General features: G+C 34.5%; 4 protein-coding genes across 17 annotated transcripts in view; 3 read left to right on the top strand and 1 right to left on the bottom strand.

The window, feature by feature from the left end:
* Nucleotides 1–58,742: 58,742 nt before the first annotated feature.
* On the top strand, nt 58,743–99,952 carry LOC111643479 (uncharacterized). 5 transcript variants are annotated; one of them, XR_016292952.1, is made up of 5 exons: nt 67,219–67,496; nt 67,590–67,725; nt 75,969–76,112; nt 76,404–76,644; nt 98,733–98,815. XR_016292952.1 is itself a non-coding variant. In XM_089591305.1 (4 exons), the coding sequence occupies exons 2-4, from the start codon at nt 59,858–59,860 to the stop codon at nt 99,879–99,881; spliced, it is 1,443 nt and encodes a 480-aa protein (XP_089447431.1). In that variant the 5' UTR covers nt 58,743–58,831; nt 59,847–59,857; the 3' UTR covers nt 99,882–99,952. The 5 variants fall into 5 exon arrangements, 4 of the variants coding, with proteins under 4 accessions (XP_089447431.1, XP_089447432.1, XP_089447433.1 ...); XM_089591305.1 differs by lacking the exons at nt 67,219–67,496; nt 67,590–67,725; nt 75,969–76,112; nt 76,404–76,644 and adding exons at nt 58,743–58,831; nt 59,847–59,988; nt 60,068–60,230 and having other exon boundaries at nt 98,733–99,952; XM_089591306.1 differs by lacking the exons at nt 67,219–67,496; nt 67,590–67,725; nt 75,969–76,112; nt 76,404–76,644 and adding exons at nt 59,030–59,070; nt 59,847–59,988; nt 60,068–60,230 and having other exon boundaries at nt 98,733–99,952.
* A 10,117-nt stretch (nt 99,953–110,069) lies between these two features.
* sqd (RNA-binding protein squid) lies at nt 110,070–122,054 on the bottom strand. 8 transcript variants are annotated; one of them, XM_089591689.1, is made up of 10 exons: nt 118,352–118,461; nt 118,125–118,254; nt 117,279–117,314; nt 116,809–116,849; nt 116,248–116,375; nt 115,319–115,465; nt 115,104–115,235; nt 114,775–115,036; nt 113,917–113,985; nt 110,070–112,250 (listed from the first exon to the last, which is right to left on the bottom strand). In XM_089591689.1, exons 2-10 carry the CDS (start codon nt 118,133–118,135, stop codon nt 112,126–112,128), a joined length of 951 nt encoding a protein of 316 aa, XP_089447815.1. In that variant the 5' UTR covers nt 118,136–118,254; nt 118,352–118,461; the 3' UTR covers nt 110,070–112,125. The 8 variants fall into 8 exon arrangements, 5 of the variants coding, with proteins under 5 accessions (XP_089447815.1, XP_089447811.1, XP_089447813.1 ...); XR_016292993.1 differs by lacking the exons at nt 118,125–118,254; nt 118,352–118,461 and adding exons at nt 112,632–112,747; nt 121,717–122,054 and having other exon boundaries at nt 112,154–112,250; XM_089591685.1 differs by lacking the exons at nt 118,125–118,254; nt 118,352–118,461 and adding an exon at nt 121,717–122,054.
* Nucleotides 122,055–133,168: 11,114 nt separating this feature from the next.
* Nucleotides 133,169–138,591, top strand: rin (ras GTPase-activating protein-binding protein 2). 2 transcript variants are annotated; one of them, XM_014349643.2, is made up of 9 exons: nt 133,169–133,784; nt 134,654–134,836; nt 134,906–135,086; nt 135,163–135,519; nt 135,605–136,033; nt 136,114–136,336; nt 136,399–136,670; nt 136,755–136,917; nt 137,128–138,591. In XM_014349643.2, exons 2-9 carry the CDS (start codon nt 134,739–134,741, stop codon nt 137,271–137,273), a joined length of 1,869 nt encoding a protein of 622 aa, XP_014205129.2. In that variant the 5' UTR covers nt 133,169–133,784; nt 134,654–134,738; the 3' UTR covers nt 137,274–138,591. The 2 variants fall into 2 exon arrangements, with proteins under 2 accessions (XP_014205129.2, XP_014205130.2); XM_014349644.2 differs by having other exon boundaries at nt 133,170–133,784; nt 136,414–136,670.
* Nucleotides 138,592–142,058: 3,467 nt separating this feature from the next.
* SPARC (secreted protein, acidic, cysteine-rich) overlaps nt 142,059–144,179 on the top strand; it is a 14,421-nt gene continuing 12,300 nt past the window's right edge. Inside the window, exon 1 of one of the 2 annotated variants that reach the window (XM_014349651.2) lies at nt 142,059–142,177. Coding sequence is in view for 1 of the 2 variants with exons in the window: in XM_089591214.1 (XP_089447340.1) it covers nt 142,726–142,733 (8 nt within the window). In the remaining variant the exon portion in view is untranslated. Of the gene's footprint in view, nt 142,178–142,440; nt 142,734–144,179 lie in introns of those variants that run through there. The other variant, XM_089591214.1, reaches the window with a different exon arrangement.

The following is a 144,179-nucleotide window of genomic DNA, read 5'->3' as shown; positions in this document are numbered from 1 at the left end:
GAGATCAAGTTTCAAGAAGTTACATTAAATATCGGGGCTTACGTTTTTATTACTCAATTTTTTATTTTATACGAGGAAAACTCAGTATTTAGCTGTACAAGTATTTAATACACATTTAATGAGTAATATATGACCGGACATATATAATAACTGTCCAACATTCAAAACCGCTTTTGAGGGAACATCACATCAGGAATAGATAAAGTATACGCATGCATGCGAGAACTGCGAGCTGCGAGAGCCGGGAGCCGAGAGCCGAGGCAGCTAGAATACAAAACATATATAGCTATACCCGTGTACACGCACATATTCCTTCCCCCTCTACTAGGTACCTATCGTACGCACAATTTGGTCTTCTCCTCCGCTGCTGAAACGTGCGTATAGTTCGGCTGATTTGCCGTGACGGAGCGCTCAAAACAGTGGAAAATAAGCGACACACTCTCTCCCATAGGCGCTGGCAATCTTCCTACTAATCTCTGGTTTATAAATAAAAAAATTAAATAATATTTCGACAAAAACGCCACCCACTCACCACCTATGTATGGGGGTGTATTGCCACACCCATCTCTAAACCTTTTTCCTCGCATCCTACCTGAATCCATGGGCACAGTGTGAGTATCTCCGGTGGAACACCTTGCCAGTTAAGCTGACACTCTCTGCACCGATGGTGCATCAGGTCCACTCACCACTGTGTAGCCTTTCCCCAGAGAAGACTCCATTATTCCAGGACATCCACTCCTCGCCGGTTAAGCTGGCGCTCTCTGTCGAAGCATCGGATCCAGGCTAATAAGCATCCCCGGAGAAGCCCCGTGTTTCAGGGGCCACTCCTCGCTGGTAAGGCCGGCGATCCCTGCCCGACGCCTGGCATCGGGTCCGCTAATCCCTACCTATAGCCCTAACACTGTTTCGCATTAACCCAGGCCCGAAAACCTGTGGGGCAAGGAAAAAACCCTGGAATTACTCTGAAGGAAAATTCCACGGAAAAACCCGCCTCGAAACAGCCGGGGTTACATAGGAACTTTTCCCGATGAAAACAGTTTTTGGAAAAATCTGCATTCACCGGGAATCGAACCCACGACCCCTAGAACTGCGTTGTATCAGTAACTAGCACGCTTACCACTAAGCCAATGCCACTCTCATAATAGGGACATATTATATGTTTCAATTTCATCAGAAAAAACAGTCTATTTTGCATAAAAATAATAAAAAAATTATAATAAGTTACTCAAGTTGGAGCGATTTCAGAAAAACCAAAATCACTAGCATTAAAGCATGTCCGCTTTTTTAAAGGCAATAGAGAAAAAAAAATGCGAAAAGTTGTTTCATAATTGGTACTTTTATCTTATGTATCGAACTTCCTTAACGTTCACTTATTTATATTAAGGACATCAAGTGTTTGGGTAGCGTACAATAGTATTGTTTCAAAATTTTGATTAAAGATTACAGTTAAAAGAAGATTAATCAATAAATGGTCGAGACAAACATCCACTACTAAAATGTGCAAATGAAGAAAAATCGAGATCACTCTGTTATTTTTATTACAATTCCTTCATACAAAGTCAAAGAATTTGTATATCTCATAAGTTACAAGACAAAATTTTAAATGATTAAATCTATTTACAATAAATCGTGTAATACAGCTGTGTATCGATGTAATCTGAGCGATAAAATATGAAACTCCAAGTGTTTCTCGAAGTACCCTGAATAACAAGCTGTGCACCTAAGCCTTACTTAACTCAGCTATTTAGGTAGTTAATAATCATACATTAATAATCTATTTTTTAAGTAGTAGTCAAATAAGAAATCATTTAATAAAAATGTTTTATGTAAAAAATTCTTGGAAAGAGTAATTTAATTCATGTTATTAGAAAATTTCTGAGAATTATATGATAAAGTAGTTCAGTAATAGAAAGAAAAAGAAAAAAGCATTGTAGATAAAAATTCTGAAACTGTATTTTTTATGAAAATTTATTTCATTCGTCAAATTTATGAACTATTTGTACAAATTAACATCTGCACACATTCGCATATTCAAAATATCTTTATATGAGCAAGTTTCAGTAGAAATTTAGTGAGAGCATTGTAGGTCACCGTAGCTATGTTGTACCAACTTCGTTTCTATCCAGTACTTTCTAGTATGAGACATATCTAATGTTATTAAGTTTTTTAAAATAAACATTAAAAAATGGTATTTTTCTGAAAAGTTATGATATCCCTATAAAAATAGCTTTCAACAAGATTAAAAGGTTACGTAAGTTTGATGTGTTGAGTTAATATTTTGTAAGAAATTTCTAAAGCCCTTATACACTGACAATGGATAGTATTCTTCCTAATGAATCCATAGCCTTGAGAAGTTCTGAAATCAAAATACAAAAACGGTAGTTTTTTTGGTGCAACGTATACTTAGTTTAACACTCGTATTATAATACTGTTTAGTACTTAAATCAAACTAAGTAATATTTACTTTTTACTGGTACTTAATGCAAACCTCACATCAAATATATTTATGCCTTGCGATGTTAAAAGTATACGAAAATATTAGGGAAAAAGTCAATATTACTTAGTTTGATTTGAGTAGTAAACAGTATTACAGATTATAGTACGAGTGTCAAACTAAGTACATGTTGCACCAAAAAAAAAAACCATCGTTTTTGTATTTTAATTTGAGAACTTTTCAAATCTACAGATTCATTAAGAAGAATACTATCCATTGCCTGTGTATAAAGGCTTAATAATTTCTTACAAAATATAAACTCAACGCATCAAACATACCTAACCTTTTAGTTTTGTTAAAAGCTATTTGTATGGGGATACTATTGTTTTTGGCATATTAAAAAACCATCTTAGGATTAATGTGATTAATCACTTACACAACAATTTGGACCTAATCATCTTGGCTTCCGAACCATCACACCACAGTTGGAATGCGCACATGAGCAATTTGTTTTTCAGAGGTGCGAGCCAAGTATGTAAGATGGGGTCTCGAAGTCGGCAGCCTGTGTTACCAAGCTTCTGAGCCATAAGAACTACAACCTAAACCACCGTGCTACCGTGGCCGCTCATTTTATAGTATTTTATAAGTAAAAGAGCAATGTTCGATGGGGCTCTTGAAGTTAAGGTTGTATAGGACACCCCTTTTACGCTAGAATGCATATTTAAAGGTGGTTCTTCACGATAGTGCCGTATCAAAGCGACACGGGACCCTGTGGTTTTCTAATTTTCGATTAGCGTATTATTTGCAACATAAAATATGTTGTACTGGCACTTGACTATAATATCATTGCATTTACATACAAATAAACGTGCTAATAAAGTAAAAGTAAGAGTTATTAAAAAATTTTTTTTTGACGCAAGGTTCTGAAAATGGCATGTACGCTCCTACTCAAGCAGACGTTGCCGCCGATTTCCGCATGATCGATAACTGATCACGTTTACGATTAAATATCGTATACTATTTCCCTGATTAGCCCATACTTTTGTTATATTATTAGAAAGCTGAAAAGTTCTTCTTTCACTACAAACTTTTTCTATTACGATCTTAAGTCTACTTTACGAGATATTACATGATATCGTAGTATGGAAAAGTAACCTACATAAGTATACATGTTAAAAGTGCATTTTTTGACTGACTTGTTGTCAAAAATTTGCCTGATAAAGGGACTTGAAATTTTAAGAGAAGATGCCTTATAACTTTAATAACAATCCCTCCAAGTTTCTCTGTAAGTTGAAGCAAATGGGTTAGGTGAAGAACCACCTTAAACAAAATTTTTTATCAAGTCTTCTAAATACTTAACGATAACGTTGCTAATAAATTTTAAACATATAGTGTGGCTAAATCAAGAAAAAATTTTGTTTAAACAAATTTCTCAGTTATTTATAACAATATAGCCATTAAAAAAAATCCACTTATCGCTTGTTAACTTACATAATTGACTAGTGGCTCCCCGTTTCGGCTTCGCCCGAGACTCACTAAATGGAACACGGTATAGTGTGTTGACATGTTATATGAATCAACGTTTTCAGTTAAAAATACATCTATTTCTGACACTTCTCAGAACAAAAATCTTCTTATTAAAAACATATTTGTTCAGAATCCACACAGTTTATTTGATCAAGTAAAAAGCTATAAAAAGTGAAAAAAATATAGTTATGCTGAAAAGTACCGTGCATTCATTATGCCATAAAATAGTTGTTAGCCCTAAAAGGTCGTTGATTTGCACTTTCTCCCGTATCGTCTATGAACAGGGCTATTTTTTAAAGCTGTAAAGATTTAAAGCTCACAAAAAATTTATAATTAAAAAAAATTTTTTTCTCTTATCTCACAACTTTATTATCACAGCAACAAAGTCCTGGAGATTATTCTCTACATTTTTTATCGCCACTAAAATACAAATACATATTCTACCTATTTAAAAATCTGGAAGATTCAAGAGATTACTATGAGGGTTAAAATGAAAAGCTGATATCTCACTTAAGAAAATTCTTTGTTTATCGATTTTGATGCTGTTTTAATCTCGATAAATTTTCAGCGTCATTTTCTTGACGCCTCAAATTGTATTCATTAAATGTATTTGAAATTTTCCTTCCAATTCGACTTATAGCGACTTTTGACATAATTAAGGCTTTTGTGAGCCCCAAAGGCTATTTTTTTTTAACTTTAGTAGGTTGTTGTATATTTTTTGGCAAGGTATTTTGACGTTTAATGGCCCTGAAAAGGACCGGTGATCTTCTTAAGTAAACTCTTTCTTGACTGAAGTTTCCAGCAAACGTAATTGCCTCTATACCTCATACTTTGAATTTAGGTGGCCCTTAAAAGAACCGATGAGATTGATGGTTAAGCAGAGAACGTAAATACTTATAATGGCCCTGAAAAGGGCCGGTGGTGAAACTTGTAACTATTCCTTATTATTATTCTTGATCATGAAGGGCCAGCTGCAGGTAGCTTGGCACTTATCCTTTGAGTCTCTGTGTACGGAGACCGTACAGGAAGGGAAGTACGCCGCTGACCAAAGAATATCTCGTCTTCAGGTCGTTCCCCGGATAACCAACCATTCATCGGCAGTCAGGAAAGTGGGCCTGGAGAATACCTTCTCTGTAGATATGCCGTTGGGACAACCACTAAGGAGGCCGGGCTTCCCGTACTCTTCAGGGCTGTCTTCCCTGGCTCGCATTTGAAGTAAAAAATTCTCTGACTGCACCAGGTCAGATGGTTGAACGACTACCGAGCTCTGAAGTGCTGGAGCAGGTTGTACTCTGGCCTACCACGTCTTCTGGTATTCTGCCGGAGACGTTGATATCACCTATTTTTTCGTGGCTTTCGGTTATCTTGGCGATCTGGGGTAAAAATCGATTTATTTCGCTTGCCCATGAAAGAAGAGTGTTATCGGTAGCCGGAATGCCTAGCTTCACGACTAATAACTCTGTTCTTGGTGTACTGCTGATGAATGACTACGATACCCGATTTTGATTTTATTTGAAAAATATCCTTTGTTTTAAATATGCATTCTACAGAGTTTACAAAAATTAATTGCTTACAATTAAATTGAACTTGTCTTATATTATTAGTAATACGTTTTGACACCCGCTTCGTTAATACAGTGCTATTCGATTTATTATTGCTTTTATGCTTTTAGGATATGGTTTTACTATTTTGTTTTGTTTCAACAATTGATTGTTATTGTCGCATTTGTGGAAAAATCAGGTTTGTGATAAAACCACATTATTTATAATATTTTTTAGAGCTCAATAACTAATAATTTGTTTGATTGTTATCACCTACTTGAGAGAGAAAAAGGTGTTTCGTCCCGAGAGCATGCCAGGACTCATCAGTAAGGCTGATGACGTGCTCCCTGCCTTAGACACAGGAGAGGTGTGGGCTTAGACTGACTCGATCGCGCTTATATAGTAATCGTGCGGGAATTTCGCCGCTTGACGGGAGAGAATTATTAGGGGCTTGGCCACCTGGCGAGTAGAGCCTGAAGCGTGAGAGATGTGAGACGCCACATCACTCCCCGCCCAGTCACGACGGAAGGAAGTGACGATATGAAAGTCGAGGGAGAAAGATGTTAAGAAGGCTCGTTGGATCACTGGGTCTTCCATGCTCCGTTCCGAGAGATGCGGGTCATGTTGCCGTGCGTGCACGAGTTGTGCAATGTGCGAAATGTACGTATCGTTGAGAGATTCGAGTGAATTGTGTGGGATTAGCTGCGTTTTGCGTGTACCCAGCATGGAGGATGCGGAGATGCGTGAGAATATCAGAAGGTTGCGTTAAATGTTCGTTGTCGGGGTCACCAATGTAGCGATTGTTATCGCCTACTTGAGAGAGAAAAAGGTGTTTCGTCCCGAGAGCACGCCAGGACTCATCAGTAAGGCTGATGACGTGCTCCCTGCCTTAGACACAGGAGAGGTGTGGGCTTAGACTGACTCGATCGCGCTTATATAGTAATCGTGCGGGAATTTCGCCGCTTGACGGGAGAGAATTATTAGGGGATTGGCCACCTGGTGAGTAGAGCCTGAAGCGCGAGAGATGTGAGACGCCACATATTTACATATTTACATATTTACATATATACTAGAGAGCTAAAATACTAATGTACAGCTTGCGCCTGATCATGTTGTCTTCTTCTTAGTTAGATTTGGTGTGGCAGTTTATATTTTATTTTGAAATGAGTATTATCCTCGTGTATAATTCCAACATTTTTCAAAACATCTAATTTTCTGATTTGATGTTTGTAAAAGTTATGGGTATGCTTATATAATAATTCTCTTAGTGTGGGTATGTTAAGCTTTTTCCTTATTTTGGCGTTAGATTCTCTAAACAATGGATTGCTTATCATTCTCAATGCTTTATTTTGGACTGTTTCAAGTGATTTAATATTAGATTTACATGTGTTACTCCAAATTGGGTATGCATAAAACAATACAGGTCTTATGATCATTTTATATATTATACTTTTGTTGTAGGCGTTTAGGGTACTCTCTTTATTTATTAAATTATACAGCATTGCAATTGAAGCATAGCTTTTGTTTCTTAAGATTCTAGTATTATTGGTAAGTTTATTATCTAGCATTACTCCTAGATATTTGGTCTCGTTTTTGGTATCGATGGGAGTACTGTGCATTTTCAGAGGTATAATTCTATCTTTTTTATTATTTTTCCTACTGAAAATAACTAGTTCAGTCTTGTTAACATTAATTTTAATTTTCCATTTGTGGTAGAATTTTTCAAGTTCTAGAATTTGATTTTGGATGTACCTCAAGGAGTATTTCTTGCGAAAAGATTCAAAAATGATTGCAGTGTCATCTGAAAAAATAGCTATTTTGGTTTTTTCATGCTGAAGAATACTGTTAAGATTGTGTAGAATAAGAACCGGGCCAAAGATCGATCCTTGGGATACTCCAGCAGCTACTATTCTTTGTTTTTTTGATTTCGCATTTTCGAATATTAGTTTAAAGTATCTATTTTTAAGATAGTTGTGTACAATTTTAATTATAATAAAGGTATGTCACATTGAGCCAGTTTGTAGATAAGTCCTTGATGCCAAACTGTATCAAAGGCCTTCTTTATAACAAGCAGTAGCATTGTTGTACACAATTTTTTATTAAAGTTTTTGCTGATAGTATTGCTGATTTTAGCTAGCTGCTGGACAGTGCTTTGTCCTTCCCTTAACCCAAACTGTTCCTCCAGCAGTTGTTTGTTACTTTTTTCTTATTTTTGCAATTTATTGAGTATTATTTTTTCTAGTATTTTGCTGGTGGTTGGTAGTAAACTTATTGGTCTATACTAATATCAAAGGTGGAACGTCCAAACACTTGCTCCACAGTATGATTATGTATTTATGATTGTTTATATATTTTGTTAGTTGCCCTGAGGATGACGTCAGCATGACGTCGAAATATTGGCTTTTATGTTAGCTGTGTAAATAAAGTCATGCTCCAATAACCAATTTTTTATACTGTGTTATTATTGGTCTACAATTTTGTAAAAAGAGTTTATCCTTTCCTGGCTTGGTAAAGGCGAGCACATTGGCTACTTTCCAGTCATTTGGAAAGTAGGATCTCTTTAAGCATGCATTAAACAAATTTGTTAGGAATACGATGGCCTTGAGTGGTAAATTTTTTAATACTATGTTTTGTATGTTGTCGTGGCCAGGTGCTTTTTTTGGTCTGAATTTTGCAATGACTCTTTTGATTTCATTAGTATTGACATACTCAATATCATCATTAGTGATTTGTGATGTTAGTATTGAATAATACTTTCTATTAATTTTTATTTCAGTGTTGTTATCACTAAGGCTATACGTTAGGTGATGTACTTTTTCAAACGTTTCAGCCAGTACTTCAGCTTTGTCTTGGTTTGAGTATACAAGACCCTCTGGGCCATGTAACATTTTTATTTTACTATCTAATTTGTTTGTAAAGTGTTTTGTCATTTTTCAGATTCTATTATCTTTGATCGACAGTTTTGTAAGCTTTTTATTCCAGGAGTCATTGTTGTGTTTTATAAATTTTTTATTTATAATGTTACTTATGCTATTTTTTAATTTTTTTACCCTTGTATCAAGCGTTTTTTGGTGTATCTTTCAAAGTCTGTTTCTATGTTTTATTAGATCTTTAATTTCTTACGTTAGCGGGTTGGGGTTGTGGTTCTTACTGATAAGTGGGATAGTCTTCTATATTGCTTCATGTACGGTACTTATATACTTATGAACTGCGCTGTCAATGTCAAGGCTATTTTCTAGTTTTGAATTTACTTTTAAATTCGAGGATACATACCCTCTGACCTTATTCCAGTTTGCTTCGAGTAATTCAAAAAGGTTTTTTGAGTTGGATTAATAGTATTATTTATTATTAATTTAATGGGAAAGTAATCTAAGCAAAGCTAGTTAAATACCTCTATTGATCTGCAGTTTGGTATATTTTTAATTAGAGCAACATCAATAAATGATGGCTTGTGTTGAGGATTAACAGGGTATCGCGTTGGTTGATCAGGCGCAAGCAGTACATATCCTGTATTTTTGAGGTAGTCGTGTAGCAGCGTTCCGCTTAGAATTGATCCCAAGCAGTCCCACGATGGATGCCAAGAGTTGAGGTCACCGATGATGATGACTTTGTTGTTGATGGCGAACATTTCATTCAGCTTCTTGTTATTTGAATAAAAAAAATGGAATGGCTGGTCAAAAATTTTAATTTATATTTATCAATAGAACTTTCATAGATCTCATGAACCACACACTTTTTGATAATGTATTTTCATCTGAATGGTCTGGGAGATAAAAATAATAAAAAACAGTTTTTTCTCATTGGAGTAAAAAATTGACATTACATAACAAAGTGTTCATTGAAAAGTTGTGGAATTTATGTTAACACTTTTTGCTCTGGCTATTAATTTATCAGTCTTTTGCATAAATTTAGCAGCTTGTTTGTCAATAATTGTACACGCAAAACTCACAAGAACCCTATATAGGTGTTCAAGTCATGAGAATTGAAAGATCATTACATAAAACTTTACTAATTTAGTAATAGAACAAGTTTTTTTTTCAATCTTAAGATAATTTTAGAGAGTAAAGGGGACAAACGGTAAAAATAAAAGATACATGCCGGTTTAGTTTTGCGTCCTTTCTTGGAGGGCACATGCTCGACGAATGGTTTTAAGGGAACTGAAGCATCAGGATGAGGTCTTTTAGGAGCAGACCTTTTGGATTCAAAATTTGATCTGAAATAAAAAATTGATATTAAAGTCTTGTTTATAAGTGTAGTCTACTGAGATCACAACAGTATTTGAATTTGTAAAAAATACGTTTTTTTCCTCTTTGCTGGTGGTTCCGTCCGTTCTTCTTAAAGTTTATCACGCGTTTTTTCCTTCTTTCTCTTTCTCAAAACATTTTTCGTGCCTTCATTTACTGTATCAGATGGAGCCATGGGAAGATTGGAACTTTCACCCACTTGATTAAAAAAGTTTCAACAAATAAGTATTTACTATCATGAAAGAAATTGCAGGGTAAAAGTGAAGTTTACTCCACCCTTCCAGAATATAGTGTTCAATCCATAGAAATACACAGTACACAGCTAACACAGTACATGAAACACCTCGAGGGGTGTGTAAACACAGTATCTATATGATAGACAGTATAGAGGTGAGCTCCACCTTCTCCGCTGGAATTTAAGAGGGGTGTAGTAAACTCTACATTTGCTTAAAAAAAGAAATGCAGGATCAGAATGGCACGCGCGAAATACAACCTGCTTATCCTAACTGCCAGAGATGGAGGTACATCAACGTTTCAAAACTCATGCATTCACTTTGACAAACACTAAACCGACCTAACCAACCCTAAGAGAGCGTAAAAAGCAAAATTCAAAAAAACTATGATATTACTGTTAATGTGACTCATCGTTCCTATATTATAGTTAGTACACATTTTAAATATTTTATCATCAAATTTTTATTGAATTTTACGAGAAGTGTCAATAAACCAATCAATAATAAGTATATCTAGTGCCAAATATAATGCGATTTTTTTCATAAAACTTTGTCGTTCAGTTTTTTGCATACCAAAGCTTGAAAACAAATTCAATAATTTCCCTCAAACTTCTTAATTAACATTTGATTAATTATTTTTCCTGCTCATTTTCTTCCTTGAACTGATCCATTGGGAGTCATCAGGAAAAATAATTAAAAGTTTGGGTAGGTTTTCCAGAAAATTCGACTGTTCATTTACTTTTCTTATTTCTACAGAAACAAATTAATATTCTAGGTAAGTAACCTATCCAAACTTTTCAATTTTTTCCCTGATGTTTTCCAATGGATTTGTTTAAGAAAGTAAATGAGCCTAGAAAATTGAAAATGGGTCGACGCGAAGGTTTCCCTTGGCTTTACTGAAGGAGTATACCTATATGTACAAGCCATTGTTGACGCACGCTGTTTATAGCTTAGATTCCCTTGAATGGACTGTTCGTGATACTAGCCCTGAGTCAATCCTATCTTTACAAACCCTTGACTTAGGCCGCGGTTACGTGCGGCGGAAATAGCCAACGAAACGTCACAGTGGAACCACTCAGCCCACGAAAGTGAGAGAGACATCAGAGTATTAATTCTCCCGCTGTGACGTTTCGGTAGCTATTTCCGCCACATGTAACCGCGGACTTACGTGGGCTTCGTTGTATTTTTGTGGACAATCTATTTAAAGGTGTACAACTATATACATATCGTAAACAATAGCGTGTATTTATAGGTATACTCCTTCAATGAAGCCTAGGTAAACCAAGCCTATACGCGTCCTTCAGAGAAGTTGAGTAACCAGATAAATGGATCAGAAGCTAATTATACGATTAAGGTGGCTCCTCACTATAAATCCCACAAGAAAAGTAAGCATACTGCAACACAGCTTGTTTTTCATTGGCTGTGGAGGTTCTTGACTAAAAATGTATAGGTACCTATAGTCCCTTCAAAAAAAGTTTAGTCACATCTACACCGTTGACCTATATCGTACAATACAGTGACCCGAGCAGACGTATGTATACAAATCTGACAACATAACCCTTGTATGTAAATAATATTAAGCTGACGATAAGTACCTAACAAAAAAGACAATGCCCCCGACAAATCGTCCTGCTCGTCGTACGAGAGGAAAAAAAAAGGACAATTTGCGAAAAAAAAAGTAGTAATAGCCCGAGAGAAGTTGTTAAAAGCTGACGTACAACTTTCTGACCAATTCAAACTACGCGGGCTACCGCTTTTCGGTGTAGCAGACGCCCCACACTTTTCATCTATTCCGTGACTTGCGCAGTTATCTACTATTTTTACAAAATATCCTATAAAACCCATGGTAATGTCCAAGTACCTGAATGTTGTTGGAAAAATTCTGATTTCTTCTATCTGCTACATAGTTTTTTATTAAGAACTACAGTATCTTTGCTGAGATATCATACAATCTGCGCCATCAATTTGACAACCCTCCATAAAAGGCTATGTTACAGAGTCTATTTTCCAGTTAGTTTTTTTCAACAATTTTGGTGGTGACGAGGTCTAAAATTTTGGGAAAAGACTCCTTGCACCTTTAAGAATCATCCTTTAAAATATCATTTAATACTCCAGTGTTTTAATTTAGTGAGGAGCCACCTTAAGTATACCATTTGAGAGAATGATTCTACGCTGTTCTCGACGCGTAGTCTGTAACGATCGTCTTAACGATATAGACTGAGCCTGATGAGGTTGGCGTTAAGACCAACGAAACGTTGCTCAAACTAACACCTGACTTTGGAGTTTTTATTCTCACTCCTAAATTAGCTCTTACTGATCGTGTGCTTATGCACAAAACCTCAAGAAATCATGGAAACAATTGGGAGCAGAACGGCACGTTCAACAAACACCGTAATGAACTATAGAATAGTTTTTTTGTTACTCTAAAATTTCATTCCAAACAATATTTTTAATTTCAAATTTGTTTTCTGATTCAATTTGGATAAAAATTTTTTTTGGGTTTCTACATCTAGACAATGCAACATATAATTGCCCATGAGAAAATAATGGTTTTTTAAGGTATAATCCTAAGGCATCAAAACTTTGACCTTGAGATTTATTAATAGTCCTAGAAAAAGCTAAGGTAAATGGAAATTGTTTTTTGTACAATATAAATGGTAGCGAAGAAGAATTGTTTGTTTGTAGTGTTATTCTTGGAATGAAGACTTCATTTCTTTTTTTTTCACCTGTGATTATTTCATCTTCGATGTTGTATTTAAATAATTTTGTAATTCGTAATCTTGTACCATTGCAAAATCCTTCAGATGTGTTTAAATTTCGTATCAACATAACAATAGCGTTAATTTTCAAATTCAATTTATGTGGAGGAAGACCTTCTTTAATACTATTTAAATACTCTGTAGGGAAATTAATATAAATATTATCGTCTGATTTATCTACTCCTTTGTGAGTTGCTCTATCAATACTATAGTACGTTACTAATATTCCTACCATATTATTTAAATTTTTTTTGTTCAAAAAATGAGTGTTTTCTTTGTGAGATGTTAATATGGCTTTACTTATAAAAGAATCATCATCATTATTAAAAATTTTAAAACATGCATCATTTGTTTTCCATGTCTGAGGAATTATAAAAGTTTTAATTTTGCCTTCTCCTATATCCAGTAGCAATGAAGAAAATTTTTTATCAATCGAACGTATATTATTTTTTAAATAAAAATTATTAAATAAAGGCCAAAAATTGGAAAATTTTATGGTTTCTTGAACAATAGTAATTTTGCTTCCGTTTTTTACTACTGGGAGAATTTGACGAAAGTCTCCACCTAAAATTATTATTTTATTTCCAAAAGGTTTATTTCCACTAGATAAATCTTTTTAAGTCCTATCAGCAATTTCTAACCCTTTTTTTGGTACCATAAAAGCTTGATCCAAAATAATTACTTTTACATTACGTAATTTTTGTTTATCTGGCTCAAACTGGAAGAATGCACCTTCTATAGTGCTTAATTCTAAAGGAAGTCTGAAAGTTCTGTAAGTGGTCATTTCCTTTGGAAGCAAAATAGAAGCAATACCTGTCCAAGCCATTGTAAGAATTTTTTTTCAATTGATATGAAATAATAAATCTATCTTTTGTATAGAAAAGTTTTTCCAGATCCACCAGGACCATCGATGAAAAAAATTTTTTTTTTAATTTTATTATTTCTTGAAAAATTCAACATTCATCATGATTGAGTTGTAAAAACATTTCATAAAATTTATGTTTACAAAATATTCTTTCATCATTGTCAGTATCAATATTTTTTTCATCGTTTCTGTTGGTTCTGGTAAACTGAAATCTTTACAAGACATATTTTCACAATTAAAAATTTCGTTTAAATGTAACAGAGCTTTATTTTGATCATCTTTACAATTTTCAATGAAAAATTTTTTGTATTTGTTCCAAATAATATTACCAAAAAAATTTTCAGACATAATAAACCATGCGAAAAATTTTCGTAGTTGAAAAGGCAGCATAACGTTACACGCTTCTTCAAAAATTATATTGTTTTGAAAATCGTGTTCTACTAATCCCATAGTAATAGCTGATATTAGTAAGGGAAAATAAAAAGTGATGGTTAAAAACTTATGTAATTAATTATGATCAATATACATTTATTACATATATAAATTTTAAGTAACAATTTATATAATTCGGGTATTTTTCCATTCTTCGTAAATCTAATTACAGGGGTTGGTGCGCAGAGCGCGCAGGGGACATATATAGTTGTGAGAGCTTAGAAATATCTATTGACACATACAGGATAGACAGCTCATTTAAAAAAGGGAGCTTTTGGAAGAAATATTAAAGCTCACCAACAAAAAGTCAAGGGCACATCTCTCTGTCTATATAAACTTTACCACTTTTATTTGAAATTAGCAGCTTGTTCTTTATATTTCTTCAAAAACAGACCAGTAATCATACCCCAGCGTAGAAAATTTATTCCCGAGTATTTTCGAAAAATGCCATAGTCTTCCAAATTCTGTGAAATATACTTCAACATATTATTTTTATACTAACAATTAATTTTATCATTTGTTAAGGCCTTGAAAAATATTAATACAAACCTTATTTTAAAAAAAATTACACTAATAACACAATAAAAAGGGGGGTTGGCGCGCGGAGCGCACAGGGGGGCAGAGCCCCACTAGTATAAATATATATATATATACGTCTTCATACACACATTCTTTTCCAAAAAGACTTAAGAGAAACAAATGCATTTTACATATTCATAATTCTTATTAATAACCTTGTTATGTTATTTACAAAAAATTTTTAATTAATTAAATATGCAAGTACAAAAGTTCACGAATTCTAAGACAATTAATTAAATACAGTGCTTTTGAATGAAAAAAAAAAGCTTATAAAAAATACTTGTATAGAAATTTACAGTTTTTACTTTTTAAACATTAATTACATGATTATAATCTGATTCAGAGGTAGTCCAGAAAGCCTAAGAGAGCAAGGGTTGGTTAGGTCAGTTTGGTGTTTGTCAAAGTAAACGCATGAGTTCTGAAAGGTTGATAAACCCCCATCTCTGGCTGTTAGGATAAGCAGGTTATATTTCGCGTGTGCCATTCTGATCCTGCATTTTTTTTTTTAGCAGATGTGGAGTTTACTCTACCCCTCTTAAATTCTAGCGAACAAGGTGAAGCTCGCCCCTATACTGTCTATCATATAGATACTGTGTTCAAACACCCCTCGAGGTGTTTTATGTACTGTGTTAGCTGTGTACTGTGTATTTCTATAGATTAAACACTACATTCTGGAAGGGTAGAGTAAACTTCACTTTTACCCTGCAATTTTTTTCATGATACTAAATACTTATTTGTTGAAACTTTTTGATTCCAGTGGGTCAAAGTTCCAATCTTTCCATGGCTTTATCTAATACAGTAAATGAAGGCATGAAAAAGGTTTTAAGAAAGAGAAAGAGGAAAAAAACACGTGATCAACTCGAAGAAGAACGGAAGGAACCACCAGCAAAGAGGAAAAAAACGTATTTTTTACAAATTCAAATACTGTTGTGACCTCAGTAGACTACACTTATGTACAAGACTTCAATATCAATTTTTTATTTCAGATCAAATTTTGAATTAAAAAGGTCTGCTTCAAAAATACCTCATCCTGATGCTCTAATTCCTTCAAAACCATCCGTCGAGCATGTGCCCTCCAAGAAAGGACGTAAAACTAAACCGGCATGTATCTTTTATTTTTACCGTTTGTCCCCTTTACTCTCTAAAATTATCTTAAGATTGAAAAAAAAACTTGTTCTATTACTAAATTAGTAAAGTTTTATGTAATGATCTTTCAATTCTCATGACTTGAACACCTATATAGGGTTCTTGTGAGTTTTGCGTGTACAATTATTGACAAACAAGCTGCTAAATTTATGCAAAAGACTGATAAATTAATAGCCAGAGCAAAAAGTGTAAACATAAATTCTACAACTTTCGAATAAACACTTTGTTATGTGATGTCAATTTTTCACTCCAATGGGTAAAAACTATTTTTTATTATTCTTATATCCCAGACCATTCAGATGAGAATATGTAATCCAAAAGTGTGTGGTTCATGAGATCTATAAAAGTTCTATTGATATATATAAATTGAAATTTTTGACCAGCCTTTTTCGTTTTTTTTATTCAAACAAATACTGACGAAGATAAGAACCCATCAATGTTTTGAAGTGGGGGTATATGATGTCACCGTTGCTGTGACATTAGAGCAATTGTGACATAATTCGGCTTAACTCTTAAACTTTGATAGGCTGTACCTTTGTTAGTATTGTTTAAATAAATAAAGAGTAAACCACGCATTCAATCGACAGATCTATCGACGAAACGTCAATTCAACTACTATAACGTCTTGGTGCGTAGTTCATTACAAGTACCTGCTCCCAACAGATCTAGTCTGAATTGACTAAACAAAATTGTTTTTAAAATATTTTGAAAAACAGTTTAAAATTATTTTTTTTATATTAGGAAAATTTGTATAAAATGAAATAAAAATTATTTATTTCTTCACAGACTGACACAACGGAGGTTCAAGAGGAATTGCAAAATGAGGCTCTTTCAGCGCAGTCAGACTGTCTGAATCCTAACAGAAAGAAAAGTTTATGAATTGCCAAAAAAGTGGTAAGTATCTTTCGTTGCGACAATGCTCACTTTTTGGCAGCATATATGGGCTTTAATTGCCCTTTGCTTCAAGACTATTAATACAAAAATATTACTTAACATTTTGGATACTAGTATAATATAAAGTCGCAGTACAAACAACCTTAACTCTAAATTTTTTTTTTTTTTTTTTTGCAGAGACGTGGCGCAAAAACTAATAAATCTGCACCTCAAAACCATTGACCGTATCAAAGGGTCAGAGTTCGTTTGTAAGTTATTTCATTAATCTTAGTATTACAAATATTTATAATACTTACTAAAATGCACAAACTAGTAGAAAAATGTTTTTACAAATGCTTTGAAGTACTTTAAAAAATTACAGCAGACCATGATAGGATAGAAAGTTTTCGCTCCTTCACATGTTTTTATTGGCGCAGTCGGTAGAGGGTGAAGTTTTTGATTTTAGTTTTGAATTCTGCAGATGCATGCACAGTTTTGGAAGTATTGCAAAGAAATCGAGTGCCAAACTAAAAAATTTATTTGGTTTATTAATAAATGTAGCAAAAACTGTCGAGAGATGAACCTATATTCAATGCTTTAATAAAAAAAAATTGGGGTTTTTACTATGAAAATAAAGATTCCACTACTTGAATTTATACTTTACTAACCCTAAATTTTAAAAAAGTTAAACAAGAAACAAAATAAGTCTAGATCAATTTTTATCTTGAATTGTATACGGAAATTTACTATGAAAAAACGTGAGTCATTAGTCACAACTACCCCCACTTTGTCTACCGACTGCGCTACATCTGGCCGTGTGAGATTTATGACCCCTTGGAATAATATTATGCACTTGCTTTAAAAAGACTTTTTATTTAATTACCAAGGCTTTTTTTATAATATTATAATACAAAGGTGCGTACACGTTTAACATATGAATTAACATTTGATTACAGCAAACTAATTTGAAGCTTTATGGGTTAAAACCCCAACAACTTTGCATTATCAATGAAGATAAGGTATTAGGAAACATTTATCTAGATTTTATTTAATATTGGTTTTAACTCTGCAGAACCATGGTTTTGGTAGTAATGGGTTTGGAACAACATCTTAAACAAGGGTACGCAGTAATTCGGTAGCTCCAAATTTGAGACATTAAATGTGCTTGATGCAGTATATTAAAATCTGCTGAATCCTATAGCAATTTTGTTTAGACTCCTTATCGGACTAAATTTCAAGAGATTTTAGCTTGAAAATGTACTGTTTAACACCAGCTCATATTAAAGGAGCATTTGAAAATCAGCTGTACAAGCATATTTCGACTCAAAAGAGAGAGCATGCTAATATTTTATAATGTACTTGTTGAAAATGCTGGTGATGGGTTATTGGGTATGAGGTATCTTATATAATTATCCCAAAATTGACCTCTGGAAATTGTCGTCAAATGTCTTGATGCTTTTTAGGCACGACCAATGGATTTTTGTCAAAGCAAAAATTGTAACCATATATAAATCGTCTATTTACGATGTAAAACAAATTTTTGAACCGAATATGAGGGTGGTCCGTCCGAGTACGTCCCATGGTGTTTGTATAGATGCATGTATAACTGTACGTAATCAAGTGTTCCGACTAACTCACGTAATTTTTATCCGATTGAGCTGAAATTTTGTAGATAGCTTTGGGTTCGATATCTCTATGATGATGGTTTGCATTTGGACAGTTTTAATCAGATAAAAAAAATTTGCCATAATTTTTAATGCAGCACTGCAAGAGGAAAAAATCAGTTTTTGCGCCATAACTTTTTTCACATACAGTTTACAAACTCGCGTTCTAAATCAAAGTTGTAGATCTTGATGAAATACAACTTTTTGGGACATACATTTTACTCTAGCATGCAATGCAGATGCTGCATAATGCAGAATAGTTACAGAAACAGCGAAAAAATCGTTTTTCGTCTACTACGTTCGGAAATTAAAATCCTACAATAAAATGTTGAATACCAAAGTTATAGAACCCATTAAAATACATTTCTGTAATATAAGTTTTTCTCTACAGTACCGTCTAAGGGTTCTAAATGACAACTATTGTTTCCAAAAGGCCAATAGATCGTTATACAGCATCCACCTATTTTATAATAACATTTGCAGATAAAATGTTCAATGTGAAAGTTGTAGATCTTATAAAAATACACATTTTTTGTATTTACCTTTTTCATTTACAGCGTTGTCTGGAAGCGCTAAATGGTGAAAACCGTTTTTACAAAAAAACGTTCTAAAGCATTTAATTTTTCTACATGAGACTCGTGGATACAATTTTATATACAAAAGTTGTAGGTTTCACGAAAATAAACATTATTCATAAAGTGTTCTTTTACAGTATCGTCCTAACTGATCAAATAACGAAAATCGTCTTACAATAGCCAAAAATCTATATTTGTAGTGGTGTCAATTTTCTTTTGACACTCACAAACATAATATTAATATGAGTGTTGAACTAATACGATAAAATCAATTTAAATTACACTTTTTGCTTTGTCACCTCGTAGATTGGTCGTGCCTAACATGCAAGAACTAATGTTTTGCATAATAAATTTAACCGCTTGTCTTCTATGTCTATGAACATACAATTATTTTTCATTATTTTTTTAACAAAACAAACGTTAACACAACTATTCTTGAGGCAGCAGACACTAGCAAAATATAGTACTTAAGTGTGTATATGTGTGATGTGTACATAGAGGTATTAGAATCTATATGGATGTGTATTAGTTTATGGCTTCATGTCTGTACGTAGTAAACCAAATTCGAAATAGGTCTACTATATGACTAGAGTAGTAGACAAGGGAGCTACCTTTTTAGAAATCTTAGTGCAAATTTAATACTTGACAGATTAACCGGAATATTGCTTTTTCTAATTATTTTTGTATATAACTCGAGACATAAGCCTCTAAGATGAACATTGATCCCAATTTTTTTTTGCTACCTGTTTAATTTTCTGAAAGTAAGTGCTAGTAATGTATAATTTTTAATACTTAAATCACATTTTTCGTAATAAAAACCTAATTTCCTCATTATTTTTCGGTACATTAAAATGTATTCTCGTTTTCCAACAGTTTTTACCAATTTTTCGATTTACAAATAAAAAATAATCGAATCTAACTAGCACTTTCAAAAAGGCAAACGAGGAACAAAAAAAGTCATGTTTTTATCTTGGAGACTTTTATCTCAACTTGTTTACAAACACATGCTTAAAAAACATTTTTTGTTTTCTTTAACCTTGAGCGTTTTGAATGATTGCTGTGCGCTTAGCAGGAAAAATTGTGTCATCACTTTTATGCGTATCTGAAATGCCTAAAGGATCAGCGAAGCAGGTATGCGCATTCATTGCTAAAACTATTATTTTGGTTACTTTTGCAGTTAATGAATTTTTACCAAAATTCCTCGAGCCAGATTTACTGCTCACCCTTAATTATTTATAGAGTCACAACCAGCCAATTTGGTCGACCGACTGCGCTACGTCTAGACGTATAAGACTTATGACCCCTTACAATGAAAAATTTACACACTTACATCAAAAAGACTTATTTCTGTTGTTGCTTATTTATAAGATTGAGATTTTAACAGATTTTGAATTTAAATGAACCTTTGATGACAGGGTCTAGCATCGGTGAAGAATAAGAAAAATAAGAATGAGGAAATTTAAGAAATAAAAAACACAGTGATAAAAATATTGAAGGAATTGCACAGCAATTGTGAATTTAACTGGAATGACAATCGTATTGTTATGACAGTGAGCGACACTGAATTAGAAAAAAAAAGTGAAGAATTCAAAGTTTCGAACGTATCATCGCTAAAATTGACAAGTCGTATAACCTTGAATTTTGATGAAGTCGTTTATGTATGCATTTATATTTTTATCCTGAACTGTTCAATTTTTTGTTTTTTTATTCTATAATTATTCTTATTTTTATTTTTAGCCAGTGATGGATTTTGTTCAAGAAACACAATCTTATACGATATTTTTATGTCTGCTATGTGAATCACTTTCTACTTTAGTCAAAGGTTTAGATAACTACAACATAGTTATAAACGTAGCTTTATCCGATTTCCTAAGCAGACGCACAACACATTTATTGAACAATAAAAACTTTCCACATATTAAAATTATTGATAATTTTGAAAAATTTTCAACTGTAAACGATAAAAAGGTTTTTTGGATTCATGCAAAAAATACAAGTCGTATGACTGAGTTCGAAACTGTCTTATCAAAACGCACTCAGTTAAGAACTGTGGTAGTATTTTCAAAGTCATTTAACAAGTTTAAGAAGGATATTCAACTTAAATTAGATCTCATGTATCTTCAATTATCAAATATTCTTCAACTTGATAAATGTTATATAAGTGTAATGTATTCAGATGATGAAAATTTAGATATTTAAAAGAACTTACTGCATGCTAGTGATTTATATAATTATGATGGTATTTATAATATTGATGTTACTTTCCTTGGTCAGTATGATCAGTATTTCTTATACAAAATTCTTATGAATGAGAAGGTAAAAAATGCTTCCACAGCAGAATATTTTTTAAAAAATAGTAATAAAAAGGGTTTAGGTTTGAAATTATACAATGAGTATTTGTTAGAAATGTATTTTCAAGACTTGATCGATTGGAAAGGCAGTATGATTACTTTCAAGACACAAAACATGAAGCAGAAAGTAATAAGTTTTTTTATTAGAAATAATTTTTTAGCAGCCCAAAAATTGGAATTGAGTGCTTCCATAGAGGAATTACTTGGAAATGAAAATAGTAAAAGTGCGATAACCGCTGTTTTACAAAATTTATTAAACTACAGTTCAATATACCTATTGGATTAGCTGAAGATAGCCACAGAAAGAAAAATAAGTATTAAAAAATGAAATTGCTTGACTATGGAGTTATCAACTTTGAAAACTGATAATATCTATGTAACAACCGAAATTTTAGTAAATAATAATTGTAAAGGTTTTAACAAGTGGCCTTTGGGGGTGGGCGACTTTGAACAAGGGGGGTGTAGTTAAACACAACCGCTGTCACTTCGGGAGAGCCAAGTCGTCTCTTCGTGGACGAACTATGAAGGTGGTATTACCTTGACGTCGTAGGAGCAGTGGGTCCGCTGGCTTCGTCAAAGTTTAGAGCGTTAAAGGAGAGTAATGTCAGAGCCGTAATCTTTTACGACCTAGTTGACCTTGAAGATAGTCCCGATGTTGAGAGATTTATGGGTCTTGGACCAAAGGCAATATACATATACTTATGAGGCGTGAGAGAAAGATAGAAGGGGCGTATGGTGAGGTTCAAAGAAAGTAATAGTGTGATTTAGTGCACAGTGATTTTTATTGAATATGTACTCTTCTCCTACCACTGCTTTGTATATGTTAATTATATCAAGTGAGTTATTCATGCATTGCACGTATATGCATGATCTGAGGCGATCTTGATCAGTCGTCACGCAGTCCTTCTTATATACTTTACGTCGCTTTCTTACTTGTGATTTTCGCTAAAGACTAGTGGTCGCCACCTGGCAAGCGATAGGTGGTACTATTAAGTGCAAAGTTTGAAGTCGGAGATGCGCGCGATATTTCAAAATTAAAATTTATGTAAAACGATCAAATTGAAAGAAAAATGGTTATTTTAATATATAATAAATATTAAAATAATACCCCAGACGGTAACAAAACATAAATCAGAAAGTATTAAATTTTTTTCTTAGAAAAAATTCATTAGCAGCCCAAAAATTGGAATTAAGTACTTCCTTAGAGAAATTACTTGGGAATGGAAATAGTTAAAGTGCGATCACCGCTGTTTTACAAAATTTATTAAACTACAGTTTAAGATAACTATCGGAAGAGCTGAAAATAGCCATGGAAAGGAAAATGAGTATTAAAACAATAAATTGCTTGATTATGGAGTTATTAACTTTGAAAACTAAAAATATCTATATAACAACCAAAATTTTAGAAAAGAATCATTGTAAAGGTTACGTAGATGTGTTAATAAGCGTAGGCAAGAAGTTTAAAATTGTAATGGAAGTTATAAGCATACCAAATGTAGTAATTGGTGCTCTGTCAGCTATAAATCAAGCAAACGAATACGACAAAATGATGCAGTCTAAAGAAAAAGTGATCATTGGTTTATCATGTTTTGACAGAAGTGGAGTCCTTATTTGCCAGCAGAGGAACTTCTGCGATGTTTTTTGCAAAGTAAACAATGTTGAATTCGTTATTATGTATGCTAATTTAGACAATTAAACAAATCTTAGATAATTGACTGAGTAGTAATATTTATACATACCTTTTTCTGTAATGTGCATGATACTCATAAAAAAGGTATCTTCAAAGCTTGTATTGTGTGAATCTAATTTTTAGGCAAAAAATCCGATTTTTTTTAAGAAGCTCGATAGTAAAGTTATTGAGCCATTGGGTTAATTTAAGGTAATTTAAAGTAATTTTCATTTAGTTGGCTAAAATTTAGTTGATGTACAATTTCGTAGCATCCCTACCTAAAAACTGGAGAATAAAACTTTATTAAATAAGTTTTTGTAAATAGAAATTTTTCTATTTTATTTTAAGACTTAAAAATTATTTCAGTAACTTAAGCTATAAAAAGCTGTTGTCAAAACAAGCACAGAATGATTAATTTAGTAACATTTTTAATTAAGTTTAACTTAAGTTTATACATAGTACAATGTTTTTTTTAATTGTATAAACATAATACATGACTTCGAGCACTGTCTAACTTTTTTAGTGTGTGTATCAATTCGTTGGTGAATCTGTATCAGTAAATCATCATCAAATTTTACATAACTTTCTGCAGATTGCTGTAAAAAGAAGGTCTTGTTTGTTGGTAGTGTTCTCATGAGACGTTTATCATTTTTCATACCGACAATACAATTTGCTTTGTAAGATTAACTAGTATTTATATTTATACAAGTATTGTATCAGTATGTATTGTTCTGGTTTCAGTGTAACGAGATTTGATCGAACTTGATACCGTACACCCAGATCCTGGAAATTGTATATAATGTAAAGGTTACAATGAAATTTAAGCCCGAAGCGAAATTGCAATTAGTCTGATTAGGTATCAATCATCAAATGGCCCGGCAGTCCTAAGCTTTCCAGTAAAATGACTAGGTACGACTATCAGAAGTAATCAAGAATCATAGGTATCATGAGACTATCATTTGAGAATCTTATATTAAACTTATATCTAAATGAGAACCTACCCACATTCCTGTATTCCTAGAGTAGCATCAGACCGCCTACAACCGACTATAATTTAATCGAATAATCACAGCAAACGACAAATTGTAATCAAATCATGTGTCAATATCTCGAACGATTCGAAATAATTTAATCATGTTAATCTGTTTGTGTTATTCTGAATAAAAATAAATTATACACGTGAAAAGGATGATCATTAATTGATAATGTTTAATGTAAAAGAATTTCATATATATATATATATATATATATATATATATATATATATATATTCCCTTGAATGAATTGTCCGTGATACTAGCCCTGAGTCAATCCTATCTTTAAAAACCCTTGACTTAGGCCGCGGTTACGTGCGGCGGAAATAGCCAGCGGAACGTCATAGCGGAACCACTAAGCCCACGAAAGTGAGAGAGACATCAGAGTATTTACTCTTCCGCTGTGACGTTCCGGTGGCTATTTCCGCCACATGTAACCGCAGACTTACGTCAGCTTAGTAGTATTTCTGTGGACAATCTATTTAATGGTGTACAACCAGAGATTAGTAGAGAGATTGCTGACTGCAATGCTACGGCGCGAGTTCACTTTTGGCCACTGTTTCAAGCGCCCCGTCGCGGCCAAGCGGTCGAACCAGGCACACATATTTTTTTTTTTTATTTGAGAAGCGTATAGGGGGTATATCGAGTGTGTGCCTACGAATTTGCGTGGAAATGGGCATGTAGGCACATACTTTGGAGACGCGTGGAAGGACTGTACTAAATATGTACCTACGGAGAGAGGAGTGGTGCATGGAAATGCCGACTTCAGCTATCTAACCATATATACCCGCATATGTCATAGCGAAAGAAAGCGACGAGTCTTTCTCGCTATATACTTACTAAGTTCTTAAATAAGGTCTTAGAAATTAAGGGGAAATAGAGAAGAAAAAAAGATTTCGCATCTAATATTTGTAAAATAAAAAAAACCTATTTTAATTTAAAATTCTCTATAACATTTGAAAGTTTAAGAGAGGCTAGCCATATTATTTTTCGAAAATTAAATCATACAAATAAATGTTTACGCAATTGGAAGCTCAGACTTTCAAGGCATTTATTTTTTAGTTCTTCTTATACTTTGGATTTTCGTTTAGTACTGCGTATCAAAGTACGTTGAAAAAATATTTAGCTTGAAATATTTTTTGAGGTTGATAGTATGGCTAGAAGCACCTTAAATACAAATTATTATTTTTACTTATCATAATCGCTATGAACTGTAGGCCAAGCTCTGGAGGGTATCAATGAACATATGTGACTTTAGGTTGTATAAGGTCCGAAGTTTGAATAGCTGAGATGGCTAGGGCTTATGCCTTCCCCGGTATGTTTTGGCGATTTGGGGTTCAATTCTGATTGCCATTAGATTTTTTTTTTTTTAAATATAATTCAGTATTCTATTTCAATTTCTTATTGCAACTTTAATTTTAATTTATAAATATTGTCAACACTTTTTTTTCGTGCACGTTAAAAAAATTTTATTACAGTTAAAACAGTTGAATATTGACGTTTTAAAATTTTATTTAGTAACATTGATAACTAACTAAATCCTTGGTAGATCATATAAATCTTTATGTGCGTATTTGCATGCTTGCATGTGTGTGATCTCAGACTTTTTGACCGATGTCAATGATTCAGGACTCAGCAGGATTACTTTTTAATATTGTTACGATGGCTTGGGAAAAATCATCGTCATAGCTTTCTAAGGTTGTCATACCTCTTGACGATTTCTTGATTTTTTTTAGCAGATTGTTGTATTATTCAGGTAAAAAAAATATTCTTATACATATTTTAGTTTTACTTAGGGAAAATTCAAACAATTACATTTTTTTTAATCTCTCCATACGTTATACAGTTTCATTTTGAACAATAAAACAATTTTTTTTCTTTCAATTTATGCATTCAAAATTAGTATTTCAATAAGATTGATAGAACAATTCCCTAATTTGTAATTTTAATTAAATTCTTAACAAGATCTTATTTCATACAGTACGAAAAAACCACATTTTCTATTTTCGCACACTCCATAAAAGTTTTTTTTATAGGACAATTTAACTTTAATGTGATAAATATTATGATCTCATTGACAGGTTTTACACATCTGAGCTTGTAATTTATATATGTACATTTTAATACTTACTGTAGCTAAAAAAAATAAATGTAGTTTGGTTTGTTCTTAAATATCTTATACGATTGTTTCATTAAAAAAAAACTTTGGATTGCAATAAATGACTAAAACTTTTAATTTGCTACTCAACATAATTTAATATTGTTGAATAAATTTCTACCTGCAGAGAAAATACTGAAACATTTAACGATAGCAAGGCTCATTCATAATTTTATGATACCAAACAAATGATTTTTAAGGTTATGAATAAAATTTAAATGGTTTTAAACTTCCCAAAAATTATAAACATCCAGTTTACAAGAGAAAATAGCCAAAGGCCCAAAAAATTTACTTTCGTTTTAATAATTTCCTCAGCAATTATAACCAGTAAATTTCTACAATAGTATTTTTTTTAATAAAAAAAAATGGGTGCTTAATATTTTTATGCTGTCAGCACATAGATATTAAAATTATATTAAATCCTAAAAAACCTAAATTGCACCAGTGGCTTTGATAAATCCATGCAAACTTTACATATTATTAAAATTGATACAACAATTTCCTTATTTGTAGTATCAATTTAATCTTCGAAATAATTTTATTTTATAGAGCCCGAATTGCTTAATTTTAATTTTTTTTCTTTCCACAAAGTTTTTAGATCTTTTATTTTTTTTTTTTCATCAAATAGTAATTTTATTTTAATAAAATAAATACTATGCTTTCCTCAACAAATTTAACTGGTCTAACGTTTTAATTTATATGTATTTTTAAACGCTTATTTGAATATTTTTTCGATTTTTTTTATTGCTGAGAAAGCAGTAATATGTTTCTCGGTAGCGATTTAAAGTGTTAGATAATTGTGTGAATTCTTCCCAAATTTTGCACTGAAAATTTGTTCATTGGTAACATTATACCCTATAATAAAAGAAATTATGTGAAACAATAAGCTTAGATTCTTTTTTTTTAATATAGAAATTTGTATAAAAAAATTAAAATTTTCGATTAACAAGTCATTGGAAGCTATTGAGAAATACAGAGTAAAAGCGGAGTGCTTTCTGGCGTATAATAACATAAATAAAGCAATAATTTGTATTGATATGGTAGATCGTACATACTCCGTATCATGTGGTAATACGCTTTTCTATTATTATTAATGTTGTATTAATTATTCAACAACGTGGCCAGTAAGTGACCTATGTTACATAGAGATTGACCACAGTGTTATTAAGTAATGCTTAATTTATTTTATGCATATCAACATATATACTTCTATTGCTAACTTGAAGTTAAAGGGAAAAAAATTTACTCAAAGAAACCCTTTTTTTCCTCTTGATTAAAAAAAGCTCTTTCATGTCTTCTACTCTGAAAAGACTATTTCTTGCGCTGACCCACCGATATTATTCAGCGATTCAAGAAATTGTAAGACTTAAAAAAAAAATTGAACCACATCCTAAATTATAAATAAAAATCGGGCATTACTTTAAATAAACAAATTTGTAGTTCGAAATCTTCAAAAATCCACTCAGTTTTCTGACACTCTAAAAAGCTATCGTTAAATGTTTCAGTATTTTCTCTGCAGGTAGAATTTTATTCAACAATATAAAATTATGTTGTGTAGAAAATTAAAAGTTTTAGTCATTTATTGCAATCCAAAGTTTTTTTTTAATGAAACAATCGTATAAGATATTTAAAAACAAACCAAACTACATTTATTTTTTTTAGCTACAGTAAGTATTAAAATGTACATATATAAATTACAAGCTCAGATGTGTAAGACCTGTCAATAAAATCATAATATTTATCACATTGAAGTATAATTATCCTATAAAAGAAACTCTAATGGAGTGTGCGAAAATAGAAAATGTGGTTTTTTCGTACTGTATGAAATAAGATCTTGTTAAGAATTTAATTAAAATTACAAATTAGGGAATTGTTCTATCAATCTTATTGAAATACTAATTTTGAATGCATAAATTGAAAGAAAAAAAATTGTTTTATTGTTCAAAATGAAACTGTATAACGTATGGAGAGATTAAAAAAAATGTAATTGTTTGAATTTTCCCTAAGTAAAACTAAAATATGTATAAGAATATTTTTTTTACCTGAATAATACAACAATCTGCTAAAAAAAATCAAGAAATCGTCAAGAGGTATGACAACCTTAGAAAGCTATGACGATGATTTTTCCCAAGCCATCGTAACAATATTAAAAAGTAATCCTGCTGAGTCCTGAATCATTGACATCGGTCAAAAAGTCTGAGATCACACACATGCAAGCATGCAAATACGCACATAAAGATTTATATGATCTACCAAGGATTTAGTTAGTTATCAATGTTACTAAATAAAATTTTAAAACGTCAATATTCAACTGTTTTAACTGTAATAAAATTTTTTTAACGTGCACGAAAAAAAAGTGTTGACAATATTTATAAATTAAAATTAAAGTTGCAATAAGAAATTGAAATAGAATACTGAATTATATTTAAAAAAAAAAAAATCTAATGGCAATCAGAATTGAACCCCAAATCGCCAAAACATACCGGGGAAGGCATAAGCCCTAGCCATCTCAGCTATTCAAACTTCGGACCTTATACAACCTAAAGTCACATATGTTCATTGATACCCTCCAGAGCTTGGCCTACAGTTCATAGTGATTATGATAAGTAAAAATAATAATTTGTATTTAAGGTGCTTCTAGCCATACTATCAACCTCAAAAAATATTTCAAGCTAAATATTTTTTCAACGTACTTTGATACGCAGTACTAAACGAAAATCCAAAGTATAAGAAGAACTAAAAAATAAATGCCTTGAAAGTCTGAGCTTCCAATTGCGTAAACATTTATTTGTATGATTTAATTTTCGAAAAATAATATGGCTAGCCTCTCTTAAACTTTCAAATGTTATAGAGAATTTTAAATTAAAATAGGTTTTTTTTATTTTACAAATATTAGATGCGAAATCTTTTTTTCTTCTCTATTTCCCCTTAATTTCTAAGACCTTATTTAAGAACTTAGTAAGTATATAGCGAGAAAGACTCGTCGCTTTCTTTCGCTATGACATATGCGGGTATATATGGTTAGATAGCTGAAGTCGGCATTTCCATGCACCACTCCTCTCTCCGTAGGTACATATTTAGTACAGTCCTTCCACGCGTCTCCAAAGTATGTGCCTACATGCCCATTTCCACGCAAATTCGTAGGCACACACTCGATATACCCCCTATACGCTTCTCAAATAAAAAAAAAAAATATGTGTGCCTGGTTCGACCGCTTGGCCGCGACGGGGCGCTTGAAACAGTGGCCAAAAGTGAACTCGCGCCGTAGCATTGCAGTCAGCAATCTCTCTACTAATCTCTGGTACAACTATATACATAGACAGTGTACATACCCATAGTAGTCAGTACACTGTAATATAAAAAAAAAAAAAACCATATACATATCGTGAACAATAGCGTGTATTTATAGGTATACTGCTTCAGTCAAGCCTAGGTAAACCAAGCCTATACGCGTCCTTAAGAGAAGTCGAATAACCAGATAAATGGATCAGGAGCTAATTATACGATTAAGTATACCATTCGAGAGAATGATTCTACGCTGTTATCGACGCGTAAATATGCTCGATATAAACGCGTGCACGCTTATGTGTTACGATTCTATTGGAAACATAAAAACAAGCGATATCGATAAGTAGATCATCTTTAAATTGGTAGCTCCCTTGTCAGCATATATGTATACATATACATATTTATATATATAATTATAGATATAAATATTACACACACATACACACCCATTATTTGAGTTACATTTTTCGTCATAGTAAAATCATGGCTTATTTCTACACCCCTTAATCTATGAAAAATTGGAGTTTCGTTGTGCATGCGAGAGAGTGCGGACGTGCCGAGAGAGCGCTCTGTAGGAAAGAGTAATTAAAAAGTTATTAAAGTAAAAATTAAAAGAAATAAAAGTACGAGGAAGTGTAAAAAGTGAAGAAGCAGCAGAGAAAAAAGTGTAAAGTGAATAATTATGAAAGTTTGAAAGGATGAAGTGAGATTAGTGTGGTAGTGTCTGGGTAAAGAGAACACGTGTAAGGCAAGTGAGGAGTGGGTAGTAAGAATAGGGGATAATAAAGAAAGGTATTAGTGAGCGGAAAAACGAGAGACAAGAGGACAGGAAAACAGTGTTAAAGTGGTGATAGTAAAAGAAAAAGTGCAGTGAAGTTCGAAAGAAAGTGAGGTTAGAAAAGATATTACAGGAAGAAAGAAGCGGCAATTGGAGAAAGAGGTCGATAAAAGGGGTAATCTGAGAGGTAGATAAGGAAGGTCCCTGAAAAAAGCAATAGTGAGGTCGGTAAGGAAAATCATTATGTTGTCGAGTAAGGCTGGCAAATAGAATTTCTAACCCTTAGAAGTGGTTGTTGGTAAAGTAGAAAACTGCATTATCGGCAAAATTTAAAAATGGCAGGAAAGCCGCCTGCAGCAAGTATGAATACAAGAAATAATACAAATACAAAATTAAAGGAACAGACTCTATTGAATTTTACAAAAGAAAATCAGGAGAATAAAGAATTAAACGATAAGATGAGCAGGTTGGAAAGGAAGTGGGACAGCATGATTAGTAGTCTAGAAAGAAGAGAAGAAGATTGGAAAAAGGAAAGACAGATGTGGATAAAAGAAAGGCAACAGTGGACAGAAGAAAAGAAGGCGTTAGAAGAAAGAATAAGCAAGTTGGAATGGGAAACAGATAAAGGTGAGAGAGAGAAAAGGAGACCGAACATTGTTATAAAAGGAGCAAATATTGAAGGAGAGAATCTGGAGAAGAAGGTCGAAGAGTATATTGAACAAAAGATAAAAATAAAAGTCAAGATAGAGAAGGCTAAAGTGATAAGTGTAAACGCTGGGCAAAATGTGAGGAAGTTGGTGGTAGTAAGGCTGGCAAGTAAAGAAATGAAAGAAGAAGTAATGAGAAATAAAAAACATCTGGAGAGAGGAGTTTACATAGAAAGCGATCTAACAGAGAGAGAGAAAGAGAGATCCAAAGATTTATTTTAGACAAGTCAAAAGAGCAGAGGAACAAAGGAAAAAATACAAAAGTTGGATATATGAAGATTTTGATCGATGGTAAATGGCTTAGATTTGATGAAAGGAAAGGAGATTTTACAGAGGAAAGAAGAAGGAGCCAAGAATGAAGAGAACAAGAAGATGTAGAGGAGGAGGGAGTGAGAAGAAGAAATGTTAGTGTTTGTGCGTGGAACATTGCGGGAGTGCTAAATAAGGACAGTGAAGTGTGGAAGTATTTAAGTGAGTTTGATGTGATAATGTTAGTAGAGACATGGTTGGAAAAGGACAAGTGGACTAATGTAGAAAGTGAGTTGCCAAAAAGCTATGAGTGGAAGTGTATAGCAGCGACTAGAGAGCATAAAAAAGGTAGAGCGAAAGGAGGAGTAATATTAGGAATAAGCAAAAAATTGGAAAGTAGAAATCATGAAGTATGGAGCAATAATATAGTAATGCAGGAGATTAAACACGGAAATCAGAAATGGAAGATCATAGGAGTATATAGTCAAAATGTAGCAGAGACGATGGGAATTATAAAGGAAAAAGTAAAAACGAAGAAAAGTGGATGCGTACTTATACTAGGAGACTGGAATTCAAGAACTGGGAGAGAAGGAGGTTGGATTAATGAAAGTGATAGTGAGAGTGATAGTGACGACAAGGACGTAAGGTTAAGAAAGTCGAAAGATGAAAAGATCAATGAGGAAGGTAGAAGACTATTAAAAGAAATAACAGAAGAAGGATGGTGTATAGTAAATGGGCAAAAAGGAGAAGAAGGAGAATTCACATACGTTGGTAGCAGAGGAGAGTCGGTAATAGATTACGCAATAGGATGTCAAGAAGCGTTAGATCAGATTAAGAAAATGAAGATAGGACAAAGAACGGAATCAGATCATATGCCGCTAGAAGTATACCTAGAAAAGGAAGTAGAGGTAGGAATTGTAGAGAAAGAAGAGAGAACAAAGGCAAGGAGGGATTGGACTCAAGAATTGATTGATCAGTATGGAGAACGGTGTAAAGACTGGGAGCGAAAGGGAAAAGAGATTGAAGAAAGATGGAGTGAATTGAAAGAAAAAATAGATAGTGCAGTACCTAAGGTGGAAAAACAGTGTAGAGTGTGGTAGATGGGGGATAAAAAATGGCACGATAAAGAATGGAAGGAGAAGAAGAAGGATTTAAGAAGAATAATGAAAAGGTGGAGGAAAAAGAAAATAAAAAGAAGTTATTACATAGAAAAAAAAAGAGAGTATAGGAACTGGTGTGAGGCAAAAAGGAAAAGGTTTGAAAGATTAGAAGAAGAAGAGATAAAAAATGCAACATCGGAAGGCGAAGTGTGGAAATATATAAACAAGTACAGGAAAAAACGAAGGAGAGAAATATCCAAAAAGTTCACAGTAGAAGAGTGGCGAAGGTATTTTATGGAAAAGTTAGATGGGAAGAATGAAGAAGGAATTGTGAGGGAAGAGACAAGAAAGGATGAGGCAAGAACAAATGCAGAGGATCAGGAAGAAATGAGCAAGGAAGGGTTCGAGAGGCAGATAGCCAGATTAAAAGTAGGAAAAGCACCAGGAGAAGATAAGCTGGAAAATGAAGTATGGAAGTACATGCCGGGAGAAGTGGATGCAGCTCTGTGGGAATTGCTGAAAAAAGTATGGGAAAAAGGAGAATTACCGGATCAGTGGAGACAAGGTACGATTTGTTTGATTCACAAAAAAGGTGATAAAGATATGTTAGAAAATTATAGAGGAGTTACATTGACATGTACAGCATATAAGATTCATGCGAGTATGTTAAATAAGATGTTAAAAAAGGAAATCGTAGGTAAATTATCAGAAAGCCAGTTTGGTTTTAGAGAAAAGAGAGGAGTAATAGAAGCTACATATACATTGAAACACATTGTTGAGGAAAAATTAAGCAAAGAAAGAGGAAAATTGTTTACATGTTTTATTGATTTAAAGGAAGCATTTGATCGAGTGGATAGGAAAGTTTTAAATAAAAGATTAATAGAAATGGAAGTGACTGAAAAGCTAAGAAATAGGATTATGGATATTTATAAAGAAACGAGAAATGTAGTTAAAGTTGGAGAAGAGGAATCCAAGGAATTTTGGACAGAGAAAGGTGTGAGGCAAGGCTGCCCACTGAGCCCGACGCTGTTTAACGTGTACTTAGCGGATCTAGAGCAGGAATTAAAGAAAGGGCAGGTGGGAGGATGCAGAGTTGGTAATGAAAAAGTATGGAGTCTATCTTACGCGGATGATATAGTATTAATAGCAGATAGAGAAGAAGAATTGAAAGAGATGTTAAAAAGATTCAAAAAATACACAAATGAAAAGAAGATGATTTTAAGTGAGGAAAAAACGAAAATTTTAGTGTTCGAAAAAAGAAAGAGGAATGATAGAAGATGGAAGTGGGGGAGTAAGGAATTAGAAGAAGTAAATGAAATAAGATATTTAGGATATATACTACAGAAAAATGGGAGAAACGATAGGCATATAGAAGAAAGGAAAAGAAAAGCAGTGATAGCTATGAAAAATGCATGGAGCATAGGAGAAAGAATATTTAAGAATAGCTATAAAAGAAGAAGAAAATTATTTACAGCCCTAGTAGAAAGTATAGCGCTATTTGGTGCGGAAGTGTGGGGCTGGGAAGAAGAAGAAAGACTAGAAAGTATACAGAGAAGATATATGAAATGGATATTAGGATTAGACAGCAATACACTAAATTATATAGTGGAGGAGGAGTGTAGATTAGAAAGGATGAGTATAAAAGCGTTAAGGAGAGCGTTAAAGTTTAAAGAGAAAATTAGGGAGTCAGACATAAAATTAGTAAAAGAATGCATAAGAGAAAAGGACAAGGACAAGGAAAGAGAGAGAATAGGAAAGGATTCAAAAAAGAGAGCTGAATTACTACGGGAAGAGAAAGTAAAAGAAACAAGATTTATGAAAGGAGTAGAATTTAGGGAGGAAGTAAGAGAAAAAATATTAATGAACAAGGAAAGAAAAGAAAGAAAGAAGAGAATGGAAAAGATAGAGAATTCACGGTACAACAGAACATATAAAAGTATAAGAACAGAAGATAAACCAGAATACTTGAAAAAGGATATGCCATTAAAGGATAGAAAGTTAGTAGCAAGGTTTAGATGCGGAAATGAATGCAGAAGTAGAGAATACTGGAAAGAAGAGGAGGATAAGAAGTGTAGATTATGCAAGGAGGAGGAAGAAGATCTTAGACACATACTAAAGATTTGCGGAGATACGAGAAATGAAGAAGAAATGGAAAAAATACTAAGCCACGATGCAAAAGAGATAGAAGTGCTAAGAAAAGTAATCAGAAAAAGGAAGGAGTCAGAAAAGAGCTAAAAGATAAAAGAAAGTATGCAGAAAGTTAAGGTAGTAAAGAGAGAAGAAGGATTAGTAGGACAAGAAAGAAGAGAGAAAAAGAAATGCAAGAAAGAATGAAGAATACAAAAAATATATGGACAATTTAAAGAAAAGAGTTGTTAATTTTTGAAATTTTTGATAGTTAAGTAGTATTAGAAAATTTGTTTACTGAGTTAAATATAGGAAATTTTGATAATTTTGATAATTTAAGTTGGAAATTTTTGAATTTTTTATAGGTATGTGTTTAATTTTGAAGTTTGAAAATTGAGTTTTGTAGAATTGGAAGTGTAGTGATATTAAATTTGTTTTATTTCAATATTATTTTAAAAAAGACAAAGTAGAATATTAAGAACAGTTAAAGTAAAAATGAATATATTATATAGCGTAGATTAAGTATATATTAAATGTACAAAATGTTACGGAACCCCTCCAAACCCGTAAGGGACGGAGTATGAAATAAATAAATAAAAAAATGAAAAAATAAAATCTATGAAAAAATTAAATAAAAAAATTACCTGGAGATCTGGGCTACGTTGATAAGTCATTTTTCGAGAAATCCAATGAAAAATCTGTATAAACGCTATGACTACTACTACGATGCATAAGGATTAGGTGCAGAACCTTTGATTAATTTTTTTTATTTTGCAGCAAAAAAAATGCGTAGAGTCCTGTCAAATATTGTTGAAAATTGTGTTATATTTTTTCAATACTTATACTATTTTGATATAATTATAATACTTTTATTATTTTTATATGATTTTAATATTATTTTTCTACTTCAGGAGTTTTTGAGTGGTTGCTGTGCCCCCAGTGGAAGAAAAATAGGATTCGTCACGTAAGCACCAGCCACCCAGGGCTACCCTACGGACCGTCAAGCCCTGCTTCGCCACAGGTCCCTCGGGCTGTAAAGTAGCCACAGTGGCGTGGCACTTATCTGACGAAATCTACTATTAATACTTATATTACAAGAAACCACAGGCAGAGTTTCAAAACAAATACGAAGCGAAATTATGTGTATCATTCCGTTTTGCCCGTTTTGCCTCGACTTAAGAGGTTGTGGTACTCGCTTTCAAGTGGTTTGCATGATGTTCATTCAATTTTTAAGTTTGCGAGGCATCCCAATGACTGTTTTTTGGTATTAAGTGCTCGTTTAGTTTATTGTATTTTTTATTTATCTTTATTAGTTGTAAAATTAAAGCACTATTTTATATTTGTGTATAGGGCGAATCCGCCCGTTGATTTTCTAAATAAATAAATAAATACTAATTAATAGTTCAATTCGTATTCTAATTTATTATTAATGTTGTTTGACGAATTATTAAAAACAAAATTTATTTTTCTAGCAATATATTTCTGAAGTTTTTGAAGGAAAAGAATCAAATTTTTTCCATTCGTAGCAGTGCCGCCTCTATACGCCATGGCGTTGTTGGCGTGGGCGCTCTTATGGCCCAAGGGTCTATGGCGAAGAATGTTGGATTGCACTTATGTGGCGAACGTCATTTTTCCTACCGAGGGCGCAATAGCTCCTCAAAAACGCCCGAAGTAGGAAAACTATTATTTCGCACCATGGGGGAAGCAGAGCCCCTCGGGGGACCGTTGGAGCACGATCTGGAGAATTCGGTCGGTGTATTCAACACGATCTGTAGAATCCGGTCCATTAGTTTCAACGTAAATTATATCTGGCCACCCGGATCTTGCCTCGAGAGCTATTTTCTGTACCCCCTTTGTAGACAGTAATAAAAGTAAGTAAATTTATATTTAAAGTTAATTTTCATATCCCCCATAGTTATTTGCGTAAAACCCACTATTGCGTGCCATTTAATCCGGATATTGATGGCCAAGCAGGTGGCAAAAAAAACTTTAATTAAAAACTTTTAATCGAGTGTCAATGCTAAGTTGTGTGCCAGTTGGTGCAAATGCCGACGGCCAGGCAACTAGCCTTTCTTTTACAACCCAATCCTTAAAGTTATATGTTGTGTGTCGCTACCCCAGTGGTAATTTATAAGAGTAACAAAGTGTAAGAAAAAGTAAACATGTGTAATAATATGTTATGACCCGCAAGAAAATGTAAGAAACTGTAATATTTTCCTGGCCTTCGGACGTTTCTTACATTTAATTATGTTTTGTTACGTTTTCCTATATTTTTGTTACGTTTTGTTACAATTTATCATATACTATTCCACTATTAATTTTTCATAATAAATACTTAATTTTTTTTTCATTAATAGTAAATTTTATTCGGAAATGTAAGAATATGTGTCTATAAGTTATAAATTATAATAAAATTTAAAACAGTGTAATAAACTGCCACAAACTGTCAGCTGTTACAAAATATTACAGATGACAACATTTTCTTACGGTTTATTAGAGTTTATTATAGTTGCTTTTTCACGAGGTTCAAGAGCCTTTTTTGAATCATAATAAAACGTAACGAGTTGTAAGGTAATGTATTGGATTGTAGTAGACTATAATCATATGTAACAAAATGTAAAAAACTCTAACAGCGGTCCGAAATCCAACACAGTATCACAGAAATTTATGGTTTGTTGTTTTCTTACATTAATTTTTCGTTGGGGTAGTGTTAAATGCTGATGACCAGACGACTATATATAGACTTCTAAAAAGAAGCGAGACCACGATTCCCCAAAAAAATGGAATGGAATGAACCCAATACAGGAAGGATATTGCTTCGGAGGTGGAACATACTGGCGTTAAAAAGGGCCTTTTGCATGTGTATGACAAAAATGAATTGGGCGCTTATCTTTTCGATGGTACCATGTTGTACACGTACCATATTTCTACCTTAGCCTCTTGAATTCAATTCCTTCCGAGAACCGGACAAACAAGCGATTAATATTAAAATCAGATTAATGTGTCTACGGTCGTTCAAGGGGACTACCATTACCTTCAAGTGTTCAATGTAATTATGCGCAAGTGTCTTATATGCTTAAACTTGGCTTTGGTTGGTAGAAATTATTATATTACAGAAGATGAGATAACAATACCACGACACAGGCTTAAAATTTGTCTAGGCTACGTTACATCTATTAGACTGCATGAATCTGGTATATTGTTGTGCGCCGATATTTCCCATAAAGTGATGCGAACAGAAACTTTATTAAATGTACTATCAGATAGTTATCGTCGAAATAGTTGAAACTCTCAGAAAATGTTTTTTTGATGCTGTGATGGTTGGTAATGTAATATATAGTTATCACCCATTACAACAACAAAACTTGTAGAATCCATGATGTTGATTTTAAAGTCACTCCATTAAGCACATTTCAAAAACGCGAAGGCAAGGAAATTTAGTATGCTGAATATTACAAAGAGAGGTACAACATCGAAGTAAAAGACCGGTGGCTAAGGATACGCGTGCGCTCTTTAAGTCAGCTTGACTCCCTGCGGTGAATCAGCTGAACCCTTACCGTCGCCGCCGCCACCGCCGCTGCCACCGTTGCTACAAAGGGGTTTATCTGTTCTTATAATTTTTAAATTAATACGCTTTTATAAAGTCGACTATACTAACACGCGTAGTTTAGTTCAAACGACGCGATAGATACGTGCTGGCAGCATCCATGGACGAGTATTAGTTGTGGTCATACAGGGTGTGGTAAAAGACAGTCTTCGTCAAAAGATTCTTAAATTTTGTTGCTGAAGTGTCTATTGTACAATTCGATAGAATATTATTTTACTACGCAAAGTGGCAGGATGGTTATAAAAAGAAATTTTTTTACAAATGGTCGAAAAATTGAATTTCCTGAAGGACTACCAAAATCCGAAGATTATTTAAATGATCCTCAACGTAAGAAATGACTCATCATCGATGATTTAATGCGAGAATCGTCAAACAATGTTGTTGTGAACTTGTTCACAAAAAAGAGTCATCACAAAAATATAAGTGTAATGTTTATAACTATTTTTCACAAATCTACTCATTCGCGTGATATAAGTCTCAAAGCATTCGTTTATTGTTTTGTTTAAAAATCCTCTTAATCGTGCTCAAATACAACACTTGGCAAAACAAATTTTCCCCGAAGATCCTAAATTTTTACAAGAAGCATATCGGAATGCAATGGTAAAGGGACATGGGTATTTAATGATCGATTTTATATTCGAATGATCTTAACCACTTCTTAAGCTAGCTCGAGAGACCCCGAGCACTGCTCATGAGTCAATCGCACGATCAATTGCAGGTGTCTTTAAAAGTCATCTTACTGCCACGCTAAAAAAGGGACTATCTTTGTAGTACCATGATTCCAAAGTATCTGCTCATGAGAGTAATGCGAAAAGTAATGTTATCAAAAGAGCGCGTCTCTTTCACCCGTTTCTCGGGCGGGGGTAGGTTTCAACTATAACAGAATCAAGGGGACTATTAATTTTTCAATGAAATGAACCCTTCCACTTTTAAAATTTCCATGATCACTCGTTTCTCGGGCAGAAATTGGACTAAACTTCAAGAGAATCAAGAAAATTTCAACTTATTCAATTGAACACATTAATATCTAAAATTTCCATGATCACCTGTTTGGGGTACTTATGGACGTAGATTATACATCGAAAGTTATAGGTACATCCAAAGTAAGGTCAACGACTTTAAACGTAACGATGTACGATAGCAGGCATTGTACTTTGTGGATAATGATTATTTATAATCCGTTTTGGGTCACTTTATTTTACTGTGTCGTCAAATATGAGGATCGGCTTTTAATTACATTATCAAAGATCTAAAAAAAAATTATTGAGATGATATGCAGATGTGAGATTGAAATTATGTTGTTATTTGCAGAATGTTTGTTACAGATTACTTTCCTGGGCTGGTGGTGATCGTTTGCAAGGCTAGTACTCGGGCAATTGTTATTATTATTATTTCAAGATAATCAATAACGATTCTTCGTTTCAAGCATTTGTCTAACAATAATTGTTTTAAATTAACATTCAGGGTTGAGACTTGACCGAGTACGAAGCATGCCAATTTAAAAAAACTATAATCTCAATTTTCGGCATACAAAAAACAGTAAAAAATATTATTATAAACACATATTAAACGTCAGTTTGGAGTTAAAAAATAACCAGACGTTTTAGTACAAAATGTAAACACAGATGCTTCTACTTTTTTTGGGACGTTCTCGTTCTCTTGAACTTAAGGGGGTTATATCATGGTACAAGCAACTTTAGAAATGCGTTATTATGAGTACTGACATTATAAATATCTTATTTAAAAAAAAAAAAATTCATCAACAGTTAATGAAATTGACGTATAGAATAGAAAAATGTCACGAAAATATAAAAAATTAACCTAAATTTTTGCCTACGGCTGTACTATTGTGAGAATTTATTTAGATTCATATTCAAATAATAAATATTAAATAATAAAAATACAGCTGGACTATTATAGTTAACAATAAAACAAAATGTTAAATTTTCGTTTGAATAACAAATTATACACACATAAATTATATCATGCTCGCATTTATTTACACCGATTCAAATCTGATCGGGTCGCGCTGTTTGTTAACTTTGACTCTGCGATTGTACCGTGTATGTTTATAACTGCTCTCAGAGAACGATAGTTCGATGTACGAGACTCGCAAAGTTTCAAACGGCCCACACGCACACACAAATATGTTGTCACCATACTTAAAACGAGTGATGCAAATTTTTTCAAAAAATTCTAAATAAAATGGAACATCGTGATAAGCCCCTTAACAAATGCTTATACCTTTTTTCTTGGACGTCCTAACTTCATCTACTTCTTTCTTTTCATTTTCCAATAATTATTTTAAATCTGTTTATCTATAAAACCAAAACAATAAGTAAATTATCCGTAACAATAGAAATAAATCTTCGCTCTTATATCGCAGTGATTGGGGCTTCTAACCATTTTGCAGTGTAATTTATTATCCTCCACCGCTCCGCCACCGCGGCTTTAACACAAGCTTCTAACTTTAGCTTTCAATAACAGCATCTACTTATCCCAACCACACGCTTAAAAATTTTAAAGTACAAGCTCAGCGAACAACATTCACAAAGATCTCGCCTCATAAGAGTCAATTTGCTATACAAACTTTAAAAAAAACAAAATTCGAAATAGCAGGAGTTCGTAATAATACTAATACATGGCCATGGATTTCATATACAGAATTCTACATAAACTTATTATCTAATATTTACATCAATTACACATCGGTGTCGCATAAAGCAATACCAGTCATTTGTTAAAGTTATCAAGTAGCGCAAGAGCAGGACGGCATGTTTCCCTTATCTTTGTGGAATCACATGAAATACTTGTGTACGAATTTATGTATCTACAAGCTTAGAGTTAATGTGTTTAAAGTCCATAGTACAGTGATCTGTTTGGTACACTGTACGAGTGAAAACTTTAAATCATCAAGAAAGACACGGATATATTTATTAAAGGTCGACAGTGCAAAGATCTTCATGGTGCACTTATATATTTATAAAAGTATTTATAGGTTAATAAAAAGTGAATAAAAAATGCAGTTCTATTTTACTTTCAACATATTTTTATGAATGCAACAGGTATTATTGTAGCAAAGAACCGTGAGGGGAATAATCGTAAAATGAAGTAAAGTCAACATATGAAACCATTACAGCCCAGATATAAATTTTTAGCTGTTAATATAGCTAAAAAAAACAGCTAAAAATTTAGAGATATTTATGTGTTTCTCAGCTGTTATCGTGTGTTTTTTTAGCTTACATTTACAGCTATTTTTAAAGGTAAAAATTTCAGCTGAAAACTGTTTGCGTCTACCCGGTTATAAATTTAGTGGCCACATTAGGTGTTACTACACTGATGGCAACACCGAAAGTGGGGAACTAAGATAATTTATAAGCTTTTGAATTTGATAAAATAAAATACTCTTATTGCTGAAAGTTATAATGAATCAGCTTAGTCCCCTACTTTTGGTGTTGCCATCAGTATAACACCTAATGTGGCCACTAAATTCATGACCGGGTAGACGCAAACAGTTTTCAGCTGAAATTTTCACCTTTAAAAATAGCTGTAAATATGAGCTAAAAAATCACACAACAACAGCTAAAAAACACATAAATGTAGCTAAATTTTTAGCTGTTTTTTTTAGCTACATTAACAGCTAAAAATTTATATCTGGGTAAAAATCACAAAAACGTAGTTTTTTCTATTCATCTCATATGTTTTGTATTTTATATTATAATATTAGTCGTAAAAGTTGTAGATCTCAACACTTTTGTGCAAACCATCTTCACCTAGAATGTCACCCACACGTTCTGTAAGTCGAAAAGTGCTTGTAAAATGAATAAAAGGTCATTTTTCCTTTTCCAACCTTTATTGTTTTGCATTCGAGATAATGAATTAAACGTGTGAGTTAAAGATCTTATCGGAATACAACTTTTTTAAATTGAACATATTTAGCGATGATATTAAATTTGCGCTCTAAATCTCAAAAAACGCCGAAAAATTGAAAAATTATTGTTTTTCTCTATTCAATTTACTCGTTTTTTTTTTTATTTACATTTTAAATTATAAAGTTAATATTAGACTTATAGATTTTGAAAAAATATAATTTTGTTTTTATTCAATATTTATCTCTGTAAAATGAAATTAACGCCATACATTTGAAAAAAACGATAAAATACTCGCTCATTCATAATTGTGACGTTGCACTTTCGTGGCCTGAGACACTATAGGGTGTCACAGCCAGGGCGGTCCCGAGACAACGTCCAGAGACACATCACAGAACCTTTCACCAAAGTCCGCCGTATCATAAAACGCGAAAAACCCCCGTCCCCACGCTCACGATGTCCACTGCTTGGCCCAGGAGACTCGTCTCTGAGGAGGTCCTGCCGGTGGTAGTCCGTCAGGATCAGACTACTCTCCCAAGGAGAAACTGTAAATTCGTAAGAAAAAAAAACACACGCACGACAATATACAAGGTAAATAATTTTACGGATACTTCACTTTATTTTGGCAACTTTTACACGTGAGCTTTTAGGCCCGAATCTTGGCGCAATCCGGCGCTATGGCTACAATCCGTGACAATTACGCTTTCCCCCGGATTCTCCCGTTCTCACACTTTACGCTTCCTGAAGGCGTCCCGCACTACCCGATCCCCCGGCACACACGTAAATACACACACGCTCGCACACTCTACTTCACCCTTACCTCCGGGTTCACCATGTTCCGGGTCAAATCAACTATCGGGCCTGCCGATGACATGGTGTCGCAGAGGATAGCTGGGGGTGCCGGTAGGTCTCATCTCCCTGATTGTCGGTCGCAAGGTTGTTCCCGGTTGGCTTGGAAAGCTGATTTCACTCTTTTCCTTCTTTATCTCTCTCGATTCCCTTTATTCCTCCCGAAAACGCGAAAAAAAACTTGGTAGCTCTGGTTTGCTTGGATGCTACTACAAGAGTGTCGCGTTAGGCCCACCAATTAGTGCAGCCTTGCGCATTACCGCACTATATCTACATACATACTTCTGAATCTTACCACCAGGACATTATTCACACGCACTCGAACGTGACGCAATTTACAGAACATACTCTTAATACGGATACATAGGTATACATACAATCTTTGTCGATAAAGCAGTACTGGATTAGCACAATGGCGCAGTATTTACAAATATTCTATCATACGCAATCTCAGAAATGGACCCTTATGTGCCAGAACTACACATTCTTGGGCTTTTTTTCGGCGCTACTCCTTGTATTCGTTTACTCTCACGTAGAACATGAAACACACAGACCCGGACCTTTATTAGCTTCTTGTGAATAAAAATAGATTCCACCTTGATGACGTGTTTCGGCGCTTAATCTTATAGGTCAGAAAAAAATGACTCCGTCATATGATACATACGATTGACACTCGATGCAAAGTTAAGGGTGATAATCATTGTGTTATAAGGCTTTGTGCTTTTATCTCGTGGAAATGTATACATTTTCGAACAAACGCTACACCAAACAGTACCAACTTTTTACACAGTGTGATATTTGCAGATTCAGTTGTTTTGGTGATCTTAGATGGAGAAATTGGTTAGTGATACTTGTCCAGTGGAGGCTGTCCCGTTGGCTCAAGTTTTTTTTCCTACATAGCTGTTATAGGTTTGCCCAACGCAGACATTGGAGAGGATCAGTGATTCCTGGTTGAATGCTTAGAGTCGAGAGGGTAGTATAGGGTCGTTGGTCACCGGGTTTTCCAGCCTTGCGAAGAACAACTCCGCAGGTGACGTCCGCCAGTGAATAGCTGACTTGGTTTAATAGTGCCCGTCTTTAGTTAATATAGTCTTTTAGTCGACGAATCGCTTCCGGAAATGGTAATAAAAATGTATTTGTTGGCAAGGTAGTTTACACTTAGGTGGCCCCTAAAAAGAACCGATGAAATTGATGGTTAAGTAGGGAACGTACATACTTGTAATGGCCCTAAAAAGCGCCAGTGGTGAAACTTCCAGGCTATTCTTTATTATTATTCCTGATGATGAAGAGCTGGCTACGGGTTGCTTGATTCTTACCCTGGGAGTCTTGATGTACGGAGACTGTGATGGAGGGAGGTACGCCGGTGACCAAAGAATATCTCGTCTCAGGTCGTTCCCCGGATAACCAACTGCTCATCTTTAGACGGGAACATGTGGGTAAGCGCGTTGGGGACGCGACGACCAAGAAGGTAGCCGTTGTGGCTTCCCGTGCCCCTCAGAGCAGTTTTCCCTTGCTTACATTTGTAGCCACAAATTTTCTAACTATACTAGGTGGGATGGTGGGACTGCCACACAACTCTGAAGAGTTGGTGCAGATTATGCTCTGGCTAGATATGTCTCCTGGTATTCTGGCAGACGGCATCGGCTGGAATTATTTTTTTTTTTTTCATCGCACTCGTCGGGATTCAAGGTGAAGGAACACTTAGGTCCCTTCCCCTGCTTAGAGAAGAGTGTTGTCCGTAACCGGGATACCCAGCTGCAAGACTATCACCAGCATTCTCTGTTCAACTTTATGAGCTGCCAAAGCTCGACTGTACAACTTTCGATACGCTCCGGCCTATTATAACCACACTTATTTAATTATGTTGCAGGTAGCTTCGATTTAATGTCGACACCACCTAGCGGATTTTACTGAACTAAAGTGAAAAGCTGGCGTATTTTTGCAAAACTTTAAGCTCATTTATTGCTATTGTTATTAAATTTTTTAACATAAAAACTATACTAAAACCATCTAGGAAGTATCATGAATCAGTGTGCAAAATTTCAGCAAAATCGGTTCAGTAGTTTTCGCGGTTAGCGATTACAACGGTTTTAGCGCTTCTGCTTTATATATTAGTAAGATAACTAGCGGCTAAATTTATGCAAAAACTGGGTTCTTGCATTTAAGGCACAACTGATACGAGGAAGTATATTATTGTTAGTATCACACTGTGTAAAAAGTTGGTACTGTTTGGTGTAGCGTTTGTTCGAAAATGTATACATTTCCACGAGATAAAAAGCACAAAGCCTTATAACACAATGATTATCAGAGCGCGCGGTGGCTCAGTCGGCTAGGTTGTGGATTAGGACGCGGGGGAGCCCGTGGTTCGATTCCCGGCCATAGTGCGACTTTTTCGGGCAATTACCTCTGTGATTTTTCACATGTGCTTTTTCACCACGCAATGCTCCTCGAGGAGGGTTTAGGCGACCTTCTCGCAGCAAAATTGCCTAATTCCCCCTACCCCCCTCCCAGTGATGGGAGGCCTCCCATCCCTCTTCCCTTCCTTCTCCCAAGTGCTAAGTGCCCATAGTAGTGCCCTTATTAAAGGAGCCGGACGTAGAGCACTATAATATAAAAAAAAAAAAAAAAAAAAAAAACAATGATTATCACCCTTAACTTTGCATCGAGTGTCAATCGTATGTATCATATGACGGAGTCATTTTTTTCTGACCTATAAGATTAAGCGCCGAAACACGTCATCAAGGTGGAATCTATTTTTATTCACAAGAAGCTAATAAAGGTCCGGGTCTGTGTGTTTCATGTTCTACGTGAGAGTAAACGAATACAAGGAGTAGCGCCGAAAAAAAGCCCAAGAATGTGTAGTTCTGGCACATAAGGGTCCATTTCTGAGATTGCGTATGATAGAATATTTGTAAATACTGCGCCATTGTGCTAATCCAGTACTGCTTTATCGACAAAGATTGTATGTATACCTATGTATCCGTATTAAGAGTATGTTCTGTAAATTGCGTCACGTTCGAGTGCGTGTGAATAATGTCCTGGTGGTAAGATTCAGAAGTATGTATGTAGATATAGTGCGGTAATGCGCAAGGCTGCACTAATTGGTGGGCCTAACGCGACACTCTTGTAGTAGCATCCAAGCAAACCAGAGCTACCAAGTTTTTTTTCGCGTTTTCGGGAGGAATAAAGGGAATCGAGAGAGATAAAGAAGGAAAAGAGTGAAATCAGCTTTCCAAGCCAACCGGGAACAACCTTGCGACCGACAATCAGGGAGATGAGACCTACCGGCACCCCCAGCTATCCTCTGCGACACCATGTCATCGGCAGGCCCGATAGTTGATTTGACCCGGAACATGGTGAACCCGGAGGTAAGGGTGAAGTAGAGTGTGCGAGCGTGTGTGTATTTACGTGTGTGCCGGGGGATCGGGTAGTGCGGGACGCCTTCAGGAAGCGTAAAGTGTGAGAACGGGAGAATCCGGGGGAAAGCGTAATTGTCACGGATTGTAGCCATAGCGCCGGATTGCGCCAAGATTCGGGCCTAAAAGCTCACGTGTAAAAGTTGCCAAAATAAAGTGAAGTATCCGTAAAATTATTTACCTTGTATATTGTCGTGCGTGTGTTTTTTTTTCTTACGAATTTACAGTTTCTCCTTGGGAGAGTAGTCTGATCCTGACGGACTACCACCGGCAGGACCTCCTCAGAGACGAGTCTCCTGGGCCAAGCAGTGGACATCGTGAGCGTGGGGACGGGGGTTTTTCGCGTTTTATGATACGGCGGACTTTGGTGAAAGGTTCTGTGATGTGTCTCTGGACGTTGTCTCGGGACCGCCCTGGCTGTGACACCCTATAGTGTCTCAGGCCACGAAAGTGCAACGTCACAATTATGAATGAGCGAGTATTTTATCGTTTTTTTCAAATGTATGGCGTTAATTTCATTTTACAGAGATAAATATTGAATAAAAACAAAATTATATTTTTTCAAAATCTATAAGTCTAATATTAACTTTATAATTTAAAATGTAAATAAAAAAAAAAACGAGTAAATTGAATAGAGAAAAACAATAATTTTTCAATTTTTCGGCGTTTTTTGAGATTTAGAGCGCAAATTTAATATCATCGCTAAATATGTTCAATTTAAAAAAGTTGTATTCCGATAAGATCTTTAACTCACACGTTTAATTCATTATCTCGAATGCAAAACAATAAAGGTTGGAAAAGGAAAAATGACCTTTTATTCATTTTACAAGCACTTTTCGACTTACAGAACGTGTGGGTGACATTCTAGGTGAAGATGGTTTGCACAAAAGTGTTGAGATCTACAACTTTTACGACTAATATTATAATATAAAATACAAAACATATGAGATGAATAGAAAAAACTACGTTTTTGTGATTTTTACCCAGATATAAATTTTTAGCTGTTAATGTAGCTAAAAAAAACAGCTAAAAATTTAGCTACATTTATGTGTTTTTTAGCTGTTGTTGTGTGATTTTTTAGCTCATATTTACAGCTATTTTTAAAGGTGAAAATTTCAGCTGAAAACTGTTTGCGTCTACCCGGTCATGAATTTAGTGGCCACATTAGGTGTTATACTGATGGCAACACCAAAAGTAGGGGACTAAGCTGATTCATTATAACTTTCAGCAATAAGAGTATTTTATTTTATCAAATTCAAAAGCTTATAAATTATCTTAGTTCCCCACTTTCGGTGTTGCCATCAGTGTAGTAACACCTAATGTGGCCACTAAATTTATAACCGGGTAGACGCAAACAGTTTTCAGCTGAAATTTTTACCTTTAAAAATAGCTGTAAATGTAAGCTAAAAAAACACACGATAACAGCTGAGAAACACATAAATATCTCTAAATTTTTAGCTGTTTTTTTTAGCTATATTAACAGCTAAAAATTTATATCTGGGCTGTAATGGTTTCATATGTTGACTTTACTTCATTTTACGATTATTCCCCTCACGGTTCTTTGCTACAATAATACCTGTTGCATTCATAAAAATATGTTGAAAGTAAAATAGAACTGCATTTTTTATTCACTTTTTATTAACCTATAAATACTTTTATAAATATATAAGTGCACCATGAAGATCTTTGCACTGTCGACCTTTAATAAATATATCCGTGTCTTTCTTGATGATTTAAAGTTTTCACTCGTACAGTGTACCAAACAGATCACTGTACTATGGACTTTAAACACATTAACTCTAAGCTTGTAGATACATAAATTCGTACACAAGTATTTCATGTGATTCCACAAAGATAAGGGAAACATGCCGTCCTGCTCTTGCGCTACTTGATAACTTTAACAAATGACTGGTATTGCTTTATGCGACACCGATGTGTAATTGATGTAAATATTAGATAATAAGTTTATGTAGAATTCTGTATATGAAATCCATGGCCATGTATTAGTATTATTACGAACTCCTGCTATTTCGAATTTTGTTTTTTTTAAAGTTTGTATAGCAAATTGACTCTTATGAGGCGAGATCTTTGTGAATGTTGTTCGCTGAGCTTGTACTTTAAAATTTTTAAGCGTGTGGTTGGGATAAGTAGATGCTGTTATTGAAAGCTAAAGTTAGAAGCTTGTGTTAAAGCCGCGGTGGCGGAGCGGTGGAGGATAATAAATTACACTGCAAAATGGTTAGAAGCCCCAATCACTGCGATATAAGAGCGAAGATTTATTTCTATTGTTACGGATAATTTACTTATTGTTTTGGTTTTATAGATAAACAGATTTAAAATAATTATTGGAAAATGAAAAGAAAGAAGTAGATGAAGTTAGGACGTCCAAGAAAAAAGGTATAAGCATTTGTTAAGGGGCTTATCACGATGTTCCATTTTATTTAGAATTTTTTGAAAAAATTTGCATCACTCGTTTTAAGTATGGTGACAACATATTTGTGTGTGCGTGTGGGCCGTTTGAAACTTTGCGAGTCTCGTACATCGAACTATCGTTCTCTGAGAGCAGTTATAAACATACACGGTACAATCGCAGAGTCAAAGTTAACAAACAGCGCGACCCGATCAGATTTGAATCGGTGTAAATAAATGCGAGCATGATATAATTTATGTGTGTATAATTTGTTATTCAAACGAAAATTTAACATTTTGTTTTATTGTTAACTATAATAGTCCAGCTGTATTTTTATTATTTAATATTTATTATTTGAATATGAATCTAAATAAATTCTCACAATAGTACAGCCGTAGGCAAAAATTTAGGTTAATTTTTTATATTTTCGTGACATTTTTCTATTCTATACGTCAATTTCATTAACTGTTGATGAATTTTTTTTTTTTTAAATAAGATATTTATAATGTCAGTACTCATAATAACGCATTTCTAAAGTTGCTTGTACCATGATATAACCCCCTTAAGCTCAAGAGAACGAGAACGTCCCAAAAAAAGTAGAAGCATCTGTGTTTACATTTTGTACTAAAACGTCTGGTTATTTTTTAACTCCAAACTGACGTTTAATATGTGTTTATAATAATATTTTTTACTGTTTTTTGTATGCCGAAAATTGAGATTATAGTTTTTTTAAATTGGCATGCTTCGTACTCGGTCAAGTCTCAACCCTGAATGTTAATTTAAAACAATTATTGTTAGACAAATGCTTGAAACGAAGAATCGTTATTGATTATCTTGAAATAATAATAATAACAATTGCCCGAGTACTAGCCTTGCAAACGATCACCACCAGCCCAGGAAAGTAATCTGTAACAAACATTCTGCAAATAACAACATAATTTCAATCTCACATCTGCATATCATCTCAATAATTTTTTTTTAGATCTTTGATAATGTAATTAAAAGCCGATCCTCATATTTGACGACACAGTAAAATAAAGTGACCCAAAACGGATTATAAATAATCATTATCCACAAAGTACAATGCCTGCTATCGTACATCGTTACGTTTAAAGTCGTTGACCTTACTTTCGATGTACCTATAACTTTCGATGTATAATCTACGTCCATAAGTACCCCAAACAGGTGATCATGGAAATTTTAGATATTAATGTGTTCAATTGAATAAGTTGAAATTTTCTTGATTCTCTTGAAGTTTAGTCCAATTTCTGCCCGAGAAACGAGTGATCATGGAAATTTTAAAAGTGGAAGGGTTCATTTCATTGAAAAATTAATAGTCCCCTTGATTCTGTTATAGTTGAAACCTACCCCCGCCCGAGAAACGGGTGAAAGAGACGCGCTCTTTTGATAACATTACTTTTCGCATTACTCTCATTAGCAGATACTTTGGAATCATGGTACTACAAAGATAGTCCCTTTTTTAGCGTGGCAGTAAGACGACTTTTAAAGACACCTGCAATTGATCGTGCGATTGACTCATGAGCAGTGCTCGGGGTCTTTGTAATTTCTTATTTGTAGGTGGGAATATACTTTTCACCTGTAAAAAGGCACTGATAGTACTTTTGGCCTTTACTTTCCACCAAAAAGCAATTAAAAAATTTATTTAATAGAACATCAATAAAAAAAATTTTTTTCTTCTTTTACATGATTATATTTCGTGAGTGAGTATTGCAATTTTTCTTGAATATCAATTCTATTCGTGAAGTACTTTTGAGTCACCGCGGTACTTCCTTGGGTACTTCCCGGGCACTTGACGGGTACTTCCCGGGCACTTCCTCGGGTACTTGGTGGGTACTTTCCGGGCACTTACTCGGGTACTTCCCGGGCACTTACCGGGTACTTTCCGGGCACTTGGTGGGTACTTCCTGGATAATTGGCAGGTACTTCCCGGGCACTTGGCGAGTACTTCCCAGGCACTTGGCGGGTACTTCCCGGGTACTTAGTGGGCACTTCCCGGGTACTTAGTGGGCACTTCCCGGGTACTTGGCGGGTACTTCCCAGGTACTTGGTGGGTACTTCCCGGGTACATCCCAGGCACTTGACGGGTACTTTGTAGGTACTTCCCGGGTACTTGGCGGGGACTTCTTGGGAACTTGGCAGGGACTTCCCGGGTACTTGGTGGATACTTTGAGGGTACTTCCCAGGTACTTTGTGGGTACTTTCAGGGCACTTGACTTGTACTTGGCGGGCTTTTTCCGGACACTTGAGTTTTTTTTTGGTTCGCTTTAATTGCTTTCTTATTTCAATTAGATTTATTTTCTGTATGTTGTAAGCTATTCTTCATTCTCACTGGGTCAGTTTATAGTGATAGTTAAGTTCCAACTGAATAAAGGTGTACATTTACGAAACATCTTATTACCGTGACATTTTCAAATTATTATTTAATACACTGAAAAGTTTATGATTTTTTAAATAGATGTTCTATAATTTATGATGAAATAATAAGATAATATTTAGAGCATTTTTAAACGTTTATTTTTAAACCACGTAAATTTCGATGATAAAGAAATAATTTTTATGAGCCCAATCAACTGTAACATTCTTTGGTTATCGTAATTGATAAAAGGACTTGTTCTCAATCATGTACAGACGGCATACCCGGGAACGCAAGCAAGACATACCTAACAACAATATTTTTGACCGAGAGGTCGACTATTTTTGCAAAAATACTGTCATGTAGAGTGAAAAAATCCCTACTGATATGGTATTTTACTTTCATTCGAGGTAACATTACTTAAGTATAAAAATTTAAAGATGTTTTTGTCCTACATGAGAGTGAGAAAGACAGTAAGCGTGTGGATAAACAACTGACAACATAAGGAGCAGACAATATTTACCTTAAGGTATGAAAATTTTTATATCCAACCTTCAAGTTACCAGCAGTAGCTGACGCTCTTGCGTGCGCACATGGATATAGTTCTCACTGCTTACCGACTAAGCTCCAATAACAATATGGCAACGTCGCAAGTTCATGCGGGCGCGCTATAGCTTTCCAACCCCATTTAGGGGTAGTTTGGAACGTATTTTCAATCGGCTCCCATTTAAAATCTATTTGCCCTAAAAAATCAATCCCAACGGGGTTCGCGTCAGAAAAAATCGCTCTACACGCGGTTCTCGGGAAATGCCACCGTTACATATCATGCTTTATATGCATTTCATACGAGAAATTTACTTTTGAAGGTATGCTTCCTACACCAGGTCTGGCGGCTGCGTAGGAACGAGCAGTTTATATTTATTTTCTGCAAATATGTATATATTTGGAGAATGGATGCCGCGAGAGAGCTTATTCTCCAGTGCTCGAGGATGTCAGAGGTGCGAAGCAGGTCGTGAAAGGAAACGAGGCTTGACGTACAAGTAAAATTACATTTCTTCATTGAGTTACAACTTGGTACGAAAAGCGTGCGTTGCAGTCGCTAGTCCAGCGTGGAGTGGCAGCAGTGCTGGCTACCTAAAGGTAGATGCCGCGGTGAAAGAGGGACGGAGAGAGTGCGCTGTTTGACGTGCGTCGCTAATCTGTGCGTTGGATGAGCAGTTGCTTCCACCGAGAAGCTTGTTTTGAGCTTCGGCTGGTGGATGGCGCCACATATATACTGTTTTTCTGCATAACCTCGTTGAAAGAGCTGATTATCTGTTTTAGAGCTGGGCAGATAATTAGCTCTTTCAACAAGGTTAGGCAGAAAAATAGTATACTCACCACGTTCGCAGGTTAAGAAATGCCCTAGATTTCACGTTATCTATGAAATTACGTTTAAGGTAAAATCTGCGATATTCTTAACCTCGCTCGCTAGGTGCGTGATATATGTCTATGGTTATGCATATCACATATGAATTTTAGCAAGGTTCAGGTTGTATACATTGTTATTTATTACAATTAACGATCATAAACAATTGTAGATGAATCTTCAAATTTAATCGTAGTTCTTTGACTATCCTTCTCTGTGTAGTTCTGCTCAGCCACAGAACTTCTAATTATCAAATGTCTGGAACACATTGAGGAACGAAGTAGCATGGTGGGCCGACCGACCTAACACAAAAAAATGTATCTGTTATAAAACGCAATAAAGTGCCATTTGTGGAAAAACTAGAATTTATTAACTAGTTCAAAATCAGCCTACAAAAATGGACGCCCTAATCTTTTGATAATATTATCTGTAATACCGTATCTATTATCTCAAATTAGATTATCGTTGGATAAGCGATGTGATCTTCAAATCCTAGAGAAAGAAAGTTTATTAATCTTTAGAAGCCGGGAAAGTTTGGGTTCAAATCGACTTTTTTTTTACTCAAAATTTATGCACAATTTGAGTAGATAACTCGTTTTAGACACCGATCTGACAGGTGGTCGAACTATCGACCACCCCCGGCCTCCAAAGGTTAATTATTGTAAGAAATAAATGATTGGCCAAGTTGCGGCAGGTAGTGTTTTTATATAGGGGCGTCCATTTTTATAGGTTGATTTTTGGTAGAAGATAGATCTTAATCTTGACACAAATTTCATTACCGCGCATATCTTTACATTTTCTATCCATTGGTCTAAGTAGTGGCTGGTTTATAGTATTGACTACATGGCACTACTTAAATACTTACATAACTTGTTACCAAAATAAACTATACCAAAAAATATTTTGAATCTAAACGAATGATGAGGTTTCTCAATTTTGGTAAGCGTTGCAGCTTGTTTTAGTTTTCAATCACCCTCAGGCCTTTGGCCATAGATTCTTGGTCTATGTGATTCAGCTACGTAACTATTCGAGAGTACTCTTTTTTGTGGTGAGCTGGTCCCATAGAGATATTATAGATCTATAATAGTTCTATGGCTGGTCCACGGTGTAAGGTATATATACACATAGACATATAAGAAACAGTCCGATCAGAAATTAAATGGGTTTGCCACCTTAGTTAATGGGGTCCCCCTTAGGCTGCCAAATTGGTGCCCTATTAGGCGCGTCACGGGGCGAGTTGAGGGTCCATCGTAAGCTGCCCCAGTAACCTACCCAAAACTGTTGAAAACATTATACATTTCTGTGTTTGGGTTAAATGTATGTGACCGTAATTTAATTCTTCCTTATCTGCACGTCCGATAAACTCCATAATCTGCATAGCACGCATGGTAAATTAGGCACATGCTCTTATGATAATTGTATTAAATGTAATGATATACCTACACAAAAAATACAAAGGGTTAGGTAAGCTTTCTTTCCTCTTGGGGCACACTAGAGAAGACCACATCTACGCCCCGTGACGATGCCATTCTAGGACCACATGTGGTTAATTTGGCAGCCTAGTGTGGACCCCATCAGCACCCCACTAAGGTTTCTGATCGGGAGACTGCTCGTTCTTATGTACGGCGCTGAAGCACAAATAGAAAGAGACACAACATTAAACATGTATATCTGTCTCTCTCGCGCGTTGCCAACGGTGGGGAGGTTGCATCAGCTAGACTTAATTTACTAACCTTAATTTACTTATTGATTGAGTTGGGAAAAAATAGCTAAGGTATTGTCATCTTCTTAAAAACATGTTATTAAAAGGCTTTTATCGTATTACAATCGTTGAACGTGTATAAAAAAAATAAAAATAGAATTGTACCCATAAGGCCTGTGTTATTTTTCCCCCAAGTGACTATATATATCGCGAGAGTCACGTGACCTTTTGGAATCTCAATTTATTGCCTACAGTAAACTTCTGTGAACGCTTTCTCGCACCAGGTATCGCATAGGAAACAAATACCGAGCACACGTAGTAGTACACATATATGTGGTGGTGTTCGCCAGCACTAGAAGTATAACTATGTATAAAAAAAACTATATATGGTTGTGTTTGTCAACACTAATGGTATAACTATCTATTCTTCAATTGTCCAAATAATAAAAACCAAAAATGTGATTCAAAATAAAATTTTGAAAATAAATTCTATACTGTGTATTCTTTTCCTTATTCCATATTTTTAACTTTATTTCATTTTGTAAAATATGTTTCAACAAACATAAATTAATTTCTAGTTCATATAAATAGAAGATGCATGAAATCATTTTACAGGGTATCCTCAGGCCGAACGTGCTCCACCCCATGACGGACCATACCTCTCTATGACGGCCCCTGCCCCGTTCTCAAACGGTTTCTATTTTCATTAATGACATACACATTTAATATTAATATAATCATGGAGGGCCTAAATTATATTTTTTAGGTATTTGTCTTTATTATTGAATATTTTTGATCATTAAATTAAAAAAAATTTCGGTACAATGATTTAATTAGCTTAGAGAGCCGGTAGTGCCCCGCTCTCCCCTATTTGACTCTCATTCGCCATACATCTTTTATTTTTATTTTTAATAAGGAAAGGGACCGACCGATCGACCGACTACTATGGAGCTATTCACATAGACATTTTTTGCTTATTTCATTGTGAACGTTCATATTGAAAAGGGGGTTCCACTGTTCCGCTAAACTCAAAGTGAGTAAACAGACTGAACAGACCTATACCTCTTTTTCCATCAGGCATCAGGCAACAAAGTGAACAAAGCCTATTAGACCAACCGAGAAACTTCTGAATTAGAAAGTTGTTGGAGAAGAAGGCGTTTTTGATATTTTATGTGATTGGACCTGCTGATTACGATAAAAATAAATAAAAATTTTTTCGAGTGGTGGATCAATGTTAAAGTCGCATTTGAAATTTTATTTCGCTCATATCTCAGTAACGGTAAGAGCTATAGTAAAAATATAAATAACAGCGTATAGAGCGGAAAATTTCCTATCGATTTGGTCTATTTGAATTATTTAGACAAGCACAAAATTTCGAGAAAAAAAATTGCAAAGAAGATTTTGTACTTAACTTGTAAGAGTAAGTGAGACAGAGAGAGCGACCGAGTCCCCTCAGTCCCCTGCACCCAGCAGTGTCCCCCACTATTCCACCGACAGTAGCAGCGAAGGAGAGAGAGAACCAGAGATAATGTGAGTGTTTGTAAGTGTGGCTGCTGCACACGTGCACACACGGCAACACGGCTTATCCAACGGTGAAGCACCGACTCACTCAATCCACTGAAATATCGTTTGAAGCTTCTTGTATGCCTATACAGATTTTTTAGACGACCGGCTCACACGTTTTTAAAGTAGCCACAAAAAATTTATAATGGAAACTGTTTTTTCCTTTATATATGGATTTTTTTCACGATTTTGATAATTTCCTGTCGATTAAGCATAAGCTTAGTATGAAATTTTTTTAATGAAAATCCGTTTTTTTCATCATTTACTATTTTTATTGACTACATATTATTTTGAAAATTGTACATAAAATAAAGTTTGAATGGACAAAAGTATCTTTTTATGAAATAAACTCATGAAAAGTAACTGAAAATCATAATAATTTTAAACAGGTAAAACTGGAATATTTATATAGAATTTTAAAAGATGCACAGCTTGATGTATTTCGGAATTTTGAATACTCTATGCTCAACATTATATAAAAATGCAACGATACAATAAATTATAACGCGTACAAGAACTATTATTTTGTTTTTCAAAAATCAAAACAAAATCAAATCAAAATCAGTTTTTTTAAATTTTCTGCAGAAAAATATTTTTAACATAGTTCTTAGGCCCAAATTATGAGTACGTTTTTTTTATAATAGTAAGAATATTATATAATTAGTTTTTTGTGCATTACCTCGTGTTGAAAATTTTGTGTTAAAAAGTTTTGTGAAAAAATCGTTTAGTGCAATACAATACACATAAATCCTGGCCAGGTCATTTTTTGCAACAGTTTTATCAGCGCATTTTTTTCGGCTTTGTTGGAGAGACGCTTGTGTATAAATAATTAATATTTTAGCATTCGTTGAAACGTTTTTCCATTTTCTTAACTGAAAATTTTTCGAATTAAAATAAAAACGTTTCAACGAATGCTAAAATATTAATTATTTATACACAAGCGTCTCTCCAACAAAGCCGAAAAAAATGCGCTGATAAAACTGTTGCAAAAAATGACCTGGCCAGGATTTATGTGTATTGTATTGCACTAAACGATTTTTTCACAAAACTTTTTAACACAAAATTTTCAACACGAGGTAATGCACAAAAAACTAATTATATAATATTCTTACTATTATAAAAAAAACGTACTCATAATTTGGGCCTAAGAACTATGTTAAAAATATTTTTCTGCAGAAAATTTAAAAAAACTGATTTTGATTTGATTTTGTTTTGATTTTTGAAAAACAAAATAATAGTTCTTGTACGCGTTATAATTTATTGTATCGTTGCATTTTTATATAATGTTGAGCATAGAGTATTCAAAATTCCGAAATACATCAAGCTGTGCATCTTTTAAAATTCTATATAAATATTCCAGTTTTACCTGTTTAAAATTATTATGATTTTCAGTTACTTTTCATGAGTTTATTTCATAAAAAGATACTTTTGTCCATTCAAACTTTATTTTATGTACAATTTTCAAAATAATATGTAGTCAATAAAAATAGTAAATGATGAAAAAAACGGATTTTCATTAAAAAAATTTCATACTAAGCTTATGCTTAATCGACAGGAAATTATCAAAATCGTGAAAAAAATCCATATATAAAGGAAAAAACAGTTTCCATTATAAATTTTTTGTGGCTACTTTAAAAACGTGTGAGCCGGTCGTCTAAAAAATCTGTATAGGCATACAAGAAGCTTCAAACGATATTTCAGTGGATTGAGTGAGTCGGTGCTTCACCGTTGGATAAGCCGTGTTGCCGTGTGTGCACGTGTGCAGCAGCCACACTTACAAACACTCACATTATCTCTGGTTCTCTCTCTCCTTCGCTGCTACTGTCGGTGGAATAGTGGGGGACACTGCTGGGTGCAGGGGACTGAGGGGACTCGGTCGCTCTCTCTGTCTCACTTACTCTTACAAGTTAAGTACAAAATCTTCTTTGCAATTTTTTTTCTCGAAATTTTGTGCTTGTCTAAATAATTCAAATAGACCAAATCGATAGGAAATTTTCCGCTCTATACGCTGTTATTTATATTTTTACTATAGCTCTTACCGTTACTGAGATATGAGCGAAATAAAATTTCAAATGCGACTTTAACATTGATCCACCACTCGAAAAAATTTTTATTTATTTTTATCGTAATCAGCAGGTCCAATCACATAAAATATCAAAAACGCCTTCTTCTCCAACAACTTTCTAATTCAGAAGTTTCTCGGTTGGTCTATACATGGTCGCAACTATGTTGACTGACAGAGAACACAGTATGAGGCTCTTTTACCGTCAAGCTTGAATCAGATGGCGCCAGGGCACGTCGCGGCTGTCATGGCCGTCTCACTCACACAACATTACTTTTCAGTATTGTATATATACAGGAAATTAAAGTGTAGTGGTAAAGCGCAATATTTGAAATTTTGAAATGAATAAGGAAGACAAGAAAGAATACTATGGGAGCTTCAAAGTTTCAGAATTGAAAAAGCTTTTAAAAGAGAAAGGAGCAAGAGTCAGTGAAAGAAAAGCAAAACTCGTGGACAGGTAAGCCATGACTTGGGAGCGGCAAAAATGTTGGTCTCCCAATTGCTTCGAGCCACTTTTTTTTTATCACACTATCAGAAGGAAATTTAAATTACACTTTCTTATCGCAGGATATTACACTGCACTTCATTTTTCCTACTATCTTTAAACGTAAATGCAAACAAAAATTGTCTGCAAACAACAGCAATCATTTACAAAGGAATTATGTCTTCTGCTTTGCTCATTACACAGATAGGCTCACGAACACAATACACAACTGTAAATTTGACGGTGTGTACGTATGACAGCCGCGACGTGCCCTGGCGCCATCTCATTCAAGCTTGACGGTAAAAGAGCCTCATAGGTCTGCTCACTCAATTTGAGTTCAGCGAAACAGTGGAACCCTCTTTTCAATATGAACGTTCACAATGAAATAAGCAAAAAATGTCTATGTGAATAGCTCCTATGTGAATAGCTCCAAAAAACGTACCTCATGACTCAATAGGTTTGTTTAAACCCCTCTTTGGCTCGGTCCCAGTTCTGTACTGTATACTGTATAGATTCACTTAGGTAGGTTTTGTGGGAAAAAGTATATCGATATCGATACAGTGCAGAACCGAACCGAACGAAAGGAGGGTTTGAACAAACCTACTAGATATGATTGAGTCATTTCAGATATCTAGTATATATGAATCAGATATGTTTTGATTGTTTGTGATTCCTCTGTGTTAATTCTTTTGTTTTTTTTATTGTAAAAGTGAAACACAGATTCTGATACTTATTCGACATTAAACAAAATTTGGTGAGTTGACAATCACTAGGAGAAAGGTAACGGTGAAAATTTTCTGTGAGCACGTCTTTGTTGCTGTTTTTTGGTAACATGAACACGTACGCTTGGAAGAATATTTACAGACATGAATTTGTTTGAATACTTATTTTTGAACGTTTGCTTGTTTTTTTATACACAAAGTACGAAGTGGTTTTAAAAGTAGGGTTAGAAGTAAGATCGAACGTGAAGCTAGCTCCCAAGTCGTTGCAACGGTATTGTCAAATATCTTATTTCAATTTGAGAATATGCTTAAGCTAGACCAGATATCTTCCTTTTTTAGTACAATGAATGGCTACCAGTCCTCATTTTAAAGGTATTCAAAGTAGCATTCAGTATGCTCAATGATACTACTGATGAGATTGGTGGCCAGACTCAGCTTTATTAAACTTATGTGATCGAGTTTGCAGAAATATTTTGGTTACAGTTTTTTTTTTTAATAATCTGTGATATTCATAAGTAGCTTTTAGTAAGCATACAAAGCACTAAGATGTACTATCATATTAGCTCTTTTGATTTGAACATATTTGGTAAAATACTATTTTTTTTATTTATCTTCACTCACATTAGATTCATACAAAGGGTACAGTTATTTATTAATAAAATAAATTACACGTAATATACTTGTGATACAGAGCATGACTTTATTATATTTCATTTTATTGATTATGACAAAGGAGCAAGATGTTTGGATTTGATATAGTTCTTTATTAAGTTAGTTATTCAATTAAAGAACGGTTTAAAAGTCTGCAGTAGCCTTTGTATATATTGAAAGCATTCCTGTTAATGTGTGTCAGTATAAAAACTTAAGTTGTAATAGAATGGAAAATTACTACTTAGATCTTTAAAAAACAATTTTTATTTTATGATTGTCATGAATTACCACTATTCATAGCAACTGCTTAAAATCTTCATAAATCATGATTATTTACATGTACCAGTAAAAAGTTTACAAAAGTTGAGTGAACTCAACTTATTTGTTTGTTAATAGATTTCAACACAATGCCTAGAAAGCGACACCATGAGTGGACAGGATATGTTAGAGTCATAGTAAATGGGAAGCATAAAGCTAAATGCTGTCAGTGTAATAAAGTGATGTCAAACACTTCATCAGATTTTTTGCGGAAGCACAGGTTAATATGCAACCTTAATTTATAATATCATAAGTATGTATTTTTCCTTGACCATACATTTAATTCTGATTTTTTTTAGGAATCAGAGTTGCACTAAATCAAACACTGATATAGACCCTCCTTCGAGTCCTGAGTCTTCAGCTGTACTGACTACTCCCGAGATAGTGTCTTCTTCTCTTACAGAAGAACCTAATGGAAGTGCCTTGAACTGTGAATCTTCATGTCTTCAAGCTAGACAGTCTGTAAGTATCTATTAACTAGAACCAATTGTACTAGATTATACAGCATTTCTTTACATACACTCTCAAATTTGTTTTAAAAAGTATAATCTAATGAATTGAATATTTTGACTGTTTAATCATGAGGGTAACATGATAGCTAGTGTATTTATCTATATGTGCATACGTGATAACATGTCAATAGATCACCCTAAAAAATTATGTTGACTACATGAAATCTATTGAATTTGGGGAAAAACTTTGTAACTAAATTCTTTTTACCTCTGGTGTAATAAGGTTCATGCATATAAAAAAAGTTTGCCACTATTGCAAGTATTTAACCAGTAAACATAGTGAAGTTGCTGCAGATCTATTAGAAACCATTTTTGCCTCATAAAACAAAATTTTTATCTTCTTGTTTCAAGTTGAAAAAATTTTAAATTCTTATAAAATTATAAAAAAACATCGTTTTAAAAATCTTCGAAATTATAATTTAGTCACAGATACGAGAAGTGACGTATAGTCATGTATGTTAATATAATAGATTTGTTCGATTAAGAGATTCCGAGCACTCCGAGTGAAACACGGGTTCTTGCCTCGAGCGCTCCGAGCGCTCCAACGCTCCACTGCTCCACACGTGCTCATAATCAGGCAACCCAAAAAAGCCGTAAAAGAGCCAGCTATGAATTATCTTAACCTCTTATCTGTAGATAATTTACTTACACTAGCCGTGTGTTCCAGTAGCGCTCTCCGACAACTTACCGACAACTTAAACATGACGCAAGATATCGTAAGACATAATTAGGTTGTCGGTAAGTTATCGGAGAGCGTTACTGGAGCACACCCTAGATGACAAGTAAATCGGGCACTACTATACGGATTTTTTAGGTCATCTGGGCCGAGAGCACGTGTGGAGCACGTTGGAGCGCTCAGAGCAAGAAGCAATAACGCGTGTTTGGACTAGAGTTTGGAGCACTCCGAGCGCTCGGAAACTCTTAATCGAACAAATCTAATGTATCTCGTTAGCGCTTTAAGGTCAGTGCAAGAAGAAGATGTCAGTAAATAGTAGTCTGCAAAAATCAGACGATTAATTCGCTACGTGTATGGCAATCAAGTGATGCCATGATAAGAGAGAAAAGATTGTTTGATGTTTCGTCCCGAGAGCACGCCAGGACTCATCAGTAAGGCTGATGACGTGCTCCCTGCCTTAGACACCTATATCGGTGGGGGTACCCTAGCTCAATCTTAAACGCCCTTATATATTAACCAACATGAAAATCCGGGCACTTGCGAGTAGGTTAACTTCAATGGTTGGACCCCTATTGGATGGTTGGAGAAAGACGGAGAGCAGTAATGAACATGTGGTAGTGAGGGTCCCCACACACACTCCCCTTCCAGTTACGACGCCGGAATGGCCGGATGAAGGAGTGGTGACGATATGTGAGAAGTACGCGGTAACGTGTGTATGACGTGCGAGATGTGGTGTATTAACAGAAGGCAAGATAGGGGAGAAAGAAGTTGATAGTTGATAAGGTAGATCTCTGAATCCTCCACGCTCTTGTAGAGTCCTAGAGAGAGGCGAGCAGAAGCTCTAGCCACGACCGAGACCAGAGGTCAAATCGGAGAAAGAGGGGGAGGAAGCTAGTTGCTGTCCCGAGGCGTAGAGAATACGGAGATGCTATTAGAAGGTTGCGCATGTTCAAATTTACGGGGTCACCAATATGGCAATCATGATGTTTCGTCCCGGGAGCACGCCAGGACTCATCAGTAAGGCTGATGTGCTCCCTGCCTTAAACACCTATATCGGTGGGGGTACCCTAGCTCAATCTTAAACGCCCTTATATATTAACCAACATGAAAATCCGGGCACTTGCGAGTAGGTTAACTTCAATGGTTGGACCCCTAGCGGATGGTTGGAGAAAGACGGAGAGCAGTAGTGACCATGTGGTAGTGAGGGTCCCCACATAAGTAAAGTACGCAAAAAACGAAGAACTCATTTTGCTAGAATCTTACAGTCAAAGTATACTTTTGACTGACAGTGTAGGTAAAAGGTTATTGTACATAAGTAACAAAGGAGTTCATACGGTCATATTTGACAAAGATGTATTCAGTAATTATAATTTTACCCCTTAAATGTACCTTTTAACAAAACAAAAAGGTAAGTTTGATGTGTTATGTTAATATTTTGTAAGGAATTTTTAAAGCCTTTATACACTGGCAATAGATAGTATTCTTTCTATTGAATCTGGCCTTGAAAAGTTCTGAAATCAAAATATACAAACAGTCGAGTTTTTTTTGCGCAACATAGCAACATACATTTTGTTTGACACTTGTAGTATAATACTGTTAAATACTGCTACTTGAACATAATCAAACTGAGTAATATTATTTTTTATTCTAATATTTTCATATACTTTCGACATAGCAAGGCATGAATGTATTAGATGTAAGGTTTGCACAAAGTTTTTTAAAGTACGTGTACTAAACAATATCATCCTACAAGTGTCGTACAAAATATATGTTGCACCAAAGAAAAACTTTACCTTCTTCATATTTTGATTTTAGAACTTTTCAAAGCTACGTATTCATTAGGAAGAAAACTATTCATTGTTAGTGTATTTGAAGGTAAATATAATTATTATCATGATAAACTCATGGTTCACAGCTTTTTTATTACAAAGATATTGAATGTAATCTTCAATCATACGAATGGTAATTAATAAAATAAAGCTAGTGGAGATATCACTTACGTCAAACCCGCCTAACTTTACGGTCGAGATAAGTCTGTTCTGCTTCGATATTACAATTTGAGGTTATGTTACTAGCTTTAGTGGCATTTTTGTTATAACAACTCAGATGTCAGTGTAACTTTTTGCTCTAACATGGTACATAACAGACAACTAGGATATTCAGAATCATTGAAATTATTGTTGCTTTCACGTTTGCTGTCGTAATAAATCTGTAAACTTGTGATATTTGCTATTTATAATGTATTGGATACTCTGAAGTCCTGAAATTACACACCGTTTCATCATCAGATGGCGCCAATACACTTGCACACAGCGAATTAAGGCTTCAGTGATTCCTTATAAATTATTAACTCAATACATCAAACTTATCTAACGTTTTTGTTTTGTTAAAAGGTACTATTATGGCAATATCATAACTTTTCAGAAAAATGCCATTTTTTCAATGTTTATTTCAAAAAACTTGATTACGTTAGATACCGTTCATACTAGAAAGTACTGGATAGATACGAAGTCTGTGCAATATAGATACGGTGATCTACAATGGTCCCACTGAATTTCTACTAATAGTTGCTCTTATGAAAATGTTCTAAACATATGAATGTATGCCGAGGTTAATTTGCAAAAATCATTCATAATGTTACCGAACGAAATAAATTTTCTGAAAAAGTACAGTTTCAGGATGTTCATTTAGGATGCGTTTTTTCTTTTATTAAACTACTTTATTGTATAATTCTCAAAAAAAATTTCATTCAGCTCATTACATAAATTAAATAACTCGTTCCAACAAAATTTTTAGATAAAATACCTAGTAATGAAACGCATTGATAATCTCAAATGTGTTATTTATTCAACTAGCTTTCATTCTTACATCTTTTTTATGTATTGACGGAATCCTAACATTCTAAATTACAGTTATTTAATAACTAAGTAATTCTGACAATAAATAATTATTCATTATGATAATATGTACCAAAACCATAAAATTGATGTACAACTTACTTAAAAATTTATTTTTATTGAATGATTTCTGATTTTTGTGCTACTTAAAAAACAGATTATTCATGTATGATTAATAACTACCCCAATCGCTGAATTACATGAAGCTTAGGTGTACAGCTTGTTATTCAGGGCACTCCGGGAAATAGTTATAGTTGCCTGTCTCATCGATTAGATTATATTGATACTATTATAGCTATATTACACGATTTATTGTGAGCAGCTGTTTTACTAAACAATACGTAAATCAGAAAATTTCTTGATTGCGTCTTTAACTCATGGCACAAGGTCAAAAAGAATTAAAAATTACGTTGTTTTAGTCTGTTATCTCATTTTTCTCCTTGAGCTCCAAATTATTTAGCCTAATTGGGGCTTAATTAATTATGAAAAATGGCAAAGTTAAGTGGCAATACTTTTTTTCCCAATAAAACAATAATTTTTTTTAAATAAATTTTGTTATTTAACTAGATACTTTAAGAGATATATTTGTTGAGGTAAAAAATTTTAATTTTCTTTAGATTATCCGTTAATTGTTATCTACAATTTATATTTATTATGAAAATCAAACTCTTTCTATAGTTAATGCGTGCTTACCAACTAAGAAGACCGCAGGAACGGTACAACTAATAACTTAACTCTGTTACTAAAAAATTTTTTATTTATTTATTACAAGTTTTACTCTAGATACTGAAGTTAACGTATTCACGTTTAAGGCGTATGAAATCCAGGCTTTGAATAATAAGACGTTGATGTATTCAAAATATTAAAATTTTCATGCGTCATTTAAAATTTGCTGCCAAGTTAGTATCCTACGTGTAAGGGCTCGGGTACATGGAACCGCGTAAAGCGTATCGCGTATCGGGTAAAATTACAGGATCAGGGAAAGTTAGGTACAGTACGCTTCACGCGAAAAAATTTGTCATCGTGCACGTGGGAGTGAAAAATACGCGCGTAAGTGTTTTCAAACCAATCACAGCGAGTATTTCATTGGCTTTGCACATGTTGTCTCGCTCGAACTCATAACAAAAATAAAGTTACGCCCGTATTTTTGTACCCATGTGCACGATGATGGATTTTTTCGCGTAAAGCGTAAATAAAGTACGCAAGCTGTAAATACAGTCAGCAGCTAATGTCAACAACAACAATTAAAGTATCAATTGTGTAATTAATCGAATTTCTGACATGAAAAACCAATCGTAAGAACTTTAGGCAAATTGTGGAAAGTCTATACGACCTATGCAATGTAATAAATAAGTGTCGAACTAGACTGGAGCCGCTCAGTCGAAGTTCCAGTGGCTTGCACGGGAAAAGAGCGTGCATCTGCAGCTCGAAATCACGTGCACGTTTGCACCGTTTTTTTTGCTGTCTGTGCACGTTGTTTTGTGCTCCCACCAAGCACACTGTTTTTGCCAGCAGCACTGCACCGACTTTAGCTGTGACAGAATTTCTCCGTGCATGTACCCGAGCCCTAAGGCTGCGTTTAGATAGAGTCTGGGAGTCTGCCAGACTGGCATTGAAGCCTATAAGAGTGAGAGAGAGGTTAGATGTGGAGGGTATTCCAAAAGACAGGGCGCACGCGGGTGCACACTTTTGGAGCGTTCCAAAAGCTAAAATTGCGTGCGCCTGAACTGCTCTAACTTATAAGAGGATATACATTGTGAAGGGATCTTTATAAAACCAAAATGCATAAATATATGTTGTATATGTATTAGGTGTTTTACATACATAGGTTATTTAAATTAAAAATAAAGTTTTTTGTTTATAAAGGATCCTTCACATTAATAATATCAGACTCATCACATAAGTCACCTAAAATCTACTCAGCCGATAACAAATCTGTACTTTAGACGCGCGCCTGCGATTTTTAGCTTTTGGAACGCTCCAAAAGCATCAATCCAGGCGCACGCGCCCCCTGCCTTTTGGAATACTCTCGTGGTCTCGTGATGAACCTTTCTCTCACTCTTATGGGCTTCAATGCCAGTCTGGCAAACTTCCAGACTCCATCTAAACGCAGCCTAATGCTGTATACGTCTTGTCTGGTTTTTTTCCAAATAGTTGTAGGTACACGCATACTTATACGCGACTTCAATTCGACATATATTTTTCATTATATATATTATTAAATATTTATGGGACGATTTTACTATGAGAGAGTCATCCACCTGCCCCTCTTGTCTGAGGCTTTGTTGTTCTTTACTATTATCTGAAAATTTGCATGCCACGGTAAAAGGCACTGTACTAATTGCCTACTTATATGATACATCATGCGTGCTACCTACTGTGAAATTAGGAAATACTTGTAGCCGACATTACATTGTTGGTAGCTCTTCTTAATTTTGAGAATATGCCTATCTCAATTGTACACAAGGAAAATTCGGCTTGCAGCCAATTTCATGGTAAAAACATTTTCAGGCTGAAACTAATACTGAAGAAATCTTAATTTGAGCATTTTGAGATACACAGGTCTTGTTTTCGTTATTCTAACGACTTTCTGGCCCATATTTGTCGGTAAAGCTGTGAAATAGGAATAAAGAGACTGAATTAAATCGAAACACATCAGAAATACTAGGAAAAATACTTAATTAACGATATTTCAACTTAAAATCGATGTACGTAGGATCTTTTTAAATTTACACTGGGCAACACCGCACCAATGCGTAGACTGTTCTCAGCAGTTTTTTCATTAGAGATTCAACTTTTTCTTCAACGGCTCCTATGTCCTATCTGACATGTTATGTCGGTTTGTTTACCTGCCTCTCGTCAGTTTCGTTGATTGTCACGAGGGTGGCGCTATAGGCGGGTTCACATTGCGAATAGTAACGCGGTCACCGAGGCTTCGTCTGCTTTTTCAAACTTACCTCGTAGCGCTTTCGGCTTTCGTGCGACTTGATAGTACATGGTGATGCATGAAACCACTAAAGTGCCTGCAGGACTTAAAACTGCCATTCTCTTAATCCCCACCTGTCCAACCCTCGGACCCTCGGAGCGAATACGTCGCTCTTATCGCATTTGCGTGTAAAAGCCCTTACAGAGTTGTGCAATCACATATGCATGTAATACTTATGTCATACATGTGATACTACCTGTCAACATATTAGAAGTTGGTTGCGGTGCTGCAGAATACAGAATTGGGGTGAACTGTATTTAAAAATGTGATTTCTATCGATTTCATTTGTTACACCCAACGGTTAAGCAATATTGTGACCGTAATAGAAAATGACTATCTTTTGTTGAAGTTAAAATCGCTGTTTTTTGCATAAGTTAACCTCTGCCCATTGTTTATAATGTTTAAATATCACTGATCATACAGTTTGTTAATTACTCTTTTGAGAAATCTGAGTGTACTGAAGATTATTTTGAAGTGACTAGTTTTTTGTTCAAGATTTATCTGTCATTAAAGTTTTAAAATGGGAAAACCGTGCCATAGTAGCTGGGAAGGTTTCACTAAAATAAGAAATAATAAAGGAGTCATAAAGAAGGCTAAATGCAACAACTGTTTAAGTGTTTACACGAATCATGAAAGCAAATTTCTTGCAAGGCACAGGTATGTTTTACAGTCAAAAAGTCTATTGAGTTAATGTAATACTTTCATACTTGGTAGATTTCCTTTTATTACGTCTATTGCATACTGTTACAGGATTATTTGTATAAGTCCAGTAAATACTAATCTCAGCTCACCTGAGACATCAACCTACACCAGTAATACTTACCATGCTGCACAAGCCATTGGACTTCCTAGAAAGGATTATGAATATGAACAAGAAACACAACTGGTTAGTTTTTTCGTAAATTTTTTACTTTTATAAAATTTTATTAACGCTATCACAACATTATGTGCCGATATTATGCTTTTATTGCGAAAATAGACATTCTAGAAACAAAGAAATTAAAATTAACAATTGGGATTCCAAAAAGTCACGTGACTCTCGCGATATATATAGACAATGGGGGGGGGGAAAGAAGACAGGCCTTACAGGTACAATTCTTTTTTTTTACAATCATTATTTTTTTTAAACGTTCAACGATTGTCATAAGATAAAAGCCTTTCAATTATATGTTTTCGAGGAGATGACGATACCTTAGCTATTTTTTGCCAACTCAATTAGTCTTTTGCAGCTTAAAACTTTGAAAGTGCGAAAACGCACATTAAACCTCACCAAAACACTGCTTGTTTTCCTATATAATGTAGTCGGGAATGGGATAACTTTGTACAAGTTAAATGTGCGTTTAGCACTTTCAAAGAAAAGTTTTAAACTGCAAAAGACTGATTGAGTTGGAAAAAAATAGCTAAGGTATTGTCATCTCCTCAAAAACATGTTATTAAAAGTCTTTTATCTTATTACAATCGTTAAACGTGTAAAAAAAATAAAACTAGAATTGCACCCATAAGGCTAATCTTATTTTACCCCCCATTGGCTATGTACATCGCGAGAGTAACGTGACCTTTTATTTTGATATTTCTTACAATTGAAATCACATTTTCTGCGTCTATATGTAAAACGCGAACTTTCGTAATTTCAAGTTCGATATCTCGAAAACGCATCAAGAGAGATTTTTGAAATTATTTTTCCCATTATCCTTGATAAGTTTTTCATCAAAAACCACACTTACTTTTTGTCACCACATGAATCGTAAGATCCCCAACTTCTCTGTTCATTTCAGTGTTGATTTGGGAGGTGGATGAGATGACGCATCCTTAGCCTCACGCCGAGGTAGCCTCACCAGGGACGAATCGGGCCTAGGAGGGCCCTGGGGTTAAAAATTTTTTTAATGAGCTTGCATCAGCCAGAAAACTACAGATATTGTTGCACTTCTCGCATCGACGACTTCTATGAATTTTTTAAGCCGTGAAAAGCTGCCAGGCCTTAAAAATTGAGTTTTCCGCGGATACGCGTATCAGTGCACAGAAAAAATATCAGGAAAAAAATCATAACTTTTTTTCGGGCTCTTGTGCCACCAAAAAAACGAATAAAATGTATCTCTGTTACATCAACTTATCATCTCTATTAGTTTTTTAAGCTGTGAAAGGCCGCCGGGCTTTGAAAATTAAGAGTTTTCCACGAATACGCGTATCAGCGTATACGAAAAAATTCGACAAAAAAATCATAAATTTTTTTCGGGCTCTTGTGCCACGATAAAAACAAATCAGATATATATCTATTATATCTAGTTATAATCTCTATGGGTTCATTGAGTTAAAGAAGGCCGCCAGGTCTTGAAAATTAAGAGTTTTCCGCGGATACGTGTATTTGCGTATACGGAAAAAATTGAGAAAAAATTCATAACTTTTTTTGGAGCTCTTGTGCCCACCAAAAAAAAATAGCATATATCTCAATCATATTTACTTATAATTTCTATTAGTTTTTAAAGCTGTAAAAAGCCGCCGGGCCTTAAAAATTGAGAGTTTTCCGCGAATACGCGTATCAGCGTATATGGAAAATATCAGAAAAAAAATCATAACTTTTTTTCGGGCTCTTATTCCACAATAAAAATTAATCGAATACATTTCAAATATATCTACTTATGATCTGTATAAGTTTATTAAGTTGTAAAAGTCCGCCAGGCCTTGATACGCGTGTCCGCGGAAAACTCTTAATTTTCAAGTGACAGCTTTAACAACTAATAGAGATTATAAGTTTATATGATTAGGATGTATGCTATTCATTTTTTTAGTGGCACAAGAGCTTTCAAAAAAGTTGTGATTTTTTTCCCGATTTTTTTCCGTATACGCTGATACGCGTATTCGCGGAAAACTCTCAATTTTCAAGGCCTGGTGACCTTTCTCAGCTTAAAAAACTAATAGAGATGATATAACAGAGATATATTTTATTCGTTTTTTTGGTGGCACAAGAGCCTGAAAAAAAGTTATGATTTTTTTCCTGATTTTTTTTTTCTATGCGCTGATACGCGTATCCGCGGAAACTCTAATTTTTTAAGGCCTGGCAGCTTTTCACGGCTTAAAAAATTCATAGAAGTCGTCGATGCGAGAAGTGCAACGATATCTGTAGTTTTCCACCTGATACAAGCTCATTGAAAAAATTTTAAACCCCAAGGCCCTCCTAGGCCCGATTCGTCCCTGGTGAAGCTACCTCGGCGTGAGGCTAGTTTCAGCTCCATATTTTTAAGGTGGCACAAAAGCCCAAAAAAAAGTTATAAATTTTTTTTTGATTTTTTTGTATTTGCGTATTTGCGTTACGGCGGAAAACTCATCATTTTCCAAGCCTAGCGGCCTTTCACGGCTTGAAAAATGGGTAGGGATAGTGTATAGTAGTGATAGAAACATATTTTATCAATTTTCAAGGTGGCAAGGTAGTTTCAGCTCCATCTCATCTGAGGTTGTAGATAATATCTGTATTGATAAAATAAACGTAAGATAGTTATTTTTCTACGCCCAGAATGTCAGAAAATTGCTACTACATTGATTTTATGCAGAAATTATTATGAAAAAATCAGGTGTAGGTTTCGGGACTCCCGGCAGAAATGAAACTTCCAACTTGAATGTTATTAAACTTGGTATAACAGAAAGTGAGAAAATTAGATTACACCTTATTTCAATAGGTCTTTAAGAATCTCATATTAAAATAGTAAAAATTGTATTATTAAGTATTTGAGCACGCGCGTGCATAAAACATATTTATGTTACATGTGACGCATGTTACACGCATTTTAAATACTTCCATGTTTGCTATATGTATTGTTTATGTACACGAATTGTTGGTTATGTAATGCAGAAACAAACAAAAGTTTTCACCATAGTGCCCCTAAAAAAGGTACTTTTGTCAAGTTACGCGGGACAAAAATACTATTTATTTAAAATTTTTTATTCGTGCATCTAATATGATATCATGTACTTACAATCAACTCTTGTTGAAATCATTGCATCTGACGAATTTTTTTTTAATTTTAGGTACCGTCAAATTAAAATAATCCACTCTATCTGATTGAGATTAAGGGAAACAATTGACATATAGCTATTTTCCATTGTAAAGTTGTAATTTGTCATTAAGTTCGTTTTCTATGATTATTTATAAAATAATATTAAAATTTACCCGTGCTTATGACTGATTTCTACTAATATTAAAATGAATAATAAGAATATAGGTTGTGGTCACGTGAAAATTATACATGATAATACATGATAGAGAATATAATTTAAATTAATTCATATCTAGGATATGTAGGATGTAGCTTTGCCTTTGAGATATGACTTATTATTTTTAGAATAATTACGATTGTTTAAATGAATCCGTGTAACATATATTTTTGCTCCTCAATAATTAATTTCTATACATGGAATTATTTTTGGCCTATTTGGCTTTCCTTTTGAGATACGACTGTTTTTCTAACTTTGAGAGGTTATGTTGTAACAAAAATTTTTTGAAGGTTTTGTCAAAATTTGTATTAATGTTCTAAATATGCTATACTGAATAAAAAAAATGTTTTTTTACTTGTTCTTTTCAAGATACAGTCGAAAAAGGAAACAATTAAGATTATGTTTGTGCATAGTCCAACCCTGCTATATTTTTGCACCTTGATCATGTAGTTCCCCTTTAGGAGGCCCGTAAAAATTATTATTTTTAGCCAATTTTGCTTCCCTTTCGAGAAACAGCTTTTTTTCTTGTTTTCAAAGGTAAGATGGTCGTATTATACATATTTAATACTTAATGCAACGTAATGCACGTTTTTTTACACACATGTATACATATGAACATGTATGTAATGACCGGGACGTGAAACACACACATATATCTATACATATATATATATACGTATCCAAAATTCATACGTATACTTTGCCTCTAGTACAGGTACAGCTGTAATTTTTCTCTTTTCTCATTTCTTCATATACCAGTACCTTATCAGATTGAGCAAGCACATCGGTTTAGTGTTTAATTGTAGCGTATAGAAACATACATACTAACATACCTATAACATATGTATACATTCATAGGTATAGAACCAGCGTGAGGGGAAAGGAGCAAGTAGTGAGCTTCGGGGGAGTGAGCGGACAATCTTGGGACCGCTCGTGATTGGTCGACCGCCATTTGAAACTCATGGGGAGTTTGGTCATATACTTGTATGTATGTATGTATCCATATATATATATATATATATATATATATATATATATATATATATATATATATATATATATATATATATCGTGACGTATATATATACTAAATGATGCGTTGTCAAGCTCACGCCTTTCCCCATGATGTCAGGACTCACCGTCGAGTGAGAGAAATTGTCCCTTTTGGAAAAGGTTATTAAGAGTGGATTGACCAAATAAATAAGTGATTAGATCGTGTATTATGTTAGTGTACAGTAATAAATTTTTTTTTGGTGTTGTCATGTGTACTACTAGATTGGAAAAAATAAAAACATGGGTTGCGACCGTAAATAACACAGCATATATGAGTATATACATACTTGCACTTGTGCGAAGCTTGAGAAACACAGGTATTGCTTACATTTATCTATTCCTCACAACACAGCGCTCAATAAGAGAGTGGCGTTGGCTCAGTGGTAAGCGTGCTTGTTTCTGATACAACGCAGTTCTAGGGGTCGTGGGTTCGATTCCCGGTGAATGCAGATTTTTTCAAAAACTGTTTTCATCTGGAAAAACTCCTATGTAACCCCGGCTGTTTCGGGGCGGGTTTTTCCGTGGAATTTTCCTTCAGAGTAATTCCATGGTTTTTTCCTTGCCCCACAGGTTTTCGGGCCTGGATAAATGCAAAACAGTGTTAGGGCTAAAGGTAGGGATTAGCGGACCCACGGGGCTTTCCTGGGGATACTAATTAGCCTGGATCCGATGCTTCGGCAGAGAGCGCCAGCTTAACCGGTGAGGAGTGGACATCCTGGAATAATGGAGTCTTCTCCGGGGAAAGGCTACACAGTGGTGAGTGGACCCGATGCACCATCGGTGCAGAGAGTGTCAGCTCAACTGGCAAGGTGTTCCACCGGAGATACTCACACTGTGCCCATGGATTTAGGTAGAATGCGAGGAAAAAGGTTGTGAGATGGGTGTGGTAATACACCCCCACTCATAGGTGGTGAGTGAGTGGCCCCCGCGACTAGGCCAAGTAGGCTGTCGTGGTAACCCGGTATAAAAAAAAAAGAGAAAAAAAAAAAAAAAGAAAAATAAAACACAGTATTCAATAAACGTAAATACTAATGACAGGTTAGGTTAACTTTTATACATTTATATAACGTTTCCGTGGATTACCTGTATCCTTTAAGCTTTACACAAGTACAAGTATGTATAATGCACTTATATATGCTATGTTATCATAGTCACAATCTATGTTTTTATTTTTTCCAATCTTGTAGCACACATGACAACACCAAACAAAATTTATTACTGTACAGTATCATAATACACACTCAAATGATTCATACTTCATTTAGTCCATCCACTCTTAGTAACCTTTTTTTTAATTTATTAAAAAATTTTCCTATAAGGCTCCGTGCATTCTGGCGATCTTAACGAGGGTTAATTTCTCTCACTCAATGGCGCCACCTGACATAGGCGCATAGCGAATATAACCTCGTCACTGAATTCGATCCATCCGGGCCTGCTACGGACAGTATACAGTGGCTGGATCACTTTCGGTGCTTTAACGGGTCCGTATCCCGATCAGAAACCTTAGTGGGGTGCTGATGGGGTCCACACTAGGCTGCCAAATTAACCACATGTGGTCCTAGAATGGCATCGTCACGGGGCGTAGATGTGGTCCTCTCTAGTGTGCCCCAAGAGGAAAGAAAGCTTACCTAACTCTTTGTATTTTTTGTGTAGGTATATCATTAAATTTAATACAATTATCATAAGAGCATGTGCCTGATTTACCATGCGTGCTATGCAGATTATGGAGTTTATCGGCCGTGCAGATAAGGAAGAATTAAATTACGGTCACATATATTTAACCCAAACACGAAAATATATAATGTTTTCGACAGTTTTGGGTAGGTTATTGGGGCATCCTACGATGGACCCTCAACTCGCCCCGTGACGCGCCCAACAGGGTACCAATTTGGCAGCCTAAGGGGGACCCCATTAACTATAAGGTGGCAAACCCATTAAATTTCTGATCGGGCTACTCACCTGGTAACACCGTCTATATGGGCCATTAACATTAGTGTCCGGTAGCAGTAGATGACCCGTATGGTACCTTCAGGCAAACCGGAGACTATTTCTATTCGGCGCGGTAGACAGTAGAGTGGCGCGCGCTGCGAAACAGAGAGACGGAGTGGGAGGGATGAGAGAGGAGATTGAGGAGAGGGCTTGGGCAGCAGGGTGGATGGCTACGTTTTTCGCAACCCATTTCCCCTCACGCGGCTGTGTACGGCCTAACATAAGAAGTTTCACTTCAAAAACGTTTGACCAAGTTGCATTAATCTTTTGCAGGGGGGGTACATGTTTTTGAAGGTTATTTTATGGTAGTAGAAGAGTTCCAAGTCCCAATCCTGTCGCTAATAGCAGTTTTCAATAAGATCTTGGAATATTCTATTCATTGATTTTGGTTGCGGCTGGGGTATAGTATTGACCAAATTGCACTTTTTATATTACGATATAATTCATAATCAAGATACAAGATCATAAAAGTACTCTAGATCTTTACGAATCATGACGTTTCTTAACTTTTGCAAAAGTTGCGGCAGGTAATTTTTTTATACACTGAAGGCTCAGCTCGTAGTTAACCTATTAAAGAAAACCGTTTTTCTAATAGACCAAGTGCTGAGGCCGACGGGTGGTCAAAATTTTAACCAGCCGCCACTTTTACCAGAATCCAGGAACTTCATGATTCGTAGAGATCCGAAATATTTCGGTCATATTTCATAGTGGTAAAGAGTAATGTGGTAATTATAGTTGTGCTATATGATCTTTCTTATTAACCCGCCACAACTTACACCAATAGATATAAAATAAGAAGTTAGGAAGTGCCATTTGCGGCAAGATTTGAATGCATTTTGTACCCGAAAATTGACCTCCAAAAATATAGATATTGTTTTCTCATCTACAATGTTATCTACAGTGCATCATCTATTGTCTTAGATGAGTATTATAGATAAGATCGGGTAGGGGGTCTATTTTTTTGAAGGTCGATTTTCGGTTACAAGATGCATTCTAATCTTACCACAAATGGCATTTCCAGATGACAACATTTTGTTTCTATCCATTGGTGTATGTTGCGGCTGATCAGTAAAAAGGATCATGTGGCACAACTATAATTACCATATAACTCTTTACCACTATGAAATATGACCGAAATATTTCGGATCTCGACGAATCATAAGGTTCCTTAATTCTGACGAAAGTGGCGGCTGGTTAAAATTTTGACCACCCGTCGGCCTCAGCTCTTGGTCTATAAAGTGAACATGCTTCGTTACTTCTTAAGACGGTCCGCGCTCTGAATTCTAAACGTTTCAAACGTTTATTGCGTCTGTTTAAATCAAATTGGAAGTATCGACCATTGTTAAAATAAGGTAATAGAATTAGTTGGGTTTTTAAAAAACATAATAACCGAAAAAGATACTAGGTACCTATTAAGTGCAGTATAGTTGTCTGTTTTTAAGGAGGGAATGAAAAAAAATAGACTCAAAGTTCATCTGTTTTAGATTTAGACCAAATCTTTTCTATCTCATCATATTATTTGTAAAAACACAAAGTTACAGTAGTTTTGTATCCATTTAAGTGTTGAATAAAAAAATATTTCTAGTAATATACGTTATTTGTGCTCTTAACCTATAAATAAATACCTGATCACATGTTGTGCTAGGAAATGATTGATAACAATTGTTACTTGAAAGTAATGCATGGAATTTTTGGAATGAAAGCATTTGCCTACACACTTGCTATTTAAGTATTGAGACAAGCAATATGCACACGTTTGCTGGTACAATAATTACGAACGTTCTGATTTGAAATTGTTTTTTACTAAATTTCATGATTCATGAACATAGACGTGTTAAATTAATTTTATTATATCAAATATCTGTTACGATTCTTTATTAGGTAAACAATGCCACGTCCTAGGCATAACAACTGGTTTGGTTTCAAAGAAATCAGAGATGAAAAAAATATAATTGTTGCTGCTCGATGCAATACTTGTGGTGTGCGCCTTGCCAAAAAAAGTGCTGATGGTTTGAGATCTCACAGGTAAGTTAAATCCTATTGTACAACTCACGTGAAATAATAATTACAACTAAAATGTTTGAAATACTTGAAATCACTTGAAATGAATAAAACAAGGAACTCAATCATCTAAACATACATGAGTCGAAATAGTAACTCTTTGTTTTAAGACATTACACTTATTTAAAAAATCAGTTTTTCGAAATTTATTAAATTTTTAGTAGAAATAAAATATTTTAAGGCTACCATTATAGTTATAAAAATAGTAAACAAATTTTTTATTAATACTTGATAATATTTATTCATCATTTTTAGAAGAGTATGCTTACTCCAGCAGGCACAGATTGATGCAGAAAATGTTGAGTACTGTTCGAGCAAACAAGTTGCGCGGGAGCGCGACGAGGCAAGTACTCCTCTACCAAGTACATCAAGTAAGTTTAAGAGAAATAAATCAACTGAAAGAATCTCAACGAATTATTTGCCAAATTGTCCATGTCAATCAAAGGAACCTCAATTGCTGCCTTCACCAACAAATATGTCGATACTCCACCAACCTGTAAGTAGTTTTTATACTTTAGATAAATATTGTTCAATTTATTTACAGACTACCAAGTACAGGAAACCTAATCTCTAAATGTATAGATGATATACTCCTAAAGTGCTCCAACTTTAAAAAAAAGCTATTGAATAACAGATTGCTGTTTTAACTTTTTTTCTAAAAGACTCAATATAGTGAGTTTAATGACCAAACACTATGATTTATAATTGCATACTATAATGATAAAAAATTCCTTACTCTGAAAAATAATTATTTATTTTTAGCCAATTTTTCCTACATTACATGTATTTTGGCATATGTTTGCAGAATATGCGACATTAGATGTTGCATATTTTACAGTTACAATTAGATATGTTCTGTTATTGGTGGAAACGGTATCTAATTTTTTTAGGCATTGGTTTTGGGCAAATAATGCAATGCTCAAGATTAACTAATTTATTTTTTGCCCTCATATTTCACATACATACTAACACAGGTTAGATTTTAACAGACATTGAAACACAAATAGTTTGATAAGACTAAACAAAATCATCGCTGAACGAATGGATATAAAATGACTTGCCAGCAGAAGTGTGCAACCTTGTAGTCTTGTTTTTTTGTTAAAGTCTTGCAAACTTGACAAAGCTTGTTTAATAATTATAATGTAATTTTTATGATAATTCTTATGATGTAATTTTTTTATCACATTTTATTAAAAGAGAAGTAAGTACAGTAAAGATTATTCTTATAAAATAAAAAAATAAACAATTATTTTACAGAGTAAGTAATTTTTGTATCACCACAATACAGAGTTATTATACATACTAAGTATTGTGTTTAGCCCATAAAATCACTGTATTGAGTCTTCAAAAAAAGAGCCGGAAACAGTTCTAGCCCGCCGCCCTCTCGAGTCTATCAGTGTGCAGAGCAGCTACTGCGTGCATACCATCATACGCCTAAAAATTGTTATATCTTAAAGAAAAATTAACTTATTTACATCCTTCAAGTTTCAAAATATTTGTTTTTAGTTGTACTTAAACTGCGGAAAACAATTATGCTGATAATTTTTATCTTACTAATATATAAAGCAAAGTCGCTAAAACCGTTATAATCGCTAACCGCGAAAACTACTCAACCGATTTTGCTGAAATTTTGCACACTGATTCATGATACTTCCTAGATGGTTTTAGTGAAGTTTTTATCTTAAAAAATTTAATAACAATAGCAATAAATGAGCTCAAAGTTTTGCAAAAATACGCCAGCTTTTCACTTTAGTTCAGTAAAATCCGCTAGGTGGCGTCGACATAAAATCGAAGCTACCTGCAACATAATCAAATAAGTGTGGTTATAATAGGCCGGAGCGTATCGATAGTTGTATAGTCGTGCTTCGACAGCTCAGCAAGCTGTACAGAGAATGCTGGTGATAGTCCTGCCGCTGGGTATCCCGGTTACGGACGACACTCTTCTCTAAGGGGGAAGAGACCTAAGTGTCTCTTCACCCTGAATCTCGACGAGTGCGATCAAAAAAAAAAAATTAATTCCAACCGATGCCGTCTCTGCCAGAATACCAGGAGAAATATCTAGCCAGAGCACAATCTGCACCAACTCTTCAGAGTTGTGTGGCAGTCCCATCATCCCACCTGGTGTAGTTAGAGAATTTGTGGCTACAAATGTAAGCAAGGGAAAACAGCTCTGAGGGGCACGGGCAGTCACAACGGCTACCTTCTTAGTCGCCGCGTCCCCAACGCGCTTACCCACATGTTCCCGTCTAACGATGAGCGGTTGGTTATCCGGGGAACGACCCGAGACGAGATATTCTTTGGTCAGCGGCGTACCTCCCCCCCCCCCATCACAGTCTCCGTACATCGAAACTTCCAGGATAAGAATCAAGCAACCCGTAGCCAGCTCTTCATCAACAGGAATAATAATAAAGAATAGCTTGGAAGTTTCACCACTGGCGCTTTTTAAGGCCATTATAAGTATTTACGTTCCCTACTTAACCATCAATTTCATCGGTTCTTTTTAGGGGCCACCTAAGTGTAAACTACCTTGCCAACAAATACATTTTTATTACCATTTCCGGAAGCGATTCGTCGACTAAAAGACTATATTAACTAAAGACGGGCACTATTAAACCAAGTCAGCTATTCACTGGTAAACGTCACCTGCTGAGTTGTTCTTCACAAGGCTGGAAAACCCGGTGACCGACGACCCTATATTACCCTCTCGACTCTAAGCATTCAACCAGGAATCACTGATACTCTTCAAGGTTTGAGCTGGGCAAACCTATAACAGCTATAAAGGAAAAAAAACTTGAGCCAACGGGACAGCCTCCACTGGACAAGTATCACTAACCAATCTCCCCATCTAAGATCACCAAAACAACTGAATCTGCAAATAAAAAGGTGCTTTAGACACCCACGTCTTCGAAGTTATACCGGGAGACGTTGGGAAAGAGCACTACAACTAGCCCCAAAGCTTCGGACTTTGTAATTTTTCTCCCAATCAGTCTGGGTCTTCAACAGTAAGCCAGAGAAGATCACCCTGAGGTATCCAGGCAGTCACAATTGCTGTTAACTGCAGTCAAGAAAGAGTTAACTTAAGAAGCTCACCGGTCTTTTTTAGAGCCATCGGATGTCGAACTACCTAGCCAACAAATGTATTAAAATTAACAAAGTTGACTGAAAATAGCCTTCAGGGGTCATAAAAGTCGTAAGCATGCCAATAGTCGCAAAAGGGTATATTGGAAAGAAAACTTCAAATGCATCTAATGAATACAATTTGAGGCGTCTAGAAACTGACGCAGAAAATTTATCGAGATTGAAACAGCAGTGTCAAAATCGACAACTTAAGAGTCCATTACGTGAGAGATCAGCTTTTCATTGTACCCTCACAGCAATCTCTGAAATCTTTAAAAATCCTACTTCAGATTTTTAAATAAGTAGAAAAAGTATTTCTGTTTTTGTGGCAATAAAAATGTTGAGTTTAAGATTCAGGACTTTGTTGCTCTGGTAATAAAATTGTGAGATATGAGAAAAAAAATTTTTTTTTAATATAAATTTTTTGGTGGTTTAAAATCTTAACAGCTTTAAAAAATAGCCCTTTTCGTGAATTACACGGAAGAAACTGTAAATCAACAATTTCTTATAGCCATCGATTATTTTATGGCATAAAGAACGCGCGGTACTTTTCAGCATAATTATTTCTTTGAATTTTTACACCTTATTATTTGACCAAATAAACTATATGGATTCCGAAAAAATATGTTTTTAATAAGAAGATTTTTGTTCTGCGATGTATCGGGAAAATGTGTAAAATTTTCTAACTAAAAATGTTTCACATTACATGTCAACACACTACGGTGTTTTATTTAGTTAGTCTCGGGCGAAGCCGAGACGGGGGGCTGCTAGTGAATTTATATTTAAAATTCTTATAAATGAATTACCTAGCTCATTTTCATGCAAAAATGTCACTTTATAGTGATTTAGCATTTTGTCTCAATATTATTTGGGGACCTTATCAGTACTGATTTAAAAGTTTAAATTTTAAGCTTTTAAAAGAGGGGATTTGGAGCTTTATACACTTTTGAGTAACCAAATTATGAGCGGAGAAGCTTAGAAAAACCGCTGTTTTTCAATCTTTTTGCACTTAATTTGCAATATCTTAGGCTTAAATCAAAATTTTTCAAAAATTCTTAATCAAGAACATTTCTAACAAGTTAAGTTATCAGCTCTTATACCTAAATTATTTAAACACACTTCCTTTGTTTTTTTATAGCGTTATAAATATTTAAATTGTTAATAAAAAATGTTTGAACAGTTTTACGGGAAAACAAGTCTCAGATTCAGATTCTGCGGGCCAAAAAAATACTACTATCTATGCATACACTTATTTAAATGTTGAAATGGTAGGACGTTCTAGTTCAACTTATGGCCACTATAAAGCGCTAGTAGTGACTTAACATCTTAACATGTCGACCCAAAGCTTCAGCTGCTAATAAGTACATTCATGCAGTTTTACATACCCCTACTCTACGAGTGTGCAGAAGACATTGTCGAATAAATCTCGATTTCCTCTTTTTTTTTGTTTTGTTTTTTTTTTTGGTTTTTTTTTTGACAGAGTGAGTTTCTAATGACACTGAAGTTCGGAACGTTCCGGGAACGAAATTTGATTACTAAATTAATCACTTTAAAACAGAGCGAAAATGTAACAGAACAACTACAAGTAGCATAAGACACTGCCAATCATATATCGACGCCCCGGGCGAAGACTATTCCCTAATTGGCCCTGGACGAAAACTATGCCCTTTCGACGTTTCGGGCGAAGACTATGCCCTTTTTTCTAGTCCGGACGAAAACTATGCCCTTTTTTTGGTCCCGGACGAAGACTATACCCTTTTTTTCGAGCCCGGGCGAAGACTATGCACTTTTCTCAAACCCGGACGAAAACTATGCCCTTTTTTGGTCCCAGACGAAAACTATGCCCTTTTTTGGTCCCAGACGAAAACTATGCCCTTTTTTGGTCCCGGACGAAGACTATACCCTTTTTTTCGAGCCCGGGCGAAGACTATGCCCTTTTTTTGGCTCCGGACAAAAACTATGCCCTTTTTTTGGTCCCGGACGAAAACTATACCCTTTTTTTCGAGTTCAGACGGAAAATAAGTTAAAAAACACCCCAATGTTAATTACGAACCCCTCTTGTGTTTTACTTTTCCTAAACAAAAAAAACCCTCCAGATTTGCTGATTTATGCTTTTGGTGGGTGGGTAATAGCTACTAGTACGCTGGAAGAAGCTCACGAATACGAAGCTTTTGAAAACGAATAAACATTTTAAGATTTCGCGATACTTGTGTCAAAACGTTTGTTATAAGTTTTATTTTCACATCGAGATTCACATGCACGTGAATCTACAGACGTCTTTGTAAAAAAACAACACGTAATCATTATTCTTAGCAGGTCTAACGGCTTCAGTATTTGGAGTTTTGGTAAGTGTTTGAAAAAAGGAGTTTTTGAGCTTTTTTTAAACGATTCCGTGAATTGTACATAACAATAACTGTAATTAATTTAAACTTGCTAATTTATTCTTGTGTTAAAAAATACTTTGTAATCTAAATATTCATGTCTTGCAAACATTAATTAACACAAAAAAGTTTACTTTTTTCTCAATTTTCTTACGAATATTTTATTTTATTATATCACGCATTGTACAAATTTTATTAATTTTTTAACTTCAAATTACAATAATTATATTAGTTACTTATTATAATCAACAAAAATGTAGAAAAGAAATTAAATTTGAAAATAAAACATGAAAGAGTCTTTCATATTCATTAATTGCAAATTACCATGCTTATAAAACGATTCCTGAGTTTGTATTATTATTTACAATTATTTATGTAAATGTAAACAACAACCACTATATAAGTATATTTGACTATATATCTAATTACAAAAACAAATGTACGGTGAGCTTCAATGAATTGTACTTCATCCCGGCTTCAGAAAAAGTCAATATCTTCGTCCAGACTCGGAAAAAATGTAATAGTCTTCACACGGACTAGAAAAAACGGGCATAGTTTTCATCCGGACTCGAAAAAAGGGCATAGTTTTCGTCCGAGCGCGAGAAAAAGGCATAGTCTTCGTCCGAACTCCGGAAAAGGGCATAGTCTTCGTCCGGGACTCCAAAAGGGCATAGTTTTCGTCCGAGCGCGAGAAAAGGGCATAGTCTTCGTCCGAACTCCGGAAAAGGGCATAGTCTTCGTCCGGGATCCTAAAAGAGCATAGTTTTCGTCTGGAACAGACAAAAGGGCATAGTTTTCGTCCAGACTCCAGAAAAGGGCATAGTCTTCGTCCAGGCTTCGAAGCAGGGAATAGGCTTCGCCCGGGGCGTCGATATATAAGTCGTGAAAATGATTATTTTCCATAATTATACTCGAACCAAAAAATATCATGTATGTGCCTATGCTAACTTTCAACTCATTCCAACTTTTGAATTTCATAACTCGAAATCCAGAACAAAGACCCCGCCAAAAACGATACACATTGTTTATTATTACATAAACAACGTATAAAAATTTTCATAGCGGAAAAAAAAACGAAGGGGTGGGTAAGTTTTCAGCGATTTTCCACCTCACGCGTACATCGAGAACGGCCAAAGTGCGACTTCTGGATTTCATAACTCGAAATCCAGAACGAAGGCCCCGCCAAAAATGATACACATTGTTTATTATTACATAAACAATGTATAAAAATTTTAATAGCGGAAAAAAACGAAGGGGTGGGTAAGTTTTCTGCGATTTTCCACCATACGCGTACATCGAAAACGGCCAAAGTGCTACTTTTTATGCATGTTTACTTGCGAAGTTGCATTGGACGCTTTTTATATTATTATGACCTTTTTTATTTTTGCTTACACAAGATGCGGGTCTGCGTTTGCTAGTTTGGTCCTAGTGTCCTATTCATATAGCTTTCTCATTTCAGTTGTTGCTACTTTTTTCGCACCAGCCTAATAATAATACGTATACAGGTTAGGGGGTGTAAACTGTTTTTGCATTATTACATGCATTTTTAATTTGTTCTGTTTTTATTCATTTTAGTTGCCAAATTACATCAGGACTACTTTTTGTTTTTACTTACAATTTTGTGAAAAGACTTTTTAGAGCATCGTTGATAGTATGTAATATTTTTTTATCTTATTTCGTTAGAATGCTTCCTCTCTGCGTTTTTTCGGGCTTGAGACCGACGTACTACAGTTACGGCCGCATTACAAGCTGCCTCATTAGCCAATGTTTTATAATTTCATCATTTGTTTAAGTTGCAATCTGCCGGTGGTTCTTATTCTGCAATAAACAATTTTATGCCGCAAGGTTTACTTGCATTTTTGTGTTTTTATGTAGTTGCTTATATTACTTAAAATAATTATAGTTTCATTAATTAAATGCATCTTTTCAAACTAGTTGAGATACATTTTACACTTGCTGTGATCGAAGTAGTTCATGTCGTACTTTATATTGATTTATTGTAGACTATGACAAAATTTTTTCTCCAGGTTTATATCTGTGTATACATGTATTTACATATCTTTTTGGAACATTACTGGTAACAAGCAGCTTGAAACGTACAATATACATAAAGCTTTTGGTTTTTAAGGTGTAACATTTTATGTGTATTCATGCATTTACACAATCTAGAAGATGTGCGCTTTTTGTGATGACCTTAACTCTGATGGATGGTTTTATGCAGCATTTTTGTTATTTCTGTCTTTCTAATTTATGGAATATTTCTTGAGACCGTTGTTTTTGTGTATACATGTATTTACACATTAACGAGATGTATTTGGATTATTTTTTAATTTTGTATTAAGCTTAACTCTGATGGATAGATTTATACCGTATTTTAGTTATTTCTTTATTTGAAAGTGATGGAATATTTCTTGAGTCAGTTATTTACTGTGTATACATGCATTTACACTATTTCGAGATCTACACATTTACATATCATACAGGAGATTTACACATTCATTATATTTTAATTTTATGTTATGTTATAGAAGATTTGAGGAAAGAATTACATTACATGTTTGCGTGTACTAACGTATGTCTTAGCTTTCATAATATGATGTTCTGTCACATTTTCTGATACAATTTTTTGGCGTCAATATTTTCTTAGATAGTTATTATATGTGTATTCATGCATTTACACATTGCAGTTACAATATATATAAATTTTAAATATAATGGGAACTGTTAGTAACTAATCTGTACGATATTACGAAGTTCACATCAATACGCAATGATACTTTGTAGGTTGTTTCTGACACTGCATGTAACAATTATTCATTTATTTATATACAACTTTGCATATTTAATACAAGGACTTGCAACAATTTGTTTGGGTCCGCTTGTTATTTGGAATTCATGCAATTCTCAGCCACGAAATACTTTCTGGGGCCGAGAGTTATTATATAAAAAGTTAATTGTGACAAACGCTTTCGTTATCGTTTTATAACAGTGTTTAATGAAATGTAGAGCTCATTTTGTTATTTCGATTTTCAAATGGATGAATCAGGCGTATGAAGGAAAGGGCCCGTAAGATTTGTTTGAAAAATCTACGGATTGTATATTATCTCTGCATTCGCAATGTTACTAGTGATGTCTATCCATACATCTATGTAATGTACGTTGGTATTTTTCCATGTTTAATTATGTTATTGGTTGGTTTGCGTTTGTTTTAACTTTTTTTACTGCAGAATCTTTTGTTTTCTCTTATATCTTTTTTAAAAAACTGTACGTGATCTGATGTACATCTTCGGAATTTTTTATGATCGCTAATTGGAAACAAAAATTAATACGTAATTATACCACACATACATTATTCAAGATATTCTTTTAAAGATACCTGCATAAGGCAAGGGAAGAATATCATTCCAGGTACTTGTATGCAATATAAATATAGCATGAGTCCTTGCTGATGCTGACTATGCAGACGTCAACACAATGTATTAAATTACACCGAAGAGATTCCGATATTTTTATGTGTTAAACATAATTTACAATAGTATTTTTCTGGCACAGTTGGCATTGACTTGTCTGCGTCTTTGACATTATTATCAAATGAATATAATTCACACTTTTTATGTGACTTCCGCTTACATGTTGCGCATTGCAAACAGTTTTCCGTTGGTTTTGCACAGTATAAGCATAATTCTGTCATATTCTGGGATTTCATAAGTAATTGTTGTATTACTCGTTTTCGATACTCTTTTGGATTAAGTTCTGTATCAAAATCTCTTCCACTTCCAATGCACTCCGCGTAATATAAAACAAGTGGTCCACAGCTATGACCATCATCTCGCCGTTGTAACGGGCGTTTCACTTTTTTTTCAACTTTCCATGTTATTCCATTTAAGTTATGAAAAGCTGATCCAGGTGAACATTTTTTAATAAAATTTTTAAAAGCTCGAACCACTCTAGTTTCATCTGAAGTATCACCGAATGGATCTAATACGGTCAAAGTACTATTTTTTATATCGACTTTAAACAGCCGCCAATGAAAACTATACAGGTAGCACATGATGAGAAAATTTTGTATGGGTTCGTTAACATTATAAAGCCTCGATCGTGCTTCTTCTTTTGCTGCCAAGTTACCTATAATTGTCAACGTTTCATCCGTTGGTACCAATGACACGCCTTTCCATTCATAAATTTGAGTGGATATAAAAGAATCAAGTATTAATCCGTTGAACCAACGTGTACCATACAGAGTGACAAACTCCGCACCCAATAAATCAAACTGTTTGATGGTCAAAGATTTATCAGTTAAGTACCGGCTAATTATTACTGTAGTAGTTAAACAGTTACTGTAGTACTTTACGCTGTTTAACAATCCATTGGAACCCAATTGATTGGAAATCCATGAGTTTTAGTTGCTATGATCTCAGACGATGTTAAATCAACGTCTACAGATGCCTTGGTTTCACATACTTCTTTATTGCGCTTTGTTTTATGACATGTTAATGTCTCATAGATTTCACTATCAGTGCTGGGCGCACTACTATCAGATGAGTAACTTTCATTATTTTTCAAGTTTTTAGCCGGAATTTTTTTAGACCGTTTGGTCTTGCGTTTTCTACCATTCAATTTCTCTTCAAGTCTCAACTTATAATTCCTTGCATTTTTTTCTTTATCACTTATAGCTGTCTTCATTGATTCACAACCACTTGCCGCTGCATGAGGTGCAGCTTTCTTGTTTTTTTTGTCTTCGACAGCTGTAACTTGATGTTGTTTCACCATTTCATCTAATTTATGACATGGTGCTTTTGGATCAATAATTGTTTCACTAATTGCTTATTTTTTCCCTTTTTTATCTTGAATTTTATTTGCGCAAATAAGATTAAAAAGTCTATCTGCACTGGAGACCTCGACATCTTGGTTTTGAGAACCTTGCAAGTTATCAGTATTACCGAGAGTGTCAGTTTCAATGCTTTCGGCAACTTTTTTTCAGTATTTGATAATTTGCGCTCCCCTCACATGACCTTCGCTGCGGTTATTTTTTTTTTTCTTTCTTCCACTCCTCTTTGAGCGTTGGATTTGGTATCATTTTAGAATAACGAGGTTTTTTGTCGGTTATACTTCCCTTTAAGTCAATATTTAAATGTAATCGGTTTAGTATGTCTTTCCTATGATTTTTTATCAACCTCACACAGTCATTTAATGATATATTTTTCGTATTTTCAACAACTCTGGTTTTATTTACTTTATGAGTGCTTTCAACGTAAGCGTTCGTCACGCGAGAAATTTTTGGATCTACAAGATCAAGATCAAGAGCACTCCACATCGGAGCATAAGGTATCCAAAGCGTTAGTAAGTGAGTTAAAAATTCTGGACAATAATATGGATTATTTATATCGTCATCATCGACGTCACGTTCGTTGTCTTCTAGCTTTATCTCGATTTTTGCCATTATTTTATTGTAGCGATGATAAAACGGTGACTGTTCGTACATAGACTTACTGGTTTTCTTTTATACGAAACATCGTCTTCCTGCTCATCTTCTACATCTTCGTACTCTTTCTCAGTGCGTAGTTCTTCAGCATCCTCTATATCACATTTATTCCCCTCAATGAACTTACAAAGGACCTGAAAACTTTCATTGCAATTTTCTGCGCATTTTGTTAACAAAATAATGCACAGATGTTCAAAATTTTCATCAAATTTTTTTAAATCGCGTGACAAACATAATAACGCAACAGCATCTAAAATTATTTTATGGGCTTTCAGTTTTTTGTATCGTTTTTCAATAGCTCTTGATACTATATGTGAAAAGTGTGCAAAACATATTTTCAAGATAATAATATCACCTCAGAGAAGTTGTTGGGGTTCTCACAATATGCATACATAAGCTTCATATATTCTTCTATCGGCATTTCATTCTACACTAGTGATATAGAATGAATGGAAGGCCAAGACCAATCTACTACGACTGCTTTGAACACTGGCCATTTGTGATAATCCATAACAAAATACTTGTATCGATTTAAGCAGTTGCTAATTGACACAATACCATGTTTAGCTGTAAACATGCGAAATACTTCAAGAACTTCATATTCCAATCGTATGACTGCTATATAATATAGTAGTCTTTTGCTTTCAAAACCTTTTGGTAATCTGCCAATGGAGCCTGTCGCATCAAAATGTATTATTCTGTTTCTTTTCTTTTCTTTCATAACTATTTCCAAGTCTTCTCGTGTAAATAAAATTACAGATAGAGGCAATGACACATATTTAAAAAAATTATCATCTAATTCTTGTTCAGATATCCATAACTGCATAAGATCTGCCATATCTCGCGATTCTAGTTTCAAATGATTACCACACCTGTCTTCTGAAGACATTTTATGAAGTGTTGGTAAGCGTACTAAATTTTGCATGTGATCATCCCATGCCAATTCTCGGTCGATATTGTTTATAATATCTTATTGCACTGAGATGGCTGATTTGACTCTCAATTCTTTTTTCATTTCATTTCTTCGTTGACGACGTATTGGTTTTATTATCTTCAGACTGATCGTGTGCCTAAATGTCTGAAAATCTTTATTAATGCTTGCATTGACAACATTGACCGTATTCCGATAAAATTTTTTTTCAGTGTAGAACCTAAAATTCATGTCATGCTCAGGGTCTTTGCAGAAGGCATAGGCAACATAGTCCTGAGCATTGACACGAATGCCACCATAAAATCGTAAAGAACATTTTATGTTAAGTTCACGCAACATAATGTATTCCAAAGCGTCACGCATTGTGTCATCACTTGCCTCTCCAAATGTATAATAAACATTGTGAATCATTTTTGGCGGGGCCTTCGTTCTGGATTTCGAGTTATGAAATCCAGAAGCCGCACTTTGGCCGTTCTCGATATACGCGTGAGGTGGAAAATCGCTGAAAACTTACTCGCCCCTTCGTTTTTTTTCTGATATTAAAATTTTTATACGTTGTTTATGTAATAATAAACAATGTGTATCATTTTTGGCGGGGCCTTCGTTCTGGATTTCGAGTTATGAAATTCAGAAGTTGGAATGAGTTGGAAGTTAGCATAGGCACACATATGATATTTTTTGGTTCGGGTATAATTATGGAAAATTATCATTTTCACGACTTATATATATGATTGGCAGTGTCTTATGCTACTTTTAGTTGTTCTGTTACATTTTCGCTCTGTTTTAAAGTGATTAATTTAGTTATCAAATTTCGTTCCCGGAACGTTCCGAACTTCAGTGTCATAGTTTCTAAGCGATTTCAATCTAAGCAAAATTTTCTCTTTGAATGGTGCAATGTACAAGAAGAATTAAGAAACACTGACATATTTCCAAGTGACATTAACAATAGTCATGCTAATAATTTTATTACGTAGAGTGGGTCAACTTTTTTACAGTTTGTAGCATCCATAAAAATAATCTCCACCAGAGAAATGATAGATATTAAGTAACACGAATATTAAAAATCTTATGGTAATGCTTACGTACTGTATGATACAACTCATCCCATTGAATTTCTTAAAGTTTTTACCTCTTAAATTGATAAAATAATTTGAAAAAATTTCAATAGATTTTCTAAATAATAGAATTTTAACATAAATCGAGCAATTCTTTGCTTACAAATTTTGACCAACTTGACACTACTTGAGTCAAGATAGCACCTTTTCACAATTTGTTTACGTACTCGGTTACAATTATTCATATATATTGATACATGCAAAGCTGTACTACTGCTTACGAGTTGCATGAGCTCATTGGTGGCTCAGTTGGTTAGTGTGCTAGTCATTGAAACAACGCAGCTCAAAAGGGTCGTGGGTTCGATTCCTGGTGCATTCAGATTTTTTCTAATGGTTTTCACTGAAATTTAATCCATGACACCGACAGAAGATTAAGGAGATTTGGGAGTAAAGTTCAAAATAGAGAAACGTGCCAAAAAAAATGTATTTTAGGAGTGCACATGAATTTTTTCAGATTTTTCACCAGGGGAAATTTTCAAAAAAAAAATTATAAAATATTGACAGTTTAACACGGTCTCTTATGAGAGCAAGGTTAAGTTTGCCTTTTAATTGGAATCAATGTACATTCTAAATGTGTTGGAATAAAAAAAAAAGGTTTTCATAGATTCCTTGGTACAAAAATAAGATGCTCGACAAAAAAATCAGGCCTTGCCAGGCACTTTTCAAAAATATAAGCAGTTACATTCGTACAGTTTGAATTTTGTAGAGTGCAAGAGGAGGTGCGTGGTAAAGGGAGTCAAAATGCGCGGGCAGGGAGGACTCCCCGTTCCTCACCTCTCTGAATGATACTCCCAAATCTCCTTAAGGATTAGTTTCAACCCACAGTACCACAACCTATTGTTAATTAAAATGTAATTGTACTTGTAATATTACTATAGCTATAAAAGCCTTTAAGGACTTAATATAGCTTCCAAATAAATAACTATGCAAGTAGGTAGTTATTAAAAAAAAAAAAAAAAAAAATGTGTTGCGTACACAGCAATGTCGGTATTATACTAGTATTATTAAAACACATGTAAAAAATAACATAAATTATTGAATATATAAATAGTTTGTTGCTATTAATTATTTATTTACTCTTAAGTAATAAAATTCTTTATTTTTGCTGAATAACAATTTAGGTGAAACTACATTTGATACCGTTCATTATTAAAAACTCGAGTGCTTGAATATAACAACATATCAGATAGACGAACGTCAGTCTTATAAACATGAAACACATTTTAACTATCTTTCTTGTTAAATATCTTTTAAAAATGACCCATTATCAGCATTTTGCAAGACAAAATTAGAAAGAACAAAAATTTTTCTACAAGTATATCATAATATGCCTGCTCAGGTTTATTATTGTTAGTTAAAAAATGCCTGGACATATGATTTATTAATGAACTGCCGTATGAGCTCATGCTAAAAGGTACAACTTTGAGTGGAAATGTCTCAAGATTTTGACCGATTCAGGATAAATTTAAAGACATCGTTGGTTTCCGCAGATCAAAATCCATCAAATGAAACTTACTTTATTTCATTTATTGCCGTCTCTAGAAAAGAGCCCGATTACCCCTGGTCATATACTATACTCATCGCTAAGAAATAATTTATCGAAAATGTAAATACAAAACTATCGTTTATTACTTAAACAGTATCAGTACTATTGAAAAGTAATTTAAAAAATGTTGTTCCAAATGTCCCAAAGAACTCTTTATTTTTGGTTCGTTGTTGATGCAGCAAATGTGAATAATGCAAACCGAAAACAACCAAAGTAACAAAAAATAGTAATAGTACATTACGCCACTAGAGCGCAAAGTGTCACTTTGCGCCCGCGGGCGAACTTTGCGCCCACCGAATACTTTGGGCCCGTGGGCAGAAAAGTACTTTGCGCCCTAGGGCCCAAAGTAGTCGAAGGGCGCAAAGTTCGCCCAAGGGTGCAAAGGCTTGCGCTCGAGTAGCGTATATTATTTTTCTCCTTAAGGGTGCAAAGTGAGGTTATCAACTCTACATGTATAATAAAAATGGTAGTTTTCCTACGAGTTTGAAAAGTCTTTGTTTGCGAACCGAGAGGTTTGCGGCCCGAGCCGAAGGCGAGGTCCGTAACGAGGTTCGTAAAGGAGACTTTTCGAACGAGTATCGGAAAATTGCTTTTTTGCCCGAGGAAGTACCAGCCTCCCAAAATCACCCGAGGGCTGAAAAATTAATTAAAGTTTATAAACCTCAAATTAGTATGCAAGCATTGCCATATATATGCTAACTCCAGTAGATATATGTTGTAAGGCTGCGTACAGACGCAATGCCAATACTTTTTACAATCCATTTGAATGCGCGAGTGCGAGAGAGAGAGGGCGAAGAGATGACGGATCGTTCGCTTTCTCCCTCGCACCCGTGCATTCAAATAGATTGCGTGCAGATTGATGTTGCCGTTGTGTCTGAACGCAGCCTAGGCTGCCGATATTGCTGCTTTGCGTTATGTCCATTGCCAAAAACCATGCTTTTTTTAGAGTCTATAGTATAAAATTTACGATCTGCCTGCCAATGTAGCGGTATGTATGTGTATACTGGCACTAGTAGTATTAAATAGTCTTCAGTCTCGACGGTAACAGAGTTACTAATATTCGATATTGAGTTGATATATATATGCATACATTTTTTTCAAATATAAGTGTGCTGACTTCAAAGATGGTAGCATTAAATTGCTTTTAATTAAGGGGAATAAAGGTATGTTTCGTGAGACAGGTTGTGCGGGGTCCAGGGGCGGCAGCCCCTGGTAGGGATCCAGGGGGCGAAGCCCCCGGTTGGGGGGGTAGGGGGGCGAAGCACCCCCGACTAAAAAACATAAATTGTTCGTTCTTAAAAAAAAAAAAAATCCATTTTCATTCTTCAAAAATTGTATATAAATATGATTTCATCCAAATTTTACAATTTAATTTCGAAAACTTATAGAATTTCGCCGCCCGACTACAAAACATAAATTGTTCGTTCTTAAAAAAAAAAAAAATCCATTTTCATTCTTCAAAAATTTTATATAAATATGATTTCATCAAAATTTCACAATTTAATTTCGAAAACTTATAGAATTTCGCCCCCCGACTACAAAACATAAATTTTTCGTTCTTAAAAAAAAAAAAAATCCATTTTCATTCTTCAAAAATTGTATATAAATATGATTTCATCCAAATTTTACAATTTAATTTCGAAAACTTATAGAATTTCTCCCCCCGAATACAAAACATAAATTGTTCGTTCTTAAAAAAAAAAATCCATTTTTATCCTTCAAAAATTGTATATAAATATTATTTCATTCAAATTTGATAATTTAATTTCGAAAACTTATAGAATTTCGCCCCTCGACTACAACACATAAATTGTTCGTTCTTAAAAAAAAAAAATCCATTTTTATTCTTCAAAATTTGTATATGAATATAATTTCATCCAAATTTTACAATTTAATTTCGAAAACTTATAGAATTTTGCCCCGCGACTACTAAACATAAACTGTTCGTTCTTAAAAAAAAAATCCATTTTTATTCTTCAAAAATTGTATATAAATATGATTTCATTCAAATTTAATAATTTAATTCTAAAAACTCATTATAGAATTAAAATAATTCAAAATTATACTATTTCACATTATTATATAACTTTGAAAAACTGATACTTATATGTTTTGCACACTATTTTCATGTGCAGTGTGAGAAATTTGATTTTTGACACTTCAAATAATGTGAAAAAAGACCATTTTATGCACACTAGTACAGAAAAAGTATGAATTGTGGTGTACAAAGAATTATGATTACTTTGCGCCCGGCGGGCAGAAAAGTATTTTTCCGCCCTAGGGCAGAAAAGTTCCACTTTGGGCCCATGACGCATGCATGAAAAGTACTTTCGGCCCTCACTTTGCGTCCGATAGGGAGAAATGGTAGTTTTCCTACGAGTTTGAAAAGTCTCTGTTTGCGAACCGAGAGGTTTGCGGCCCGAGCCGAAGGCGAGGTCCGTAACGAGGTTCGTAAAGGAGACTTTTCGAACGAGTTCCGGGAAACTGCTTTTTCGCCCGAGGAAGTACCAGCCTCCCAAAACCACTCGAGGGCGAAAAATTGTATTTTCAACCAGCTGTTACTAGAAATGCATTAGGACTTTGTTTAGGATCATAATTTTTATAGTAAATAACTAGTTTTTTTATTTAATCTTATAATTCCCGGAAGTGATGTGAATTATATCCCTTCTACTGTTATATTATATAACCTATTCTGTATATACTTAAGGAGAAAAACGAAAAATTAAATGGCAGACAAATAGTACATTACCTGATTTTCTATTTTTTACCGTGTGTTGAAAGAAATACGATCATGATATTTAGTAAATTATGTAAGGTTCAATAAAACAGCAATTCGCTTATTTGATTATGTTACATAGCTAGAGTGTCATAAGCAATGTGATTGATCACTATGAGAATGCAATTGGAGGCACTAAGAAAATTGACCGAATCGCCCGTGGCGGAGTATAGGTGCGTTTTGGAAGGTTGCACAGATTTATTGTTTATTTTTGAATGTTATCAATTGAGTCATTGCCGCAGCTACATATAAGCTTTGTGATAAATTGCCTCTCAAAACGCCAAATATGGATATTTTTTCAAGAGTGCCATGCGAGGTGCCATATGTTATACTCGTAGCAACTAGGAAGCTTATAATTTCTAAACTGTCTTTGAAAATAAGCTGTGATCTCAAACCTCAGTCAACTCATGATCTGGTTATTTCATAAATAAATGTTATACATAATTTTTTTTGTAACAGCAAATTAAATAATTGTTGAATAAAGATACAAATGATTTGCAAATCATTTCTAAGGTTTTCGTGCAATAAAAAAATTGGATTTTGATAATTACTTAATTAGTGAGTAACTATTATTTGTGATATTTAGAGTTGATTCGTTCATAAAAAGACATAATAATGCAAACTAGTATGGTAAATGGTACGTTAATGAGTTAAAATATATTCAACCATTGACTCATAAAAATGATTTAAATTAGAGAAATTAGTGAGACAAATTTTTCACCGTTCACATACTCTTATAAAAAATCGTAAAAATAACTCTTCTATTATGAAACAATATTAGAATCAATACAAAGATTTCGAAAAAAATTCAAACAATATTGAATTTATACCTAATTAAGGAGGTTCGGAAGTAATAATAGGATGCAGAGATCACAGTAACTTATATAAATTTTTTCCATATTTGTAATAGGTCATTTTAAAAAGAATTGTACAAATGAAAATCATGTGATTAACATAAGCTTTTATAGGACGTAACCCTCTTTGTCTCGCTTATGTAGACAAAAATTTTTGAAAAATGTTAGGATATTGAAAAAAAAACCTACCTAAAAATTAAAATTCAGTGAGAAAAACTGTAAGTCGTGTTATAGTAAATTTTAATGAGTGGGTGTAAACACGTATAAACATAAAGACCAACTCAACCACACCTATGAGAATATTGACAAAGCATTAAAAAAACCGTTAATCGATCCCCGAAAATTAACAGCACAGGCAAATCGGCAAGACTCGAACAATTATCCATCAAGGTACCATCCGCATCAACTGCTGCTTAAATTCAGAGATTGACGAAACTGCAACTCTACCGCTGCGCCACCGTGACCACGACCTCTTACCTCAATCGGCGACTTAGACCCCCTAGCAGTTTAAATGCATTGAAAAACGTATAAAATGATAAGTTAATAGTCTCCAATAAAAAACTTTCCGATCTCCAAAATTTATCTTAGGAGCTAGTTTCGACCAATATTCATCAAGAACAAGTATTTTTACGCACATTTGCGAAATTAAGTGTCATGATGGTCATGCATAGAGTAATTGAAAATCATAACTTAGTTGACGTATATGCAATATGTAGGTTCACAAAAAAACCGTACACAATGTTTCTGGTTAAGAGTCAAAAGTGGTAGACACGAGATACTTTGCAGAGACGCGAATCAGTAGGAAATACAAAACTTTATCTAAGAAAAACACACAAACAATGCGGAGGCTGTCCGTGCTGTGTAACTTTTTTAGCTTTGACAGAAAAATCTGGACAAACCAATTGGTGTTTTAGTCACCTTCTGCCATTTTGATGATGAAAATTTGCTTGTTCACGACAGGTAATCATGGCTCGTAACATACCAAATTCACTGGATGTTACGGTCATGCCAAGCGCTTACCATACATGGGGATCTTTTACTTGAATGTTCGAGAATTACTGAGGGTCAATAAAACTTTTGATCATTTTAGCGTTTTTAAATTGCGTTTATTCAATAGTGTATATCCAGAGCACAATTGTTGTTGGTTTCTTGCTAGTTGAGACGTATCTGCTCTATAATATTATTAGCGGATAAAATTACTATAGTCAACTATATATAAGCAAGAGATAAGATAGTATAAAGTCTGAAATCAAAGTATGTAGAAAAGCCAAAGTTAAAAAATTGACAAATGACAATTTTAGATAATAAGGTGAAGTTACATGAATCGAACTGCAAGTAATTCGTAAATTTATTGATCTGTTGAGACCTTTTAAAGATGATTATTTTCTGGAAAAAAATATGCTGCCGGTAGTTTAGCCATGCCCGTCATGAAAACATGTGAAACTAATAAAAATAGAAAGGAAATGGCAACGCAAACCTTATTAAAATTAAAAAGCTTTTAATGCAACAGTTTCTACATAAATTTAAATACATAGAAAATATATCGCTTATTACTCAAGCTACTACTTTGGACCCAAGGTTCAAACAAATTCATTTTAAAGATCGCTTAGCTTGCGCTAATGCAATCAATGAAATTTCTCAGCAGCTTAATAATTCGAAATCAGTGATTCTAGACAATCAGTCAGATACCGTTGAAAGGAGTTCAATACTTCAGATTTTTAGTCTTACCACGATCAGTAATACGTGGAAGATCTCCCAAGTAATCTTGCTACATCGAACCAAATGAAGATGTCGGAGGAATTCCCATATCATTTACACCAACTAGTTTTACCACAAGACATTGATCCTCTTCAGTTTTGAAAGAATTAGCAGATTTGGGTTTCAAGTATCTAACGATTTTAGCAACCTCAGTTCCATCTAAAAAAATGTTTTCCATATCTGGTGAAATTTTGATAGACAGAAAGACCAGGCTGACACCTGAACATTTTCAGCAGCTTTTATTTTTTCACTTTTTGTCTATAATTGATTGGAATACCTCCGAAAATTCTTCATATAAAATAATGTATTCGATCAATAATATATTTGAAAAAAAGTGTTAATTAGTATTGACGTAACAGTTTGTTTGTTCGGTAGTTATTGTCAAAAACTTATGTGTTATAAAAAATATAAATAAAAAAACTTTGTTCATTAGTTGATTCATAAATTTTCGAACCATTTATATCGATAAATTTTAGCCCGATATTTTATGCTATCGATAATATAACTCCTATAATTATCGATACATATTATCGAAAACTTATCACACTATCAGGCATCATACTACCGGGCATCTGTACAGTAGCAGTACTATCTATAAAGTGCAGCAGCTGTCCGTTTATGTAGTGCATGGTCCGTTCCAATTCGTGGTACAGTAGGTATATGGCTCTGTTCGGAAATGATACGTTATAATATGGTGGAATTGATTTTTCAGCCCAGAAAATTTTGACTATCTCGAAAAAACATAAGGTAGTAGTTTTAATGTATTATAACAAATTGAAACAGAATTTAATAAGTACAAATGTCAGCAAGAGTCCCAAAAAATGGCAAAAATGGACGAAACATGTTTTACGCGTCTAGAAGAAAACCGAAGGATCGTACATAAAAAGTGCTGCATAAAAAAGATATGCAATTTTAAGACGAACAAAATGAGCCGCGTTGGAATCAGATCGGTTCCGCCGTTTTTCACAAACCGCAAAAAACTGCCATTTTGAGCCATTTTTTCGAAATTCAATGACTCGCATTCTGTACAATATTTAGAGCTAAAATTTTAACACAAGACATATATATTATATCCCTTATCATACCCACACAATTTTAGCTGAATAGTTTAAACTTTTCGTGAACAGCAGCAAAAACCGAAAAAAGGTCCTAGCTAACATAGGTGCATTTTTCAAACGTATTTCGCTTCGTTTAAATTTACTCTACAAGTACCTAAAATTCCGTTCATTTTTACCAATTAAAAGAATCTTGAAAATTGATTACAAAAAACGGCTTTTTGCTCTCTGGTCAGTGGAATCAGCGGCCTGATTAGCCGCCGCTGGAGGTCTCGCCAACTTTCTGTATGCATGTTTTGCTCAAGCGCGTTCAAAACGAAATGTGCTTTTTTTTGCAATTAATTTTCAAGATTCTTCTAATTGGTAAAAATGAATGGAATTTTAGGTACTTGTAGAGTAAATATAAACGAAGCGAAATACGTTTGAAAAATGCACCTATGTTAGCTAACAACTTTTTTATAGCCATTTGTCGAGAGAACCTTTTTTCGGTTTTTTCTGCGGTTCGCGAAAAGTTTAAAACCGATTCAGCTAAAATTTTGTGGGTATGATAAGGGATATAATATGTAGGTCTTGTGTTAAAATTTCAGCTCTAAATATTGTACAGAATGCGAGTTATTGAATTTCGAAAAAATGGCTCAAAATGGCAGTTTTTTGCGATTTGACAAAAACGGCTGAATTGATCAGTTTCAATTACTATGCATCTCACCAAAATCAAGCTCCATTTTATTCTGTTTAAAACTAATTATAATATGAAGAAGAAAAACAAAAAATCAGATCACACATTATTAACCAAACACCTGGTTTGTCACTGTTTGTCTCAGACTGTTTATCAATTTTCCCGAGTTAGAGCTTGATTTAGTGTTTGAAGTGTCAAAAATGTGTGTCTTTTCTTCTTTTTTCGGTAAAATAGCTATTTATTGAACAAACAATGTTACAAAGCTATAAAATCAAATTAATCTTGCGATAAAGCAGAAATGTTGATCATTACCTAAAGTGAGAACCTTAGTTAGAAGACAAATCGTGTGACTTATTCGTTCGACCGATTCAAAATGAATAATTAAAAGCAAAATTATAACTGTGTCGTTTTATTTTACAGTTTGTGTTAAAAAAAAAGTTCTTGGTTGTAGTAATAATAATAATAATAATAATAATAATAATAATAATAATAATAATAACAACAATAATAATAATAATAATAACAATAATAATAATAATAATAATAATAAGTTGTGATATAATTAGTCGAGATAGAGGTCATGGGTTAGTTGTATAAAAAAATTAGTTAGGGCCGATTATTGGTCGTGTTTATGATCTATAGTACCCTGACCTCCACACATGCAGAGGTAGCATAGAGGGCACCCGGAACAATCAAATGGTGTTACATAGAAACATTATATATATATATATATATATATATATATATCCACTCATGTCTTTTCTTATACGTACAATATGCATTTCATAACTTTTGCCTTTATTTTCAATGCAGTTTTTTAACTTTATCATTAGCAAACAATAATTCGTGTATTCATAATGATCTGTGTTTGATTGGTGCCTTTTTTTTAACAGGTTCAAAGTAATACAGCGACGGGAGTTTCCACAGATGAGAAACATGTACATTTATTAAACTTCATCCTGGCAAACAACATGGATCTAGATAAAGTTCGAGCTCCGAGTATTGTTAATATTTGTAAGGCATTCGACGAAAATTATATTTTACCGAAAACAGATGATCTTAAAGGTAATATATTGAAAAAATCTTTTGAGCAGGCGTACCTTTATAACAAACAGAAAGAGCATTGCAACGTTGTAGACGTTTTTACTGATGTTAGTGATTCTGGACTCCTATTTTTATCAGTTTTAAATGCATTGAATGGCGAATCCTCGTTTTTGTTGTTTTCACATCATGAGGAAGTAGAACAGGCTGAAAACAAACTCATAAATTTTTTGTATGCGAGTATAAGTAGAGCCAAAAATGTATTTGATGTTAATGTTATATACTTCATTCACGATGGCACTATTCTCGTCCCAGAATACTTTAAGTATAAAAACTCTTCTTATTGTACTTCCACACGTTTTAATTATGTGATTGATCGCTTGAGAGGAGTCGAAGTTAATACTACTGTTTCAGCAACTCCTGTGTTGCAAGAGTTCTTAACCATCATAAATAACTTACAAGATACTTTAAAATCAAAACGTTTAAAGCTTTCCGATGCAGTTCAAGAACTTTTTCAGCTTATTAATAATCATCACGTTTTCACGGATTCAACTTTTGGTAATTGTTTTTTAGATACTGCTCTTGAAACTATCACTCCTTTATATTTGGCATGCAATTTTTTCTCCCCCAAGCATCATGGAAAATATTTTGAAAATGATAGACGTATGTTTCGTGAATTAAATAAATTTATCAATCGTACTGCTCCCACAGATTCTTTTGATGCTATAGGCATGTACATTTGTAAGAACGAGCCATTTTTGCGTTTTTATGAAGATGGTGTCGATACTAATTACGTTGAATTTTGGACAAAAGCTAAACAATTTTGCCCTAGTTTCAGTCAATGGGCTGTAAATCTTGCAAATATAGAAGCAATTTCTCAATCAGTTGACGTGAGAGAATTGAAGAACGCATTTAAATTATATTCAAAATATCCATGTAGCACTTCATACAAATTTCAATCATTAATATATTCTCTAATGTTAAAAGAAAAACGAATTTAAGTGTTAATCGGTTATGTTACTTTTATTATCTAAGTTTTTTTAATCATTGAATTAATTATTTATACATGCAAACCAAGCAACTTGTAGATACTGTAAAATCATATTTAAGTAATATGTCACTAGCAATGTAAGAAAATCAAGAATAATTAATTTTAAGAAAAATTATACAAAATAAAAAAACTGATAAAATTAAATTTATGTTTTTGAAGATAACTTTTTTTTCTTAATTATAGTTTAGAATAAAGCAGCTGACTACAAAATAAATTTTATTTGTAATATTTAACTTGTATTTATTTATTTTTTTATTAAATTTATTAATCAAGCCCAAGTCAAATTTTATTACTTTTTGTTAGATGCAATCAGTCATTGTGACTAAATTTTTTTTTTTTTTTTCTTATACAACACCAAAACAAACTATATTTAGTAATAGTTACGAGGCCACGTAGACAGGTGGAATAAGCTTTTCGGTTGACAACATTCCTATTGGATGTTTTATTAACATCTAAATTTGATTCGAATTCTTTCCGCTTATTTAGAATCAGATCTTCATTTTCATTATAAATTTCAATAACTTTCAATCCATGCAAAATATCATCGTCCTCATTTTGAAATGGTATATGCAGAGTGACCATTTCTCTTTTATAATCGTCAAAATCGTTACCCATGTCATTAATTTCTATATCTGATAACTCTCGATTCTTTTCTTTCAATCTATTGTCCTCTTTTATTTTTGTTATGTGTTAAAACAAATTGTGCAAGTGTAATGTCATCTAATTCATTAGATTGTTTTTCGTACTTGAGAAAAAAAATCTTTTTTCCAAATGTCAGTTGGATTCATTAATTTCTTTCAGCGTTTTTCTAATTTTTTGTCGCTCGATGGGCCATACAGTGTTCATATAAACAACAGCAACATAATATTTAGACATAGGCTCTCGTAGCAAATACTAACCTGCTTCTTGACATGTCATTTCAACACTATTCAACATATCAACTCTCATTTTTTGAGTAATTTCAGCAATATCAAACTCTGGATGTTCATTCAAAATTGCTGTAATTTTTCGTTGCAAATGACTAACGCCCTTGTTCGTTTTATTGATATATTTAACCACGTAAGCAGCACAGGAGTATTCTTAAAGAATAATTTGAAGTATTATGTGGTAATTATTATCAGATAAAATACGATTTTTTTTGTAAAAATTCTGCGTACTATCATGGTCAAAATTTTCTAAATTCATTCTTATTTTGGAATATCGGGTAGCATACTCTCTGAATCTCGTTTCCTCTTTTGTCGTAGGAATTAACATAACAATTTGTCGAGAAGACATTAATAGTGCCTCAAATCTGCATTTCTATCGTTTATTAGTAATAACTTTTTTGTAGCACTTAAGAGGGTGTTTATGTTTTTAAAATACTATATTTCCAGAAGCTTTAGATTCAGACAGAGATAAGTGTCAATCATACTGATAGTTAGAAACTTGATTACCGTCCCCAAGAAGATTTTCAGGGACATTGGCCATCCAAGGTAAAATTTGCGCAGGCGGGCTTCCACGATGTTAAAATTCAATTTTTTAAAAATAGTGAACACGCTGTATGGACCAAAAAGAAAAAATCATTGAGACTAAAATGTTTATAATAACATTAGCTAATTTATTAAAATAAATTGCGCAAGTTACAGTATCGATATTGATAAGTGCACTTTTTTGAATAAAATTCAGCTCTGACAAGGCTTCTGCCATAAATAGTTCTCCATTATTTATACAAAGTAATAAATTAGTCTACTCAATTCATTGGCACTGAGTGTCATAAATGCTGTTGGTCTACCTAATCTAATTGTCTAATCACAGCAAAAAAAATCTCTTTTTCTATGCAACCAACACCAGGCAGAGTTAGGTATTGATCGAAGGAAATCAAGATTAGTTTCTATGCAGCTGTTAATATAATTTTCAGATTGTATTTGATCTTAGGGAACGTTGGTATCATATCCAATGGGCTTAGACGCAACCTTGAAACAATCTCTGACTCTCAATCGCATAATTTTTACTGCAAGATATAATAAATGCTAGGAGATAAGGTAAAGTACCCAGTAGTTGGACAGAAATAAAAATAGCACCAGTAGTTGGACAGTCCAATGTAATTAACATTTTCGAAAAGAAGACGTTTTCGAATAGGAAAAAAAAATTTATTTATAATCCATCAATGCATAATAATGCCTGATGAAAAAATTTATATTTAAAACTCTTTTTCGTTTTTACGTAAAAAAATTATGTTTTAAATGCGAAGCATGTAAGATTGCTGTCCAAAAGGAGTGTTCCTATACTCAGTACTTGGACCCAGAAAAAATAGCTAAAAATTATAATTTGTAGTTGGACATAGAATGTTCAAGTTATTTTCTAACTAAAGTTACCTTGCAAAATAAAATGTATATTATTATAATTTTTATTGAGTTTATCGGAGTTAAACACATCGAAAAATATAAATAACTCTGTCCAAGAATAGATTCCATTCGATAACATAAGATTTTTCCAATACCTGGTACTTAGACAGTAAAAAACACTTAAAATTATTGATTATTACTGAATATAACATGTTAATTTTACTATTGAAAACTAAAATAAAGTTGAATAATGACCAGAAACTATACCATGTAGTGAAAAAGATTATAATCATTGAGTAGTTGAGAGATGTGAGAAAGCATTTTGAAGTTAGGTCTACCCTAACCTCCTATCCATTTAATTAATATGGGGTATCCAACTACTGGTCCCAAGTCTCATGTTGGTCCTAGTACCTGGACACTGGTGTCCAGATACTGGGTCTTGATGGTTTTTCTTTAATATTAATTTTTTCTTTGTTTATTAACTTGATTTTTTTTTTTCTAATAAATAAAACAAAATTTTAAATAATTAATGCAAAGTTTTTTTGAACATCATTTTTTTTAGTTTTTCATATATCAGCAAAGAAAATTTCGACTGTCAAAAGTGTCCAACTACTGGGTACTTTACCTTATCTCCTCGTCGATCAAAACGTCTCAATTCGATGATAGCCATCATAAACGGTGTGACTCTAACACTTTTTCGAAATTGCCAAAATAAATATCTGGATAAGATAACTCTTCAGCATGTTCGTCGAATAAAATACTTTATGGAACGTTGCATTCCCCAGGATAAATTCTAAAATATTTATCTTCATTACAAAGCAACATTTGTTGTTGAGCAATAAAACCTTCTTCAATTGGAACTACTTCACTGTAATCATCAATATTATTTCAATAATTGTCTTCTGTGTTTGAATTGAAGAAACTTTGATCTGTATACTTATATTATAAAATAGATATAAAGGTGATCGTATTAAATAGTTTAACCAAAGTTTAATCATTCTTATATTAACCAATCCGTAGACGTAGCTTGATTTGTGTATTAATATTCTATCAATGTATACGTAAACTCAGTGTTCGTTATTAACATTTCTCGGCAAAAAAGTTACCATAATGTTAACAGATACGGGGACGTTTATGACTTGACCGATAATGCTATACTACCCTTCTATGTGACGTAATCTTCGTATTTGCAGGAATGGTATCTAAGGAAAAAATAATATTGCTGACATGAGGTCAAGTTTCGGTAAAGTCTGTGGTATTGCTGGTCATCGGAAACTATTGTAAACAGCCATAGGAGATATTTTCTTTTTATTGAGAAATAATTTGTTAGTAGAATATAAATTAATAGATTCAACAGTGGTGAAATTCTGTAAAAATTATGAATGTTTGTACAACAAACGAATGATAAAGAAAAGTTTATGAATTAAAAAATAAATTCACCTCAACTATAGTTTGTAAAATTTTAGTGTTAACTGAAGCCATTTTTAAACCTTCTTGAAAGCATAAACGATCACAAACAGAGTATGCAAAACCGAAAGGGTTGTTTGTAAAATTGTTGTACAGCTATATTATTTCTACGACTGATAGCATTTTCATCTAAAGATTGCCCTTCTAATAAACATTAGCTGATATGTCATCTGAGATATCCATTTGATATGCCAACTGATGTCATGTCAATATATCATCTGTAGCTTAACTGAAAACTTGAAATTGATAACAAATTGTTACATTATGCAATTTACGGCTTTCTACTCGTCTTTTTTGGTTGTACTATTCGCATGATACATATCATCGAAAAACATATCTATTGAGTTTTTGTCAGGTGCCATGCCATTGGAATTTAAAAAAAAAATCTGAAATAATAAAAATTAACACTTTCAAGTCTTAATAAGTAAGTAGATATGTTTTTCGATGTATCATACGGATGGTACAACCGAAAGAGCCCAGTTGTAGAAAGCCGTAAATTGCATAATTTAACAGTTTGTTATCAATTTTGATGTTTTCAGTTACAGACGATATATTGACAAGACATTTCGGCCGATGTTACAGAAGGAGTAAATCATCTTCAAAGGCACCGTGTGAAATGTGTCTGTAATAGTTCTCATTTATATGATTATAAATGCTGTATGAAATAGCTGTAGTACAATTTCAACTAATTTTATGAAAAATACCGTACTTCATCAAAAGCATTAACAGAAGCTCCCAAAACAAAAGTCAGAGCAATAACTAAAATGACTTATTTGACAAAGACCTTTGTTTTTACCACAAGTGTTCGGCGGCAGGGCGTTCTGCTGACAAAATAACTGCTCCTGAAAGTCAAAGTCTACGGAAAACTAAACTCCTCTCCTCGTGCGGAAGCTGCGAGCGGGGATTCAAAGGAATCAGAACGCTTCCACGTTCGTAATGTCTCTTCGGGTTTTCTCTTTCTGGTAGACACGGGAGCAGCGATTTCATTGCTTCCTAAGACTGATCCAAATGCTAAGTCCGTAACTCTGTGCAAACGCATCTTCGACTTGCTCCACTCATCTTCTCATCCAGGCCCTAAGGTCAATGATCAGCTGATTAGACAACGCTATGTCTGGCCTAATATGCACCGTGATATAAAAACTTGGTGTCAGGGATGCATCAATTGTCAACAATCAAAAGTTTCACGTCACGTCATAAACAAACATACTTAATTCGTTGCTCCCGCGACAGGTTTCAACATGTTCACATGGATATTATTGGCCCCTTAAAGACCTGTGACGGCTACTCTTATGTTCTCACAATGATTGATCGTTTTTCTCGCTGGGTAGAAGCTGTCCCACTCAAGGATTTTCAAGCCAATACAGTCCTTCGTGCTTTCCAAGAAGCTTGGGTCTCCTGTTTCGGTACCCCTAGATTCATTACTACCGATAAAGGCTCACAATTTGAATCTGCCATTTTCAAGGCCTACCTTTCCTTCGTAGGCTGCTAAAGAAAAAGGACTGCAGCTTACCACCCTGCTGCCAACGGCCTCATTGAGCACTGGCACCGTAGCTTCGAAGCTGCTTTTATGTGCCACAACAGTCCTAACTGCGCAAGACTTTTACCAACAGTTCTTCTAGGACTTCGCTAGCTAAATTTTTATATGGTACAACTCTTCGTATTCCAGGCGAATTTTTTGTCCCTGATGACTTCTTTGCGAGTCCTTGAATCTTTATTGAAGACTATCGTCAACTCATGAGGGAACTCAAACCTGTGCCGGTAGAACATTACCACAAGCCGCGTCCCTCCTTTTTTAAAGGTCTTCGTTCTTGCTCCCACATTTTCCGCTGCTCTCATGCGACAAAATCAATCGATCGACCTTACTCTGGTTCCTACAAAGTGGTCGAACGGATTTCTGATCTTGATTACAAAATTGACATAAATGGAACTCCTAAAGTTGTTTCCACCGAACAACTAAAACCGGCTCACTTCATTCTGGAGGATCTTTCTACTCCAATGCTCAATATTGCTGCACCTCTACCTCAGCCTTCGAAGCCTATACCGATTCTCAAGACTTATCCAGGTAAAAACCAGGGCTTTAAAGAAGTCGTTAGTATTACTCCTAACGTAGTTTCTATTCGCACCAAAACGCACCGTAAATCCACGTAATTACGTGGATATAGTGGATGCGCATGGGCAGTGGGCTACTCTACTGTCCGGTACTTATAGGGTCCAAGTTTATTTTTTTTTCCGAGTGAGCGAAGCGAGCGAGGCGCATGCGCATACGTGGATATAAGGTGCGAATAGACACAGCGTACTCCTAAACAGTTCTACTTAGTTTAAGGTGGCTCATCACATTTTTGAAAGTCGAGCCATTGCACCCAAATTGAAATTTATGTTAAAATATGACTAAACGGATGTACAGTTAAAATTTTAGGGCATGTTGCCGGCCAAAATCGAAAAATAATCATATTGAAAGTTTGAAATTTTAGCATTGGTCTTATGGAGCAGTCTGATTTTTTCACCGAAAGTGTTAGATTTCGTAGGCTAAAAGTCGGGCCACAGTCTCCAGAAACTGAGAGCAAGTAGTTTAAATAATCCTCTTTCTAACAAAATCGCGAAAGTCCAAGATTACCGGTAAAAACAAAAAGATATAAAGTCTTGAAAGTTCTAACCGCAGGATAACCTCAATTTTGATTCTTGGCGCTAGCCCGGGAGATTCAAATGTCATATATAAGAATGTGGGCAAAAAAATTGTAAAAATATTGTTTACATCTAAAACTGGAATGTCATGCTCAGTTTTGAACGCATATTATTGCAAAAACTTTGTGTAAAAATATTAAATAACAATAATTTAAATAAATAGGTTGAATAAAAAATAGTTGAATATAAATCTTTTATATTAATTGTTCATTTGATGACAACATAGCAATAACGCCATAAATAATATAAATTCCAATCAAATAAAATATCCTTTACTTTTCATTACAAACAAATATTTGGCTTATTTTGTCAAATACTTTTGTGTTAGTAGTCACCCGTGGCTTTTCTCCAACATTCTCGCTTAGAAAAAGCCTTAGTCCTTTTTCTCCACTTTTCGTAAATACTTCATTTAAAATAGATTTATTTACTTGCGCCTTAGCCATTTTCAGCATTATTCCATTCGAAATATTATTTTTGTACTCTAGTAAAGACGCTTTATTCAAAGAAACAGCTGCTTCTTCGTTTTTCTGTTTCAAAATATAAGAAATATTTTGAGACTTTTCCCTTATAATATCATCACTTATTCCTAATTTAACTAACAAATTTCTGAGAACTCGCACATCTTCCACAGCGTTATGAAGTGATTCTGTGTTTTCTGTTTGTAAAAAATCACTAACTAATGCTTCCATTGAAAATTAGCATTCATTTTTTACAAGCATTAATTTAATATTTAGTGGTAAAAAAATACACACAAAACAAGTATAAGAAAGTTGACAGGTGCTGGAGCTGAGGCACACGCTCGAGTTCGTCTGCTTGGATAGGGACGTACGCAGCTTTTTCGATACCCTATCAAAAGTAACTTTTTTCAATTACGGAATTTTTTCGCATTTTTTTGCTCATAAATCATGAATAAGACATGGCACAAACCACTAACTGTCTTTTTATTGGTTTATATTCAGTAAATTTATAATTTATAGAAAAGCCCCCCCGGTGCCCCTGCTTGATACAGCACCATCGTGATGAGCCACCTTAAACGTTTCTCAAGTTAACCTGATTGCGTAATACGTTGCTTCGTTATGCTTCTTAAGTATAAAAAAATGCTACTGCGATATTAGTGCTCACGAGATGGTTAGACTAGAGTGGGGGAAATTCACCGCTCCTCTAACCTTGCCTTGCACCAACAATAAGCTACGCACACGCTGAGCAGTGTTATCCCGTATAGAGCGGGCTTGGTATCGCCGTGCCTGACGCCGCTCGGATGCGCGGTTATAGACGTCGTCACTGAGCACCAGTGATCTCAAAAGCAACAACGGAACAGCGCGCGGAATTCAAATTGGCTATATGGGCAAATCCACAAAAACCAGTTAACTAAAACCCAAGCTATTTAACCCAGTGACCCGAGGGGCAGAAAATTGATAACATAATAATTATATAGGTCAATAAACGAATAACCACATAACCTAAGACCCAAGCTATTTAACCCAATGACCCGAGGGGCAGCAAATTAACATCACATTGAATATATATAATAATAATAATATAATGATTAAATAATTTATTAAATAAATAGCAACATAACCCAAAACTCAAGCTATTTAACCCAGTGACCCGGGGGCAGAAAACTAATAACATACTAATTAAATAAGTCAATAAACAAATAACCACATAATCTAAAACCCAAGCTATTTAACCCAGTGAACCAGAGGGCAGAAAACTAATAACATATTAATTTTATAGGTCAATAAACAAATAACCTCATAACCTAAAACCCAAGCTATTTAACCCAGTGACCCGGGGGGCAGAAAATTAATAACATACTAATTAAATAAGTCCATAAACAAATAACCACATAACCTAAGACCCAAGCTATTTAACCCAGTGAACCAGAGGGCAAAAAAGTATTAACATAAGAATTATATAGGTCAATAAACAAATAACCACATAACCTAAGACCCAAGCTTTTTAACCCAGTGACCCAGGGGACAGCAAGTTATTAATTAATTGATTAAATAATTTATTAAATGAATAAAAACACACCCTAAGACCCAAGCTATTCAACCCAGTAACCTAGGGCACAGTGAGTTAATAATTTTTTAAATAAATAAATTAATAAATAAATAACCACATAACTTTAATCCTAAGTTACTTTACCTAATGACCTGGAATGCAGCAATTAAATAATACATTGATTGGATAAGTTATTATTATAAAAAGCTTGGGTATTAGGTTATGTTGTTATTTAATTATATATTTATTCAATTAATAAATTATTTACTTGCTGTCGTCTGGGTCACTGAGTTGAAAAGCTTGGGTTTTAGGTAATGTTTTTATTTATTTAAAAATTTATTTAACCATCATATTATGATAATATATATTCAATATTTTATTAATTTGCTGCCCCCCGAGTCATTGGGTTAAATAGCTTGGGTTTTAGGGTATGTTGTTATTCATTTAGTAATTTATTTAATCAATTAATTATTAACTTGCTGTCCCCCGGGTCACTGGGTTAAAAAGCTTGGGTTTTAGGTTTCGTGGTTATTTGTTTATTGACCTATATAATTGTTATGTTGTTAATTTTCTGCCCCCCGGGTCACTGGGTTAAATAGCTTGTGTTTTAGGTTATGTGGTTATTTGTTTTTTAATTCATTTATTCAACAAATTATTAACTCACTGTGCCCTAGGTTACTGGGTTCAATAGCTTGGGTTTTAGGGTGTGTTGTTATTCATTTAATAATTCATTTAATCAATTAATTATTAACTTGCTGCCCCCGGGTCACTGGGTTAAATAGCTTGGGTTTTAGGCTATGTGGTTATTTGTTTATTGACCTATATAATTATTATGTTATTAATTTTCTGCCCCCCGGGTCACTGGGTTAAATAGCTTGAGTTTTAGTTAACTGGTTTTTGTGGAGTTGCTCATATAGCCAATTTGAATTCCGCGCGCTGTTCCGTCGCTGCTTTTGAGATCACTGCTGAGCACTGCCGTTCCAAAAAGAAGAATGGTAATATATGCGTGTGTGTGTGTATATATATACATGTACAGGTACTGCAGTTCAGGCTGCTTCTGCTACATGTCTGTCGTGCGTTTCGTGTGACTATGTATATATACACGCATATACTTCCATCCTTCTTTTTGGCGTCGTCTTCTTATTTACGACGTCTATATAACAAGCGAAAAAAAATTCTTTTTCATTGCCCCATATCTCGATGAATGGGGAGCATTAGTTTAAATGGACGGAAGGTTGGAAATCGCTTCTGCTGCAATGTTACCAAGTGTCATCCGGTTATTTTGCTGACGCTATAATTACGCATCATTGCTCTAACTAGTAGATCTGTAAATCTGTTCAGCCGTCTGCACGTGTTCATTTGCTATTCTACACACAGTTGATAATGAAAAGACGGGCGCCCGACTTCAGCATTTAGAAACGTATCAAAATCATTCCTTTCGTGCGCCCGCATTTTCAAATACGCTCATAAGCTCCACAAAGAACTACTTCGTAAGTTGATAAAAATCTAACCCATTACGATCTTAAGCTTATTATGTCAATGCACACCTTGCTCCAGGGCACATAAGGAACAAAACATATTTAGTGATGCAGATTATTTGTTGAAAAAGCCATCACGGTAACTTTTAAGACTCGTATCAAAATAAAACTATTGAGCCATTCTGTGGTGATCGTATTTATTGACATGTTTTAAAAACGACGTAAATTTTGCAAGTATAAAGATAAATACTTATTTTGTAAGGAGTTTAACTTACACTCAAGTGTTCCTTTAACATGCACACATTACTGTACATAGTATTGTACCTGAGGACCAAACCAAAAGTATGCACCCGTACAAATAACACAGCGGAAGAACCACTTTTCTCGTCTACTTAAGGAGGCTTGGGCGTTTGGTGTCGTATCTATTGAGGGGCCCCTGTGGGGTACTTGTCATACAAATGATTCTTTGTAATATTTTTTTTATAATCATTTTGATTATACACATGTGTGAACAAAATAGAAATAAAACGCGGAAAAGTCATTCGGAAAATCGATATTAAAAAATTTATTAGTTTTCCCAAGGTACCTTGTGTAAAGATGACGGCCCTGCCACGATAAAGCTGACAACACTGTACTCTCTTGCTCTCATCTGCTATTATATACATATACTTGTGTTAGACTTAAATTTTCATGCTTGTATGTTTATGAATGTACAGCGCATGCGCACTTACAGTACCTGAACAAAACAATTCTCATGTTCGATGTTTTCCTCGCTATTTTCTCAAAATTTAACGTGTTGATCCTATTCTTTTTTTTAAATAATAGATTCTTTATACTTTCAAGTACATGTACCAATTTAATGTGTGGGCCCACAGCTTTTTAATGCGGTACGGTAGTCTATTGAATTTCGGGTTCCGTAAGTTTGCGTGTTAAAATGACGAATTTTCACAAGCGATTTTCTCGAAAATAAATGTGTTGACCTACCTATTATGTTTTCCTAAAAAAATCTAGCAAACTTTATCTATATAATCTCTGAATTTCAGACCTAGCCAGCATTTAATTCAAAATCGCCCAAGCTTCCTTAATGTGAACACAAAAGCTTGATTGTGAGCTAAATAATAAAACAAGTGTGCTTTTGTATTTTGGTAATTTTTATTAAAATCAATTTCCCGAACACAAAATTAGTTAGGCTTCTTACAAAATAAGTTTTTATGTACACTCACCATTACGGCAAAACTTAAACGTGTAAATTATACTGTGCTTGCCTTACAGTAATTCTACTAATTTTACGGTATAATCAACTTTTTCAGAAATACAGTGTACCATAATACATAGTACAATGAAAAAAGGATTCACGAAGAAATTTTAGTTGGGTATTATATGTAGTGTACAAGAGAAAAAGTTCAAGACAACTGCATAAATTATTTATATACACAAAACGGATTTGATTATATATAATTACTAGATACTAAGGGAGTACAATAATCTCCATTAAAGAAGCAATCGTCTTTTTACATCTGTCTACGCTTCTGGAAGGCTTTGGATTCCAATTGAGCAAGACAGATTTTCATTTTTAAATTCGTATGTTTTTAGTATGTAAAAAGTACGTTGCCTACTTATTCTATAAATGATTAGCTAGTTACTTGCACATAAAACTAAGTTACAAATAATACTAATTCACCATTTCACTTGCTTCCTTCTTTTCCTTTTGCGATTATTCTGACCTACAGGTTATTAACCGTTCAAGATTGATGACTTTAGTTTTGTACACTTTGCCACCGTTAAATCATACCTACAATAGCGTTACTCCTTCAATTTAATTTTGTGATCAGTTTTTCAAACATAATGTTTTAGAAAAAAAAAAAAAAAATAAGCACTCGCTTTAATTGTTTTTAATAGCTTTCATTCAAAAACATACAAACACTAGATTTTATTTCAATATTGAGAAAAAATTATAGATAATATACATTGACAAGCAACTTCTTCAAAAGATAAACTTAAGATGGACATAGTTAACGGTTATCAGTTGAGAAAAGCTATCGGGTGTATAAATCGAAGACAGTACAGTTATTACAGGCAATAATTTGACGAACATAACTATTCGTCTTGCTTCCTTAAGTCTATACAATGAGATCGATGAAACTCGAGAGAGCCATCGAAGAGAGTTGCTGTTGTTGCTTTTTAGCAAAACAGATTTTTGTCACAAATGCTTCTGAATGATCAAGAGTTTTGACGGCTATGCACGATAATTGCTTTTTGATGAAGGTTGTTGTTTGCGCTGTTGCGTTTGGTTCTGAGTTTTTTGCTGAAAACGACGTGTCATGGAATGATGCAATGGGTTGGGAGTAAAGGATGGGTGACCTGTGAAAAATGTACACATTCATTAGTTTACTAATCACTTTGCATCATATCTACTGAGTACACCTACTTCAGTATACTATTGGAAGGTCAGTCAGGCAAGTGAAAATTGTACATGATGAAAATAAAAACTAATGAATGAACTTAATCAACTGATTAAACAAGTTAAATTTTCAAATGTTAGATTAAACAAATCAAAGACACATTAGCAAAATAAACATATCAAAACAAATCGAGAAAATTTTTCAGTTAATTAACTCGGATCAAAGCAACATTATTATCAAGTAAACAAATTAAAAAAAAAAAAAACTTTTGTACACAAAACAGTTAGAATATTATACTGTCAACTTACTGATTCAAGGTCGAAAAAAGAGAGAAACTCACCAATAGTTATGATGCAAGTGGCATCACTGTCGAAAGAATGAATTTGCGACATTAATAGGGCTGATGCCTTTGGGTTTGACGACCACCTCTCTGCTTTCCGCCAAAGCCTGAGCCTCCTGGAACACAACCGAGACAATGTTTAAGACAATTCTTTTACAAACTGACGATTAACATCAACTTTCTACTTCACCAATAAGCCAATACACTAAATTTACCAGCTAAAATGAATTAGTTTATTAAAAGTCACTTGATCAAATGATTTTAAAAATGATGAAGTATTAAACTCAATGCACTTAGTGTAAAAACATTGACGCACTAACAAACTAAGTCATGTATATTAAATATTGAGAAGTTAGAAAGTGTTACTTTATAATCTAGAAATAAAAATTTATTATCGTGAGGCTACAGGCTAAGGTTTTAGAGCTCCAGATTATTTATAGGTTTTGTTTATGTATGTTGGAAACTATTCTATATTAAAAAATATTTCTATTAATCATTATAGAAATACAATTTAATTTAAAATAATTTTCAACTTGAGGCAAAATTTCTCTCTTCTTTTTTTGTCTTTTTTTTGAAATGAGATGTATTTTTATACTTTCCAAAATCAGTCCCTAATTATTGCTTGAACTTACACAACTTCGTAGTTGTTCTGCATCTCTGTTTTGTATCTAAAGAATGTTTCATTAATTTTTATTTTCTTACAAAATAAAGTAAAATAAATCATTGTATTATGCACTATCATTATTAATCATGATGTTTCAGAATAGTGAAGGAAAGGGATAGTATTTTGGTGGATACATGCATAGAAAATATTCTCGTTTCTTTTTTTAGTACTTGACACTTATAAATGTATTATTTCCCACACTAAAAAATGTTGATGTTAATTGATTTTGTATTTGATCGTTTACTTTATTGTCAGAATCTTACAATAATATTACCAGAACTATATTATAATAACTTATAAAAGTGGTATGAGATTAGATACACAGAATATTTTCTTGTGAAAAGATAAAAACTTATTTATGACTGATCCGGCGAATCGGAGTCGAGCCATGTGCGCAAGGGGTAAAAATGTTATAGGTAGTATATGTTGTAGAAAAAAATCATCTCTAAAGAATTACTTGATTGAAAAATGTTTAAACTTTATAAAAAAAAAAAAAAAAACAAAAAAGAAAAAAAAAAAAAAAAAAAAAAAAGGGGAAAAAAATTGTAGTGGAAGACAATGACAAGTGGAGTGGTTATTAAAATAATATGAAGGTCGACTAAAAGGAACGCTAATGCGTACCTTTTCCGCGTGCACCACCGCGCCCACCACTGTAGCCACCATCATAACTACCGCCATAGCCATAGCCGTCTGCATTTTCATGGAACACACGGTGCAAAACAAAAGGAATTTCGTAAGTCTCTAGTTTGAATTTTTTTCATCTATTTTCATTTCTGTTTTTAATTATTATTGTAATTATTCAAGTTATAAACCATTGTGAACAACTATCTAGACAATACCATTTCTACTCGCGCACATGTCGTACTTTTATTATAATTTTTAATTTGTCATGCATTAATTTAAAATCGCCAATGATTATTGAAAAAGTTTTTAATTATTTAAAAACGTCAGTTATGACTGGAAAATTTTTGAACTTGAGCAGTTATAATGTTTGATCACTTAAAATTCAACTAATGCATAACAATAATTTAAAAATATTTCTATAAAAAAAAAAAAAAAAAAAAAAACTGAGATGTTACATAGAAATAAAATGATAATTTTACTTGGTCCATTATTTTTTTCTGTTACATCTTTTGACTATGAATTGGCAAAAATAGGTCAAAGATTAGGAGTAATAAAATCGTAGCTCGAGTTGAAATAATTTACATCGATCTGCGCTACTTACTACTGAGCTTTGATATGCGTGTTTTGTAATTTTCACACGAATCAATTAATGTTCTTGTCCAATACGTTTAATAATTTTAATTGTAGATTTTATGCAACATCCCAATTCAAAAGCAAAAATCGAATGATATCAATGAGTTAACGGATTCGTATGTACAAAGAACTGTTAATAATCTCCGTCATCTCCGTAGATACTTACTACCTAAACACTGATACATGAAACAAAATGGTCGTACACGTATTATTATATCTTACCATATCCACTGTAGTCATAGCCACCATAGCTACCATAACCACCTCCGTAGTAGTCTCCATAGTTGCCGCCATAGCCATCATAGCCAGCTCCGTAGCCACCACCATAGCCGCCTTGGCTGTATCCACCTCCGTAGCCCTGGCCCCATCCACCTTGGCTACTGAAGGCACGGCCTCTTCCACCTCTAACTCCACCACGACCTCCTCGGTTCATACCGCGCATGCCACCCATCTCTGGTCTGGGAGTAGCTTTTTTGACTTCGACCTACAAGTAAAATTGATGTGTAGTGCTGTGCTTAGTTTACATTTTTTTCAGCTATATCAATACTTACCTCTTTATTGTTAATGGTCTGTTTAGATGTCTTAAGCAATTCATTGGCAACCTGTTCAGACTCGAAAGTAATGAAACAGAATCCTTTCCTTTGATTCTTGGTTTTGTCAAAAGGCATTTCAACTTCAACAATCTAAGACAAAAATTACAAAAATTAGTGAGCCATTAAGGCACTAAATTTCAGTTAGAAAAAAAAACAAAAAAAAAAAAACTTACTGTTCCAAATTGAGAGAAGAAGTTTTTGATTTCTTCATCGGTCAATTCAGCTGTAAGACCACCAACGAAGATTTTACCATGTCGAGCCTTAGCCTTTTTGGGGTCAACTTTCTTGTTGTTGATAACGTGATCTCCATGTGCCATAGCCTAAACAAATAAAATTGACTACTGTATTTCCATTGAAATAAAACTGGAACGTTTACTTTGCTACATCAGATCAGAAAAGTATTGTCTTCACTTCCATTCAGTAGCAGAACTGACTTTTTTAATATCATCACGTAATATTTTATTAATGGATTATTATTGCGTTGTTTACTTTTGTTTTTCTCGGGCAACTTTACAACTGTTGAAAATTCAGGTTGTTTTTGTAATTATATACAAATGTTTTAGATTGCTATATCATTGCGAAACAACGGTATTTAGAGTATGATAGCAATTTTGCTTGTGTTTCATAATCAACAGTACAATAGTGTATAAACGACAAAGTAAAGTGTTTTCAAACATGTTTTTTTTTTTTCAAACTGAAAATTTTTGTTACACATACAAAAAGTGACCACCTGTTGTACTAGAGCACTATAAATAATATCTAAAACATGTGTGTGGGAGTAATGGTAATTTTTGATCGGGATCTCTGGGACACAAAATTTCAAATTGCAGTATGTGATGGAGCTTCGTAACACGGACAGCTAATTTGTTATTGTGGGCTTGTCTACTTTACTTATATTGGCTTGCGCCATGGGAGTTGCAGCTTCAAGCTTTTATACTTGCTTTCGTGATGCGCATACCGTTGCCGTACCCATTGCAAGGAGGAATTAAGATACATTTGTTTGAAACCAATGCGTAAAGGGACCCACACAACTTTTAAAATATTTTCTTAGTATGACTAATTACTTATAACTAATTGGCATTTTTCAAAGGCAGTTAACTACCTTGTTTAAGGCTTCAGCCTTCATGAAAACGATGAAAGCAAATCCTCTCGAACGACCAGTTGCTGGGTCAGTTTTGATGTTGATGCTTTCGATCTCGCCAAAGGTCGTGAAGTGTTCTCTCAGTTCCTCTACAAAACAAAAATGAAATGTATTAGTAATCAAGAATGATAAAGATAACTATTTCAAGATGTGATCAATGTAAGCTCAGATTTTCAAATAGTCTCATCTAACAGTGCCATTCTGTTGTCAAAAGTGTCCTAAGAAAATCAACATCATATCAAAAGTGTAGTGAATAATAACATAACTGCTTTTTCATGTTTGTTCAATAATATATCAACAACTATTGAGTTACATCATGCAGTAAAAACGGAAGATAATTCGTACCGTCATATAAAACATAGTTTACTTTTGATTATCACTAATATGTGCAAAACGCATTACATTTGTTACGGGAATCAAGATAAATGATTGCTGTCTTTAAAATTTTAATTAAATCAAGCAGTCTTGTTTCTCATGAGATAGGACAATCTTCTTACCAAGAGAAAAAATGTACAAACTTACTTTCTGTTGTTTCCCAGCTGAGACCACCAACAAACAGCTTTCTATAAATGGAAAAACAGAAAAAAAAATATTGTTATTGGTTGTGAAGTAATAATATCGATGAATAACATTATTCTAAAATAAGTGAAACGAATAAGTTCACAGTTCTCAAAGACTGCCACTTGTGTCCTGTTTTTCAATTTCAAATTAATATTTTAATTCTTATAAAATTAACACTGAAATATTTGAAAATAAATATTCAAGTTAAAGCATCAGGCAACATCTAATTTGAATAAAACAAAGTTTTATATATGTTAATCAATAACAATTCAATGATCATTTTATTTAATTACAGTAAAATCAAAAAATATACAATCAACAGGTTTTCGATGTCAGCTAAACATAGTTTCAAATCTGCTGGATTAAAATTTAAACGCTTAAGACTCGAGTTATATCGTCAAGGAAAGCCAAGTAAGTATAGAATGAAGTACCTATCATTCAGTGAATCCTCCATGACTTCCGTAGACCTGCAATGGTAACACTAGTTATTCTACTTTGATGAAAAACGCGGTTTATTTGTATGTTAATCTAATGGATGTTTGACTACTTTTAAGTCAAGAAAAAAAAAAATTTAACCGACAGTAAACATGGGCGGCTGGAGAATGCAAGGAAGAATCTAAGAAAACCCCTGTTAGAATAACTTTATTAGACGCTCTGTGAGAAAATTTAATTTTTCTGTACACTGCTATAACTAAATTCAAGATTAATTGTATTAATCGTTTATCGTGAACTTTTTACATTGCTAGTTTCAAATAAATAACAACAAAAACCACAAAATACTGTGAAAACTTGGAAGTTTTCAGAAACAATAACAATTTCATAACATAAAGTTACATTACTTTTTTTCTTTCTTTTTTTTTTTTACAAGAGAAATTAAAGTTACAGCTGACAAATTTCACAAAAATGTATAAAAAATCGCAATCTTTATTTTCTTTATTAGAAAACAGACAACAAAAAACAAAAAAAAAACAAAAACTCAATTGAGTTTGGAGATAATGCATTATGTTTGATATCACTTGACAATATTATATTATCATTACATTAGTTTTTCATTTACTTGAATAGCTCCCAACACAACTTTGCATATATTTTTTTTTTCTCTACAACATTAATTGTCTTCAAGGCTATGATTCCCATCTTGCTTGGATTTAAAAACGTTTGATTTTCTTGGCAAAACCCAGTTTGTCTAAGACAATAAAACGCGAGCGAAATATTGGAATTCACTTTGTATTTTTTGATGGAAAATTTGAGGTTTGAACTCCGCTGCTGATAAATACCGTAGAGGCATGTGTCCCTGTGAGTCGACATCTGGCTGTAGCTCTCAGGCGCTGAAGCCGTGAAAAGCAGCCACTGACGAGCAGCTTTTTGTTGCACAGCTGTCCAATTGTTCACGTGCTGGCTTGTCACCTGCAGATCAAGCCACACAAATTGGGTTAGTGGCATACCGCGCTCCTATACCCTTGTCAATACTTTAGACAGGAATTTTTTACTGTAACTTTGATACCTCATTTTAATTTTGCTAACAACGATAAGACTGCAATGTGCTCCGGCTCACGATGCAATTGGCACTTTTAACGAGGCTTTTTAAAAAATTCGATCAATTCTCGAAATGCATTTTTGAACCGTATAAACTATTATCTGACTTCGATCATATGCCTGGAACTTTTTACTGTAGAGAATTTTTTTTACAACACTTTATGCTTTACATTTACAAAGAATGTCTGAAAACGTTCGTGAATCAACAGCTTACATAATGTCTCAGCTACAAGATTTACTTTGAATGTGCAGCGATTGTACTTTACACATTTACATTTAAAAAAATTTACATAGTAAGTACAAGGATTGAATACTCAAAGAGTCAAATCACGTTATTTCTAGTATTACGTACTACTACTATTACTCTTAAGTACAATTAAATGCGTCGAAAACCTTTAGAGCACACATTTGAAAATTACACCATCACATTGTTGTGAATCTGACTGCATTTTTGTACACATTTCAAGCACATTTTGGAATTATTAAATACTATTTTTACATTTTTTAAATCATTTCTAATGGTAAGAATTTAAAACAGGACTGCTGGTGCATACAATGTTAATAATTTGATGACTTTGTGATCACAATATGTTGCATTATGATGAAAAATTCAAGCTTTATTCATTAATATTACTAAAATAACTTTCTAAACTTGCAAGCTTTGCAAGAGAAATCCAATTACCAACTGATGAATATGCCTTTGTATACAAGAAAAATACTGGTTTGAATATATTGACGTTTTACAATCTGATAGGTTTATCATTTATAATTGTTTCAAGTATTTGATTGAAAATAAAAAATATTATAGTACGAATTTAAATTTCGTTTATATCCAATTATCTGATACTAAATTTTCTGAACAGTAACACATGTTTCTTATGGTACGAAAAAAATTTCAGCACAGTCTATTTAAAATGCACTTATAATGTCAACATTTATTTAAATATCCAAGGTTTCTGAAAACAGTTTCACCAACTTTGATTAGAAACTAAATATACTTTCAAAAGTTTTTTAGCCTTTACAGCAAAAGTAAATAAAGGTTACGAATGAGATTAAGTAATAAGTATTACTTTCATTTAGTGAATACTGTAATTTCGCACGCATATTATTCAGCAATAGTTCATTTTTTTGGCAACAAAATGAAACAAATCTGAAGTATTGAAGATTGGATGAAGACAAACGTTGAGCACAAGTAGTCCAAGAGGTAAATTGCATGTAATTATAAAAATTTTTACTCTAAATGTGAATTTCAGCTGCGGTTTTTTTTTCAACATTTTAAACGTAACTGCTTTATTATCTTAATTTATGTAGAATGATAGGAAATACACAAATTTTCACTTCAACACTTAAAAACTATTAAATTATCTTAACTAATGTGTCTAGTCGCATTTTTCTTTAGATTTAACGTTTGATAACTAGTATTTTCTTAGTAAATTTGCATCAACCTTGACCTAATAGAAATACGCGTCAGTGTAACTTACACATAAACGTATAAATCTTTTCATCTGCAAAGTTAAATAAAAACAAACTGAGTCTGTATAATGTGTATGTGAATACTCGACAATTGCAATCCTTTAGACACCTTATTTGCCGTAAGTTTAAAATGGAAGCTTTAATATCTAAAAAAATATTCAATACTACAGCATAAGATATGTAACAAAGTTTAAAAACATGATAAAACATGGCATATTAAAAATTGATAAGAACAAATTTACAACTTACTGTTTAAATGTGATTGTTTAATGAATTTTTCATTTTTGACGCTATTAGTTGATGTTATTGGTTTATTATTCAAAACTTACCGTTATACATATAAATTTATCATTATATTAAAGAGCCTTCTCAAATAAAAGGTATTGGTAGAAATAATTACGTGGAACTTTTATGATAAAAAAAGTAATAACGTGAAAATTTCATTCAAAATTGAAAAAATATCTTCCAACTAAGGCGTAGAGTGAAAATTGATTTTTGGGGATGGTCGCAAAGAAGTTGGATTAGTTCAACTAATTTTGTACAAAATACACAAGTTGGAAAATTTAAGTCATGCAAACAAATGGGTAAGCAAAGCAATGACTAGCTACTAGCAACTCACAAGGGAAATAAAGGCAATTGAAAATATAGTAATAGATTGAAGAAAACAACTAAACTTTTATCTTAACACAACCTTCGAGGTGAAATTTAACAAGCCCTGTAAATCCATAATGGCGGTAACTCCGTAGAGCCCTGACGCCGAATCAAGGAGACGCCATGCTAGAATCTTATATCGTCAAAGATTAACATAACGCTTTGAAAGTATAGCATAAAAATTTTTTAGGTAGGGAAACCCAGGGTGTCTTTCCAACAGTCGACAGCACATAATTTTTTCGCTACAATTCTTATAAACATGATTGCGTAACTAATGTTTACAGTTTACATATAAATATATATATGTACATGTGTGTGTGTATGAATACGTGAGTATTAATATAATTTAACGATATTTAATATCACACGAACGCACACAAGCACCTGCAAATAATTACACATTCCTATTGAGAAGTCAAGAGATTGTTATGAAAACTCATATCGTTTTAAACGATAAGTGGGACGTAATGTTTGTAGTATACACATAATCAAGCCAAAAACGACTCTTTTTGTATAGAGGACACGGGTAATAAGCCGCAAAAATTCAATTTTCACTCAGTTTGCCTTAATAATAATTAAAACAAAATTTCCTCAAGAAGTGAGGCAGCAGCGCGGGCCGCTTTTAACACCATTACAGAGCAGGCATTGACAGAAGGGTATTGCTGAGAGCCGAGACTGTCGGCGCCATATTACTTTTGTCAAATACAAGACTCCGTTTCGCACACAAGCCCATGGATGGCACTGCATCGACTTTATTGGCGAGCGCGTGAAAAATATGAGCTCCAAGAGCTCGCCCAGGAGTTACTATAAGACGTGTGGCCGTCAAAATTTCAGCTAGAGATGAAAAAAAGCGCGATGCCATCGGATTGCCAAGAGGCTCCGAACGCCGGACGGCCATTTTGCTCTACGCTGATTTAGACGCGCAATGCCTCGACTCTCGCTTCCGCCGCCTTTAAAACTATAACGAAGCACGAATATTTCCCACGAGAGCAAGACTCGAAATCAATGCTCATTTGTACGAAACGATGCAAAGGCAGAGTTATCATGAATATGTTAATTAGTGACGATAAGAATCAAAACAAGGAATTGCAAGAACTCGGGCGATTAAGAGTACATTAAATTTATCAGTGTGAAAAACGAGTGTGAGGCCATTGATGGAGGAGAGTAAGTATAGTGAAGGAGAAAAGACGCTGATGAGCAAAGGGTTACCTGTCTTCCTGGGACTCCTTTTCGGCGTCGCCCCCGGCGTTGGAGTCCTCGTTGTTGCCACTGTGATTTTCGGACTCGCCATTCTGCTCAAAGTTTTGCTCACCGACATCCTCGCTGAAGTCTTTGTTCTCGCCCTGCTGTGGTTGCTGCTGTTGCTGTTGCTGTTCAGTAGTCATTGTTGATGTAAAAAAATGATAACTAGCAACTCTGAAGTTGAAAGAGCTGTGGTGCGCGCGGGCAGTACAAGCTAAGTGAACTGAGCTGGGAGACACGAGACGGTTGAACGTCCGAACTGTTCGGCTGCTGAGTAAAGAAGGAGTATAGCGGAGCAAGTCGACGTTGCCGCGTTTCAGCCGAGGCAGTTGAGTGTGATGACGCATGCACTTTTCGCGGCAGGGCCGCACGGCGCAGGGCAGGGCGTCGACGAGGAAAAGCGGGGTATTTTTGGGGGAGAAGGAGAGACAAGAGTACCGCAGGGGGCGCAGGGACGTATCTGTATTCTTTGTATTTTGTATATATTTATATAATTTAAAGGCGTATAGAGTAATGTTGATATAAAAATGAAAATTCTCTAGTTTCATTAAGGTCGTCATATCAGATCATACCATTGACTTACTAAATTTTGTTTTAGTCAATATGCTAAGTATTTGTTCGTTATATTCTGAACCAAGAAAGTAAACTTTTTCAAGTCAGTAATTTCTTAGGAATAAAATAAATTTAGGAAAAATGTAGAAAGTAAAATATAAGGGTTATTCAAATTTCAACCCGAAGTTTTTCATTCCCAAAACGCTATTTATTGTAAAATCTTGAACACATTACGTATTTTTTATAAGTCATAGCAGATTTTCGTAAAACTTGTTCAAGTACATGAGTATATAAATTTACACGCGCTTATTGAGATCATATACGGTACAATTTGTAAATAATTGCGAGGGTTATAAATGCATAAGTATAACCACAGTCGCCCCTTTATTAAATTAAATTACGTAGGAGTGTATAGTACTTGATTATCTAATTGAAATTAAATAATTGTAGGTAATGTATCAATGACATATACTACAAGCAACGTGATGTATATACTCATTATATGTTAATAACATAAATAACAAAAGTTGGCTATAAGAGCAATAATTTTATTATTATTTAACAGATAAGGGATCAAGTGCCTCCAAAATTTCTTGGCTTTACAGTTAAAATCATATAATTTTACTCAGTAACTACGCTAGTTCTCGAGAAACAGTTGTCAACTCCTCATGTACGAATAATTATTATTTTAATCAACGACAGTCATGCAAAATTTTTGAATTTATTTTCACAGTAATTAATATTATATAATATATTAAACATCTGTAAGTGTTTTCAACTCTAAATTTGATGGAAGCACGAGGTGAGGTCTATGGGTGGTCGAAAATAAATACCAGCCGCAACTCTCACCGGAATTGATGAATCTCATGGTATGAGGTGGTCTGTAATATTTTTGTAATAGTACGTTATGGTGAAGAGTTTGGTTAATGGTATTTTATTTAATTAAGGAGGTTTTGGGAGTATCATTCAGACACTAAAGAGGTGAGGAACGGGGAGTCCTCCCTGCCCGCGCATTTTAGCTCCCTTCACCGCGCACCTCCTCTTGCACTTTACAAACTTCAAACTGTACGACTGTAATTGATTACATTTTTAAAAAATGCCTGGCGAGTCATGATTTTTTTTATTAAGCATCTTCCTTTTGTACCAAGGTATCTATGAAAACTTTTTTTTTAATTCCAATACATTTAGAATATACCTTAATTTCAATTAAAAGTCAAACCTAACCTTGCTTTCTCATAGGAGACCGTGTTAAACTGTCAATATTTCATAATTTCTTTCTCGAAAATCTCCCCTGGTGAAAAATCTGAAAAAATTCATGTGCAGTCCTGGAGCCGTACTTACCATATAACTTTTTTTAGCTTCGCGGGCCTATGTTATAACGTAGACCGATGTACAGAAAAATAGTTTTATGGTACGGCCCCAGATATGCTCAAATATAGCATAAGTACATTTTTTGGCACGATTATACATTTTGAACTTTTTAAAAAGTGCCATGTGATAAATTCTATAAACCAGCCGCAACTTAAATTAATGGAACCCCCACATAAGAGCAACATCACCTGTAATTTTGCCAATTATAATTACAAGACAAAAAATTATTTTTTTATATAATATAATAAAATAAATTATTTTTTTTAAACAATGGATAATTGAAAAATCTTTGTTCGTTTTTAGATGGGTATATCTATATTGTAAATGTCAGTGCTACCGCAACAAAACTTGATGAAAAACAATTACTCCTGAGTTTGCTGCTTTTTCACGGAAGCCAAATATGAGTTGACTACTTTTTCACTTATTTTCTGAGTTGGCTCTGGCTTTTACCAAGCCGTCGAAATGCATTATATATAATTTTAGATGAATATTATATTGTCTTTAACTGAAACTTGTATTTAAAAAAAGATTTGTGTAATCAGTGATAACATACATGTTGCAAAGGTAAGATTTAGAGTATATGTGTATGCGTTTAAAAAGACAAAAAGATAAATGAAATACGGTTTTTGAATGTCCGTTTCCGCCAATCAAGAGTTGACGAAACCGCAGAACAAAACATCTTTATGAATCACATTGGCTCTGTTCGGAAATGATGGGTTGGTTAAGTATTAAGTTGGTACCTACCCCCACCCCGACTTAACTAACCGATTGTGTGTTCGCACATGTAAACAATAGTTAATCAGCTGGTCACGTTTTGGCGCACTTTAAGCGCTTTCAAGTCCTCTCTTTAACCACAAAAAGACCACCCCGACCCTAGCCCACAAAATGTTAAAATTTGCAATAAAAAAAATATCAGTACACGTATTTTGAACTGCACATTTCGCCTGTACAAATTATTTTAATTGCACACGTCTGAAATGGGCAAAAAAAATTAATAAACATCAGCACTTTTAGGGGGACACTAAACGGTCCATATCTTCGTAATGAAGGCTTGTATTGAACTGCACACACCTCAAAAAAACTGCACATTACACGATCTTAACTGCACACTCAAATTTTGTAATTGCACACCATTATTTAGTTAATAAATCGATAAAAACTAAATGTCGTAGCTCTACTGTAAATTGTTGTGCATTACTGCGCATGCGCGTGACTATTGGCCAATCATGTGCGTTACAGTGTGCTTGCAGTACTTGCACGTTGGCGGGTATTTACAAAATATTATTTACGTAAATGTAATCGTCCTTTTGTATGTAAACATAGAAATGTCTATGTATGTGTGTATAACTACATGTTTACAACGAAAGCAGCAAATCTGGATAATATTGAGGCAGAAATTAAATAATCTTTATAGAAATAAATATAACAAGAAAAATATTATTGATCATGGGTCATGTTATCCATGGATACAACATGTATGTATGTGTGTATATACACTCCATTGCTAATGCAGAGTGCACCGACAGTACCGATGGTGTAAATAGTATTACGGTTGAATTCCAACAACCCAATAACTAATGTATTTATTTTTTTTTATATATATACAGGAAGATTAAAAAAAACTTTTATCCATCTAGAAGTTACAAATATGTTTCGAAACTAAACATGATTCCTTGAAAAATATGTAAAGATTTAATTAAAAAATTTTATTTAGGACTAGATGTATCATGCAAATATACTTTTGACATGAATAATCACTTTTTTGGCTTTAAAAATTATGCTTTGATCAATTGAATTTACAAATTTACCCCGGAATTATTTGTATTTACACATGAAAAAAAGCACAAAGCTTTCACCCAGCTAAATTAATAATGATTGAAAATAGATAGTATGTAGAATCAGGTATCACATTGACTGTCTCAGTAATAGTGCAAAAAAATTTAATCATCAGGGAATTCTGCACGAAGTCATCAAGTATCGTCAATACAATGCGGAAAAATTTTCATTCCCAAAGACGACCACTTTGACCAAATACTTACCTTGGACGGCGTCTCCCGGAAACTACGGCTTAAAAACTTGTCTCAACTCAATGGTACAATGATGAAAAAATAATTCACTACGAAAATTCACAAAATGACGCATAAATACTTACATAGAAAAATACGTTTTTAGCAAAACTTTACTTTGAAACATGGCGTGCATAACACAAGCGACATGGATATGAAAAATGAATTGTTCGAGCAGCTAGTCGGTTTAATTGATCTTGTTGCGCATCCAGAAAACGTGCTGATTCATATTTTGCTTAAATACGGTTACGATATTGAAAAACTTTAGGTTCTCAGTCCTGTCGAGCTTATAATTGTAAATATAGTAACTTCTAAAAAAAAAAAGTTTTTTTTGTATTATTTACTTCAATTAAACTGATGTCTCTATTTTTTCAGCTCTACACGTGTATTGAAAATCAAACGTCGCACGAGTATGATTTTAAAAAAGCCTCGATTTATTAGATTACATAGATCAAAAAAAAGAAGAGATATCTTACAAAAACAAGATTTGGTCTCGGGCAACATTAAATAAACAAATCAACTGTTTTTATTTCTTTTACAGCATTATTGAACACAACACGAAAATAAACACTTAGTTGTGCAGTTAATCAGTCTCAAAAATTCTAATAGTAGATATACAGCACTTTTTACCGGATTTTTGCGGATGCAAAATTGGAAACTCATCGAAAATTTTTCTCGGCTTCAATCGCCACACCCCTAGTCTATACTTGTACCTAGAAATTATTTGACCTGGAAACATAAACAGCTTTTATGTTAAGGGAAAGTTGCCTGATTGGTTGATGATATTCAGATTGTTGTAAAATTTTATTTTTCACTTTCTTATGTAAATATAGTGTTGTCAGAGTATTATTTATTAAAATATTGAACAAAGTGAAAGTTAAACTCTACAAATGTGTTTAAAACGTAGTGTTTATGCAGCATAAAAATTATTATGTATGTATTACATAGAAAATAAATATTTTAAAAAATGTATACAGGAGTTCTAAAAATTAATTGACCTTAAATTGGATACAAAGGGTTTGTTGCTGATTTTGCAATTCAACCAATCAACATGCACATTATGATGGTCTAGATATTTTGTCGAAAAATAAAGAAAGCTAGACGTTAATTGAGATGGTTAAGTTTCTAAAGTATAGAACAATGCATACCTAATTAAAAAAATTTTAATTGAATTTTTGTGCTTTTTTTCATGTGTAAATACAAATAATTCCGGGGTAAATTTGTAAATTCAATTGATCAAAGCATAATTTTTAAAGCCAAAAAAGTGATTATTCATGTCAAAAGTATATTTGCATGATACATCTAGTCCTAAATAAAATTTTTTAATTAAATCTTTACATATTTTTCAAGGAATCATGTTTAGTTTCGAAACATATTTGTAACTTCTAGATGGATAAAAGTTTTTTTTAATCTTCCTGTATATATATAAAAAAAAATAAATACATTAGTTATTGGGTTGTTGGAATTCAACCGTAATACTATTTACACCATCGGTACTGTCGGTGCACTCTGCATTAGCAATGGAGTGTATATACACACATACATACATGTTGTATCCATGGATAACATGACCCATGATCAATAATATTTTTCTTGTTATATTTATTTCTATAAAGATTATTTAATTTCTGCCTCAATATTATCCAGATTTGCTGCTTTCGTTGTAAACATGTAGTTATACACACATACATAGACATTTCTATGTTTACATACAAAAGGACGATTACATTTACGTAAATAATATTTTGTAAATACCCGCCAACGTGCAAGTACTGCAAGCACACTGTAACGCACATGATTGGCCAATAGTCACGCGCATGCGCAGTAATGCACAACAATTTACAGTAGAGCTACGACATTTAGTTTTTATCGATTTATTAACTAAATAATGGTGTGCAATTACAAAATTTGAGTGTGCAGTTAAGATCGTGTAATGTGCAGTTTTTTTGAGGTGTGTGCAGTTCAATACAAGCCTTCATTACGAAGATATGGACCGTTTAGTGTCCCCCTAAAAGTGCTGATGTTTATTAATTTTTTTTGCCCATTTCAGACGTGTGCAATTAAAATAATTTGTACAGGCGAAATGTGCAGTTCAAAATACGTGTACTGATATTTTTTTTATTGCAAATTTTAACATTTTGTGGGCTAGGGTCGGGGTGGTCACAAAAAGCGCTTAAAGTGCGCCAAAACGTGATCAGCTGATTAACTATTGTTTACATGTGCGAACACACGGTCGGTGAGTTAAGTGGGGGTGGGGGGTGGGGGTAGGTACCAACTTAATACTTGACCAACCCATCATTTCCGAACAGAGCCTATCCTATTAAAGATATAAAGCGCTTTATATAAAACGGCACTAACAGGATGTTAATTATTCTATATTAGAATCAAAGGTTTATTTTTTTTACTTTAGTTATCCCAAGCTAACCGTGTCATTTTTAGAATATAATCGAAAGGAATCTAATAATAAGATTGAAAGTCGTGCAGTTTTCATATATCTTCATTTTTTAATTTGCAACCATTAGTGCGGTACATATAAATTATCATAACATTTGCGACATTTTTATTGGAAACTTTAATCATCTATTCCTTAAAACTTACCATTTAATAAACATTTATTCATAAAACTAATTTTTTAATATTTTCTAAGCCTTCTTTTAGATAACTACTGAGGGTATCGTACACGCGACACATTGTAAGAATGAGTGTGTCCAGCGTATGTGACAGATGCGAGCGCGATATTAGAGATGTTATCGCAGAGTAGGCAGTTGTTTTGAAATAATCGGAAGATTCGATAGAAGCGGGTACTCTTATTATGGCCAGCCTGCGGCAGCACGTCGGGCCATGGCTATTCGGAGTATTCGAAGTTCGATATACAAAATACATGGTAGTAATCAGCAGGAGCGGCGAAGCGACTTTCACTTGGGTGGTGGACTGGGAAAATATATGTTGCATGGTGAATTCACCACCCTACTGAACCAGAGAATACAAGAATACAACGTTTAAATTTCCCAGCTGCCCTGCTGTCCACTTAACATATTAAGTTTTTATTATTTATCATAGATGGCTCTTCGAATAGTTCGAGTGTGGGGACCCTCTCACACACATGTATACGTACACTTCGGCTCTCCGTCTTTCTCCAATCATCCGCTAGGCGTTTAACCATGTCACTCGACCTTCTTGCAAGTGCCCGGATTTCATGTTGGTTAATATATAAGGGCGTTTAAGATTGAGCTAGGGTACCCCACCGATATAGGTGTCTAAGGCAGGGAGCACGTCATCAGCCTTACTGATGAGTCCTGGCGTGCTCCTGGGACGAAACATAAAACAATCTTTTCTCTCTTTTCATGGCATCACTCGATCGCCATACGAGTTGGTGAGCTTCGTCACAGCTTTTTCCCTAGATCGTATATATAGCTATACGATTTAGGGAGAATGTTCCGCCGACCAGACAGCAGTGAAAGGTCATTGCCAAAGACGGTACCCACAACGCGCGAAAATTAAAAATTGTAATATTAATAACACAAGTGCCTATCACCCAATAACAGATTAGAGAATACACATGTGCATACAGCTACTTGGGATGGGCAGGCTCAGAGGAATCGTCTTTCTCTCTCTAGCTTACCAATAGCCACGTGTCATGAGGCCTTTGTTCACTTTGTTGACATGCAAGAACTTTTGTCAAATATCTGATATAGAGGGCGCAGCCTCTGCATCAGCTTGGAGCGAATACTTTTGTAAAAGTTGTGAATGACATCTACAAGAAATCTTAAGGAAATGTGTTTACTAGAGAGAGTTAGCCGGTGGTTGTATACTCTCTGAATCCAAAGCTTGAAGCGAATACATTCCAACCTCCGAACATTAGAAGTCTACAAGACATCTTTAAGAAATCTTTAGAAAATGTGTTGAATGGGTCGAATCGCAATCCATATGATCAGTACGATTAGCACCATCTCTACATCTTCAAGTGACTCACAAATCTACTCAATCTATGCAGTTTAGTCATTTAGTGTTCATAGAGTGGGTATGAGGGTATATCGCATGAAGCTCACCCATTAGATAGATGGTGCGACTGTGCCTTAGCGAAAATTGCGTCGTTTGTTATTAACAAGTTATTAGATTACATATTTTTAACATTATAAGAGTAAGGTTGTAATTTTTTTCATACGATGAAATTGTTTATTAAGGCCATAAATATTAGCTTTTTGATGGTACGAAGCACAGTTGACCCTACGTTAAGCTACTCCTACTCGTTTCTGCTGCTGCTGCTGCTGTCGCTGTTGCGCCTGCTCAGATGTAAACAAGCAACTTGAAGTTAGGTTAAACTGTACTTCGTACTGTAAAAAGATGTTTTCGGCCTTAATAAACGATTTCATCATATAAAAAAAGTAAGAACTTAAGTCTCACAATGTTAAAAATATGTACTTTAATAACTTTTTATGTTTACCACCTTTTCCACTACGAAAAAAAATAATAACTTAATTTCTCTCTTAAGGCCTGTACTACTTTTCCTATATATATACATATATATATATATATATATATCGCTGTGTCACGTGGTACAGGCATATTTCCAATACTGGACTCGTTCTAAATGGTGTACTGACGAGCGTACCTGGGTACGCAAGCAACTTTTTATTTGGAACCATCCGTCTGTATGTACAATATTTACCTATATAAATTAGAAGAATTATATAGATTTTTTTTTTTATATTATAGTGCTCTACGTCCGGCTCCTTTGATAAGGGCACTACTATGGGCACTTAGCACTTTGGAGAAGGAAGGGAAGAGGGATAGGAGGCCTCCCATTGGGAGGAGGGTAGGGGGAAATTAGGCAATTTTTGCTGCAAGAAGGTCGCCTAAACCCTTCTCGAAGAGCATTGCGTGGTGAACTAGCACATGTGAAAAATCTCAGAGGTACTTGCCCGAAAAAGTCGCACTGGCCGAGAATCAAACTACCATCTCCCGTGTGCCAATCCCCGACCTAGCCGACTGAGCCACCGCGCGCTCGAATTATATAGATACCTTATGTATTTTGTATATAAAGACTCTGGTGAGCCACGATTTTATCATTTGAAACGTTCCAAAGTCGCGTCATCTTACAAAGCTTCAAGCGGTATACTCTTAGAAGGGAGTGTGGCTGAAGACGCCATTTTCGGGACCAAATGGTAAGAAAGCGATAGAAAGAGAAACACAGATTGACACGCTCATGTCCACATCTTCGCTTGGCTTGTTATTTTTCAGTTAGTTCTAAAAATGGTGAAGCCAACCAGTAACTTTCGGACACTTTAGCCACACTCCCTGCCCACTCTAGTTTTCAGGACAAGTTATAGCCAACCTTATGGCAGAAACTTACTAGTACAGTGGGTTGAGGGATAGTGTGGCGATGGGCCGCCATGTTCAGGACTTACACATCAACTGTCTATCTATATGTATGTTACTCAATTACTCGTACATATCAATGGATACATATGAGATTCCGAGAGTCAGTAATTGTTTGATTCAGATTGTGTGCGTGGTTGTCCTCAATATGATAGAGCTAATCAGGAGAAGCTCCCGCATCTGCTATTCGCTTTGAATGCAATTCCGAAATCGCGCCCCCACTGGGAGGTATTGCATAACTTCCACACCACGCCACGCCACAACTTGACGTCACGTTACAATGCATAAGTAAATAATAACGTACCGTCAGTCTGTGGTATGGCGTGGTGTAGAAGTTACGCAATACCCCCCCTAGAGACTTTGAGAACGATTGGTAGTCATTAGAAAATGACAATACTATGAATTAATTTCCGCATGCTTGTAGAAAAGCGATATTTAAGGGTTGGCTACCTGGTGAATAGAGCCGGAAGCTCGATTTTATAATAATTACCTTTTCCAATTATGACCAATCGTTCTGAAAATGCCCAGTGGGGGCGCGATTTCGGAATTGCGCTCAAAGCGAGGAGGGAGCGAGGGAGTATTCCGTAACTTCTACTACACGACGCCACGTCACAGACTGACGGTACTTTACTATTTAGGCTGCGACCACATAAACGCGTCCGCACGCGTTTGACCTTTGACGTCCGTCAGAATCGTGCCTAGTTGTTTACTGCCAACGTGCAAACCTTAAATAAATTACAAAAAAGTGTGAATATACAGGATGTTTGGGAGTTTGTTCATTTAAAGTTGACAGCAAAGAACTAGGCACGATTTTCACGGACGTCAAACGCGTGCGGACGCGTTTATGTGGTCGCGGCCTAAATAGTAACAACGTATCGTATTAGTGGTATATCTATATCTCCAGAAACGTAAAGCACATGGGTACGGTACGGCACCACATCACGGCTGCTGAAAGTGCTGAATCGCTCATATCATTCCAAAAAGCAGGGCGCACGCAGGGTCCGTACCATATAAATTTTTCTTGCTTTGCAGGAGCCGTACCATATAACTTTTTTTAGCTTCGCGGGCCTATGTTATAACATAGGCCGATGTACAGAAAAATAGTTATATGGTACGGCCCCAGGCCTATGTTATAACATAGGCCGATGTACTGAAAAATAGTTACATGGTACGACCCCAGGTGCACACTTTTGGAGCGTTCCAAAGCTAAAATTGCGTGCTCCTGAACTGCTCCAACTTATCAAAGGAAACACATTGTTAAGAGAGCTTTATAAAACCAAAATGCATATATATTGTATGTATTGTATATGTATTAGGTGTTGTACATACATAAGGTTTGTTCAATCATCCACCTTGGAGCGCTCCGAGCGCTCCGAGGTCTCCGAGCGATCTATAAATGAACACGAGTTCTTTGTCGGAGAACTCGGAGGCCTCCGAGATATCTTTATACTATATAGGTATACTCACCGCTTATAACTGATGTTTGTAAACAATGAGCAGCTATAGTGAGTATACCTATATAGTATAAGGATATCTCGGAGGCCTCCGAGTTCTCCGACAAAGAACTCGTGTTCATTTATAGATCGCTCGGAGGCCTCGGAGCACTCGAAGCGCTCCAAAGTGGATAATTGAACAAACCTATAGGTTATTTAAATTAAATTAAAGTTTTTTGTTTATAAAGGATCCTTCACATTAATAATATCATACTCATCACACAACTCACCTAAAATCTACTCAGCCGATAACCAATCTGCACTTTAGGCGCGTGCCTGCGATTTTAAGCTTTTGGAACGCTCCAAAAGTATCGATCCTGGGGCCGTACCATATAACTATTTTTATGTACATCGGCCTATGTTATAACATAGGCCCGCGAAGCTAAAAAAAGTTATATGGTACGGCTCCAGGCGCACGCGGCCACGCGCGCCCTGCCTTTTGGAATACTCTCCGTGTGCGACGTGCGTTCTGCGTTGCTGTTTGGACTTTGGACGTTTGGACCCTTATAGTTTTTTCGGTATTCCGAATTCCGATATTTCCGACGTTCCGACCTAGTCGAGCACTCGAGAGAGCGGTGCGCCATTTTTCTATTATAAATACAATATAGATATACACCGAAACGTTGTATCTACGCCTTCAGTAGCGGGTTATAGCAAAAAAGGCAAGTGCTGACTACAGGGCCGGCTAGTTCTCACAGTTTTCCTCTTTTTTAGTACGTCGCGCGATCTCCGTCTCTTTCTTCGTCTATCAATCTCAGTTCATCGTTATATATTAACATCAACTTTTGAAGTGAAAGCTCTAACTCCGTGCCTCCGTGGTTACATAGATATCTCGTTAGCGCGCCACACAAGGCACCACACGACACGGTGGTCCTTCCAGGCCCGTAGATACCCGAGGCGTGCTTTTCGTTGACGTCGTCACCGAGCAATCCCAGCCGGTGTGATTTTCCCGGAACGTCCCCCTCCTTCGTCTGCTACCAACTACGTATACTGCGGCCAAGAGCGTGGTACGTGCAATACACGCGACTACTTAGCCTATACTCTTACACCTACTAGGAGGAAGGAAGGAAGGAAGGAAGAAGGGCAGGCGACTAGGAGCGAGAATACATCACGTTGAAGTCCAGGAAGCCTACTCTCGTTGCAGAGCTCCGCCAAGACAAGTGGACGAGCCAAGGTAAGACGCTTTTGATAAGCTAGAGGCTATGCTGCTTGTTGACCTCAGCGTGCGTCTGTTTCCGGGCCGATGCCCGGCTGAGAGGGGGAAGGGGTCGTAAGAGTACAGTCCTAGCATGTAACCTGGTTGCTTGGCCACTGCTCTACCTTGCGTTCTTTTTGTTCCACAGCAGTAGTGAGTAAATAACGACGTGTGTGAGTCCAATCGTGCTGGAGAGATCGAACTATTTATCTCGAAAACGGTACGCTACCCTCAAATACTCGGTGACTAACCCGACCTTGGATCCCGAATCGTTTGCACACGCTCGAGCGCCCACGAGTGCCTTCCTCTGGCTGCTTTTCCCTTTCTTTTTCTTCTCCAAATGCAGATCCATTTGTTGCCTAATCTCATGCGTTCGCACGCGCAACTCTACACTACACCTACTTAGCTGCTTACTAATTCCTTATTTATGAAACGTGGGTGCTGACAAGTGCTTTTGTATGCATATCGTGTGTAGATTAATAGTATGTTCCGGTATTTTCTTGCGGCCGTGACTATTTCAGATATATGCTTTTAGGGCTCCCACCAACTACATGATAGCTCACTTTGACTAAGTAATTCTACTTGATTCACTTGATATTAACGTAACTCTATAAATATGCTTACAGCTACTATTTTATTGTTGGTACTTTCTGTGCTTTCGCTACGTAGGTAGATTTGGTAGATAAACACTGATCATCTCTACACGCTGTGTATAGTATTTACACAATCTTTTTATTTTCAATCATTTCTAAGAAACTTTCCTGACATCCCAAAAGTGATAAATTTAATAGAAAAAAAATTACTGTCAACATGTTGGTATCAACCAATAGATTTTTCTCTTGTTTCAGAATTGCTACCTTCCAGTTACCTATAATACTGGAAACAAAATAAGATTTTCTGCTTGGAAAAGTTGAAAAAATAGAAGTTCAGGAAATGGTCATGGAGGCATCCCCTTCGCCGCAGAGTGTCGGTCGTGAATTTGTCCGACAATATTACACCCTGCTTCATAGTGCTCCAGCACATTTGCACAGGTATTTTGCATTAATATTTTACTCTTATTTACATCATTTTCATTGTAATGCTTGAACGATCAATTTTAGGTTTTACAACAACTATTCTTCTTTTATCCATGGAGGCTTGGATTCCAATAGGGAGTCCAGTCCTGCAATTGGACAAAAACAAATTCATCAAAAAATCCAAGCACTTAACTTCCATGATTGCCATACCAAGATCACTCAAGTGGATTCTCAGCTGACTCTTGGTAGTGGAGTTGTTGTTCAGGTATATAATTTACTTATTTATATTTTAGTATCATGCTTCGTAAATAAATCAGTTACTATTTAAACAACTTTCGTAGGTGTCTGGAGAGTTATCTAATAATGGAAACCCAATGCGACGCTTCACACAAACTTTCGTACTAGCACCTCAAGCTCCTAAAAAGTACTATGTACATAACGATATTTTTCGCTACCAGGACTTTGGTTATTCTGATGAAGATGAAGAGGGAGAAAGTGAGAGAATCAATGAAGTAGTTGATAGGGAAGGTGAAAGTGAAAATGTAAGAGCTGAAACTGAAGAGGAAAGCCAACAGGGTCAAATTCCACAATTGACCTCCAAAATTGGAAGCATTGAACAACATAGTCAGACTCAGCAACAATCAGTTCCACTGAGTCAACAGCAGCCAATGTATTTTGCCATGCCTTCGCAGCAGCCAGTAATTTGTTTTTGAACTTCTTGTTGTACTAAATATATATGGTTTTTAGTATTTTTTCATTATAACTTTTAAAACACTTTTTCAGCTTCATCCTGTGCCGCAACAAATGACCATCAATGGCTCTGTCCATGAAGATACTCCCATCATTCCTCAGCAGCCAGTACAACAGCAACAGGCTCTTTTGCAGCAGCAGCAACAACAACAACCTCCACAAGTATCACAACAGCAGTACATGTCTGAACCAGTTGCTCAAGAACAGTTTCAACAAGAAAGTGAACCAGAGTCTCAGCCACAACAGCAGCAATTACCACCGATAATCAAGTCAGAAGTACCGACAGATGAAAATGAAAGAATTGAAGTTGAATCGAGTTACGTGTCATCTGTCCAAGAAACTGAACCTGAACATCAAGTATCCTCCCCGCCTATCAGCAGTGGACCAAAAACATATGCAAATTTGGTAAAGTCTTCTATTGGAACAGTTAATCCCCAGGTCTTGAAGCAAACAATGTCACCAGTAAGTACCAAAAATATTATCTTTGTATATTTAAAAAACAGTATATCGCTAAAATTTTAATTTTTTTATTACTTAATCAGCCTCCGATTCAAAACGTCCGCATTGATGACCGTGTGCCAACTCATCATCAACAGTCTGCTGGAACGTCGCTACCAAGCTCTAGCGTAATGCAAATGGGTCCACACATACACAGAATGTCTGGTCCACAACAGCAACAACAGCAGCAACAACAACCACAACAAACGCAACAACAACAGTACCCTCAAAGATTACCTAGAACGAGTCTTCCGGTGCAACCAAGAGGTAGTGATATTATTGTCCAACTAGTTTGTTTGTTTTTCAATTTTTTATTGTGTAAGCACTAGTTACATTCACTGTAGATGGAGAGCGCAGGCGACCTGGATACACGGATGCACATCAGCTGTTCTTAGGAAATCTGCCTCATAATGCTTCTGAAAACGACTTGAGGCAAGTTTTTGAACGTTACGGTCGCGTAGCTGATCTCCGTGTGCATAGCAAACAGAACGATCGCACGAAAGGACCGCCAGGTCAGGGTCAAAATAACACCAGGGTCCCAAATTATGGTTTCATTACGTTTGAAGATTCAAGTGTTGTCAGTAAAGTGCTTGATGACTTGGTAAGTGAATATACAGCAGGCGCTAAAGTTACTATTTTTTCAGTTAGGAAAAACTTGTTAATTTCTTTTTTTTTATATGTGTAGCCTATTTACTTCCCTGATGAAAATGGACAGAAGTTGAACGTTGAAGAAAAAAAATTCAGACCAAGGGAAAACCAAGGTGGTCGACCGAGTCTTGGGGGAGACGTTAACATGCGCTCCTTAGGAGGCCAACAGCAACAACAGCAGCAGCAACAGCGCGGTCCAGGTAATTATTAATGTTGTCAGTTAATTGTCACTAAAGTGGTGTTATAAATGTTGTTTGGATGAAAATTAGTTGTTTATACACAAACTGAGTTTATTCAATGGAATCATTCTATAAACTCATGAGCACATCAAAATTTTATTCATATGTTTTGTGGGCATGTAAAACTGATTCATATCTAATAAGTTTATTAAATGTTACCGTTCTGTTAAGGTGGCCCAGGGGGAATGATGCGAGGTGGTCAACATGGGACACGTGGTCGTGGAGGATATAACCGTGGAGGAGGCGAAGGTGGCCGAGGTGGTCTGAGACAGCCTAGTGGTAACCCAAACAATCAAAATTTCCAAAATCGTCGCTAGTTTTTGGCTAACCAACCAATGTCGACGAGCTATTTTGCAGTTCAGCCACGTTTTTCCGCCCTTTCGTCTACATACAAACATCAAGATTAAAATATTAAATTAAAGATCAAGCAGACAAGAATAAGCGCGAAATAATGAGCTTTGCTCAAAAAAAAATAAAAATAAAAATAAAAAAAAACTAACTTGTACGAAATACAAAAGAAAAAAAAGAGACACAAAATATGAATTCGTAACAAAATACAAACTCGAGAAAATGACATTCCGACCGAAAAGGAATAAAACTTTCGCGAGATTCTTCCATTAAAACGAAGATCGTTCAGTGCAACATATAAACTTTAGTAAGCGCGTAAATTACAAGAAAAAAAAGCATACTTGAATAATACAAGTACACTTAAGTGTGAAAAGAGACTTTTGTCAATTCAAGTTAACACCGACCTAAACGTAACTATGCATAATTTAATTGGGAATTGTTTTCAAGGCCTTCCAACGATTTCAATGGCAATGGAAATGTGCTTAATTTTGTTGATTCACCAGTTTAAAGTTTAATTTTTCAACTTGAGTGACTCGAGAATATTTTGCTTGTCTTGATTAAGTTGTGTTTAAGTTATAGTTAGGCAAATTGTGCGTGTAATAAATGGGCTTTCGTTCATCGAGTCATGCATTTTGAAATTAGGTTGTGCTTAAGTTTATTTAGTTGTGCCTTATATTAACGGCGGTCTGCATAAATTAATTAGGTTATGCTCAAGTTGAACCCAAGTTTTGCGTTTAAACTCAAAAAGTTATGCGTTGAATAATCGAAATTTATCGCGTAGCTCGTATGCTGTAATTTATCGACTAAATAAGTTAAACATGTATAAAGTTTTACATGACCTAATTAACCTTTGCATAGCATTTTCAAGTTTTGTATAACTGTAAGTTTTAGTTAAGTTTATTATTAAGGACTGCGTAATACTTTAAGTCTTGCTTAACTTGACTTTTATTCGCATAACTTTTTAATTTTCAAGTTTGCATAACTTAATGGAACTTGTGCATAACTCCTATGAATTTCGTATAACTTGATTAACTTTTTCACAACCATTCAGTCATGTATAAAATACTTAGCCATCGCATAAAATTTGGAGTTGTGCATAAGTTTGATATCTTTTGCATAGCGTCATTATACCTGAATATTTTTATTGAGTTTTGCATAAACATTTTGTCCATACAGAACTTGTTTAAGTGCATATCCATTTGAATTTTTACTGTTAAGGAAACTGGTTTTCCTTTTCCTTCATCTTATACCCGTGGATTAATAAATTACAACAAGAATTATACAAAATTACCTGGTTACTAAATTTTTTTTCAAGAAAGCCAAAACTTATTGTGACAAAATATCAGTTTTTGCCGTTTTACTATAAATTAGTGAATGAGTGTATTTCGCAAGTAACTAGAGCATTAAACATTTATAAGGGAAAAAGAAAAAATGTACATTAACTCAAATTTTGTATAAATTATTATTTACAGAAAAAAGTTCTGTCTTCAAAATTTCGCCAAAAGAAATTTTATCATTATTGTGAATATACACATAACTTGAAACTGGTTTTTTTCCTTCGCTTAGGTAATTAGCATCTTCAATGAGTGATGATTTTTTAGAATAATTACGTTTTTTAATCATTGTTTTGCGCGAAATCATGATACAGGAGAGTTAAGATAATACACGACAACATGTGCGCGATAAAGATGACACCAAATTATAGAAGCCAGCATAGGCAAAGAAAAGACAATGAACGAGTGTCACGAGTATATTGTAACATTTTTTGCATTTAGTATAATATACCTACCTTAATACTAAAAATTATACTGTTGTTTCTTTATTTTTAAAAAATTTTTCGTGAAAAGTGAAATGTTCAAAATATTTTCATCCAGTAGTTTTTCAATAGAATTCAAAGAGAACGTTGATATTAACTTATTGAACAATCAAATAAAATACTACTTGATTCATATAAGATTTTAATATCCAAGTAAATTATTTCGTCCAAATTCTGTACAACGGAGATACAATTTATGCAGTGCGTGTGTATAGAAAAGCATCATTCGAGTCGCTCCAATTAGTATATGCAAAATTAAAGTACAAAACAAAAACAACAAAATTGGCAGGTTAGTAAGTATCCAACATGGTAACAACGATTCTTGTACACTCACCGTATATACCTTGATTCGCAAACCGCGAAGTTTGAATTCTTGAAGTAATTTATCGTATTAAAACACGAGGAACAACCATAACCATAAAATAAAAATATAACGATAAACAACTATTGAACAATGTTAAAATCATGTTTTATGTTTATTTGTGATAAAAAAAATTTAAGATTTCAAACTTTACGATTTGCGAATCAAGGTACGGTGAGGCTGCGTATACATGGAGTCTCTTGAACTTCCAGGACCAGTGACAATGATATTAAGGATTTGGATTCAAAAGCCTACTCCGGGAGCTTAAAATGTTCACCACAATGTAAAAGCTCTGGTAATAGAACATAGAGGCGCTGATGTCAGAAAGCTTATAAAGCCTATAACTGTCGCAGTTTGCGAAATTCTTAACCTTATGCCTTATGCCAAGTGTTTATACCTTAGAGAATATATCTAATAGCAAATACGGTACAAATATATAGGTATTTGCTTAGTGATTGATCATTTTTAGGTACGACCAATGTATGAGACTGCCTTATATTTGTCAGAGCAAAAAGTGCAACGACTTATATATCGTCTATTTTTAATATAAAACAAATTTTGAACCTAATAGTATGAGGGTAATCTGAGGTTGTCACATGGTGTATGTGCGGAAGTAATGTAAGTTTTCAAGTTTTTCGACTAACTCAAGTAATTATGGTCCAAATGGGTTGAAATTTGGTTCGTAGCTTAGAGTTGGATGTCTCAGCTGATGGTCACAGTTTTAGACAAAAGGTTTAATAGATATTCTAATAATACACTTTTTTAGATTCACCAATTTCATCTACAGTATTACAATACTCTTAATGTCGAAAAACGTTTAAAATGGCTGAAAAAGCGTTTGTTAGTTTAAATTCCAAATTAATATAACGATATTAGAGCTCAGTTGGATATAATAATGGAGTAATATCACAACTGAATCCTGTTACTTAAATAACACTTTTTCCTTTTATAGTTAGGGGGCCAGGTCCGTCCCGTAATCCCGAGTATGTCCACGGCTTCTGTAAGGCTATTTCGATGTATTTTTTCCTCTTGAATCTAAATTTTTTGTCCGAAGTCCGACAAATGGCCCGTTTTTTGTTATAAACAATTTACATTAACAGTAACAAAATAAGTTGTTTATTGACAAAAAAAATCAAATCCGATTCTTTGGCACATTTTGAACAAAAATCCAATTGGGATGTATATACTTAAACCACATAAATTTTGCGTGAAAAATTCAACTTTGAAAAAATGTGGTTTTTCACGATTTTCGATCGCGTCTTACTTACTCAACCGCTACTGCATGTAACTTGTTCGTACAAAAATTTCCAAAGTCCGAAAATAGTTACATTAAATGTTATAAAGAATATTGAAAAAATTGATTTTCTGACGAACCAAAATTTTTTCAAGATTGGCTTGTTTTATGCCGAAAAGGTCTCCTGTAATTTTTTGCAAAATGTACGGTAAACTAAGAAAAATGTGTAAAGTTCAAAGAAATCGTACACACACGTGTGTGCGTGTGTGTGTGCGCGGGACACGTACCTTATACGCGTTACCTTGTAGACCTTGCAGCGGTGTATGTGTGGGTGTATGTACGATTTCTTTAAATTAACGAATTTTTCTTAGTTCACCGTACATTTTGGACCAACAAATGTAGATTCAGGAGACAAAAATACATCAAAACTGGAATGGGCAAATTTCTGTACGAACAAGTTACCTACCCTGCACCCCCGTGCCTACTGCGTGAGAGAGATCGCCGCATAGAGATTTTCGCTATCTTGAAGGCAATTTTCAGAGAGTGCTTTCTGCAAGGCAATTCGGAGTTGGCTTGCAAAAAGCACTCTCTGAAAATTGCATTCAAGATAGCGAAAATCTCTTTTAAATTCGGTAAGATAAGCTGTAAGTTCTTCTGATAAGCATACAATATACCGTTATTTACGAATACTTTATTTCTAAATCTTCTATTACACGCATACGTACTTATACGCTGGTGATGTAAACTTACCACTGCTAATTCCGGTGTATGAAATTTTAATTCGAAGATTTGTTTCCGTAGATAATAATGGTACTTTTCAAAAACATACAAATAACTTGCACTTTAACCTATAAATAATAATGTTGTTAACATTCTCACTTAATTCGCTATTATTCATCGTGTTTTTACTTGCTTACAATCGACTCTCAAAGAGAAATGTAAAAAAACGTATGTACGGATTAAGTTTGTTCTTCAAGTAATTCTTAATAATACATTTTGAATTGCCAGCAGTTGCAGGCCTGCACCTGTTATAGGATTGTTGTGATTTTTGAAGTAACTATAATATACTATATATAGTTCTGTTGAAAGCGCTTCACCCCTTGAACATCGGTACACTTTTGTAGTATAGCGGTATAATAGAAGGCGCGCTCGCGTACGAGAGGAGGGCGCGAGTAAAAACTCACGAAAACCACATGGATAAATCAACGAAAACGACTAAACGGACGGAGGAGGCTGCATGACGCGAACGTTTGAACAAAATGTACGGTGTGCTTGCGCGCTTATACGCGGGACGGCGGGAGTCCAACGGAAAAAAGACGAAGCCAACGCGCTGTGCGCCCCGATCACTGTAGGGCCAGTGTACTCTGTACAGCCGCGGCGACATCTCGCAGTCTCCGCTGGCCAAGCGAACCCGTCGGTCTGTCCACTTACTGCTCCGGCGGTTGGCTGCTGCATCCCTCAGGTTTGTTGATTTTTACTCTTTCTTCGCGATGGCTCATTTTTTTCTGCAATACTCGTTCATTTCATCTACACCACCGGTTTAATAGCTCGCAAATCATCAGAAAGACCCTTTTTTCGCCTCCAGCTTGAAAAATAAGTACTACTCTGTTGGCATTAGCGTCTGTGTAAGAGATAATTTGATCATGTTATCACCGCCCGTCGTGTAATCATTACTTATAAATAGTTTATGTTGTCGTTTGGACGGATTCAAAAGATTATTTTTTTTTAAGGAACCGGAGCTTCAGGAGTAATAGATTTCAGCCGAGTTTTACTTATGTAATGGGGTTAATATTACTTGTGCTTGCAAAACGGCACGATCGCTACGATGACAAAAACTGTTTTAAGTATTGACATGTTCGAGTTAACGAGAATAAATCGATGGCAGAGACCGAAAAATGTACTTTAACAACTCGTTACGCGTAGACAGAGAAAAAGTTTTGTCACTTGTTTTCCCATTGGAATTGACTTCTATATCGGTCTAAATACGTCATTACTTTACAACACTCAACGATGTTTCGGTAATGCTAATTTTATGTGGTGATTTCAGTCGATAAATTAACCGTAAAAAGCCAGTAGTAAAAAAAAACCTACGAATTTTAACTAATAGCTATAGTTTTTTTAACAGTTTTCATAATACTTTATGTTGTTGTCCGTTATAGTTTTATTTTCACCAATGACATGTTATAAAGTAACCGCGCACCCTTTGTAAGTAGCAGCAGAGTTTAAAATCGCAACGATCTTACTTAAGTGTGTCGACAATACAGACGCAATGAGAGAAAAATGGACATTTTTAGTAAAAAAAAAAAAAAAAAAAAAAAAAAAAAAAAAAAAAAAAAAAAAAAAAAAAACTGAGAACACGCTTTGATAAAAATTTTTTTATTTTTGTCTTTCTTTCGTGACGTATGAAGTATTAGTCACGGACACACAGCGAAGCTTTCGAGTGGGCGTCCCTTTTCAGATAAAAAAATTGCATCCTGATCGCGATAGTCCGTATAGGAAATAGAAGCGGATGTACATTCACTGCCTACTTTGATATTCCATTTGATGACATCTACTCCGTATTTCAGACACGGAGTCAGTGTTGTGCTAGCGAAAACTAGTTCATTAACTGAGATAACGATTTTATGGTTTAAATATAATGTAGGTATCTATGTACAACGGCAATGCCAACGCGAACTTTTTTTTCATTGCTCAAGCATACTGGATTTATAGCTTGGGTATGATTAGTACGAGAACTCGTATTGCTTATCATTTTTATTTTTTGAGGAATTAATTTTAATGGTAAAATGTTTGATTTATAAGTTGAGTTTACCGTGTGACATGAGATATATGATTTACAACATCAAAATACACCAAGAAACAAAAAACACTATTTTGTATTGAACTTTTGGAATTTGGAATAGTTATCGTACCATAGGCGCAAAGTACAACTTCAGGGCCCGAAGAAAACAGTTAGTAGACGTTTGCACCCGAGTTGCGAACCATATATTTTGGCCGAGGGCGCAAAGTGCGGCAAGACCTTTGCACCCATGGTGGTGGGATGGCGCTTCTGGGACGACATAGTACATTCGCTCTACATTGCAGCAAAATTGCATGAACTTTGATACCAAATCCTAATTTGAAATAGGTATATATCCCTCGTAAAAATTTCTAAGTTTGGCCAAACTTGCGCAAAAGTTCATGTGGTTAACGTTTGGCCAAACTTTGGCCAAGCTTGGGCAATGAGAAAATCCCAAACTTGGATTTTCGTTAGAATATTTTACTCAAGTTTAGCAAATGTTCTTCCAAACGTCTAAAAAATTAATTTATTACGTCAGGATATTAGTTGGTCTGCATATATGACTTACGAAAAATATTGAGTAAAATATTCCAACGAAAATCCAAGTTTGGGATTTTCTCATTGCCCAAGCTTGGCCAAAGTTTGTCCAAACGTTGACCATGTGAACTTTGGCGAAAGTTTGGCC

This window comes from Copidosoma floridanum, unplaced genomic scaffold, assembly GCF_036245765.1.
Source record: "Copidosoma floridanum isolate Cflo_tuat_1 unplaced genomic scaffold, Cflo_Japanese_pri ptg000013l, whole genome shotgun sequence".
Classification (NCBI taxonomy): domain Eukaryota; kingdom Metazoa; phylum Arthropoda; class Insecta; order Hymenoptera; family Encyrtidae; genus Copidosoma; species Copidosoma floridanum.
The sequence above is the reverse complement of the archived record's forward strand: the minus strand, read 5'-3'. Positions and strand labels throughout refer to the sequence as shown.

Coding starts and splice junctions, on each gene's coding strand:
- LOC111643479 (XM_089591304.1), top strand. CDS start 75,976: ATGCCACGTCCTAGGCATAACAACTGGTTTGGTTTCAAAGAAATCAGA. Junction 76,113..76,403: donor GATGGTTTGAGATCTCACAG/GTAAGTTAAATC, acceptor CATCATTTTTAG/AAGAGTATGCTTACTCCAGC. Junction 76,645..98,732: donor TGTCGATACTCCACCAACCT/GTAAGTAGTTTT, acceptor TTTTTTTAACAG/GTTCAAAGTAATACAGCGAC.
- sqd (XM_089591685.1), bottom strand. CDS start 121,892: ATGACTACTGAACAGCAACAGCAACAGCAGCAACCACAGCAGGGCGAG. Junction 116,376..116,808: donor CAGCTGGGAAACAACAGAAA/GTAAGTTTGTAC, acceptor TTTGTTTTGTAG/AGGAACTGAGAGAACACTTC. Junction 115,236..115,318: donor TCTTCTCTCAATTTGGAACA/GTAAGTTTTTTT, acceptor TTTTTGTCTTAG/ATTGTTGAAGTTGAAATGCC.
- rin (XM_014349643.2), top strand. CDS start 134,739: ATGGTCATGGAGGCATCCCCTTCGCCGCAGAGTGTCGGTCGTGAATTT. Junction 134,837..134,905: donor GCTCCAGCACATTTGCACAG/GTATTTTGCATT, acceptor GATCAATTTTAG/GTTTTACAACAACTATTCTT. Junction 136,034..136,113: donor TGAAGCAAACAATGTCACCA/GTAAGTACCAAA, acceptor TTACTTAATCAG/CCTCCGATTCAAAACGTCCG.